Here is a 122,686-nt window from a genome sequence, read left to right on the forward strand (position 1 = left end):
CCCACCTAGCAGTTCGAAAGCACATCAAAGTGCAAGTAGATAAATAGGTATCATTCCGGCGGGAAGGTAAACGGCGTTTCCGTGCGCTGCTCTGGTTTCGCCAGGAAACGGCTTAGTTATGCAGGCCGCATGACCTGGAAGCTGTACGCCGGCTCCCTCGGCCAGTAAAGTGAGATGAGCGCCACAACCCCAGAGTCATCTGCGACTGGACCTAATGGTCAGGGGTCCCTTTATCCTTTACTTTTAAACCCATTTCCTGAGCTATTTGTTTCATCCCTTCCAGTCCCCATGCTGAGGGCTTAGGGTGATGGTGGATACCAATAAAGTTAAAACCATAAAGCTTCAGTTACAGGGATTAAGCCCCCTTCTCATCTCACGCCATTCAGACCATTGGTCTATCTAGCTCAGTACTGTCCATGCTGATTGGCAGCTGCTCTCCATGTTTTCAGACACAGGGTCCTTCCCTGCTCTGCCTGGGACCTTCTGTGTGCAAAGCAGATGCTCTACCACTGAGCTATGGTCTTTCCCTTTAAACTAAGGAAGCTGCCTTTTATGGAGTCAAACTATTGGTCCATCTAGCTCAGTGCTGCATGCCCTGACTGGAAGTGACTTTCAAGGGTTCTGGCACATGGAGTATACCTTTGAGCTAAGTGAGACCTGTTGGAGGAGATCTGTTGGATCAGACCAATAGCCCATCTAGTCCAGAATTCTGTTCTCACAGTGGCCAACTAGATGCCCCATGGGAAGCCTGCAAGCAGGTCCCAAGCGCAAGAGCCCTCTCTCCTCCTGCAGTTTTCAGCCACTGGCATTCAGAAACACACTGCCTTTGACAATGGAGGCAGAACATAGCCACCATGGCTAGTAGCCATAGATAGCCTTCTCCTCCATGAATCCTCTTTTAAAGTAATCCAAGCTGAACGTCTTCACCAGGGGCAGAGGCAGGGTGTGTGTGGTGGGGGCGGGCTGCCTGGGTGTCACCAGCGAGGGGGGTGACAAAATGCTGGGCGCCATTCACCATGGGGCCCCAAACAGTCCGCCCGCTGCCTCCCCCCACCCCAGCTGTAGGGTGGCTGAGTGGGAGGAGGTAGGCAGACATTTTGGAGGCCCTGTGGAGTGTCCTGCCCCAGCTCACCCTGCCCCGCGGGTGGCTGGCCCCGCCCCTGGGCGCAGGACACACACACTGCCCCAGGCACCCAATCAGCTTGCTCTGCCGCTGGTCATCACTGCCTCCTGTGAGAGGTAGTTCCATATACTGGCCTTGGTCCAGTATATCTGAAGGAGCGTCTCCACCCCCATTGTTCTACCCAGACACTGAGGTCCAGCGCCGAGGGCCTTCTGGCGGTTCCCTCACTGTGAGAAGCCAAGTGAGGGAACCAGGCAGAGGAACTTCTCGGTAGTGGCACCCGCCCTGTGGAACACCCTCCCATCAGATGTCAAAGAGAACAACAACTACCAGACTTTTAGATGACATCTGAAGGCAGCCCTGTTTAGGGAAGCTTTTAATATTTGATGCATTACTGTATTTTAATATTGTGTTGGAAGCCGCCCAGAGTGTCTGGGGAAACCCAGCCAGATGGGCGGGGTATAAATAATAAATTATTATTATTATTATTATTATTATTATTATTATATATTTTTATTAGTTTTCAAATACAAAACAGAATTATACACTCCATACATCTTAATTACATCTTATTTCTCTTTTTTGACTTCCCTCAATTTGTCTGCAATCCTTCATATTTTAACTTTTTGCACATTTCTATTTATTATTTATATTATTACTGTAAACTTCATCCCATTTTTAATACTTATTATTAACATTCTCCCATCACAGCGCTTCATTAAAACTTACAAACGTAATCTGATTATCACTTAATTTTTGCATATATTCAATAATTTTTCCCCAATCTTCTGTAAATCTTTGATCTCGTCGATTTCGGATCCTTCCTGTCATTCTGTCCAGTTCTGCATAGTCCATCATTTTTGTTCTCCATTCTTCTATCGTAGGTAGCTCCTCCTGTTTCCATTTCTGGGCCATCAGTATTCTTGCCGCTGTCACTGCATATAAAAATAACTTCTTTTCTTTCTTATTTATCTCATTACCTGTAATGCCTAATAAAAATGCTTCTGGTTTCTTAACAAATGTATATTTCAACATTTTCTTCAATTCATTATATACTATTTCCCAAAAGCTTTTAACTTTCTTGCATTCCCACCACATATGATAAAATGTACCTTCTTTTTCTTTACATTTCCAACATTTGTTACTTGTCTTATACATTTTTGCTAATTTCACCGGTGTTACATACCATCGATACATCATTTTCATCACATTTTCTTTTATAGTTGTACATGCAGTGAATCTTAGACCTTCTTTCCATAATTTTTCCCAATCCTCCATTTGTATATTATGTCCTAAATCTTTGGCCCAATCAATCATAACTGATTTTACCTCTTCATCCTTCGTGCACCATTCTAGTAATATCTTATACATTTTGGCTAAAATTTTAAAATCATTATTCAATATTTCTGTCTGAAATTTTGATTCTTTATCAGCAAAACCCCTTTGATTTAAATCTTTTCTAAACATTTCATTAATTTGAAAAAAATACAACCAGTCATTAACATATTCCTTAACTTCTTCAAATGGTCTCATTTTCCATTTACCTTCTCTTTTACTTATTAACTTCTCATATGTCACCCATCCCCCAGTCATATTGACTTTCTTCACACTCATCGCCTCCAACGGCGATAACCAATATAGAGTTTTTTGTTCCAACAGATTTTTATATCTTTCCCACACTTCAATCAGGGACCTTCTTATGATGTGATTTTCAAAACCTTTGTGTACACGTTTCTTTTCATACCACAAATACGCATGCCACCCGAATCTATTGTCAAAACCTTCCAAATCTAACAAATCAGTATCTTCTAATTTCACCCATTCCTTCAACCAACAGAGGCAAGATGCTTCATAGTACAATTTCAAGTCTGGCAGGGCAAAGCCTCCTCTTGCTTTCACATCTGTCAATATCTTAAATTTTATCCTCGGCTTCTTACCCTGCCAGATATACCTTGAAATTTCTCTTTGCCAATTTTTAAAACTGTTTGAAATAAAAATAACATCTTCGGTAGCACATTCATTTTAATCGTTGCGATTCTTCACCAATTATTATTATTATTATTATTATTATTATTATTATTATAGTTTAACTGTGTTGTGTAAAGAAGTTCTTCCTTTTGCACGTCTTAAATCCTCTAGCGTTCAACCTCATCGGGTGCCCATGACTTCTAGGTTTATGAGAAAGGGAGGAGCACTTCTATCTATCCACTTTCTCTGTGTCATGCATAATTTTAAACATTTCTTTAATAATGTCTCCTCTGAGTGTCCTTCCCCTCCCCAACAAAGAAAGCCCCAATTGCTGAAACCTTTCCTCACTGGGGTTGTGTGTCCCAGAGAGCTTGGGTAAGTTTCAGAGCAATGCTTTCAAAACCCTTGGATAGCTGAGCTCTACTTAACAGAAGGAGGTGAGCTTGGGATGCTGAGAAAAAATTGCTGTGCATCTGTTGCTAAACCATAGGAATGGTGGGCCAGCATGATGTTTCTGGGAAGCTGACCTCCTGGGGAGCCAGAAAAGGTCTAGATCTAGCCAGTAATCTGCTGTATGCTACCTTGAACACAGTGGCGTAGCGTGGGGGGTGCAGGGGGGGCCGGCTGCACCGGGCGCAACATCTGGGGGTTAGGGAAATCCACGGGTTAGGGGGCGCAAATCCACGGGTTAGGGGGCGCAAATCCATGGGTTAGGGGGCGCAAATTACTTGCCTTGCCCCGGGTGCTGATAACCCACGCTACGCCACTGCTTGAACATAAAAGATCCACTGTTAGCCCTTATTGCTAGCAGTGAATTGCATAGTGGCTGCTGTTCAAGGCGACACAGATAAAATAGCGGCTTGTCCACGCTTACCTTTTTGCCTGCTCTTTCCAGGCACAGATCTGTGCTTTAAAGCTCTGCATCTGAGTGCTCTCTCTCGCAGCCCTCCTTCGAAATTTGAACTTCTCTGAATTTTGCAGTGCAATTTTCTGGCCAAGTAATGTGTATAAGAATGCATATACTAGGGTAAAGTATGCATATATTAGTGAAAATAACATATGAAAGGCATTGTATTTTGGGAAGTTGATTTCCAAAAATGTGTTCTCTTTTCTTTTCTTTTTTCTTTTCAAGGGTTGCAAACTGATGTAGAAAATGAGAGTCACACCAACACCATACATTTAAAGCACTCTTATTACACTTTAAGACACATGGCTTCCCACAAAGTGTCCTAGAAATTGCAGTTTGTTGAAGGTCTCCTAACAACTTTCAGCACCCTTAACAGACTACAATTCTGATGACGGGGTGAATGGGGGTTATACAGGGTCACGGGGGATTGTAGAACCTTTCCTTTTTTTGGGAGCAGGGTTCCTTTGTCAACATCCTACACACCCAAGCTCCTGCAGACTGATTTGCATTGGCTTATGCCTTGATGCTGCAAAGTTCTGGTGTTAATTGGCTCTAAGCAGCTAATGAATGAGGCCACTATTTGCAGTACTAAATATTTTTTGCTCAGGCAGTTTTGTGCCAGAACGTCCATTGCAAGGGGCATTGCCAAGGATGTTCTGGGATACCTGAGGTCTCTGCTTTCTTCTTCTTCCTCCCACCCACCCGCCCTGCTCCATTCTTCAGAGAAGTGCTTGAAATGGGTTTCATTTGAAGGCAAATTGCTGTTACTTTGGTAAGAGACCAGGCATTTTGAAACTGGGGGCTTTTCATTTCTGTGCATTTATGTCTCTACACTGTAATTATTATTATTTTTTTTAAAAAAAAACAACAACAATAATACATCCTGTGGGCTGCATTATTGAAACTTTTGAAAGCTGTTTCACTTTGCTCTGAAAAAAACAAAAAGAAACCCATTTTCTAAGTGTGTGCCTGATTTGCTCTCTGTGAGCTGTAATTTACTCTGTGAAAAAAACAACCATTTGCTCTCTCTGTCATCGTCTTCTTCTTGCTGGATCTCAAAAGGACATAGGCCACATCCACACTATGCATTTAAAGCAGCATCCTACCATATTAAGCAGTGATGGCTTCCCACAAAGAATTATGGGAGCTGTGGGTTTGTTTTTTTAAAAAAAAAGTTGCTAAGAGTTGTTAGAAGACCCTAATTCCCCTCAGAGACTTACGATTCCCAGAGTTCCCTGTGAAAAGGGATTGACCATAGAACCATTCTGTGAACTGTAGTTCCGTGAGGGGACTAGGGGGTCTTCTAACACCAGTCTTAACATACTACATTTCCCAGAATTCTTCAGGGAAGCCATAGCTGTTTAAAGTGGTATCATAGTTTATTAAAAGTATGGTAAGAATGTGACCTGGACGCGGGTGGTGCTGTGGTCTAAACCACAGTGTCTAGGACTTGCCAATCAGAAGGTTGGCAGTTCGAATCCCCGTGACGGGGTGAGCTCCCATTGCTTGGTCCCTGCTCCTGCCAACCTAGCAGTTTGAAAGCATGTCAAAGTGCTAGTAGATAAATAGGTACTGCTCCGGCGAGAAGGTAAACGGCATCTCCGTGTGCTGCTCTGGCCTGCCAGAAGTGGCTTAGTCATGCTGGCCACATGACCCGGAAGCTGTACGCTGGCTCCCTTGGCCAGTAAAGCGAGATGAGCGCCGCAACCCCAGAGTCGGCCACAACTGGACCTAATTGTCAGGTGTCCCTTTAGCTTTTAAGAATGTGACCAAGCTGTCATCCTCAGCAGAACAAAGAGACCTGAAAGGTCATTTTTATTGTACAATCTTAGGAGGAGTGGGGGCGTGATGTGACTATCACGAAGGGACCCTTTGCTTCTGAATTTGCCACCAGGCAACTGCTGTTAATGTAGCATAAGAGTGATTTAAATGCATGGTGTGGATCCTACCTGACGGGTTCACCCACACCTGAGCTCGTGTAAAACTCAGCCGGATGGGGACAAAACTAGATTTAGATGGCTGTGTCTGTCATTGGCTCTAGTGCCACCTATTTCTGGGTTCCCTGACTTCTGCCAATGGGCAGCAGCCACCACAGCCGGGGCTTTCTAGTAATCTGAGAGAGAACTGGTTTATTTCCTCTGTTTGCCACTGGCTGGAACTCCTCCTCCTGGCTGCCATGACGGACCAAACGTACAGAAAGTGCATCGCTGATTCTGTAGCGCCTGACTCATGGTTTGGGTTTATGTGGTAAGAACAGAGCCCTTGCATGGATTCACTGGCTTCCTCAAAATATAACTACCAAGAGCACTAGAAGCCCCTTTTGTTCCTTCCTGTGCAGGAAGAAAACGATTAAAGGGGGTTAAACTTTAAGAACAGAGGAAGAACTCTGTAGCACTGAACCGAAAGGTCCATTGAGTAAAAGTATCCTGTTTCCACAAGCCTGGCATGGTAAGAGAAATGGTCCCTGGTTGTTATTACCCAGGTCCCCTCCCAGCATCCTCCGTATTGTATATTTATAATGATTTGTGCTCATGTTGTTATCAGCCACCCCGCTTTTGATCCTGTTTGAGCCTGCAAAAGTTTTGGGGCAGATATCCTGCTTCGTTTCCTGCATGTTCCATAGCGTTCTGCTGAAATTCTGTAACTTTTCATACCACAATTGTTCTGGTTTAATTTTATGAGTGTCCTGCTTCTGTTCCCCCTGTAGAACAAGAGTGCCCCCCCCTCGCAGCAATACTGTGGTACCATTTAGGGGGCATATCACAGAACAAGAAATAAAATAGAATGATGACCCGTCCAGTATAAACCCTCTACCAATGCACTGTTGTTGTTTCACATTGCAGTGCATTGTTAAACTCTGGAACTCCCTCCCAAAGGAGTGACAGGTAGCCACTAACTTGGAAGGCTTTAGAAGAGGATAAGGCAAAATCATGGAGCATAGGACTATCAGTTGCTCTTAGTCATGATGGCTATGTTGTGTCTCCATAATCATAAGTAGTAATGCTTCTAAATACCAGTTGTTTGAAGCCGCAGGAGGGGAGAGTGTTGCACTTAGGTCCTGCTTGCAGGATTCCCATTGTGTCATGAACTGGCTGGATGCACATGAGTGGTGGGAGGCATCAGCAAGGGGTACCTCCAAGGGAACCCCCAGGGGAAGAAGGCTCAGAGCCAGGGGATTGGTGGTGGGACGGTGATGTGTGGTCAGAAGGAGAAGAGGGAGCAGATTGGGAGGAGGAGGAGGTGCTGGAAGCTGAAGAGGCAACAGGGTTTAGTGAGCAGAAAAAGCCAGGGACAGAGAGCAGTCCAGGCTCAGAGGCAGAAAAGGAGGAAGGACAAGGGGTGGGGTGGGACAAGAGGCAGCGATGAGGAAGACCTCTGAAGAATCCAGGGAGTCTCCCCCTCCTGCTGCTACCAGCTCCCCCAAACCGACCCGGTCTCCCAGAACACGCAGAGAGATTGGTTGTGCTCTGATTGCTTGGGGGGAAACCCTGGAGAGGATGGAACTTAGGCAGCTGTGGGAAGGCGGGGACCTTCAGTCCTTGCAGCTACCTCATTGGGGCAACACATACCGGGAACAGTTGGTAGGATTACTGGCCTGCACTGTTTTGGTTGCTTTGAATAAAGAGTTAACTTTACTGACACCATCTGACCTACGCTTGACTCTGGTTCCTGATACACTGGGACATCTGGTTGGCCAACATGAGAATGGAATTATTATTATTATTATTATTATTATTATTATTATCATCATCATCATCATCATCTTAATGTTTTTATACAGCTCTGCTTATGTTCTTATGCTTCAAGGTGTGGGGAACTACAACTCCCACCATCCTTTGTACTGGCCATGTTTGATGGGGCTTATGAGAGTTGTAGTTCAACAACATCTGGTGGGCCAAAAGTTCCCCATTCCTGGACTGAGTTATATTCGGAGTAAGCCCTTTGTCCATTAGCTTCAATGTGGCCTGTAATGAGTTTGTACGAAAGATCCCAGGTTCAGTTCCTTAAATTTTCAGGTAACAGGAAAAGACCGCGTGTCTTAAAATTCTGGAGAGCCATTGCCTTTCACCATAGGCAATGCTGAGCTAGGTAGAGCGATGGTCTGATTTGGTAAAGGCAGCTTTCTATGTTACCTATAAATAAGGCCAGCCCACCTTCTTGCCTTCTTTCTTATAACCAATCAGGTGGTGGTTCCGCCTGTCACTGGCTCTTTCTCCACCTAATGTCCATCTCCCTGCCTCCTGCCCTACAGTGGAGGCTGGTCTATTAGGATGAATGGGTAAGTGCCCCACCAACCTCGGTCAGCACTCACTCGCCAGCCTTCTTACAGCCAGTCCAGAGGGTTGTCCTGCCTGTCACCTTCCTCTTCCTTACTGTCAACATTGCTCTTGCAGAACTCAGCAGGGAGGAAGAGGACGGGGCCTAAGATAAAATAGCTTGGCTCTGCCTGTCATTGGCTCTGCCTCCACCTATCATGGGCTCTGGGCTCCACCTACTGTTTCCCCCTCCCCTGCCTCCTGCCCTACCAGGCCCAATGTGTACCAGCCACCACTGCTCTTTCTTCTGGAGATTGCAAGTGACTGGAAATGGCAGGGAAGCAGAGCTCAGGTGAACGTTAAGAGAACTGTCCTGACGGTAAGAGCTGTTTGACGATAGAACAGCCTCCCTCAGGAGGTGGTGATTTTCCCTTTGCTGTAGGTGTTTGAAACAGCTGCTTGGACGGCTCACCTGTCAGGGATCCTGCAGTCGCCTCCTGCATTTCAGATCATGTACTGAGTTGCTGGTTGGATCGGATGATTTCTAAGGTCCCTTCCACCAACTCGGTGACTTGCTGATCTCTAGCAGTTAATTACTGAGATTGAAAATGCATGCCTTCTTTTTGCTGCATGCTTGATCTAGGCAGCGCCCATCCTGCTGTTTTGCATCCTGCTCTCACTGGGTCAAACATATTTTTCTAGTAGAAGTTTAACCCAAAGAACAATTGGCCTCTTGGCACTGAAATCAGTGCTGATGAGTGAATGAATGCAGCCTGGTGGTGGGATGGGCCTGTCTGCTGCCCTCCTGATAGCTTCTCCCTGGGTTTGGCAGAGCTTCTCCCTATTGTCTATAGAGGCTTGTTTTCATATTCCCATCCTGCTTCTCGAGTTCAAAAGTGCCAATGGAATTTATAACATTCCACAATCCAAACTGCCCATTATATATATGCACACAGTTCTAAAACTAGGAATGAAGGCTGTGTTATGCATAGTCAGGACATTCGTCCATCTAACCAGTTTATTCTTATTATCATTAGTACTATTTCCCCCCCCCCACCACAAAGTCTTCATGGACCAGATCTGCATTCTTTACCCCCCCCCCTATAAAATGGCAGTGTTTTGACCAGCCAGCCTATATAGTTGAAATTGCACAAGATACAATCCCTACTCTTATGTCCATAGTTGTCTTTATTTACTCTACTGGATCTAATAAAGAGAAAGAAGTTGGGGTAGATAAATAAATAGGGGACAAACCAAACCTAATAACTTGGGGGATGAGTGGCATTTTGAATAGGTGGCAGGTTTCTGAGCCAGCTGATCCTGGCCTTAGCTGGATGACGTCGCCCATCCCAGGTCAGCCAACTGAGCTGAGGCCAGGATAAGTCCCGAAACAGGGGTGTTCTACAGGTGTGATGGGGTGTGTTGTAGGTTGGTGCAGGAGGAGACATAGCCCTGTTCTAAACTCTGTTCAGATTGGTCATGTGACCTGGTAACCCAGTGGGAGTGCCCTAGTACAAAGGTGGTCTAAGTCAAAGTGTGTTTTAAAGACTTTCCCTCCTCCCCTGGAGGGTTCAGGTGTCACCAGCCCTGCTTCTTAATGGAGTTTTGAATCAGGGTTAGTTACCCTGGCATGATTTACCCCAGAATAGATTACGTTGGCTTCCTTTAGTTTGGATTGCTCTACCCATCAACAAACCAATGGTTATTGAAGGGATTCATCACTGAACTTCATGAAGTTGTTAAAATTAATGGCATTGTTATTTGCTATCTGAAGAAGTGTGCATGCACATGAAAGCTTATACCAAGAACAAACTTAATTGGTCTCTTATGTGCTACTGGACAATTTTTTTAATATATTTCGGCATTGTTATTTGTTAGTCATTTAAAAACAGTGAGTTGGGCCATCTACTGAATGCCCGTTATCTTCCTGTCCGCTACATGCTAATGCTTCAGAGTCAGGCTGAATGTGAAAGGTTTTGTGGTTCAGTGGATCCATGCTTTTACATTGCAATATTATTATTTTTATTAAAAATAAGTAAATCCTATTTTGCATTCGGCTGTTAAAAGCAGACAGGAGTATGTGTTTTGAAAGGCAGTAGCCTCTAGATGGCACTGCTCTCCAAGAAAAGGGGATTGCTTTTGACTTGAAAAAACAACAACCCAGAAAACTTACATGCTGGTTTTTCTGGTCTGGTTTTGTGAAACTAATACTTATGTGGAGACTGCGTACTTTTAAAAGGGGGTTAAGAGACACACAAAGTGTGGTGCTGATGGTAACCAACTCTTCTGTTGGTTACCTCTTCCGTGCATTTCCCCAGATTCCTCTGGTAAACCAACAAGCAGTGCCCCTCCCCCACCTGACATTTGGAAGTAGACCAGGGGTCAGCAAACTTTTTCAGCGGGGGGGGGGGGGCTGGTTCACTGTCCCTCAGACTGTGTCAGGGGCTGGACTATTATTTTGGGGGGGGGGATGAATGAATTCCTATGCCTCACAAATCCCAGAAATGCATTTTAAATAAAAGGACACATTCTACTCATGTAAAAACACACTGATTCCTGGACCGTCTGCAGGCCGGATTTAGAAGGCGATTTGGCCGGATCTGGCCCCCGGGCCTTAGTTTGCCTACCCATGAAGTAGCCTGTCCCTGAACCTGAAGGTTCCAATTACTGTCATGCAGGATCAGTGCCAGACTCTTTTGGGAAAGGGGGTTTGGCACAGTGCCACCTGCACCCACCCACAGACAGGACACAGTGCTGCTTAAGAGGGTCACCACATGCCTTCTTCTTTGCCCACTAATGAAAATAATTTGGGGCCCAGTGAATGGTGATGCAGCTGGATTGGGCTGGTTAGGAGCTCTTCCAAGCCCCTGGAGCCCTTGACTAGTAAAGGTAAAGGTCCAGTCGTGGCCGACTCTGGGGTTGCGGCTCTCATCTCGCTTTATTGGCTGAGGGAGCCAGCGTACAGCTTCCGGGGCATGTGGCCAGCATGACTAAGCCGCTTCTGGTGAATCAGAGCAGCACACGGAAACGCCGTTTACCTTCCCACCCACCTATTTATCTACTTGCACTTTGACATGCTTTCAAACTACTAGGTTGGCAGGAGCAGGGACCGAGCAATGGGAGCTCACCCCGTCGCGGGGATTCGAACCGCCAACCTTCTGAGCGGCAAGTCCTAGGCTCAGTGGTTTAACCCACAGCGCCACCAGCATTCCTTTGGAGCCCTTGACTAGTGCCCAACTAAACCAATGGCTGGCACCAGGCCTGCTAGCATAGTTAACTTATATTTATATATATATAATTGTTTCTATGTGTTTGCGGGAACATAAGTTGTTTTTAAATATGGAATTGTTTTTACTGGATTTATTCATGGAGCTGTTTTCTTGTCTTATGGCTGTATTTGCTTTATAACTGTATATTCTGATGTTACAATGTGCCCTCGGACCTTATGGTACAGGTCAAGTAAGAAATCTAATGAAATAAATGAGATTTCTGTTGATAGGAGATCTCTCTTCCACAAACGTGTCCCACTCACCTCCCTCTCCTCTCACAACAACCCTGTGGCATTTTGATACGGGAAGTAAACCATTGTACCATGCTGCCTTTCCTGCTGTGTTCTTATGCTTCTTTTTCTTCTTCTGTAGAGAAGGCAGGAAAGCGAGACCCACGGCAAGAGCTTACAATGGAGGGCCGGAAGCAGGCCTTGAAAAGCCCCCAGAAGCTCTCCCTGCTCTCGTCCCCAGTGCGGGCTGCCATTCGCCTGCGGAGGACAGCTCATGCCTTTAAGAAGAACTTCCTGCCTGGGGACTCCAAAGCAAAGCTTCTCCAGAGGCAGATCTCCTTGGGGAAGGCCAGACTGGGCAGTGCCTCCACCTCCCTCTTGAGCCAAGCGAGCTTTGAGAGTTCTCAGTACTTCACTTTTGATACCTCGGTGCAGGAGCCCTCAACCAGATCCAGCAAGCGGAGGAAGAGGTCCAAGAACCCCCGGGTATTGTACCCAGGAAACTCCAGGAGATACCTCCCTGCTGAGCACAAGAGCAAAGCCAAGAGGTGCCTCCTGTTGCTTGTAGGAATTGTCTGCTTCCAGATCCTGAACGCCATCGAGAATCTGGACGATAACCTCCTGAAATATGATCTGGATGGTCTGGAGAAGACAATGCACCGAGAGGTTTTTGGGCAGGCCTTAGCAGTCGAGAGCATTGTGGCATTGCTCAAGGACTACCTGGCAACCCACATACACAACAAACCACTGGTCATCTCCTTCAACGGCCCAAGTGGGGTTGGGAAGAGCCACGTCGGTTGGCTGCTAGCCAAACATTTCAGGTCAGTCATGGGGCACAACTCTGTGCTCCATTACTTCGCCATGCACCACTGCCCGGACAGCGCTTCCACATCAGCCTGCCAGCAAGATTTATCTAAGACGATCAGCGAGATGGTCAACCAAGCCGAAATTGAAGAGAAGATCCCCGTGTTTATCCTGGACGAGGTGGAGTTCATGTCTACAGCCTTGCTGGAAACACTGGGCGGGTTCTTCCAGACGAACCAAACCAACGAGTTCCTCAATGCCGTGTACATCCTGATAAGCAACCTGGGGGGCAACGAGGTCGCCAATGTTCTCCTTCAGAACGCCTCTGGCGACCTACTGCAGCCCCAGAAGAAGGTGGAGTTGCTGCAGGCTGCTCTCCGTCCTGTCCTTGACCAAGTCCACCCTCTTTGGATGTTGGCGGAGATCGTTCCCTTTGTCTTGCTGGAGAAGAGCCACATCCTGAGCTGCTTCTATGAGGAGATGATGAGCGAAGGCCTTTATCCCGATCCGAGCCACGTGGAGAGCTTAGCCAGCCAGATCAACTATTACAGTCAAGGAGGCCAACAGTATGCCATCACCGGTTGTAAGCAAGTTATAGCCAAGGTGAATCTACTGTAAAGGACAAGTGGGAACTTCTGACAAAAGGGCTGCCTTCCCCCTCTTTTCATTATGGAAGGGTGAACTGCAGGGGTCGAGAGCTTTCAGCCCGTGGGCCAAATGCGGCCTTCTAGGCTTCATTATCCCTCACATGTACTGGGTTGACCAATGCCTAGACTTATTTGCAAATGAATAGGGATAAGAACAACGTGGCTTTTGGTCGCCAGAATGTACAGCTAGGAATATAGGAAGCGAAGGACTTACACTTGAGATTGCTTTTTTCCTTTTCCCTCCCATTTCTTTTTTACCTCACGTTTCATGTCTTTTTAGATTGTGAGCCTGACGGCAAAGGACTGCCTTAGTACTGATTATTGTGAGATGCTCTGAGACCTTTTTCTTTCTTTCTTTGGCTAAAAGGTGGGGTGTGAATGCCCTGAATAAATAAATATGCCTTTGGGGAGAGGAATGATTTTTCAACCACTCTGTAAACTGTAGCTCTGGAAGGGGAGTAGGGGGTTGTCTAGCAACTCTCAGCAGTCTTATCAAACGACACTCTCAGGATTCTTTGGGGGAAGCCATGACTGTTTAAAGTGATATGATACTGCTTGAAGTGTATAGTGTGGATGGAGCCCGAGGCATTACTGGAGTTGAAGGAAAGGCATAACTCTCAGGGTGTTAATGTGAAACAAGGCCAGTGAGAGGTGTGGCCAGGGGAGAGTTCTGAGGGCCAGATAGAGAGGACATGAGGGCCACATTTGGTCCTCAGGCCCTGAGGTTCACCATCCCAGCTATAAATGCTTTTGAATCGGGCTTTTTCCTTTGAAGGGGCACCAGCAAGTTTCCAATCTTGAACTGGTGGCTTCCAAGGGCTGAAATAGAAGAAAGAGAAAATCTTACACAATTACAAGGAGAAGCAAAGATTAGAATATACGGTAACTGCATTTAATCCTGATGGTTTTAAATAAAAGTTGCCTCCAGATGGAGGCTTAATATTGTAAACAGGTCATTCAGATATTGCAAATGAGTTGTTGGCAATTTTTTATATATATAAAAAAAGACTGACTGGATTTGTAGCCTCTAAATCTGGATTAAATGGGATGGCAGGATACAAGCTGGCATTTTGATACGGATGTTGTCATGTGGATGCAACATAAAGCCTGAATGGATGAGGAGCACCGATCCTACCTGGAAGCCGCCAAGTTCTTTGCTGTTCCGTAACATTGTCAGTTTAAAAAGCAGCAACGTTTTCTCGAAAACACAGTCAAAAATTAAATTAAAAAGTTGGAAAAAATGTCAAGCTAATCATATTATCAGCACTGTATTGATTTTGGTTTATTAGTATTCTTTGATAAAGAAGCAGCAAAAATGGGCTGTAGCCAATGCTATTCGGAGCAGACACACTGAAATGCATGAATGTGACTCGTTAACACTTCCGCTTGTCCCAGCACTTTCCCTGGGAAAACCCACTCTTTACCACTGAACCAGAGTAAATGTTAATTGGAAAACTGCATGGACCCATGCTTTCTAGGTATGGGACAAGTGGGACGAGCCCTAAGGTAGTGTACACATTACTGCTTACAGTGATGACAAAACTGAGCTAGGTAGACCAATGGTCTGACTTAGTATAAGGCAGCTTCCTGTGTATGTTGGCTGTTCATTCAGAGCCACGAGGACTAGAATCGTACTCTATTTCTAGGGGAAGTGCCATAGCTCAGTAATAAAACTTCTGCTTTGCATGCAGATGGTCCTAGGTTCAATCCCCATTATCTTCAAACAGGGCAGGGAGAGAACGCTGTCTGAAACCCAGGGCCGATAAAAGCCATGGTTAAGCTGAGGTGTGCTCATTTCAGACAGCTGCTACACATGTGCAGATAGCAGCACACCACTTCACTAGATGGGAATTCAGTCCTGGGAACAAAACAGGTAATGGGCATCGGGTAAAGACATCCCCACCAGCTCTCCAGGTGTTCTCAAGATCTCACATTGTCAGCTCTTTCTATTTCTGCCCCTTTGCCCTGAATTAGGAAGTAGCTTCAGGCTGTGCCCCATAGCATTGCAATTCTAAATAAATGTTTCCCGCCACCCCAATCTCTGGGCAGTCCAATATTCCAGGGGTTCCAGGCGCTTACCCAAAGTCTGTTTTTCCTTTTGGAATGAGGCACAGCGGAGACTGTGGTGTCTTTATGATATTTACACATATATGCAACCTGAGCCTACTATGGACCTATGATGGAGGGGTTCACAGCATCAACACCCCAAAACGGTCTTGTTTCTCTCATAGCTTTCGCCTTGGATTCAAACAGAAATCAAACATTGCTCTCAAACATTGTTCTGAGTCTCTCCAGCTTGCTGCTTTACCTCTAGGTCACATCACTCTTACTCAACTCTGCCTTTTCCTTCTAACCATGAGCTGGGGGATCCTCACCCATGTGCCATCTCTCAGAGAGCCCCTTTCCTTTGTTCTCTTAGTGGCCCATCACACAGGCAATCACCTTTACACAGGAAGCTAGCCTGCCTTATATTTTAACAGTTGCTAGATCCAGGGGTTAGAAAGATCTCACATACAGCCTACTCCTCCCCCCCCTTCGCTCAAATACCTTATTTCCAACCTACACCTACTTACGAAAATAATCTTGGGCACTGGGACAGTTGGCATGATAGAGCAGGTGTGTTGTTGACTCATATATATTCTTTTATTTTTTATGTGTGGAGTTTTCTGCTCAATCAGCAGTGGTCTATTAATAACTTCTCCCTAAAAATAGCAATGCATGTGTTTTAAGAACACGCACAAGGTATTTGTCTGGTCAAGCACAACAGTTTATATCCTATGCGAGGGCATCCATCTTTTGCAATTAACAGCAATAATTATCAAACAAATGAGTCAGAAGAGGCAAAGGGATTTTGCCAAGCAGATTGTGTGTGTGTGTTGATTTTTCTTACTGTTAAGTCTCCTTGCAAATGTATGAGACCTCATGCAATCTAGCAGCCTTGGCGGATGGCTTGGAGGTAAGGCAATGGGGTTAGATCAGCTCAGGTTTGTCACTTAGAGGAAAAAGCCAGGCCATCAATAAGGCAGAAACTGATTTGGCCCACAGTGTCACCTGATAGCTGCCAGGTTGGTCACTGCACACTCTGCCCATCAGCAGTGGGAGGCCTATGATTGGCTGGACCTGGAGTAAATACTCCTCCCACCTTCCTTTTAAAACAGGAAACTGGTACAGTTAAGTAATCTTATATTCTGGTCTTATGCAGGGTGGTTGTGGTCTTCATGGGATAGGGCTATAGCTCACTGGTAGAGCATCTATCTTGCCCAGAGGTCAGCAACCTAAGGCCCATGGGCCAGAAGCGGCTCATGAGCTGCCCCTGAACTGAGCCGCCTGCTCGACGAGTCCCTGCGCGCTGCGCTAAACCAGCACAGCGCGGCACAGGGACTCTTTTACACAGCTCCGGAAATCGCTTCTGTGCATGTCCATGGTGCCGGAAAATGCTTCTACGCATGCCTAGGCGCTGAAGATCGCTTCTGCGATTTTCGGCATCTGGGCATGCGCAGAAGCGATTTCTGGCACCACGGACATGTGCAGACGCAATTTCGGGTGTCACGCTGCGCCGGCCTGGCCCACAGAGAATCTCCGTGGGAGTGATCCAGACCATGCCCACTAAGCCTTGCCGACCCCTGGTCTTGCCTGTAGAATGTCCCAGGTTTAATCCCTGGCAACATCTCCAGGCAGGACTGGAAGAGACCCTTGTCTAAAACACTGCAGAGCCAGCATTGAAGTCACTGAGTTAGATGGACCAATGGTCTGACTGTAAATCAACTTCCTGTGTCTTAAGGTGCATGCCATAACTCAGTGGACAGCATCTGCCTTGCCTGCAGATCTCAGGTTCAATCTCCAGCAGCTTCTCCAGGTAGGACTGGGAAACTTGCTTGTCTGAAATACTGAGCTTGATGGAACAATAGTCTGTCTCCCAGTATTACTAGATAACAATGTAATGTTATTCTCTTTAAATGGGTTTGGGCCCACCCCCCACTGATCTTGAATTCAGTCCCAAATCACTTTGCTTTTAATAGATAGATCATAGAATCATAGAACTGTAGAGTTGGAAGGGACCCTGAGGATCATCTAGTCCAACCCCCTGCAATGCAGGAATATGCAGCTGGTCCATACAGGGATCGAACCTGCAACCTTGGTGTTATCAGCACCATGGTCTAACCAACTGAGCTATCCAGGCAGATGATAGATAGATAGATAGATAGATAGATAGATAGATAGATAGATAGATAGATAGATAGATAGGCAGGCAGGCAGGCAGGCAGGCAGGCAGGCAGATAGATAGATAGATAGATAGATAGATAGATAGATAGATAGAGTCATCCTAAAATTCATGAACATTTTTGGGCACTTTTCTCCTAATATACACATTATTGCATGCAGTTTTGTCTAATGTGCACATTTTTGCAAAGCAATTTCTCCTAATATAGAGCATTTATGTCTGTTATTTTCACAGATGCATGCAAGTATCTTCTATCTCTCCTGAGCCTTCCAACATTGGATGCCCCAAAGTTCTGGCGTTAATGGTGTTAATGGGAGAGAAACTTTTTTCTATCCACTTTCATAATTTTATAAACTTTTACTGTATCACCTCTTTGCCTTTTCTCTAAACCGAAAATGTTGCAAACTTTCTCCATAAGGGAGTTGCTCTGTCCCTTCAATCATTTTGGTAGAAACTTCCTTAGATTATGCAGTGAATCAGATTTCTCCCCTATTCTCGTTTGGGATTGGGCTGAGAGGAAGGAGAACCCAAGTGAGCGGCTGCAATGAAGGGTTGTCAACAAAAGCCAGGCACCTGTTGGTATCAGTCACAGCTGGGGAATCACCCGGTCTGCCCCTGTTTGATAATAGTTGGCATCAGACAAAAGAGAAGAAAGAGATCAGTTTAATGGTTTAATGGCTCAGAGGTGTTCTACTAAATTAAATTTCACCACTGAGACCTTGCTGGAGCTTGGAATGGGACGGGCGGAGTGCCTCAAAACGCCCTGGGGCCTCAGCAGGTCATAGCAGGCCAAACATGCTCTCCCTCCTCCCGCGACCCACACTAGCGTTGTTAACACACAAGCATTGTTAGCAACAACATCTGAGTCCTTCACATCTGCTCCACCGCGCCCCCACCTTGGCCGCAGGCCTGAGAGATAGCTGTTGCTCTTATTTATTCCAAAACTGAAAACCCACCCCCGCCCCTGAGGCTCAGCAAAAATGATAACAAGACAAAACAGGAAAAAACATAGATACCCAACAAAACCAAGGCCCTGTTAGGATATACATATATAGGCATAACTAGCACCTCGAAGAATAATTGGATAATAAAGAGGAGCCTGTGGGAGTGCTGGAGCACTGTTGTAAGATTAAGGTTGCCAAATCCTTTTCTCCATCAGGGCTCCTGCGCCTTTTGACAGCGTGGGGTGGTTGGTTTTTTTGAATCAAAGGGCTGATTGTTTATTTATTGACTTGCTGGCTTGTTTGAGAGATGTGCAATCCAGCAACTTTTCTGCAAATCCTTGCAAGGAGCACAACGATAAGCATCTTTAAAAATTCAACAATTCACATTATGTTAAGAAAACACAGAATTTTATTTAGATAAATGAAAAGCAGCATATATATAAGCACAGGCACTGGAGGCTGGCAAATGGGGCGCTGCTCCACCAACCCCAGTCTGCCCCTAGACAGCCCCCACCTGCCTGTCTTCTTAATTACAACAGTCGAGTGGGGGGCACCGACTGTCAACTTCCTCCTTCTCCTTAGCCTCAGTGATGCCTTTGTAGAACACAGCAGGGAGGGGGTAGGATGGGGATAAAACTAGAATAAGTTGACTCTGCATGTCATTGGCTCTTGACCTGCCTGTTGTTGTCTCTCTGGCGCCATCTACTGTTGGTCTCCCTGCCTTCTATCCTACCAATCCAAGTGGGCACCAGTCGCCACTGCATCACAGCAGTTCTCTAGGATCTTAGACAGGAAATAATGTTTCCCATCACCTATCAGCTAAGGTTTTAACTGGAGATGCTGAAGACTGGCCCTGGGACATTTTTGCATGCAAAACATGTGCTCTTTCATTGAGCAATGGATGCTCCTGACGAACACATGAAGCTGCTTTATACACCGCCACAAGTTCTGTGAGGAATGCATGAAAGGGTTGCATGTGCCTAGCTTTGGAAGACTCAAATGACATGATAGTAAAGGTAAAGGACCCCTGACAGTTAAGTCCAGTCGTGACCGACTCTGGGGTTGTGGCGCTCATCTCACTTTATTGACTGAGAGAGCCGGCATACAGCTTCCGGGTCATGTGGCCAGCATGACTAAGCCGCTTCTGGCAAAACCAGATCAGCGCACGGAAATGCCATTTACCTTCCCGCTAGAGTGGTACCTATTTCTCTACTTGCACTTTGACGTGCTTTTGAACTGCTATGTTGGCAGGAGCAGGGACAGAGCAATAGGAACTCACCCTGTCACGGGGATTCGAACTGCCGACCTTCCGATTGGCAAGCCCAAGGCTCAGTGGTTTACACCACAGTGCAACCTGCGTCCCTGACATGAAAGTAGTGGCCTTCAAATACTTGAAGGGTTACCACTCCTCAAGGAATAAAAGGTTCCAGGGTTCTTGTTGCATCTGTTAAAGTTGCCAAATGTCCATAACTGCCATCACTGTGTGTTTGTGTAAGTCTTTGCTGGAATTATATGTGATCAAATTCTGCCAGGTGGTGTAAAATGATTACAGTACAGGTTTTATTTTATTTTTTTGCATATCCCAGATTTCATGTGTAGTTTTCTTTGTTACTGCTGGTATGTTTAAATTATTCAGATTTTACCACTACTGAATGATATAGGATCATGGATTGGTGGTGCCACACACTGACGGAAACAGGCAGTCTCCTTGGGAAGATATATAGATGTTAAAGAGAACTGGGGCCACAAAGGAACCTTGTAATACCCCAGGTATCAGTTTCCAAGGGGGAAGAGCAGCAGTGCTCCCGCTGCCCTTGCAATAAAATGATGCAGGATATATGTGGGTGGGATTGCCGATGGGGGATGCGATTTAACTTGCATTTAAAGATGAATCTACAAATTTTCGCTTACTCAAACAACATGTGAAGTGAAACACAGCTATCCTTCAGAAATTCATGCTTCTCTAGATTCATTTACAGGTCTTCAGCCTAGTAAATGTATTTAAAAATACATATACTAGAGTAAGGTGTGCATTGAAATGCATATATATTAGTGGAAATTATGTACAGATATGCATTATATTAGGGGAAATTGCTTTGCAAAATTATTTGCATTAATAAATTCATCACTTGGTGAATTTTCACAAGGATTTTTTTTTTTTTTTTTAATACGAGCTGACATGTTTAACTGGATTTAAGACTGGCAAAATGAGAAAATGAGAGAAACTAAAACTGACTGATTTGGCTGTCCCTAGGTAAGAGTTTCTGTTGTTCTTCCAGCTTGGTACCAAGTCCACCCATAATCTCCAACAGAGCTCTCTGAGGTTGAGCATTTTGCATAAAGCTGGAGGCAGGAACCCCTTGGCCTCACTAGCCATCCCCACCTATGGGTGTGGTTTGGGGCAGAGTCACCTATGAGTCAGAGTGGCTCCTCCCTGGCAAATAAAGTATTTATAGCCTAAGAAGGGTTGGCAAAAAGGGCAAATAAAAAGCAGATAAGGAGGCCTTGGAGAGGCTAAAAATCACAGCAAGAGCCTCACTCCACCCATCTCTGCAGTTTGTGCCTTGACAAGCCGGGAACGGAGACTTCGGATAGGGATTTACTACCCTAAGCATCACCCTTTTGAAGTGAGAGCAGGTGCGGCCATATCTGTGCTGTTCCTGGGGTTTTTCTTTTTACAGGAACCATGTTGGCCAGCCAGACAATGCCCATTGCTACAGGCGCACCTGTTGCTGGAGAGCTTCCAGCAGTTGGTACTTTGGTGAGCTCTCCAGCATTATCATCAGAGAGGTCTCCTGGCCACCCATCCCGGAGGGGAAGAAAGCCTAGCCGAATACTGTACCCACCTCTTGTGAGAAGATGCAGCCCGCGGGAGAAGACGGACCCTGCCAAAAGGTGGCTTCTATTTTTTGTTGGAGTTGTTCTCCTGCAAGTTCTGATGGAGGAGCCTGCTCACGAGAGGGAGGGCCTCACAGAGGACTTGCTGCTTGGTGCGTCTTCAGGCACCCATCACTTCAAGAGTCTGTCAAATTCCTCAGGAGATGAAGGTGTGCAGAGAGGGACAGCCCCAGTGGCCTTTGCACCGGACCTCAAGAGAGAGCCCAGCTTGAGAGACAGGACAGTGCCATGCCAGCAAATGTGCTGGATGGCTCCCGGACTCTGGAGGGAAAGAGGGTCCTAGATCATTCATGCTCACAGAGCTGGCCTGGCAGCAATCCAGGGAACAAGAAGAGATGTTGACAATGGTGTAGTGAACGGGGGACACAGTGCGAGCTCAGCTTCAGAATTCCACCCCCCACCCAGAGCAGGAGTGATGAAACCATCTGTTGGTGCACCAGGGGAACTGATGAACTCTTCTTGCTCTGGCAGGTGAATGAAGGTGATAACGAGTCTTTCAAGTTTGTGACAAATCTGAGGAAGTGGACACTTCAGAGGCTTGGACACTTTTTTCCCTTTTCTCAGATAGAGTTCTTCTCACTAGCAGTTTAAATAGGAACCCACCACACTTCTAATTAAAAGGCTGAAGATCTTTGGTTAGAGTGCTTTGCAAGCTGAACTTATGCAGTCAGCACTGCTTTTAATGCAGTTTACTCCTAGAAAAGTATGTGTAGGATTGCAGACTGGCTGATACTTGTAAGTTGGGCAGTATGTTGTATGGTTTGCTCTTTGTATATGTGTGTCTGTAATGATCTACAATATAGAATCAATAGCTCTTGTTGCATTTTTTGGATTCTCCTGAGGGGCAGGGTTATAGGGATTGCCATGAGGAGCTCCTGCACTTCAAAATTCACCACCACACAACTAGATGCCTATGCTCATGGTTCTGTACCTGGTGTTATGTGGAGAAAGCCTAGCAAATGCCCAAGGGGAGCACTGTGTGTCTTGGGATGTATCCACAATCCCTCTTGTCCCAGTGCCTTCTCCCAGGGAAAGCTGCTCTTTAGTGCTCAGTCAGAGCAAATGGCAAATTGGGTCTTCTAGGATTGCCATTTGTTCTGCTTTATTGCTAAAGAGCCGGGGTTCCCCTTGGGAAGAAATGAGGCAAGGGCAAAAACACTCAGTCCCGTGCTTTTTTTATTGGATCACTAACTCATAATGGGTTTCTCCAGAGCTGAAACAAAAGAGCTCCGGTGGAATAGTACCAACCAATTCCACCTACCGTAGCTCAGTAGTAGAGCACCACTTTGCACACAGGAGGGATAGTTTAGTTGGTAGAGCACGAGACTCTTAGTCTCAGGCTTGTGGGTTCGAATCCCACATTGGGCAAAAAAGATTCTTGAATTGCAGGGGTTTGGCTAGATGATCTTTGTGGTTCCATCTAACTTTACAGTTCTTTGATTCTTAAGATCCCAGGTTCAATCCCCAAAATCTTCAGGTAGGGCTGGGAAAGACCCTGTCTAATTTCCTAGGGAGCTGCTCCCAGTCAGTGCAGACAGTACTGAGCTGGATAGACCAATGTTGCTACTCCAGCTTTTAAGTACGTCAGGGTGGAATTTATACTTGTTTTGGGGCTGCAGTGGTGCAATCTTGGGATGGGAGAAAAATTCAGTTTGTTTCACAGTTTAAAGAGAAACTCTCTAATTAACAGTTCCTAGAATAATGTGCAAACCAAAATGTGTCTATCCTTTGACATGCACATTTTTCCGGATATTGCAATGCAGTTTATAGACCACGTCACATCTGCGAAATGTGTATATTGGGGGGAAAGTGTGCATTAAGACGCTTATACTCACAAAAATAACATACAAAAATGCATTCTATTAGAAAAAAAAATGCTTTGCAAAAATGTATATATCAGGGGAAATTGCATACCAAAATGTGTATACTGGAAGAAATTTGCTTTAAAATAATATGATGAATTTTCACAATGACTTAAAAAAAAAAAAAAGCAAACTGCAGAAATGTTGCAAACTGAACTAAGCTAAGATTGGAAATGTGAAAAAGTGAAATTGACAGTCGTCCATCCCCTAGCCATTCCGAACAGTTAATGATCTTATATCCTCCTCTTTAGATGGTAATACACATGGTTTCACTTCAAAATGTGATAAGCCAGCTCTGCTGTTTTTTTGGAGACCCTCCTGCTCATTCTGCTGAATGGACTCTGGGCATCTGCCTCAAAGTCCTTCAATGATGGTGCCAAGCTGGGTGAACTGTGGCATCTTCTACCACCATCTGTGTTGCCTGTGTTTCAAGGGACAGCCTCTCTTCTACACACACACCTATCCATAGTTAGAATATACTTTCACTAAAATTCTGCACTGATTTTTTTAAAAAAACCTTTTTATTTGCTTCTGTGAAGTGTTTTGGATATCTTTTATGAACAGAATGTTAAGTTTTTTTTAAAAATAAATAAATACTTTGGTATTACCTGAGCAACTTTGGAAGTCTCTTGTCTTTTCCTGGATTCTCCTTCCAATTGTAATGCAGTAGCCAAGGTTATGCATTATTGTATTTCAGCTTTCCCCAACCTGGTGCCCTCCAGATGTTTTGGACAATGCTGGCTGGGATTCTTGAGAGTTGTGACCCAAAACTTCTTGAGGGCACCAGGCTAGGGAAATCTGAAGTTGTTGATTGGCAGGGCAGCACTGAGTAGTTTAGGTGCTTAATAAATCCTAACAAATATTACTGGGTGCTCTTAAAAAAACTATAGTTTGCGGTCCCGGTTAGCAATCCTGGTTAGCAGGATTCACTCAAATCACACAGTTTGCCAGTTTGGACATAACAGCAAACTATGGTCTGATCAAACCAGAACAATCCCATCAAGCTGAGTGCAGAATTAAGCTGTACACCACCCTGATATTTGACATTAAAGTGGTATAGAAATACTTTTAGAAATATAAATAAATAAGAAGTGGGGGACAAGGGAGTAGTAGGAGGATTTGGAGGAGAAAACACAACGTATAAATACAGCCAGTGTTTTTTTCTGGGGATACGCAGGGGTACGCATTCCCCCCCACATTTTGTGAATCTTTGTACTTTTGTCCATTTATTGTTTTTATTTCTCCCTGATTGAACTATAAAATGGTGATTTTATTGAGTCAAAATGAGAGTAGTCCTAAGCATTTTTAAAGGAAAAAAGCACTGAATACAGCACTTGGATTCCTAGGAAGTTTCTGACATTGCAGTCCAGTTTTAGAGGGATAATCCTAAAGTTTGTAGAGGTATGTTTGCAGCACTTCAAAATCTCACACCAGTCCACCACACATCATTGTTCTCTCGCCACTGCTAAGGACCTGTGCCATGAGTAAGCAATATGCAGCCCTGTTGCTATAAGTGGGTCTGGATGGGTGGTAAGGATGGTACAGGTATAAAGGTAAAGGACCCCTGGATGGTTAAGTTCAGTCAAAGGTGACTATGGGGTGTGGTGCTCATTTTACTTTCAGGCTGAGGAGCTGGTGTTCGTCCACAGACAGCTTTCCGGGTCATGTGACCAGCATGAATAAACCGCTTTTGGTGCAATGGAACACTGTGACGGAAGCCAGAACGCATGAGAATGCTGTTTACCTTCCTGCCACATTGGTACCTATTTATCTACTTGCACTGGTATGCTGTTGAACTGCTAGGTTGGCAGAAGCTAGGACAGAGCAACAAGAGCTCACCCTGTGGCGAGGATTTTGAACCGCCGATCAGCAAGCCCTGAATCAGTGGTTTAGACCACAGTGCCACCTGTGCCCCTTAAGAATGGGAAAAATGGGTACAAAAGTGATTGGCACTGCAGAGGGAGAGAGAAAGTAAGGGAGTGTCAAAAGAGAAAAATATAAAATGGGGTGGAGAGAGAGAGATAAAGGGGGCAGCAGGGGGGAAAATGGGGCACCAAAAGAGAAAGAGAGAAAAGGGCACCCCAACCCCTTAAGACCTTGCCTCATCCACTTCTGGCATGTAGCTCCATACAGATTGGCTTTGAGGGAATGCAGTCTTTGGCAACCTCCCAGTCCTATGGAACTCACAGAATATGTCTGAAATGTGACCCCGGTGTATGCAGGTTCCACACCCAGTGGGCAGCAGCAGCCATGTCAATGGACAGTAGGGGTTGGGGGATGAATTTGTTCTGAATTCTGTGCAAGTAAATAAATAGGTACCGCTCCAGCGGGAAGGTAAACGGCTTTTCCGTGCGCTGCTCTGGTTCGCCAGAAGTGGCTTAGTCATGCCGGCCACATGACCCAGAAGCTGTACGCCGGCTCCCTCGGCCAATAAAGCGAGATGAGCACCGCAACCCCAGAGTCGGCCACGACTGGACCTAATGGTCCCTTTACATTTAATGAACAGAGGACACTGTGTTCCATTGGTGAATGCCCCAAGAGCCTTAAATTGGTTAAATATTAAGACCAGTTGGATAATCTCAATTTTGGGGGTGGGTTTTTCAAAAGTGCCAGAGATTACCATATATCCAGCACTGCTTGAAACTCCATGGATGCAGTGTGAATATGTACTTGCTAAAGCAACCTCCTGCTGGATGGCTTTTGCTGGGCCATCAGGCCTAAGCAGTTGTCCAGTAGGTACACAGTGCTCTGAGGGCATTGTACTTCTGAGCAATGGTCTGGTCCTCTGTGTAACCTTTCTATGGGTTGATGGCCAGTGATGTAGCTCTTCTGGAAATTTTTCATCAAAACACATTTTGGGTAGTGTGGAAATCTGATGCTCTAAATCAGTTGGTATCTGGTTTAGGCATGTTTGTCTTAGATTTTGTAAGCAAAACTTTTAAAAGAACACACACCTTCTAAATATTTTGTGTGTGAATATATGATGTGTCCCCCCTCGCCCCCGGTGCAGCTCAAAGTAGCTAATCTGAAATATTCTGAAGGGCTATAGCTCAGTCCTAGATTCAATCTCCAACACCTACAGGTAGGGCTGAGAAAGTCTCAGAAAGACACTGCCAGTCAGAGTAGGTAATACTGAGCCAGATGGATCAATGGTCTGTTTCAGTATAAATCACCTCCCTCTGCTCTTGTCTTCCGGTAAATCCAGATCTACTTTCTGCTCAGTCCCTGGAGTAGACAACAATGAACTTGATGGATTCAGTAGTCTGACTTGGAAGAAGAGAGAAGCTCCCTATGTTCCCTGTAAATGGGGATGTTATGAGCAGCCCCCCGCCCTTCATCTGTGGCTGTGTGCCAAGTGCTGGCCAATCAGAGCTTGAGCAACTTCTCATAAAGTCCCTGTCCCGCCAGGGTGGAAGGCTTTGCCCGTGCCTGCGTGGGAGAGGAACTTGCTTTGCACGCACGGACTCTGTCTCCAGGTGTTTCCTCCAAAGAGCTCTTTAGCAAGAGCTATTTCTGCCTCCCCAAATTAGCCACCTAATGAGCCTAATTTGAGGCCTAGAGACAGGAGCTACCCAGGTAATGATGCACCAAAGGCTGCCAGCTTCCTGGTTAGAGAATGCCGCTTCTTTTCTTTGTCTACTCATTGATGTGTAGCTATGGAGGGACTGCGCAGAAGGAAGGAATGAGAGCTTTGGGGTGCTGCCCTGCACCGGTACAGTTCCACCTCTGTTCAGCTTCTTTTTACCTGTTTTCCAGCATTTTCAGCTAGCCCAGGAAGCTATGCTTATACTGGCCATTGGTCCACCCAGCTCAGTGGACCCTAGCTACACCTGCGGTTGTCTATGCAGCATCCTCCAAACAATTCCATCATCCCTAAACACTGGCCTTGCTGGCTGCAATCTGATGGGACGGGTAGATTGAACTTGGTACCTCTACATGCAAAGCAGATGCTCTTAACACTGAGCTACAGCTCTTACCTTAGGCAGAGGAATAGAGAAAGCTGCCTTATACAGAGCTGGCCCATCTAGCTCAGTACTGCTTGCAGTGGCTGGGACAGATCTCTGGGATTTTGGAGAGAGAGTCCTAGCGCTACTGTTGTAAACAAAAATTGCCCTTTTCCCTTATGGGGTGTCCAAGAGCCCATACAGAGTCCTTACGTAGGTTCCCTATTGGTAGGAGAAAATAACAGAGGCCAACCAGAGAATATTGAGAAGCAAAGCAGCTAGTAAGCTTCATCTTTATTGATCTGTTGCAACAGGGCGTTCCCCTCACCCGCAGGAGAGAGGAGGAACCCAGAACAATGGCGCGCAAGGCCTTATATGGATTTTTGAAATTGCCACCCTGTAGATCCAGACCACTCCCAAAAACATCATACCTACATCACAGAAGGGATGTAACCTAAGACCCCCCCCCCCGATATATCATACCTTCATCACAGAAAAGGCGGTCTAAAACAGAAATTTGAATGTTGTTTTTCCTGTTTGCCAGGTTATCTGATTGCCTTTCCTGATAGTCTGTCACCCATTATCTGATTGCCTCTTCTGATAGTCTGTCACCCATTAAAATGCTGATTACTCAATTCCTGAGACAATGGGAAGGTTCCCTGACCCCCCCCCCCTTGCGGGGAAAACATTTGGTCAGTTTGGGAATCAAAATGGTTTCAGGTCATTCTTCCTGTGCTGATCTATGTACGTGCTTGGTTGGTACACTTATGAACATTACCATATAGGGACGTGGGTGGTGCTGTGGGTTAAACCACAAGAGCCTAGGGCTTGCTGATTAGAAGGTCGGCGGTTCGAATCCCCACCTTGGGGTGAGCTCCCATTGCTTGGTCCCTGCTCCTGCCAACCTAGCAGTTCGAAAGCATGTCAAAGTGCAAGTAGATAAATAGGTACCACTCCGGCAGGAAGGTAAACAGCATTTCCGTGCACTGCTCTGGTTTGCCAGAAGCGGCTTAGTCATGCTGGCCACAAGACCTGGAAGCTGTACGCCAGCTCCCTTGGCCAATAAAGCGAGATGAGCGCCGCAACCCCAGAGTCGGTCACGACTGGACCTGATGGTCAGGGGTCTATTTACCTTTACCTTTAAGACCTCAAAATTTCTATCACAATATCCAGAAATGAACCTGGGACTTATGCATGCAAAGCAGATGCTTTACCACTTAGCCATGGCCCTTCCCTTAACCCTCTTATGAATGTAAGAGGTGCCTTGCTGGGTCAGGAAAAAGGCCCGTCCAGTCCAGCATACAGCACAGTGGCCAACAAGAGGCCCCTGGGAACCCTGCAAGCAGGACCTGACGCCTGACTGCAGCTGCTCTCTCCCCACTTGTGATTGCCAGCAACTGGTATTCAGAGGCAGACTGCCCCTGACCATGGAGGTTTCATTGTCTCCTGATCTGTGGGGAGAGTGTCTGGCCTGAAAGTCCCCCACGCCCCACCCCAGTGCTCCTCCTCTCTGCATTTGCTTTGCAGCTCAGAGGCCTCAAGCCCTGAGGGGTGTGAGGTTTCGCACTGTTGTACATGCTGTTCCCAGCAAGGCTGAAGGCTCCTTGGCTGTCCTTCCTGGTTAATCCTATTTGCTTGGGGAGGATACGCAGCAAGGCTGCCTTTCCAGAAGCTAATTTGAGAAAGCAGGAGAAGCTGGGGTGGGGAAAAGATATGAAGGGGGGGGGGGGCAGAACACTTGCTTTGCATGCAGAAGGTCCCAGGTTCAGAAGGCCCTAGGTTCAATGTCCATCATGTACCCAGGGACGACTGGGAGACACTCCTGCCTGAAGTCCTGGAGAGCCACTGCCTCTCAGTGATGGCAATGCTGACTCCAAAAGACCAAAGGTCTGACTTGGCACAAGTTCCTATTAACAGTTATGAGGACTGAGACAGTAGTTCAGTGGCTGAGCATCTGCTTCAGATGCAGAAGGTCCCAAATTCAATGCACGGGGTGGCTACTTTTGCAAAATTCAGAGAACTGCAATTTTTGAAGGGCCACTGGGCTTCGCTTCTCATATTGTTTTGGAAATAGGGGGTGGTGGTTCGGCTTTAACTGCGAACTGAATTGAATTTCTCCCCCCCACCCCGCCATCCCTAACTCTCCACCCCACCCATCTTCCTTATGTAAGAACTGTTGCTGCTGGCCAGTTTGTGTATTACACACAAACACAAACACACACAGTCAGTTGATGTAATCAGATTTCTGCCTCCAAGGCCTTTGGGGATTTGTCTTCTGCAGCTACATTCCCAAAGTGAAACATCTAGATTGTGGCATGGTCACACTGTTTCTACACACATTCTTGCCCGCCCCTCTCTATCCTTCCTCCAGGTGAGAAAGAGGCATGATCAGAGCTCAATGATGCATCCCAGCCGGGGGAAAGTATGCAAGATGCAAAGCAGGGCCAGTGAGGGGTATGTCCTGAGGAGAGAGGGTTTGTATTGGGGGCAGATGTGTGTGAACTAAGGAGACTCTAGGTTTTGAAGAGTGGGCATGTGGCCTGGGGAGAGGGAATACATCCTGAGGGTACAGTGGTACCTCTGGTTAAGAACTTAATTTGTTCCAGAGGTCCGTTCTTAACCTGAAACTGTTCTTAACCTGAGGTACCACTTTAGCTAATGGGGCCTCCCGCTGCTGCTGCGCCACCACCGCACAATTTTTGTTCTCATCCTGAAGCAAAGTTCTTAACCCGAGGTACTATTTCTGGGTTAGCGGAGTCTGTAACCTGAAGCGTCTGTAACCCGAGGTACCACTGTATTTCCTTTGGGGAAGAGGTGTGTCTTGGAGAGAGGGTGTGTGGTCTGGATGGAGGAGGTGTGACCCGGGGAGAGGGGTATGGACTGGTGAAGTGTGTGTGCATCTCGGGGAGAGTTCTGTGGGCCAGACAGAGAGGTCTGGAGGCCTGTATTCTGTCTGTCAGGCCTGAAGCTTCCCAACCCTACTCTAACATATCAAGAATGTAGAAGCAGCTATCAAGTGTGGTATGATGGTCAGCGGTACTGGAGCAGGACAGGGAGTTGTAGGGAGAAAAGAAATGCTAATTGTCCACTTCATTGCTGAAGTAGTACCATGACAGTAAAGGCCTCCCCTTCCCTGAATAGAAAACATTCAAGGTCTAAAGTTACTTAGTTGCCCCACAGAGTGTACATAACTGGCAAATTATTGTCCATAACGCCCCCCACCCCACCCTGTTTGGGGATTGCCTTGTTAAAATGCTGTTAGTGTGATGACTTGCAAGCAGTTTTGGTGCCTCGGGTTCTTCCTAAAAGTTAAATCTTGGGCAGTGGTGGCAGTGGTAGAGGAATAGATGCTTCTTGTTCCCATTGCACAGACATGTAAAACCAGATGCATGATGGACGTTAAGACATTATATCAAAGGCTCACGACTTTACACTGCCACTTTGCCAAAATGATTTTGTACAGCTGTGAATGGTGCAGAGAAGAGCGATCTGGATGGTGGGACATCTGGTGGGCAACTGTGAGACCAGGATGCTGGACTAGGTGGGCCCCCTTTGGCCTGATCCCACATCAGGACTCTTCCTATGTTGTTACGTTTTGGAGTGGTGGTTGCTTGTTCCCTGAAGAATTTGTAAAAGAAAAAAGAAGCCCTTCATGCTACTAGTCCACAAAAAGACAGCAGGATCCTGTGCAAAAAGACTCCATTGTCACAGAGGGAGACAATTAGGAAGAAAACAGGCAACCCAGAGTGGGGGATAGCTGCCCCCTAGTGTGGTTTTGCTGGCTGGCGCCAATAGGACTTGTAGTCCAAAACATTTGGAGGCTATCAAGTTTATGAAGTCTGGTTTATTATGTCCCCTACCAAGTTAAAGATGAACAGGATGATGACTCCTTGGTTTTTAATTTTGGGTGGGTGGGTGGGCGGAGCCAGCATTGCCTGACAATGTTGTTATCTACAGTTCAAAACACACCTCGGCAGCTGCAGGGTATGTGAAACGGCAGACTGTGCTTCAAGTTCATGTACACACATTATTTACCTTTGTGTGCCTTTAATGTGAAATACACATCCACTTTCCCGCTTTGAGATTTAGGCCCCATCTGCACCATACAGTATCATAGCACTTTAAACAGTCATGGTTTCCCCATAAAATCTTGGGAATTGTAGTTTGTTAAGGGTACTGAGCAATGGAGAGAGAGAGAGAGGTGCCAGTACGCACCATGAAGTTGTTACAGTAAGTACCACACTTTTAACATTTGGGTGAAAAAGGTACTGGTGCTGCATACCCTTTAGTACCCCCCCCCCAAAAAAAAGCACTGAATTGCTAGGCAACTCCCTATTCCCCTCACAGAGCTATAATTCCCATAGTTCCCTGTGAAGAAGGTTTGGCTGTTAAAGCACTCTGGAGTTGTAGCTCTAGGACAGGGGTCAGCAACCTTTTTCAGCCGTGGGCCGGTCCACCGTCCCTCAGACCATGCGGTGGGCCGGACTATACTTTTTTTTGGGGGGGGGGGAATGAACAAATTCCTATGCTCCACAAATAACCCAGAGATGCATTTTAAATAAAAGCACACATTCTACTCATGTAAAAACACCAGGCAGGCCCCACAAATAACCCAGAGATGCATTTTAAATAAAAGGACACATTCTACTCATGTAAAAACACTTATTCCTGGACCGTCCGCGAGCCGGATTTAGAAGGTGATTGGGCCGGATCCAGCCCAGGGGCCTTAGGTTGCCTATCCCTGCTCTAGGAAGAGGAATAAGGGTCTCGGAACAACTCTCAGTGCCCATAACAAACTACACTTCCCAGGATTCTTTGGTGGCAAGAGGGGGAGCCATGATCATGAAAGTAGCACAATATTGCTTTATATGTGTAGGGCAATGGGATCAAAATCAGGATGAACACCCATTGTCCTATAACAATGAGCCAGTGCATAAAATGGTTAGTGTTGGACTAGGACCCAGGAGACCAGGATTCAAACCCCCACTTGGACAACCTTGGGCCAGTCACCACCTCTCAGTTTGAACTCACTTACAGGGTTGTGGTGGGGATTAAATGCGGTTGGAGGGGGGGAACCCTGCACACAAGTTTGAGCTCCTTGGAGAAAAAGGTGGGAGATCAATAACGTAACGTAACATAACATAACGCAACAACATCCTTGCAAACAAATCAGAATAGATGCTCAGTAAAGAGTGGGGATCATATGAGAGCCAGTGTGGTGTAGTGGTTAGAGTGTCTAGGACATGGGAGGCCAGGGTTTGAACCACCATTCAGCCATTAAGTTCCCTGGATGACAGTCACAGCCTTATTCAGCCATTAAGTTCACTGGATGACAGTCACCGCCTCTCAGCCTAACTTACTGCACAGGGTTGTTGCAGGGATTAATTGAGGAAGGGAACAATCACATATTGCCTTTAATCCTGACATTGCACAGCCCAACGTCCTTCCCTCTGACAGTGGCCGTTTCCCCAAGATGCCCTACATGATATACTCATTTTGCTTGTGCATGCCTTGGACACCCTCAGGCCAAAACCCTCTTGACGAACCACAACATTTGCAAAGGGCAAAAGTTCGGCATTGTCGAGCTGAGATTTGATCCTGGAGGAGGAGCGGCGGCAGCAGCTCTGGGCCGGTTCCAGCCTTGGTGTGGGACTTCCCAGTTTTTTGTAGGGATATGGAAATAAACTGAGGGTGAGGGGAGTCAAAGGGGGGTGGGGAGAGAGAAGAAAGCCTTGAAGCACACCAACATGTGCACACCACACAGCCCCTGTTTTACTGGGGGGGGGGGGAGAGAAAACCCTTCCTTAATGTTGTGGGTTTTTCATGTGCATGCAGTGCTTGGCCTGACTCCAGGCTGAAGCTTGGCCCCACCACCAATGGAGGCTGCTCCCAGCCAAGGGGGCTGGAGGAAAAGAGAAAGGGGGTGGGAGGTGGGGAGAGGCAGAGAGAGAGAAGGAAGGAGGGACAGAGGCTAAAGGAGACAGCAGCTTTTTCTTTCCCGCCTCTCTCCCTCTTTTAACACACATATACAGAAATCTCTTTTCCATGGCCTCCGTCAGGGTGTTGCCATAGAAACTGTAGTGACAAAGGCAAGGAAGTCTCCTGGGCCTGTGTGTGGAAGGACTGGAGGGAGAGAGAAGGAGGAGTCTGAGCCACAAGTTTGAGCGGATCTCCAAACTGCTGGAAAAGTTGCTTGCGAAGCGGGGTGGTGTTGGGAGAGATGCTGGGAAGCCCAGCGCAGCGGAATCCATGGCAGTAGGAAGGCTGGGATTGCTATGGCGGTGGAGGCAGCTGCGGCAGCTGCACAAAGGCTAGGCCTGTCAGGTAGGGCCCTTCTCTGCAACTCTGGTCAGCCCCCTTTGCAAATTCTCCTGCATGCTTTCTCTTTTGTTCGGGCTCAAGACAATGTTGGCTGCTTGCCCTCTTTTCCTGGAGCCACTGAGGCCCAGCTGTGCCCTCTTGTGCTTCCTGGCTGTGGAGGGACGGGACTCAGCTGGGTGCCCTGGCCACAGCAGGCAGGAGTGGGCAACGCAGAGGCCAGGAGGGGCGCAAGGATGCTTCGCCTTTCCCCTGGGAGGAGGGAAAGGGGTGTCGGCGTCCTCGCTTTGTGTGTGGGGAAGATGGATCAGGCTCTTTTATTTTCGGAAGGGCAGGAACTGGTGTGCTTCGAGTGTGCCAGGAGATGCGCAGCGTTCTCTCGGTCAAACAAGAGCAGGAAATTCATGACGTTCTCTTCTCACGTTAGGAGAGCCGATGTGCAATGTGTTACTTGGTGAAAGTGTACCATGTTTTCTTGCAACAAAAGCAGGCCCTGGCCTTTGAACATAAGACACGCAGAAGCATTGGTGACGTTTGGGGAATCAATACGCAGCATGTGCATGCCCTGATGATAGTGATGAGCATGATCCACTTTCTTGCTTTTTGAAATGGTCTGGATGACACATGGGTGGCTATGCTGTCATAAATCCATCATTTCTGTTTGCCCAATTAATTTCTAATCCACATTTATGCCCCTCCTCCCACATGTCTACATTGGTGGGGAATCTGAGGGCTGGGGCCCTCTTGTGGCCCTCCAGGTCTCTCTGTCTGGCCCTAGGAACTATCTCCAGGCCAAGTGTTATAGACTAGTTGGAATATGTGCTTGAGCTCTGATCATGCTTCTTGCTTGCCTGAATTGAGGTTTTGGAGAGGCGTGTGAGAGTGTGTAGAACCGTGTCTACTGTACAAAGGGATTTTTTTTGCATTAACTGTCCCTGCTTTTTGCCTCTGGCCCTACCCACCAGTGGCATGAAGCCTCTGAAAAGTTGTGCAGAAGGGAATGCCATGCCCCATTTGGCTTGAAGAAGTTTCTTCACCCTTGGCTTACAAGTTGAAAAGCTACCTCTGCTCCATTTCTTAACTGGCAAACATGGAGCTTCTGCCATGATAGAGTACCTTTAGCCTAGCTGAAAATACTTGCCTCCACTTTGACCTCCCTTAATCCCGGAAATAGCCTGTCTGGTGTATTGCATCTGTGCTTGACTTCCCACATGGTGGTGCCACTACTTGAAGCTGCCCAACTCGTGTTGTACATTACATGTATTGCTCCAACCACTTTTGTTTCTGGCCCTGCCCACCACTGGCTTACAGCCCTGGGTGGTCATCCAGCAGGCATTGTGGCCTTCTGGCTGAAAAAGCCAGCACTCTCTTGGCAGCTGAAATGTGTGGGCCCAACTCAGCCGATTCCAAACTGGGGAGAAATCTAGAGATGTGGGCAAAGGGATGGAATGAGGCAGAACAAATAACAAGCATCCTTTCGTCTGTGGAGGGCGCACCAGGCTGTGGGAAGTGGGTAGGAGCTTGTGTGGATCTAGTCACTCCACCAAGGTTTTGAGAGAGGAGCAGGAGGTGGGCAGATGCTGAGGGGCCCACTTCCTCCTCGAAACAGCTCCCTGCAGAGGACTTTGAGGAGGGGTGTGTTGTGTGCTATCAAGAGTGGTGCGCATGTAGCAATGTTTTGAGTTTGCAAGAGCATGAGCACCAGGAGCCTTGCATGTGCAAGGGCACACAAGAGGCAGTGCACACGTATGTAACAGAATGAGAGATGAGACAAGAATAAGTGAGTGGCTTCTCTCCAGCATGGAATGGGTGCCTTTGCCCCCACCCCTCCCGCCAACTCAAGGTTCAAGCAGCTGTTCTGTCTCCTCTTCTCCTAGCCCGCCTCTTTCTTTCTGTGATGGGCTCCCAATGTTTCTGTTCATCCAATGGCTGTGGTGGATTTTTTTTTAATGTACATTTTGCCAGCTGTTAGCAATTAGCAACTAGATCCACCCCGGGCCCCCGGCGAGGAGATCTTAACACTTTCATGAGCTCTCCGTCTGGACAATTTGGGCTGCTTCTCGTTTCACCTTCCTATCTGTGCTTGGGCATAAGTGAGGAGATTTGGGACAAATGTGTATTACCGATGGGAGGGATGCAAAGGAATCCCATTACATTGAAAAGGGTGGGAAGGAGTTAGGGCTGCTAAACCCAGCCCCCACCCCCTAGCACAACTTTTGCAATCAGCACAGACTGGGGTAGGAATCTTCTGGAGCCTTGTTGTCTAAGGGGATCAATGGCCTGCCTCAATATGAGGCAGCTTCCTGTATTCCTCCGAAAGAGAGAGTCTGTACATGTTTATGAGGACTTAAGAACAGCCTTGTTCAAAGATTTAAATCTTTCAGAGAAGTGTTTGTGGAAATCATGTTAAATTCTTCAGTGCAGCAGATTTTTATTTGGCGGAATGCACAGTTTTAATAATTATATTGCCTGTCATGTATTTTGTTTTATGTATCTTGGCTTCAGCTACATAAGTCAATAAGTAAACCCTACCCTGGAGGGCTGCTACAAGTCAGTGTAGACAATATAGAGCTAAACGGATGAATAGTCTGACATGGTACAGTATAAGGCAGCTCCCTATGTTCTTATAACCTGGAAATATTTTTAAATAAAAATTCACCCTGGAGGTATTCTATGAATGTGTGCTTCCTGACACCTATTTTATTGATCAACCGGATCTATTTAATGAGCATTTATCCTGCTTGGCTTGTAGGAAGATTAGCTGATGGCATGTGAAAGCAAAGAGTCTCCCTACCATTCCAGGACATTCCCCTGTCACCTTCCTTATCTCAAAAAGTCAAGTTTTTTGTGGGGGGGGGGGAGTGACCTCCCAATCAATTATAATTGGATAAGCTGAATTTCCCAGTATGTGGCTGAATCCTACCCCAAAATAGCAAGCCCGAACATGCCCAATGAAACACTCAAGGGTCAGCACCTATGATAGCCAGCTAGCCCACCCCTATGATGTTTTCTTGCCTTTGCAGCCCTTGGATAATTTGCATACAATTACATGCATGATTATCCCTGTCACATAAGATAGTAAACTTGCATGCCCTGGGTCCATAAATCTCTATTTACTTAAAGAGTTGGCCAGGGGTGAATGCAGATCTTGAACAAAAAAACAAAAAACGGTTAGACACCGTTTTTATATCAGCATAGGTACACATCGCCTGAAAATCTAGCTGCAAGCCAATCATGTCTTTCTTCCTTTTCTCAGAGATCTGAATGGCAGTGACTGGCGGCCAGGGAGGACCGCCCGACTGACCCCGCGGGCTGTGGGCATCGTCTCCCACATCTCCAAGGATGCTCTGCTTGCCACTCCTCCTGCTCGCCAGCCTCTCTTGTTGCTCCAGCTCTGAAGTCAACCCTGGTAGGAAGCTCTTGGTGTGTTGTTAAATTGTTGGGTGAGCCATCCCAATCTCTGTACCCCAACAGCCAGGGACTTCTGGGTTCCTGCATGAGACTCTCAGGGAAAAACAGTCTGTCAATTTCAGTATCCATTGTAACTTTCAGCTCTCCACATCAGTCTGTGGTTGCTGTTTTTTAAAAGCCCTCAGTAAAATTCATTAGCATCTTAGTGCAAATTCCTCCATTTTTTAAATTGCAATTTGGCCTTGAAAACATTTGCAAGGAAGTTTCCCTCAATTTTGTGCTATTTTCAGGATCGAATGCATTTCTATGCACACTTACACCCTGGCGTCTGAATTTTTTGCACACATTATTTGACGAGAACTGCACTGCAAAATTCAGAAGAGTGCAAATTTTGAAGGATGGCTATGTTTTAGTTGCCATCTTCTTTTGGAAAATACAGATTATGTCGCTATGCCTCTTGGTGCAAACTTAATTTCTTTTCCCATCCTACCCTCAGTGCTAGCTGCTGTGTTTTATAACAAAATGTGAGGCCATAGCACAGCTTGTATGAGATAGAAATTGGGGTGATACTGCGGCATTTGGGACTTTGATTTAGAGGGGGGAAACGAGTAAGAGGTGACGTGATAGAAGTTTATACAATGGGGCATCACATGGAGAAAGTGGATAGAGGAAATTTTTCCTCCCTCTCTCAAAACACTACAACTTGTGGACATTCAGTGAAGCTGAATGCTGGAAGATTTGGGATAGATAAAAGAAATAAATTCATACAGTGCATAGTTAACTTCATGGAGCTCACTCCCACAGGAGGCTGTGATGGCCACCAACTTTGATGGCTTTCAAATAGGATTGGACAAATTCATGGAGGATGTACAGGTGAAACTCGAAAAATTAGAATATTGTGGAAAAGTTCCTTTCTTTCACTAATTCAACTTCAAAGGTGAAACTAATATATGAGATAAACTCATGACATGCAAAGCAAGATATATTAAGCCTTTATTTGTTCTACAGATAAAACTCAAAAAATTAAATATTGTGGAAAAGTTCCTTTATTTCTGTAATCCAACTTGAAAGGTGAAACTAATATGAGATAGACTCGTGACATGCAAAGCGAGATATGTCAAGCCTTGATTTGTTATCATTGCGATGATCATGGCGTACAGCTGATGAAAACCCCAAATTAACCATCTCAGAAAATTAGAATATTCAAGGAAATCAGCAAAACAAGGATTGCAAATCGAGCAAGATTGGACCTCTGAGAAGTAGAAGCAGATCTCGCTTTGCATGTCATGAGTCGATCTCATATATTAGTTTCACCTTTCAAGTTGAATTACTGAAATAAAGGAACTTTTCTACGATATTCTAATTTTTCGAATTTCACCTGTAGCTATCAATGAATACCAGTGACTAGAAACCACAAAAAGGGAGAGCGCTTTTGTGCTCAGGTCCTGCTTGCAGGCCTCCCATTGGGGAATCTGCTTGGCCGCTGTGAGTGCTGGGTGCTGGACTAGATGGGCTGTTCTGTTCACCTGATCCAGCAGACTCTCCTTACCTTCTTAGGCAGCAGCTGGGAGCAGAAGTGCCGGACTCATGCCAGGTCATGGGGCAATTGGAGGTTCAGGCACTGGAATAGGCAGGCAGCAGCTCCATCATCCCTGACCATCGGCGATGCTAGCTAGGGCTAATGGGAGCTTGAGTCCAAACCTTTGTAGGATACAAGGCTGGGGAAGACTGGCCTAAGTAAGAGGTGACAAAGTGTAGACAAGCTTGTTTTGGCTTCTGCCAAGGGGACAGAGAGGAAGGGCTGTATTTTTGCAATGTTGTAAAAGAGTGGTAGCCAGCATGATTCTCTCCAGATGACACTGGACTTCAGCAGCCAGCAAGGGCAAGGGCCAAACCTGTTGGGAGTTGTAGTCCACAGCCTCTGAAAGGCACTATATTTGGCTATGTTTCTTGTAAAAGGTGACCTGACCTGACTTGACAGTGGACAGAATATAGGTAACAAAAGGAGAAGAGGAGTTAAGATAAAGGCAAGGCTAGTATGCCTGTTCTATGCCTTTAACTTTGAAATTTGCAACTACATACAGTGGTACCTCGGGATGCGAACGGGATCCATTCCGGAGCCCCGTTCACATTCTGAATGGAACGTAAGACACAACGGCACATCTGCATGTGTGCGGGTCGCGTTTTGCCACTTCCGCGCATGACATCATTTTGAGCGTCTGCGCATGCGCGAGCAGTGAAACCCAGAAGTAACACACTCCGTTACTTCTGGGTTGCTGCGGAGTGCAACCTGAACACGCTCAACCTGAAGCACATTCAACCCGAGGTATGACTGTAAGTTTTAAAAATTGCATCAATATATTGCATTAATTAATTGTTTTTAACTGCATTTATATTCAGAATACAGTGGTACCTCGGGTTACAGACGCTTCAGGTTACAGACGCTTCAGGTTACAGACTCTGCTAACCCAGAAAGTACCTTGGGTTAAGAACTTTACCTCAGGATGAGAACAGAAATCGTGCGGTGGCAGCGGGAGGCAATGTAGGGCTGGGTGGGAGTTACCAGCCTATTAGTGGCGCTGGAAGCCATAAGGATATATTGATGTTACCCAGGGACTATATATAGGTGAAGAATATCAGGCCAAGTATTGAGTTTTCACTGGCTCCTCAGCTCTGTCAGGATCTGGCATGGTTTGGTAGCCCCAGACGGAAGAAGACAAAGGAGGAGCAGCAGATGGAGGGCTGGAAGGCTGGCCCCCAGGGATTTAGGTGGGAGGGAGGACCTTGCCTTGTGCCTCTAGATGTCAAAGAGGGAGAAGCAGAACTGGTGGCTCTCTTCTCCACCTGTCTGAGAGCCAGTGTGGTGTAGTGGTTAAGAGTGGTGGACTCATAATCTGGTGATCCGGGTTCGCGTCTCCGCTCCTCCACATGCAGCTGCTGGGTGACCTTGGGCCAGTCACACTTCTTTGAAGTCTCTCAGCCCACTCGCCTCAAAGAGCGTTTGTTGTGGGGGAGGAAGGGAAAGGAGATTGTTAGCTGCTTTGAGACTCCTTCCGGTAGTGATAAAGTGGGATATCAAATCCCAACTCTTCTTCATTGGAGAGGAGGGGGACTTTGGCTAGCCACAGGGAGGGGGTGAATAGGAGGAGGGGGCAGTGGAGCTGGAGGGGGTGGGGCAGGACACAGTCTTGTACCTTCCTAGGTGGGAATCAGACACATCTGTCCAGGTGGAATGCATGGGTGCATGTGCATCAGGCTTAGGATTGCAAGAGAATTCTATAAGCAACCTCACCCACCTCATATTTAAAAGCTCGGTGGGAGGGGTGTGTCATTTGTCGGGACGCTTTTGTAGATTTTGCTTGGCCATGATGAGCCCCTTGCCTTGCTCATAGACCTTGGAATCTTGACTTTGGAGCCTTGCGTTTGTCACAGAGCCTGTACCAGCTTGAATAAAGATCTGCTCCTTGCTCTCAAGCAAAAGTTGCTATGGTCATGATTTGGGATGGGAGCCTGACAAATGCGGCCTTCATAGGATTGGCACCATCTTGTTTGGTGGAGAGAGCTCTGGTGAATGGCTTTCAGATGCTTGGTTTGAAGGAATTATATGAGTTAGAAGGGAACTCAGAGGCCATCTAGCCTGACCACTGATCAAGGCAGGAATCTTGCAGCCACAAGGGGAAGTGGGGAACCTCAAGCTTGGGCCCCAAAAGTGGCCCTCTTTGGGACTCTTCCCAAGCTCCCACCCCCATCCCTCGAAGGCCCTGCTCTGCTCTCTACTCAAAGAGCTTTTGCCTGCTTTTGAACTGCAGTTATGCCTCTTGCTTGCATGGATAGCAGTCTGTGAGATGCGTGCAGAGTTGGCTGCATGTAGAAACCTCTGGCTTTTACTGTACAGAGCTAGGAGCCACACCTGTTGCTCCAGCCACTGGCACATTGCCCTCAGAAGGTGTCACATGAGGGAATGTGACCCTTGGGCTAAAAAAGGTTCCCCACCCCTGAACTGCAGCCCCTCTGACAAGGCAATTTAGCAGGGCAGTTTATGTGCTCTCATGACTTCACAGTACCCAAGGAGGCATTTATTGGCGACTCTGCAACTTCAGAAGGTGTTATGTGGAGAATGGGCCCAGGGCAGTGGCAAGCGGTCAATTAAAGCAGTGCTACTCCCAGTGTTGTTAACATGAGCCCTTTCCCCCCTACCCACAATGAATCAATCCTGAGCAGTGATAAAATGAAAGTGGATCCTGTAGAGTGATAACCGGGCATATCTCTGCTTTCTTAAAAGTTCTCTGCCTTTATGCTAATGTGACCATTTTGCCTCCCGTCCCCTCCCTCCCTGAGAGCCAGTGTGGTGTAGTGGTTAAGAGAAGTGGACTCATAATCTGGTGAACCAGGTTCGCTTCCCCGCTCCTCCACATGCAGCTGCTGGGTGACCCTGGGCTACTCACATTTCTCTGAAGCCTCTCAGCCCCACTCACCTCACAGAGTGTTTGTTGTGGGGAAGGAAGGGAAAGGAGAATGTTAGCTGCTTTGAGACTCCTTAGGGTAGTGATAAAGCGGGATATCAAATCCAAACTCCTCCTCCTCTTCTTCTTCTTCTTCTTCTTCTTCTTCTTCTTCTTCTTCTTCCCTCAGCGATATGCCGATACCCTCTGGGGATGCACGAAGGGACCATCCGAGATGAGGACATCACTGCTTCCAGCCAGTGGTATGACTCCACGGGGCCTCAGTATGCACGGTGAGCAGGATGACCTGTGGGGCATAGCTTCAGGGCAAGCTATAAAACAAAGCAGAACTACAGTAAAAGAAAAAATCCAGTACAGACTGGGAAATACCTCTTGCTGTTGAAAGAGGGAGCTATTCGGCAGCTGCCAGAGAGACAACAGAGATTATACCTGCCATAATATTTAACAGGAGGTTCCTATATTGTGCATAACAACCTCCTGGAAAGGTGGTATCTATAGGCATTTCATGCAGAGCACAGTGATCAATCACGTATATTATGGATGAACCAATCTTTCAGATATTCTGGTCACAAGCTGTATGGGGCTTTATACAACAGAACCAACATCTTGAACATAACTTGGTAGCTAATTGGCAGCCAGTGCATTTTTTCCCCAGCAGTAGTAGAGCATGGTGGTGATATCCTGCCCCAGTGAGCACTCAAGCCATGGCATGTTGCACTAGCTGCAGCTTCCAGACCAATCTCAAGAGCAGCCCAACATAGAACACATTAATTCTGTGCTCAGGCTGGCCTTGCATGTTCTTCCCACTTTCATACCTGATTTTTGAGCTCTGACATTATTTTTCTCTCTCTATCTCTCAGGTTGCTGAGAGAAGAGGGTGATGGGGCATGGTGTCCAGCCGGTCTCCTGCAACCTGAAGATGTGCAGTTTCTCCAGATAGACCTACATAAACTCTTCTTCATCACACTGGTGGGGACGCAAGGTCGGCACGCCCGGGCAACTGGGAAAGAGTTTGCCCGTGCCTACCGGATCGACTACAGCCGCAACGGGGAGCGATGGCTCTCTTGGAAAGATCGTCAGAACAAACAGGTGGGTGAGATGCGGTCAGGACATCTCTGAAGAAGAGTGGCGAGCCCTTGAAAATCTTCAAAAGTTACTAAACCTCATTAAAAATAATTATTAGGTCACCTATCCATGTGACCTCCAAACTCTCTTTAACTTCAGCCCTTGAACTCCTTGTTGCGCTCGGTTCAGACCAATCTCTGGATCTGTTTCTGGTTGAAAATTTGACAGCGGATGCCAAGGTATTTACTTTGAAGCCTAGGAAACTGCTTTATACTGAGAGCACTGGCCTATTTTGCTCAGCGTTGTCCACACTGACTGGCAGTGGCTCTCCAGGCATAACCCTTGTTTTGATGCAACCATCATCTAACCTCCCTGCATACAAATCAGGTAGAATGCTCATTAAATAGCCAATGTCATCTAATCCCCTTGCAAACCAATCAGGGGGAATGCTTGATAAACAGGCTGTGTGGTAGCAAAGTAGGGCTGGTGAGGGGTGTGGCATGGTTAGAGTCCTTAGGGCCAGATAGAGGGCCCCAGAGGGCCACATTTGACCCCTTGGCCTGCGATTCTTCATCAGTGCTCTAGTGTTTGCTGCTTATCAGATGCTGATTGCACAGTAGCCTTATCATGACCTCTTTCCAATCCAGGTGATTCAAGGCAACACTGACACATATGACGTTGTCCTGAAAGACCTTCGCCCGCCTGTCATTGCCCGCTACATCCGAGTGATCCCAGTGACTGAGCAGCCCATGACTGTCTGCATGCGGGTGGAACTCTATGGTTGTGTTTGGTCTGGTAAGGAATTGAACTTCAGCAAGTCCCTGATAAGGCTCCAGGGAATTCTGGTAGTAGGACCCTGGTGTTTGTAACTCTTTGTATCAGCTGTCCTCCTCCCAGTGTCCTCCAGATATTTTGGACTATAACCCCTATCAGCCCTGGCCAGAATAGCCCCAACAGTCAGGGATGATGGGGGTTATTGTCCAAAACATCTGGAGGGCACCATCTTGAAGAAGGCTGCTCCATATGGTATGTTGAGGTGGAGATGCTTGCTGGGTTCTTTCTTCAGCAGCACCACTGGTCAGAGTCCCAACTCGCACTATATAGCTGCTGACTCTGGTCTAGATCCACAACATTGAGCAAATCATTGCTCAGATATCGGTTGAGCTGCCACCAGAAGGCTCATTCTTGCTGCCTGGCTTGAAAGCCTGTTTGTTTTCTGCCTTGGCCACCTGTGGCCAAGAAGAGATGGGAAAAAGACCCTTGTTCATCTTGCTCAGGTAGGTTGTGCAGGCAGAGGGCTCAAAAGCCTCCAACTGACCCCTAGTTGTCTCCTTTCCTAGATGGTTTGGAATCCTATAGCATGCCTGAGGGGGAGATGATTGCAGCTCCCGGCCACCCCATCGTTTACCTGAACGACTCAACCTATGATGGTTATCAGGAGCGCAGGTAAGAAGCGCCCTGCGTGGGTGGGTGAAATATCCCTTTCTCCCTCAGTTCTCTAAAACAGGGATGGGGAATCTTTTTCAGCCTGAAGGCCACCTTCCAAACTGGGCAATGGAAGGAGATCAGTGCCTGGGATTTTTTGGGTGCTCAGAAAAGGCATTAAATAGTTGGGCAGCGGGTGGACTGCACTCAAACTATGACAACAAAAATTGTGTGACGCAATGAAGCTGCATTTCGCAATCTGCATAACAGATTGAGAAAATAAGCATATATGTTTTGCATAACTTATTTGACCTCTATTAGTCACAGGGGAGAGCAAATGAGTCAGGCTGCAGCCACACTGTCCAGCCACTGGAAATCTTAGGGCTAAACTGGGTGTGCTGCTAATGGTGGGAATGCAGTTAAAAAGTACATTTTGTTGTCCTGCAAATGGCACCCTAGGGAAATCTTAAGCAGGACTAATGAGAGTGAGCGGGGAGGTGGTGGTGGTGGGGGAGAGGTTAGCTCTGTCTCTCACTGCCTCAGTCTCTCACTGCCTCTGAAGCTTCATTTCAAGAGACACTCCACTTGGTTTGCACCAACAGAGCTTCTGATAGGGGATATTTTGGTCAGGGGCATGACAGGGAGAGAAAGGGCACCTCCAGAGTGGCGTTTTTCATTCTTAAATGTGGGTGTATTCTGCCGTGTGCCATTGATGGTTTAATAGAGTATTTGTGCTGGATTTATACGGGACTGTCCACATATCATTATGCTGTTTGAGTTGTTCCATGATGCTTCCCCAGCATTGCTTCATTATTGCCATCTGGTGGGGCACTCTAGTGCTGTGACACAACAAAAGCGGGGCACCCCACCCTGAACATTTGTGGTATGAAAAGTGGCAGGATTTCAGCAGGAAGTAGCAGGACATGCACCAGTTGGAAATGAAGAAACATTCACAGGCCCATCAAGAGCATCAGTCATCATGAATGTACACTAAATAAGGAGCTCTTGGCAGGCCCAATGAGTTAAATTCCTCTTTTCCCGCCAGCTGCTATTTGCATAGCAAAAAAGATAACGCACATTCATTGTCTATGCATGCAATTTAACAACCCGTTTAGCTTTGCCCTTATCTAGCCACTTCCCTCTAAGCAGTGCTTTTCCCCCTAGAAAAATAGGTACCGGTACTCACCATGAAGTTGTTACAGTAAGTGCTACACTTTTTAACAACAACAAAAGAGGTGCTGGTACTGCATACCCTTGAGTACCCCCTAGAAAAAAGTACTGCCTCTAAGTGTATTTTGTCTGCCTTCTTAACCCTCTCATATCCCCTCCCTTTAATGAAAGCTAATCATTCGGTGGAAAGGCGTGGCATGTCTTTGAAGACGGCACCTCTCAGTCAGGGGACGCTCCTTGCTGGCGTGTAACTGCAAATGCTCTCTTGCCAGGCTCCTGCATGGTGGGTTGGGCCAGCTGACAGATGGCGTCCTGGGCTTGGACGATTTCACCAAGAGCCACCAGTACCGCGTGTGGCCAGGCTACGACTACGTTGGCTGGAAGAACGACAGCTTCAGCAGTGGTGCTGTTGAGATGGAGTTCCAGTTTGATCGGCAAAGGAACTTCACATCCATGAAGGTATGGAACTGAGATTACTGGTCAATGGATACATCCATCTTTGATGTTGGTGTTGCTAAATACGTTTCTAGACAGAAGTTTAGATCTCATCCATAAAGTCCTGCTGAGTCGTTTACTGTTGGCTGCCTGAGTTCAGAACTGATGGACACTACGGAAAGTTCCTATCAGCCAGTGGTACTGAAAGGCTTGGCTATTTTAGAGAAATTAACACAAAAAATAAAGGCAGTCAGGGGACAAAAGATAAAGAACTCATTTGAGAAAACCTAGAAATAAGAAAAATGCCTGCTCTCTGCCTCCAATGTACCCTAACACTAGTGGACCTTTTGATTATATCTTCACCTCAGAACCCTGTAACCCATATACTGTATATATATATGAAAAAAGAAAGAGTTAAGATAAATAATAAATAAATAAATAAGGTTACCAGTATTTATAGTTATTGAACTGTTTTAAGCCTGTTATGTTAATAACTCACTTTGCATCAGAAAAAGTAATAACTATGTTTTAAAAAACCAACCTCCATGAAGGTAGGGCCCTTGGCAGCCATGTTGCATGCCTCCTGCATTGGTAGCCATTTTATAACCCTCCCGGTCCTCTGAGGGAGAAAAGAGTCCTTGAACGTGACCACTGCTGTTTCCAACTCCAGGTCCATTGCAACAACATGTTTTCCAAGGGAGTGAAGATCTTTGAGAGGGTGGAGTGCTTCTTCAAGCCACGGCTGATCGCTGAGTGGGAGCCAGACCCAGTGGGCGTGGACACCGTCTTGGACGACAAGAACCCCAGCGCACGATTTGTGACCGTCCCCCTCAGTCAGCGTGTGGGGAAAGCCATACTCTGCCACTTCTACTTTGCTGACACCTGGATGATGATCAGCGAAATTTCCTTCCAATCAGGTGAGCAGCCTTGGGAATAGCTTCATTTGCAAGTGCAGGATAATATTTTGCCTAGTATATACTGTGTTTCTTCCAGATGCGCCTCAACAGCATCAAATTATTAATGATTATATTATTTATTGAGTAAAAAAAAGGTAAAGGACCCCTTGACGGTTAAGTCCAGTCAAAGGCAACTATGGGGTTGTGGCGCTCATCTTGCTTCAGGCAGAGAGAGCTGGCGTTTGTCCACAGACAGCTTTCTGGGTCATGTGGCCAGCATGACTAAACCGTTTCTGGCTCAATGGAACACCATGCCAGAAACGCCATTTACCTTCCCGCCGCAGCGGTACCTATTTACTTGCACTGGTATGATTTCGAACTGCTAGGTTGGCAGGAGCAGGGACTGAGCAACAGGAGCTCACTCTGTCGCAGGGATTCAAACCACCGACCTTCTGATTGGGAAGCCCAAGAGGCTCAGTGGTTTAGACACCTGCACCCCTATTTTATTATTTATTGGGTTTTTGTACCATCCCCCCTCCCACTTTATCTTCGCAACAACCCTGCGAGGTTGGTTGGACTGCGGGATATAAGAGTGACAGGCTCAAGAGAACAAAGTTTTAAATAGGTGTAATTGAAATAACCCCATTCTTCCTCTGCCAATCCCTGCCTTCCCACCCCTCTCCTCCCTCATCTTTGCTTCTCTTTGTGTCAAACTATGCATTGGAAATTTCCCAGGCTAGAGACCTGCTGTCTTATATGTCATAAAGCTTCATTGCTAAGTGGAGGTTATGAATTTTTGTCTCCCTGGGCCTATTCTAACACGCTGTCCTCTATACCACACTGGTATAGGCGGTGTGTGAAGAATTCAGTTTTCTTATAATGTAAGCTTTCATTTAAAGAAGTATCTAGCCCTTATGGTTGAAAATATGCATGACCAAAAAAAGGGAGAGGGCTACAGAAGACGGCCTGACCTGGAGTGCCATTAGCCAGTATGACCAGTCTGAGGCACTAGGGATAGGAGACCTGTAGTTGTTTAGATTTTGTTGGAGTGCAGCTCCATTCATCCCCGACGGTTGACTATGCAGGCTGCTGGGGCTGCTGGGAATTGGAGTCCAATCACAGCTGGAAGGCCCCCCTATGGATAAACCCCACAGAAAATGAGATCTTGCTGTTCTCCAGCTGAGTGTCTGGATGGCCAGGTTCTCTCTACCTGGCTCCGCAGTGTGAAATGGCCAGGCTCTGAGCGACAGACTAATGTGTTTCTTGTCATCGCTTCTCCAGCAGATATGGATGCCAGTGACCCCATTATGGTCACTCTGGCCTCAAGCACAACCTCAGAGATACTCCCGTCGGAGGAACTCAACACAACAGAAGGGACTTGGTGTAAGTATGAGGCCGATTGCTATGTCCATGGATCAGAGGTGCCAGAGGACGTTCGGTGGAGCCAGGGGCAGAGCTGAACGCTTTGGCTGCATGGTTTCAACGGCTGGTGGCTCCTCCTTTGCCTCCTCCTGACACCACCAATGGCAGGAGGCTCCATCAACCCTCCTTCCCTTCTGCGGCAAGAGGAGGAGGGGGAGAAGGAGCCAGCCACTTGAGCTGCACTGCACCATGCTGTGCTCTGCGCCTGTGGGATATTGGGGAGGGGGTGGCCTCTACCTCCATAATATTGAGGGTGCTGAAAAGGGCTCGGACCCCAAGGAGTTGGTGTCCCTGCCAAGGATTTAGGAATGTCAGCAACTAGGTTGGCAAAGGTCATTTCCCCAGTTGAAAGCATCCGGGACTTTTTCAATTTAAAGGAATAAAAGCTATGTAGGCGAGATTGTTGCTTGTTCTACAACTACTGCTTTCACTGGCTCTTGACTGGGGAGGGCGGGGTATAAATAAAAAATGATTATTATTATTATTACTTTTCTGATCACGCTGCTCAGCATTTTCGTTGCAATATTTTGCTTAACATTCTATTGATTTTTTTTTAACCATTTGCATTCTGGCATGTGCTTTTATGATAGCATTTTGTGCGATCCACTTAGATATTTTTTTGTATCGAGGTGTCCTTTTTTATTCTGCATTCATGATCATTTTGTGCATTCTTTATATTGGAACACTTATACATTGTACTGATTTCATTACCATTCCCTGGGGCAGACATCCAGCTTCATTTTCAATCAGCACATGTCCTGTAACTTCCTGCTGAAATCCTGTAATTCCCCCCCCCCACGTCTATTGTGTTATAGCTCAAGAGAGCCCCTCCAGACACCAATAATTTAATAACATTGGGAACAACTAATAAAGAGGAATGATGTGTTGATGGTCCAGTGTGGCTGCAGCAGACTTGAGGCATCCTAAGCATCAAAATGCAAGTCACATAAATAAATAACTATTCAAAGTTAGCCCTAATCCAGAGTATACTGATTGAAAATAATGGTCGTGGCTACCGGTAATTTATTGCATTTATACCCTCTTCCCCCTAAACAGCTCTTGGTTAAAAAAAAACACACAAAGTCCTTCTAAAACTGATTAAAATATTCTGGAAAAACTTGCAAACAAAAATAGCAGAAAGCAGTTGCAGCTGAAAACATTCTAAAAGCAATTCGAATTAAAACATAAGAACCTAGATTCCTTAATTTCGTTGGGTCTGCTCTGAGTAAGACTAGCATTCAGCCTATTTAATTATTCTTATATCTACTGCTACTGCCTGCCCTTTCAAGGACCGCTGTGGAATCTGCCACAAGTACAATTATTTGATTAGTGGACTGACTGACTGATTGATTGACCACCTCCTTGCCATTGCAGGGACCACCTCGCCACCTGCTGCAACGAGTCCCTGGGTGGCTCCGAAGGCAGAGGACTCCAACACCTCCAATCTGGTCAGCTGCCTTGTGGCCATTATCCTGCTGCTGCTTTTCGTCATTGTTGCTATCCTGTGGAGGCAGCACGTCCAGATGCGGCTGGAGACGGTATCTTGTGTCCTATGGTAGATTGTCTGGCTGCGGGAAAACTTCCTAGCACAGCCTTGTAAATAAGCCCACAGATGTTACCAGCCAGCAAACAAGCTTCCTCAACTATCAGAATGGGAGACAGAGGGCTCTGTTTCTCCTTCGCCAGCCAGCACACTCACCAGTGTAGAATTTGTTCTCACCAGTGGTAACCAGGCCGGTGCTTAAAGGCAAGGCTGTCCTAGCAACCCAAGCTCATCCTCCAGAAAGGAGAGGAGCCAACCCCATTGATTGATTGCATAGGTATTCATAGGAACGTAGGAAGATACCTTATGCTGAGTCCAGACTATTGCTCCATCTAGCTCAATAATGCCTACACTCAGTGCTATTTTTCTAGAAAAAGAAGTTTTGGAACTCATCATGAACACCTCCTTGTTCTCTTATAACGTAATGGTACCCACCTGAAAGGTGCCTGCCTAGACTAACTGTCAGCAGTTCTCCAGGATTTCAGACAAGGACCCTATCCCAGACCTACCTGGAGATCCCAGGGATTGAACCTGGGACCTTTTTCATTCAAATAGCTGTGACCCTTCCTGCTTGGGGAACTGAGGAATCACATGAGCATCTCCCACACTGAGTGTTCTAGAACTTGGATCGGGGTGGGGAACTGGATCACCCTGTGTGGGCAGTTCAGGACAGATGAAAGGAATGGCTTCTGTTTCCTTCTTTGGAGGCTTTTAAGCAGAGCTTGGATGGCCATCTGTCATGTATGGTCTAGTTGAGAATCCTGCATTGCAGAGGGTTGGGCTAGATGACCCTTGGGATCCCTTCCAATTCTATGATTCTGTGCAGGATTCACTGTCGTAGAGATGCAGTGTGAGCATCTGGATGGCTTTCAAAGGGTGTTAGACACAATTATGGAGGAGGCAAGGAGGTCTCTAGTTTTGAGCATGAGGAAGTCAACCAGTGAACATCATCCACTAGTGAGCAACAATGGGAAAGGGCTATTGCATTCAAGCCCTGCTTTTGTGGGTTTACCAGTGGTGTTTGATTTGCCACAGTGGGAAACAGGACACCAGGATGGGTCTTAGTCTGATTCTTTAGGGCTCTTCTTATGTTCTCTTCACAACCAAGAGAATACCAGTCAGTCCTGAGCCATCAAAGAGCATTTTTGTGATGTTAGCTGCTGTGAGCCCGGCCTTGGCTGGGGAGGGCGGGATACGAATAAAATATTATTATTATTATTATTATTATATTATTATTATTATTATTATTATTATTATTATTACTATTATTATTATTATTAACCAGTTGACCAAATAGACTATTCAGAAAGGCAGACTTTTGGCTGATAGGCTCACACACTCCTTAAGTACAAGGATAAGGTAGCAAACAAAAGAGTACAAGGATACATGCCCCTTTGCTTCTGAAATATCATCAGGTATTGACTGTACACTTTCCAGGATGATCATGCAGTCATGAGGGTTCCTCTCCCAAAAAAGCTCAACAGCTCTGATCAATCCTCCCCTCCAAAAAACTCAACAACTTTGGTCAATCCAATGGGTAGATCACTGCCAGTTTTTTATAGTGGGAGTAGATCGCAGTCTCCTGGAAGTTGGACATGCCTGACGTAGAGGGTTCACCAGCTTTCTCCTCTCTGCCCTTAGGCTCCTCGGCGGATCCTGGAAGAAGATGCCACCGTTCGGCTGTCCTTTTACAGCTCCAGAATTGTCAATGGCCAGACACAGATCCACCAGACTAACCCCACCTATGAGAGGGTCTTCCCACTGGACCTGGAATATCACCAGCCCATCACTCTCCTTCAGAAACTGCCTGAGCTCTCCCAAAGTGCTGAGGACTCAGGTAGGACCACCTGCAGTGGCAGCAATGCATTTCAGAGCAGACAGATTGGGCTGTGTGGACTCTGAACTATGGCTGGCTCTAGCAATAGGTAGGGTGAAGCATATACTTACGTGCTCTGCCTCTGGCAGACAAAGATACCTCCTCCTGTATGGGGAGGGTTGTCTCTGCCCATCTCTCCATTGGCTGGAAGCAAAATCTTTTAGAGACAACCCCATCTCCAGTTTCATTTCCTGACATCTCCACGGCAGGTCGACTGCCGGGTGCTCTAAGCAAGACTAAAGAAAAGAGGCGGGAACGCCATCTTGGAAAGGATTTTGTTCTTTGTTCTTCATTCATTTGTTCCTAGCTCCTCTTTCTGCTCCCTTATGCTACTCCTACTGAGTTTTCACTCTCTCCCAGCTTCATAGATCTCAATTTTCCTTCCTCCTGGTTTCCATTTTGTCAGCCTTTTTCGGGCCTACAGCCTTGGATGTTCTGTGGTGGTGGTGGCAGGAGCCTTGGAAAAGGGCTTGAACAAGGTGGAAAGGGCTTTTTTCAGGAGCAGAGCACCCCTGCATTTCTTGATGCTTCAGGCAATCCAGCATTTGCTGGAGATCAACGGGGATCTGGCCACTATTCTCCTTATGGTCTGAAAGAAATCAGGAGTATGGAGGGCCAACCTGGACCTCAAGAGCAGGGGTCAGCAAACTTTTTCAGCAGGGGGCCGGTCCACTGTCCGTCAGACCTTGTGGGGGGCCGGAGCATTTTTTTTTTGGGGGGGGGGAATGAACGAATTCCTATGCCCCACAAATAACCCAGAGATGCATTTTAAATAAAAGCACACATTCTACTCATGTAAAAACACCAGGCAGGCCACACAAATAACCCAGAGATGCATTTTAAATAAAAACACACATTCTACTCATGTAAAAAAACCAGGCAGGCCACACAAATAACCCAGAGATGCCTTTTTTGATTAAAGGGCACATGCTGGATTTAGAAGGCGATTGGGCAGGATCTAGCCCCCGGGCCTTAGTTTGCCTCCCCATGCTCAAGAGGGTATCTGACCCAAAATAAATTCAGGGTGGAGACCTTGAAGACCAGTCCAAAGGGTCTCAAGCCTAGGGACCTCATTGCTTCCCTGTACCGGACCGAGGCCTACTCTCGCATACTAGTCCACCCAGCCATCACAGATTCTGTGTTTTGGATCAGGGATTGGCCCTAAAGCCCAGGAAAGTTCTTGAAGGCACTGATAACTGTAGTGGCCCATCTAAGGAAGAGGGCAATTGATTTCTTCCAGTACGTGGACAATACATTGTCCCAGTTAGACTTGCTCCTGCAGGCCGTGAGCGATGTAGCAGAGACCATAGACCAGGGTATCCAGTTGCTTTTGGACTACAACTCCCATCATCCCTACCTACCAGGACCAATGGTCAGAGATGATGGGGATTGTAGTCAAAAAACAGCTGAAATTTGGGAAACCTTGCCCTAAACTGTCTGCAGCATCACTGTCCAAAGGCGGAGAGCTTTAATAGCTGAAAAGTGAGATGGAAATACCCGCAAATGAATTTAACAAAACAGACTACCAAACATGATGTGGTGGTGGGGGTTTTTTGGTCAAGGGAACTCTCCCCCCTTTTTGTTTTTCTTTTTTCCCCAATTTTTTTTATTGGTTTTCCAAGTTTATAACAGATATAACACAGAGAAAAGAAAAAAGCATTACAATATTGAAAAGAACAAACAAACATGCAAAACACTTAACTTTTAGAAATACAATTTAATTTCCATTGTTAAGTGACTTCCTCAAATCCCCCCAACTGAATTTCAATAAATCTCATTATAGCAGTTTTCCAATATCCACTTTCTAATAAAATTAACTTGTTCAAATTGCTATCTTCCTTCTTTTTCATAATATTCTCAATCCATAGTATTATACAATTCAACATGCTTTAATCCTAGGCCAATTTAGTACTTGCAAGTATTTCAACTTATGTTATATTATGATATCTAGCTAAATATTCCTTAAATTTCTTCCAGTCTTCTTGATGTTCCTCTTTCTGATCGCGGATTCTTCCAGTAAGGTCGGCCAGCTCCAAAAAGTCCGACGTCTTCATCTGCCAACCCCCCTTTTTGTTGTTCTAGCATGTAGCGGTGACTATGCCGAGCCAGACATCACCAAGTGCACCCCTCACCAGGGATTCCAGAACAACGTCCCCCACTATGCAGAGACAGACATTGTTAGCCTGCAGGGCGTCACAGGAAACAACACATACGCCGTGCCAGCCATCACAGTGGACTCATTGACCAAGAAGGACATCACGGTGGCTGAGTTCCCAAGGCAGCAGCTGCGGCTCAAGGAAAAGCTGGGAGAAGGGCAGTTTGGGGAGGTGTGTGTTTATTCCTTTTTCCAGATATACTTCAAACCAGGTATGAGAAAAGCTGGCACCATTTGGCTTGAGGGCTGCCAGTTGACAAGGCTGTGCAAGCTGCATTTCCCGAAAGAGCAGAAAAAGAACCCTGAGAATTATAGCCTGCTCAGAGATCATTATTCTTGCAAATGCCAGCTCTTCTTGAAAGAGAGCAGCTTTCTAGTCCTTAAAAGGTTGAGAGAGAAATCCTCGCAGCCAGACAGAAGGGTAGCTGAATCTCATGCCCAATGGTTGGGGTGAAGCTGTGATCCCGGTCCCTAACTCCTTATCACTAGCAGAATAACCACCGGGGGGGGCGGGGGCGGGGAGCAAATCTGCTCTATTCACATAATTTATTCATGTCTCAGAGTCCAGATTTTCTTGGTGCAGAATTTGGGTTGCATGTGTGCCGAATTAGTGCAGAGTACATGAAGGTTGTCAGAGAATTCCCCTGGAAACAATAACGGTGAATAGAATTTGCCACATTGCACATATTCGTCTGAGGTCAGGAACAGAAATCACTCAAGGGGACACAAGCAATATCCACAATCATCGTTGTTTTTTAATCCACAAACACTACAGAAATAATTGCATTACTTTCTGCATTGTTTTTGATGCCCCTCTTTCACTGAAATGCATTGAAATTAATTACACTCATTTTAACCTTTGCGAATTGCATGACAAGTAACATAGGATTTAGCAGAAGCTGAACTGTAGTGGAACAGAAACAGTGCTGACAGCGACAAACTCTGGAAATCTCTGCCTCCTTTTATCTGTAGAGCACACACATTGGAGCAGTAGTGATTAAGGAACAGGGTCTGGAAAAATAGCCGACAGAACAACTGTGAACAACTACTGGACTCTTTTGCACCCTGGGCCCTCCTAGCTAGATTTAGCCTTTGCCATTATCTCCAAATAGTCTAAGAATTATTCTTCAGGTAGATTGCAAGAGAGTTAATTAGCTTCCTGCTCTAATATGCACCTAACATGCTTGTGGGTAAAATGGACGGTATGGATAGGGCATTGAGTGGAGTCTACTTCTCTCCATCTCTGCTTGACAATTACGGTACTCTAAAATTGGTTTTGTCCTTTCCCACGAAGGTCCACCTGTGTGAAGCTGATGGTCTCCTGGAATTCTTGGGTCGTGCTTCCTCAGAAGCCTCCAGCCAGGCAGTTCTGGTAGCTGTAAAGATGCTGAGAGCCAATGTCACCAAGACAGCCAGGTGAGCACAAGCTGTGGTGCCAATTCCAGAGAGAGTCTGCTCTCATGAGGGATGGGGGTTTGGGAGAAATCCATTCACTTGTTATTGCTGCTGCAAGCAGTGGAGTAGCATGGGTTGTCAGCACCCGGGACAAGGCAAGTAATTTGCGCCCCCTAACCCGTGGATTTGCGCCCCCTAACCCTAACCCTAACCCCCAGATGTTGCGCCCGGTGCGGCCGGCCCCCCCTGCACCCCCCACACTACGCCACTGGCTGCAAGTTCCAAAGATCTCAGAAGCCTGCTCTGCAGTAACTCTGAGTAGTGGTTTTAGTGTGGCTGCCCCTATTCTGTGGGAACGTAATTCCTGTTGAGAAACAACAGGGACCCACCAACTGCACTTTCCAGAAACAATTGAATATATATGTATTTAAAATTATTCAAACAAAGAAAAAACCCTAACCCTAACCCTAAAAGCGATAATAAAAGCAGTCATAAAAGCAGGAAGAATAAATCACAGAGTAATAAAATAAAAATCATGGAAAGCATTAAAAAGAATGAGTGGTGTAAAAGAGACCCCATAGTTCTTATTGGTACCAAACATATAAAATAATCATGAATGTTGCCAAATAAGCTCATATTTATTTTTATTTATTTATTTATTTATTTATATTTTATTTATTGGACTTATACGCGGCCCTTCATAAGATTTCAGGGTGGTCCACAGGATAAGAAAGCAAGGTAAAAGCACAAATGAATAGTTAAAACGAGAACAAAAAAAATAAAAAATAAAAAAATTCCTTCCAGTAGCACCTTAAAGACCAACTAAGTTAGTTCTTGGTATGAGCTTTCGTGTGGTCTTTAAGGTGCTACTGGAAGGAATTTTTTTATTTTGTTTTGACTATGGCAGACCAACACGGCAACCTATCTGTAACAAAAAAACAGTAACTCCCACAAACACATTAAAAAGGCTGTAGAATATTAATCAGCCAAAGGCCTAAAGAGGAATGTTTACCCCTGGTGCCTAAAGATGTATAATGAAGGTACCAGGTGAACCTCCCTGGGGAGGGCATTCCAGACAGGGAGCTGCTGCCGAAAAGGCCTGTTCTTGTGTTGCCTAACTCTGGACTGCTTTTGGAGGATGCACAAGAAGAAGCGCCTCAGATGATGAACACAGAGCCTGGGTTGGTTTATATGGGGAGAGGTGTTCCTTTCAGCTGAGCAACCTGCTCCCAGAACTTGTGTACATAGTTACATCCCACCCACCACCCACCTCTGAAAATAAGATATATTTGTTCTGACACACTTTCCCAGATTGACAAACAGGTGTTTGTCATTGTATCTATCTTTTGTTTCATAAAAATTTATACACCTCTTGATTGTAAAAAAGCTCAAAGCAAAGTGTTTTACAAAAAATTCCAAAGCTGTTTACCTTTTGTGTGGTTTTAGTTTTGTTTCAAATGTACTTTTGTGTGTATTTTTAGCTGTTGTTTGCAGTTTTTGTTGAACACTGCCATGAGACAATTGTACAGGGGACAATTAGTCTGTTGCTGTTGTTAATAATTTGAGTGCAAACCCACCTATGTAGAGTTCCGAGGGCTCAGAGTGAAGGGGTGTGGCCTCTGTGAATTCGGAGGGCCAGGCAGGCCTGCAGGGATGCATTTAGTCCCTGGACCTGAGGTTCCCCACCCCTGCACATCATGTCGTTGAGCAGTCTCTTGATTGGCTAAAACGCATTGATAAATTGACTTAAGATGTGACCGGCTTACTCTCTTTACGTGTCCTTTCCTTGTTCCAAGGAACGATTTCCTGAAGGAGATCAAGATCATGTCCCGGCTGAAGGACCCAAACATCATCCGCCTGCTGGGTGTGTGCGTGAGGGACGATCCGCTGTGCATGATCACTGAGTACATGGAGAACGGGGATCTCCACCAGTTCCTGCTGCAACGCCAGAGCAGAAGCACCTTCACACTCTCCAACAACATTCCCTGCGTTAGGTGATGGAGGGGAAGGGGCAGTGGGCTGGGGGGAGAGAAGAGCGGGTAGCCCCCCCTTGTGCTGTTCCTGCTGGGCCAGACCAGTGGCCTGACTAGGCCACCATGCTGCTGCCCACAGTGGCCAAATTGGCCTTTGGGAAGCCCACAAGCAAGCTATAAGGGAAATAGCTACTGGTGTTTTGTGGCATACTGATTCCAGATGTGGAGGCTGCATATAGCAATCATGGCCAATAGAGTCAACCCTGCCATTAGACAGAATGAAGCCCACTGTAGCCAACAAAATGCCTGTGGGAAGCCCAGCTACTGGTATTTAGTGGCAAGTGCACATCCTTCCCCACCACATAGTGCTAACTATGGAGGTGGAGGCTGGATGTAGCCCTCGTGGCTACAGATAGGAAAGAAATTCAATTTTGTTCACATTTCAAGGTGAGCCTGCAAAATGCTCACTCTAAAACAATGCGGGAACTGAAACACAGCCAACTTTTGGGAGATTTGAGTTCCTCCAGATTTCACAGTGCAACCGCCCAATCAACTGATGGGTACAAAAATGCATTTTACCCAGGTGTGCAGATAAATGCATATATTACTTAAAAGATCATACATGGAATTTAATAATAATAATAATAATAATAATAATAATAATAATAATAATAATTTCTTATACCTTGCCTAGCCACTCTGGGCAGCTTCCAACAAAAATACAGAGTGTATGGGGCAAAATTGCATACCAAAAATCATGCATATTGGGAGAAATTGGCACTAAAATGCCAAATAATTTTCACGAGGAATATATATACAATATTCCACACCTATATTTGTAGGTGTGGGGAACTGAACTTATGATGAGAAAAGAGAGAAACTGAAATTGACAGATTTGCCCATCTTGACCTACAGATATGGCAGAGGTTTGGTGGGATTGTAGAAGATCCTCCCTTGATCTTGACTTTCTCTTCATTTCTCAGTTGCCTCCACCTCCTGCTCATGGCTACCCAAATTGCCTCTGGCATGAAGTACTTGGCCTCCCTGAACTTTGTGCACCGGGACTTGGCCACACGCAACTGCTTGGTTGGGAACAATTACACCATTAAGATTGCCGATTTTGGCATGAGCAGGAACCTGTACAGTGGCGACTACTACCGGATCCAGGGCCGGGCTGTGCTGCCAATCCGCTGGATGGCCTGGGAAAGCATCCTGCTGGTAAGAGGCGCAATATCTTTCTGCTGTTGTTGCAAATGTATTTAAGACAGGATTGGGGAGGAGCTTCAGGCCCTCCAAGCCTCTCTGTCTGGCCCTTGGAATTCTCCCCTGCCCACACCCTTTACCAGCCCTGCTTTGAAGGTTTTTGCCTCATGTCTGCTGCCCTATGAACTTAACTTCGTTATATACGACTGCAACTGTTTTGCTCCCTCAGAGGATCCTGGGATTTGTAGTGTAATTGAGAATTATCTATTGGAGATCACTAGCGGGGGGCCCCACCCGAACAACAATTCCCTGGCAGTCCTAGGGAGAGGTAAACCGCATCTAAATCTCTTGATTAGATGCATCAAATCTTGAGGAAAGCTAGTGACTGAAGGGGGATCTGCACACTAACGCTATTTATGGTGTGACTTTGTTGCCTAGGTTCAGGGTTTGTGGCAATGACAACTCCCAACCAAGGGCCAAAAGTAGCTCAGTCTTGATATAGGCTGTGCACACACCATAGATGTAAAGCACATTTTCCCTCCAGAAGAATTCTAGGAACTATATTTTGTTAAGGGTGCTGAGAACTGTAGCTCTGTGAGGGGTAAACTACAGTTCCCAGGATTCTTAGTGGTGGGGAGGGATGTGCACACTGCCATGGTCTTCTGACACTGTGGCCTTCTTCTCTTTCCTCATAGGGCAAGTTCACCACGGCCAGCGACGTCTGGGCTTTTGGTGTGACATTATGGGAGATGTTCACACTGTGCAAGGAACAGCCTTACAGCTGGCTCTCTGATGAGCAGGTCATTGAGAACACGGGGGAGTTCTTCCGAGACCAAGGCCGACAGGTACCCAAAACAGATGTTCTGCATGGTGGGAACCTGCGCATCCTTTTGATGCTGGTGCTTGACATGCTGGGCTGAAGAGGGTGGGAAGCTGGTTTCTTCTCTTCTTGTATGTGCTGTTGGTGGTGTGTGAGCCTTGCTTGGTACCTTCTTCTCTCACTTCCTCAGTTTTTAATCACATCCAGGAGCTATTCCCTGGAGGAATGGCTCTGAGATCAGAGGGGGGAAATCTCCTCTCCTCTCCTCCTGTGTGCCACCTCTTTCTCTTCTTTTATTGGCTTCTGATCCACTCTGGAGGATGGGCTCCAAAGCCAGAGGTTGGGTTGCTTAAGAGGCGAGGAAATCATTATTTCCTCTTCCTGTGTGTGATGCTGTGATTGGTTCTGGATACTATTACCTCTTCCTGTTACTTCAGAATCACAACCAGCTGCTGCTCACTGGAGGAAGAGCTCCAAGCCAAAGCCTATGAGTTCTACATTTATTTATGTAGGATGGAGATATATCTATACAAATTTAAACCAGTAAAACAGCAACAGTCCATTAAAGAGTAACTAGATGGGTAGCATCTAGCACAGAAATCTGTGGTTCCAAAATCCCTCGCCACCCTCACTCTTCTTTTCCTGCTCACACAGGTCTATCTGACTCAGCCGCCCCTGTGCCCCAATCCTCTGTTCTCCTTGATGATGAAATGCTGGAGCCGTGACATCAAAGATCGCCCAGCATTCGAGGCCATCCACCTGTTTCTGGTGGAGCAAATGGACGGTAGCATTTGACCTGCAAAAAGCACCTGAGGGACACAGTCGAGATACCCACCTTCCTCTTCTTGGCCTAAAACATTCTAGCATTTTGGTTGTGCCCCCTTGCCACATTGTTTGAAACCAGGTGGATTTCAACAGACAACTGAGGCGACAGCTGGGGTGGTTATCTCTTGGGATTCCTTTGGAACTGGGTGTGACGTGCCCTTTCTACTGCGTATTGTACCACAGAGTTTGCATGGGCGTTTGCCATGACCAAAGAAATACAGCTGCACTTGAGGGGGCTTCACTGCCTTAGTCAAAATCCACTTCCTGGGACCTCTGCTCCAAGGAGGCAGCCATGGCAGCTGCTGCCTCCCTCAGCCATGGCCAAGAGACTCTCTGGGCTGAGGAAACATCTTCTCATGGGCCTTCCTTCCTGGAGAGGGTATTTGTATCAGCCCATTCTCCTCTTCTCCTCACAAAAGTGGCAAAAAACATTCTCTTTGAAGACTATAAGAAGAGTCCTGTTGGTTGGCCAGGCCAGGTGGCCCATTAATCCAGTATCCTCACAACGGCCAACCAGATGCCCCAGTGGGAAGCGTGGTGGAAGCGGGACCTGAGCACAACAGCGCTTTCCGCACTCGTGATTCCCAGCAACTGCTATATTCAAAACACAGTTGGGGTTTATTCCACCTGTCAAGAAAGCTCAGTTCACTCTTCCTGGAAGCCATGTTGGTGTGTTGTTCTCCCTGAAGGAATCCTACAAGGAACAGGAGGGCAGCCATTTGTGACCAGAACAATAGCAAAGAGTTGCACAGCTTCATTTTCAGGGGTTTGAGGGAGGTTGTTGTGACTGCATATTCGCAGGGAGGGTGTACGTGTGTGAATTTTTACACACTGGATTTTTTAAATTGTTTTAAAAAGGAGCAAAAGAATGTTAATGGTCAAAGGAAGGTCACTGAGGGCTCTTTAGTAAATAGAGGTCTTTTTTGTTGTGGAAGATCTTTTAGGGGGAAATAGTGGACACTGTTACTACTGTCATGATGATGCTGATGCCTTGTGTGCTAATGAACTTGTTGCCAAAACGGACTGACATAGATATCTGGTCGCATCCGCACCATACAACTGAAGCACATTTAAATCACTTGACTTCCTTTGAATGAATCCTGGGAATTGTAGTTTAGCCCTTACAGGGCTGCCATTCCTTGACCAACTGCAGTTCCCAGGATTATTTGGGGGGAAGTCATGTGCTTTAAATGTGTTTTAAATGTATGCTGTAAATGAAACCTCCCTCTGTCTCCAGATACCACTTTATTAAGGCACCAAAAGGGAATTAAAAGTGAAACCTGGGGCTTAATCATGGGGCGGGGGGGGGGAGAGACAACTAACCTCCAACGGAAAGGGGTTGTGTAACCTCTCACTTTTTGGGGTGGGTGAGAGTGTCAGGGGACCAAATGGTTTGCAATCCAAAAAGAAAGGGGTGGGTGGGGGTTGAAGAAGCAGCTTTCGAAAAGCCCTCACCCCCTAGGAAAAGAAGATTATTACGAACCTGCAGCAGTATATTCAGGGAGCCAGAAATTTGGGGATAACTGGAATTCAGATAACCTGAGCATCAGATATATAATTGACTGTAGCATTGTTAAGTAGCAAAGAGGTTTTTGGAAATGACTGCAGTCTGGGTTGTTGATGACATATGATAAGCACAGGCAACCTCCCATTTACGCGAGGGTTACGTTCCGAGGCACTGTGTGCATCCGTGAAATCGCTTATAATTGAAACACCACTGAAAAAGCCTGCAAATGCCCCATTCCGCCCCTTCTTGTGACTTTTTAGGTTACTTCTGGGTTTGGGCCGATGCACATATGTTTGGTCATGCACATATTGAATGCAAGTAAATGGGTTTGCCCATAGTGATCCTTACTGGAACTCACACAATGGCCAACCAGATTTGACTATGGGAACCTGTCCTTCCTAAGCAGCAGTGGCTTATCTTCATTGCTTCATTGCTCTTGGTGGCCCCTCCTGCCCTATAACACCACCCTCCACCTCCACCCTGTACTAAATCTTAGAACAACAAAGAGTCTTTATATGGCATAAGCTTTTGTGGACTATAGCTCGCGTCATCCAGTGCTTGAAATATTGGACAAAAGGATCTTTAGCACATTATATGTGCTTGCCAATGCCAGGATTTCTGTGTTGTCAAGAACTGTTTAGTGAATTGCTACTGTTAAGAACATGATTATCACTGTCTGTACTTTTTCATTTCCCTCCGACCTCACTTTTTACAATCCCCACGCCTCCCAAACTGTGTGTGAAATATGCTTAAAACTCAGGATGACACCTTCATGCAACTGATGAACTTGTGGTCTGTAGTCTACAATGGCTTATGCTTATGTTAGTCTTTAAAGTGCCACAAGATTCTTTGCTGTTTTTGCATCTGCTCCTCTGGACATGGCTCTTAGAGCCTCTGAAGCAATTTCAGTGCTTCTCAAGCTTGACTTTTTATCTTGATGTGTTAAACTGGAGACCAAATATTTTTGTTTGTCTCATCATTCTGAATGTGAAATTTCAGCCAATTTTTTTCTCATTTCACTCCTATGTTGTTCCTCCCCATCTTTTAGCTCCTCCTACTGCTAAAACTCGGGCTTTCAGCCGTTCTCAAGCGTCTCACCTCCCTAGATTCCTCCCCAGCACTACACAGCTGCTTTTCTCCCTAACTCTGGTGTGAAGTTCCCCTCTGCACCAGAAAACCCCCAAACCACTTTCCTAGCAGCAAGTGTATTGATTTTCAACATTCCATGACTGAGCCTTCCCCTCTGAAGTTAGAAATGGTAGCAAACATTCCATGGCATGCTATGGGTGCCCGTGCCATCACCCGCTTGATGTTAAGTGAGATGTTCACATGGAAAATTCACTAGTTGTGCCACTCCCCTTCCCAATGTGGTATTATTATTGTCCTCTGTGCTTCCCGCTCCCTACAGCGGTTGTCACAACAGCCATATGAAGTAGCCATATGAATTTCCATTTTATAGGGAGGATTTTTAATGGCTTTCCTACAGTCAGAATGACAGCCATCTGGTTTCTAGTCATTGGATCCCGCTGGACTTGTTTTACCATGTAAAATACTAGTTTGGGTCAGAAGTCCTGTTTTTTTACCCCAGCTGTCATGGAAAGACAAAACTAACAGCTATAAAGGAACTACCTTATACTAGGCCTGATCACAGGGCTCTCTCTAGCCTGGGGACGGGGGAGGGATGCCCTCCAGAAGCTGCTGGACTATAACACCCATCATCCCTGATTTTTAGCTATGCCGGCTGATGCAAGTTCAAGTCCAATAACATACGGATGACAATAGGTTCCCCATCCCTGCTCTAGCCTAGTATGTCTACAGTGGCTGGGCAGTGGTGTTAAGGAAATCTTTCCCAGCATTGAGAACTGGAGATGTGATGGATTGAACATGAAGCCTTAGAGACTCCAACCAGGTGCTCTTCCACCAAAAATGTATGGCAAAGGAGCTTTGGCACTGGAGAGAACTTTGCCATACATTTTGGGGGTATCACCACTGGCTATCTTAAATCCCTGGCCATGTGAGAAACAGGTAGGGTCCCCTTTCTCCTCTGCCTTGTACAGCGGCTTGTTCTGCTGTGACATGCATAGGAGACGGTAAGGGAAGCCTCACTGGCTGATTTCTCCAGGGATGGGGAACCTCTGGTCCTCCAGGTGTTGCTGGACTACAACATCCATTGTTCCTGACCACTGGTTGTGCTGTCTAAGGGCTGATGGGTGTTGCAGTGCAACATCTGGAAGGTCATCTGTTCTACAACTGTAGGCTGTAGGAACAGGCCAGGATGTTCTTGCTTTTGATCCTATGGTCCTCTGGCCATTTTAGGAGTCAATTGCTAGGTTAAATGTTGCAAATCACCCAGCCAAGCAATGTTGCTAGGTTAAATGTTGCAAATGACCCAGCAAATGACCAAGGCAGGGTGCAGCCAGGCCTTTCTAGTGCACAACCCAGCGACAGAAGATAGGAATGAAGGATTTTGTTGAGAGAGCACCTTTTGCCTCATCTTTTGAGGGCAGCCTGAATTGGGACACCTTCTTCCCGCGTTACTTGAAGTTCGAAACTGTGGATATATCATTTTGTCCCAGAGCACATATAGTTCCCTCAAACAAGGCCTCTCTCTCTCTCCCCACTGCTGCCTTATTTTTTGCTAACCAAGCTCAGATTTATGTTGTTTGTTTCGGCTGTTGTATGACTGTGTACATATTGTATTTAGAAATGGCATTCAGATGTGTACATAATATAATATATATGAATTTAACCAGCATCTCCTTTGCAATCACACACCTTTGCCATGGAGGCTTGTTTTTGTCTTGTTTGTTTCATTTTGTTTTTTTACATTGACAAATGACCAATAAATTCTGTTGGTTTCTTTTCTCTCCCTGTTTCTGCAATTTGTGAGATTAATTTCCCGTGATTCCCAATGGGATTGCAAAACCAAATGCATTGAGCTGGTTTTTGAGAGAGCCCACAAACATTTAATTGATTAATCAGTCAAATTAATGAATTTAAAACATTTCATCGACAAAAATTGTGTCCAGACTAATTAGAAAGTTGCTAAGAAAGAAAAAGAGAAAACAGTATTATTAATGCAACTGTGTATAAAACCTGAAAGGTCTGTCTTCTGTTTGAAGGCATCCAAGAATCATAAAATTGTTGGAAATGATCTCAGGCAAATCTAGTCAAACCTCCTTCATTATAATTCTAAACTGACATCTATATAAATTGGCATATGCCATTTTTTATGCTAACTTTGCCCTTGTTTCTTTTGGCTATCCTCAGCAGATGCCATCTTGGAAGAGGCATCACCCAGTTTCTCAAACATGAGGGATTGCCTCTTCTCTCACGTGGGCTGATGCATAGACACATCATCATCCAAGCCAACAGGTGGCCTAGCGCTATCTTAGAGAAGGCATTCCCTGTTCTCTCTCACACAGGAGGCAACACTTTTCCTGTGATACCTGCTTGTGATATGTACCCATATCAGGGTGCAGTACCAATGCGTGACTGAGGCTATCATAGAAGGGTCATTCTTCCTCTCACCCAGGACGGAAAGCTTTTGCCATGATGTCTGCTGTGACACAGATAAGCACCATGCTGTTCCAATGGGTGGTTAGGGCCATCTTAGGTCACATTCATACCCCACATTTAAAGCACTACAATTTCACTCTAAATGCTCATGGCTTCCCCCAGAGAATTCAGGGAGTTGTAGTTTGTTAATATGATGATGGTGATGATGATGATGATCTGAGGAGCTGAGAGTTGTTGTTTAGTCGTTTAGTCGTGTCCAACTCTTCGTGAGTTGGACACGAAGCACGCCAGGCACTCCTGTCTTCCACTGAGAGTTGTTAGGAGAGCTGTATTCTCTTATTTGAACTACTGCATACAAATCAATCAACCAAAAACCCATAGAACAATTTCTTTAACACTTTGCATTCCAGTGACTTTACAGTGCAATCCTACACATGCTTACTCAGAAGCAAGTCCTGCTTGAGTTCAGTGGGGCTTACTGTCAAATAAGTGTACATCACATTTCAGCCTTCCTTTATCATACTTTAGTGTGTTTCTGCACTGCAAAAATTTCTGCTGAAGTGCCTTTTTGAGGCCCTGGAGAAAAGTGAGACTTAACAATATACATTTTTAGACATGAAGGTAATTAGAACAAAATCCCTTTGTCAGATGATCTCAGAGTACAGGGAGGCTCATCTGGGATAAGGCATTCCCTTTCCTTAACTTTTCCCAGCATTCCTCAAATTTCTGCTGCATCCTGGTATCTGCAGTGACTGAATGCTCCATTCACACCCAACATGATGCAGAGATGAGGCAGAATGACTGTCTCTGATAGATGCTGAGCAGAAGGAGGCAGAAGAGCAGAGAATCTTACAAAGATGCAGCAGGCAGCCTGAGACTGGTGCACTGGGGTCTCATCAGGGTCTTTCTTCATAGATATAGAACCCTTTCAGAGGAAGGGCAATATATAAATTAAATAAATAAACAGTCATTCTTTATAGTTCCCAACATATCAAAGATGAATATAGGTTCATTCTTTATCTAAGTGCCAATTCTCACAAAAAAATTTAAGAAGGCCATGGGGTTACGAAGAGTCGGACACGACTGAACGACTAAACAACAACAACAGACTTCCGGTCGGCGCCAGCGCTTAATGGCGGTCCGAGCCTCGAGCTCCGAGGCAGGACTGCTCCGTTAGTTCGGGTCTTACCCGCTACGGCAAGCGGGGGACCCCTAAAATCACAGGCGCGGAGCCTGTGAACAAAGGAGATTCGGTGGGCACCCTTTGCGCCCCCCGGTACTGTGAGGGAGCCTTTTTAAAGGCTTCTGAGCGGCATCGGGGTAAGCGCGGTGCTGAGAGTCGTCACCCAGCTAGCGGAGTGAAGCCGCGTCGCCATGAGCGGAGAGCGCCGATTCCTTCCTGCAATTGGAATTTGACCACAACACCCGTGAGTAAGATTGGAAAAGCAACGGGACTTTAAAAAAAAAAAAAATTGGCTGAAAACGGGAAAGGCAAAAATTAAGGAAGTCTGCCTCCCCGGAACTGCAGAAGGAATAAAGCAACGAAAATCAAGCTGCACTTAAAGGGAACCTTTTTAATTTTTTTAAGCTGTCAAACTGACATCGGACTTAAAACCTCCCCCCAGATTGGCAGGAGAAGGGGGGAAGGGATTGGAACGTTGTTAATCTGCTGGAAAATTAATGGAAAATTAAGACCTTCCATTGCCAAATCCCCTGGGGTCGGGCTGCCCAAACAAGACACCGGGACGTGGACTGTCAAACTTTGAGAAGTGGGGATTTGTTTGCAAAAAAGTTATCGGACCTTAGATGTACTTTGCTGCATTTTGGCCACATAGAAAAATAGAGACATTACAATTTGGACATTGGAAACTTTTGGCTATTGTTATACTTCCTTGCTTCTTTGTTTTCTTCTATCTCTGCCATTTGGATACAATTGAATGCTCCCTCTAGAGGGCTCTATCTGAAACTGTTGCACTTGAAAAAGTAACAGTGGGATTTTCCACTTGGGAATCAACTCTGTGAAAACGACCTTGAGGATATGAGTGCCCCTACAGAAGAGATAGTAACAAGGCAGAAAGCAAAACAATCTCACAAGAAAAGGGCCTCTATATCAGGAACTGCAGCTGTGCAGGAAAAAACACCAGCTTCTATGGATCCTATGACTCAGGCTCTACTTAAAATAAATCAATCCCTGGAAGCATTGACAAAACTTTCGACAGAGAATTCTAAAAAATTAACAGAGTTGACAACAAGGTTGGATGTGAATACGGCTAGTGTTGCATCGAACACAGATTCTATAAATAGATTAATTCAGGAAAGTTCAGAAACACGAAAGATTGCAGAAAGTGCAAAAATAACGGCTGAAGAGACAAGGGAAAAAATTGGGCCTATTATTAAAAAAGTGAATGAGCATGATGCAGCCCTCTCCTTACTGGAACTTCAACGTAAAGAGAAGAATTTAAAATTTAGATTGGTGCCTGAAGGGGAAGGGGACAACCTTGTGAAATTTCTCACAGAGAACATCATAACTTTTTGGCAGGAGGAATGGGAGGAAGATGAGGAACTTGAGATAATATCAGCCTTTCGACTGGGTAGAAGGCAGGACAAAAAACCAAGGGACTGCCTAATTACATTGAGATCAAAAGAAGAAAGAGATAGAATATTGAATTTGCATTATCAAAAGGCATTGGTGATCCAAAATTGTCAGATACAGATTTTTAAGGACATTCCTAAATACATTTTAGAGGTGAGAACATATTACAAGAGTTTAGTAGACCTGCTGAAGAATAACACTATACCATTCAGATGGGAGTTTCCACAAGGATTGTCCTTTAACTTCAATGGAAGGAAGATTAAAATAAAAACAATTCAGGACAAAGAACTATTTCTAGAGAAGTATCTGGAGGATCTGCAGAAAGGAACCGTGGAGGAGAGGGAACCACCCGATATAGCAAATTTGTCATTTGGACTTTCACTACCACCATCGGAGGAAGAGCAGAAGCTTGGAGCAGTTGGAGGAACAGCTACCTAAATACAAAATGTCTCTGCAACTCCTTAGTTGGAACTGTAATGGTTTGAACCTTCCTCGGAAAAGAAGACAGGTTTTTCACATTTTGAAGAAAGAACAATTAGACATAATATGTTTGCAAGAAACCCATATTGCCAGGATACACAGGAAATTATTAATAAATAAGAGACTCGGTCAAGAATTCATCTCATCAGACAAAGTAAAGAAAAGAGGTGTGGTGATCTATGCAAAGGAAAAGTTGGCTCCAAAACTAATATTTAAAGATGAACAAGGAAGATACCTGGCAATTGAAATACAAATTCAAGGAGAAAAGATATTAATTGTGGGAGTTTATGCCCCAAATGAAGGGAAGGCTGAATTTTTTAGGAAGTTGCATGAGACATTAGTTGACTTTTTAGATTATAAAATCCTAATGATGGGAGATATGAATGGAGTTGTCTCAACAAACATGGACAAAGCACAGAGACAAGTGATCTCGAAAGAAGGGAGACTACCAAGGATCTTTTTTGAAATGACTGAAACAATGGACTTGATTGACATCTGGAGAACAAAGAATCCTTTAGAGAGAGAGGGAACTTTCTTCTCAGAAGCAAAAATGACATGGACAAGAATAGACCAAATTTGGATTTCTAGTAGTCTGGCGTCAAGAACAAAAAAAGTAGAAATCTGCCCAAAAACGTGCTCCGACCATAATGCGGTCAAGATGGAGATGAAACTAACAACAACTGGTTCCTTTAGATGGAGAATGAATGACACCCTATTCAAGGACGAAGAGATCCATAAGAAGGCCCTTAAAACATTAAAAGATTACTTTGAGATCAACAGGAAAACAGATGTGGAAAAAAGAATAATTTGGGACGCAAGCAAAGCCGTGATGCGAGGTTTCCTAATTCAACAAAATTCTATTAAGAGGAAGCAACAAAATGAAAAGAAGGAAAAAATTTTAGAAAAAATAAAAGAAGGAGAGAAGAAGCTGAGGTCCAAACCAAAGTCTCATGAGATTTTGAGAGAAATAAAGTTTCATCAGATGCAATACATGGAACTCATGAACCAACAAATAGAATGGAAGATAAAGCAAATGAGACAAAAAACTTTTGAATCAGCGGATAAATGTGGGAAACTTCTGTCATGGCAATTGAAAAAAAGGCAGAAAATGAATACGGTAACAAGTTTAGAAATGGATGGAAAGATTATCCACAAACCCAACGAGATCAACAATTGTTTTCAAAGCTTTTTTAAGAAATTGTATGCACAAGGGCCAACCAACGAGCAAGAAATAGAAGAATTCATCAGAAAATACGGTTTACCAAAAATCTCAGAACAAAGTAAAAGGATCTTAAACGAGGAAATAACAGAACAAGAAATAGAGGGTGCCATTCAAAATATGAAATTGGGAAAATCACCAGGACCAGATGGCCTGACGGCCAAATACTACAAAATGCTGAAAGAATGGCTGATACAACCATTGAAGGAAGTTTGCAATGAAATTTTGAAGGGGAAAAAGGCACCTGAATCGTGGAAAGAGGCTTTCATCTCACTTATACCGAAAACAGAGACTGAGAAGAACCAGGTTAAAAACTACCGCCCTATATCTTTACTCAATGTGGATTACAAAATTTTTGCAGACATTTTGGCAAAAAGATTGAAAAGAGTGTTGGCAGAAGAGATTCATAAGGACCAAACAGGCTTTCTCCCAGGTAGACATTTGTCAGACAATGTGAGGAACATTATAGACATTTTGGAGCTGCTGGACGTTGACATTAATAGGAAAGCAGTTTTGATTTTTGTGGACGCGGAGAAAGCCTTTGACAACATTTGTTGGACTTTTATGAAAAAGAATCTCCAAGGGATGGGGGTAGGACAAGGTTTTGAAAATGGTATAGGTGCAATATACTCTCAACAAAAGGCTAAATTAATTGTAAATAACGTGGTAACAGAAGAAATACCTATAGAAAAAGGTACACGACAGGGCTGCCCAATATCCCCTTTGCTTTTTATATCGGTCCTGGAGGTTTTGTTAAACATGATTAGAAAGGACCAGTTGGTTAAAGGAGTTCAGGTCGGAGTTAGACATTATAAATTAAGAGCATTTGCAGATGACCTAGTATTGACTTTGCAACAGCCAGACACTAGTACTAAAAGAGTATTAGAACTAATTGAAACATTTGGTCGAGTAGCAGGTTTTAAATTGAATAGACAAAAAACGAAAGTGTTGGAAAAAAATTTAACAATGGAAGAAAGAGAGAGTTTTCAGAATGAAACAGGTTTGGAAATTACAAAAAGGGTAAAATACCTGGGGGTAAACTTAACATCCAAGAATGTGAACTTATTTAAGGATAATTATGAAAAATGTTGGTCAGAAGTTAAAAAGGATCTGGAAATATGGTCAAGGCTGAAACTTTCCTTGTTAGGCCGAATCGCTACTATTAAGATGAATGTATTGCCTAGAATGCTGTTTTTATTCCAGACGTTGCAGATTGTGGACAAGATGGACTGTTTCAAGAAGTGGCAGAAAGACATATCAAAATTTGTCTGGCAGGGCAAAAAGCCCAGAATTAAATTTAAGATTTTAACTGATGCAAAGGATAGAGGGGGGTTTGCCCTGCCGGACTTAAGACTTTATTATGATCAGCAGCCTTCTGCTGGTTGAAACACTGGCTACTTCTTGAGAATACTGACATTTTGGATCTGGAAGGGTATGACAATAGTTTTGGTTGGCATGCATATTTATGGTATGACAAGGTAAAGGTGTATAAAAGTTTTAAAAACCATATTGTAAGGAAAGCATTGTACAACGTTTGGATTAGATACAAAGATTTGTTGGAAAGTAAAACCCCTAGGTGGGTGTCACCAATGGAAGCTAGGGAAGTAAAAAAGCTTAATATGGATTCTAAATGGCCAAAATATCATGAGATCATAGAATACGATGGTGAAAGGGTGAAACTTCAGAGTTATGAGAAACTAAAACCTAAGGTTCGAGATTGGTTGCATTACTATCAGATAAATGAGACGTTTAAACAGGACAGGAAAATAGGATTTCAGAAAGAGAAGTCAAAATTAGAAACAGAATTGTTGGAACCCAATACTAAGAATTTATCAAGAATGTATAACTTGCTGTTAAAATGGAATACACAGGATGAAACGGTGAAATCAGCTATGATCAAATGGGCACAAGATATAGGTCATGATATCATGTTTGCTGACTGGGAACAATTATGGACCACCGGTATTAAATTTACTGCATGTAATGCTTTAAAAGAAAATATTATGAAAATGATCTACCGGTGGTACATGACCCCAGTCAAGCTAGCAAAGATTTATCATTTGCCTAATAATAAGTGTTGGAAATGTAATGAGACTGAAGGCACTTTCTACCACCTTTGGTGGACCTGCCCAAAGGTTAAAGCTTTCTGGGAAATGATCTATAATGAAATTAAGAAGGTCCTTAAGTGGACTTTTCCTAAGAAACCAGAGGCTTTCCTTTTGGGTATGGTGGGCCAAGTGGTGTTAAGAAAGGATAGGACTTTCTTTATGTATGCCACTACAGCAGCAAGAATTCTACTGGCAAAGTATTGGAAGACGCAAGAATTACCTACTCTGGAAGAATGGCAAACAAAGGTGATTGATTTTATGGGACTGGCCGAGATGACGGGCAGAATCCGGGACCAGGGGAAAGAGACAGTGGAAGAGGACTGGAAGAATTTCAAAATATATCTTAAAAATAATTGTAAAATTGAGGAATGTTAAGATGTCAGGGGGTAAGAAGTAAAGAATTGCAGCAGTAAATAAAAAAAACTTAAGAATTATTTACGAAAAGGAATTAAGACAATGGACTTAAGGGTTGCTAAAGAATTATTAAACAAGGATGCAGGGATGGGGAGGTATGGGGAAGTCAAAGAAAAAAGGTTATGAACCGATGAGTATGAAGTTATACTGTGTTATATTGCTGTTTATTATCTGTGTGGAAAATTAATAAAAATTATTATAAAAAAAAAAAAAAACAACAACAACAACAACAAAGGCCAAAAACAGGGACAAGTGACACCCCAGGGACCAGAAAGAAGGGAGTAGAGGTTGGCATCATTTGGCACCTGACAAGGTCTATACCCCATTAAGGACCCCATTAAGAATGCAGCCATCGGGCTGAAAAATGTTCCCCACCCATGTCCTAGACCCAGCTTTGTCACCAGAGGCTCAAAGGCCCTGCAGCATCTGATTTCTTTCCGCAGGGCCTGTAAGACAGAGTTGTTCCGCCTGGCCTTTGGCTTGGAGTCAATTTGATTCCCTCCTCCCTTTCTTTTTCCTTTCTCCTCCTGTGAAGAGGCTGCATTTTAATGTTTTAATGTTGTATTATAATATTGTTTTTAAGTTGTATTCATTCAACTTGTTTTTATTACTGGTTGTTAGCTACCCTGAGCCCGGCTTTAGCTGGGGAGGGCGGGGTATAAAGAAAATTTATTATTATTGTCAGGGGTTCAGGAGCAGAGGCACAGGGGAGAGAGGAAGCGGAGAGCGAAGGGGAACAATCCGAGGGCAGCGTAGGGGAGGATGACAGTGGGCCGAGAGATTCCATGAGCTTCTCCAGCGATTCGGAAGATTCCCAGAAGGGGGCACCGATGGCCAGGGCAAGGGGGGTCCCGGGAAGGACGCACCAGAAGCAAGGGGCCAGCGGCGACTCCCAAAGCAGCAGCTGGAGATCGGGACCAGCTTCCCCACCAGGGCGTAGCGGGGGGGAAGAGTCCCATGTGTCAGGGCCGGCTTCCCCTCCAGTGGGGAGAGAAGATGAGGCAGGGCTGACCACGCCCCTATTGCTGAGTGAGGGAACGGAGGGGAAGTCAGACCCAGCCAACCCCCCCGAAGGGGGAAGCAGTGACAGGAGCAGTGTAACAGTCAGGAGGAAGGTTGCCGGCTGGGCGCGCGCGCCAAGTTCAAATGTACAGGAGCGCGGGACAGCAGGGAGGTCGGATTGGGAGCCAGGTCCTAAAGCACGCCGGAAGCAGGGGGAAGAATCCGGGGAATCAGCATCAGAAGAGTCCAGAAAGGGCGACACCCCAGCGGGCAGAAGGACCCAGAGGAGAAAGGAGCAGAGGAGGAGGTGGAGCAAGGCTAGGGTCTTGAACTGGTTTCGAGGGGGAGGAGATTCAGATGGAGCTTCAGCGGTCTAGGGTTGAGACGTAGAGCTGCACGCCGCGGCTTTGAAATGGAAACTGAACCTTAATAAAGACTTTTGTATATAGTAAGAACTGGCGTTGGTCCTTTGTGAGCTGGGACCTTGGGCAGCTCTGACAATTATTATTATTATTATTATTATTATTATTATTATTATTATTACAGTGGTGCCTCGCAAGACGAAAAGAATCCGATCCGCGATTCTCTTCGTCTAGCGGTTTTTTCGTCTTGCGAAGCAAGCCCATTGACGGCTTAGCGGATTAGCGCTATTAGCGGCTTAGCGGCTTTTAGCGGCTTTTAGCAGCTTATCAGCTTAGCGGATAAGCAGATAAGCGGCTTAGCGGCTTAGAAAAAGGGGGGGGGAAGTTGGAAAAACTCGCAAGACATTTCGTCTTGCAAAGCAAGCCCATAGGGAAATTCGTTTTGCGAAGCGCCTCCAAAACAGGAAACCCTTTCGTCTAGCGGGTTTTTCATCTTGTGAGGCGTTCGTCTTGCGGGGCACCACTGTATTATTATTATTATTATTATTTGCTGGTGCAGAGTGCCTTTGACCAGCTATGGGCTGGTTTGCCACATATGGCCATTCTTAGATTGGCCATAGTAATTCATGCTCTGGACTACTGTAACGTGCTCTACCTGGGGCTGCCCTTGAAGATGGCATGGAAGCTCCGGTTAGTGCAAAATGCAGTTGATTAGTTATAGAGTGGAGCAGCTAACATGAGCCACATTTCACTGGTCATTGATATAGGCGGAACAGCTCACAGCAGTCTGTAATTACCGCAACTCCTGATCTTAATCCCATTTATTCAACAGGATTTGGGAATGGAAATGGGAATAGGGTGGATGGAGAAGGGACACAGAAAATCTGCATTTCTTCTAAATGGCTCAAGGGCAGTAAAGGTTGCAGTCCGTGGAGATGAAGGCACTTTACGCCTGGTCAAAGGTTCTCCTTTAATATTACTTCATAAATTCCAGTTCTTACTACAGACCTGGACATTGTGATAAGGAAACAGAGACAGTGCACCTAATGATAAAAAAGTTGGGACAGAGGGTTTGTTGTTTGCCCAGGCTCTGCACAGAAAAGACTTTGTCTGTAAACTGACCTGCTGCCAGAGTGGCTCCTCCTCTGCCTGCATTTCCCTGTTTGAGCAATAAAGGTTAGTTAGGACCAAAAGAGAGAGAGAGAGAGATGCTCAACTTCCTGGTCTGCTTGTCTCTGGAAGCAAAGCCAAACAGCACATAGTCTGAGCAAGCTCTAAAGAGCCAGGCCTTCCAAATAAGATTGCTTCCTCTCATACTGGAAGGACAATGGCTTACAGTAACCTGGTCAGGCATTGGAACAAAGGAGTTTTAGCTCTAGAGAAGGGCAGCTCGGAATCTGCCTTACGCATCTTCTGCAGCATTGAAAACCCTCCTTCAAAGATCAACTTCAACATTGGCTGCCTGCATCTTGCAAGGGGAGACCTGGAGCAAGCTCTGGAGGTAGGTGTTAAGACCATTTCACATATGAAACCATTTCACCATTTCACAAGTTCAAACTCAGGTTTTGCATGGAGCATACACACAACTCAGAACTGTCTGCGCTCATTGGAGTTGTAGTCCAAAGCATCCTGAAGTCACCAAGCTGAAAATGGCTGGTCTACCTCTGTTTTAATTCCCCACAACGTCATGGGGTGGCAGTAGATTGGGTGCTCCAGAGCATTGTGGGAAATGAAGATGGCAGTCCTTTAGCCACCAATACTGACACCACCAAGAAAATCATCCATGTATAGCCCACTAGAGCACACTTTGCTCCTGGGCCTCTCAAACCCAGAGCCAGACCTGCCTGTATTCATATGTATTGATGATACTTATATTTTATCTGATTATTTATTACATTCATATCCCAACTTTCCTCCAGTGAGTTCAAGGTGGCAGCCCCCCTTGCCATTTTATCCTTACAACAACCCTGTGAGGTAGATTAGGCCTTCACTATATTGTTTTCAACAATTGTTAAATACAGTGGTACCTCGGTTTAAGAACAGTTTGGTTAAAGAAGGATTCGGTTAACAAACTCCACAAAACCGGAAGTAGTGTCCCGGTTTGCGAACTTTACCTCAGTCTAAGAACAGAATCCGAATGGTGGAAGGGCACCAGCGGTGGGAGGCCTCATTAGGGAAAGCGCACCTCGGTTTAAGAACCGTTTTGGTTTAATAACGGACTTCCAAAACGGATTAAGTTCGTAAACCAAGGTACCACTGTACTTTTTTGTTTTGTTTACTTCTGCAAACCTACCCAGGCATGTCATTTTAACAACCAATTTTTACATGTGTTTTTATTATGCATAACGGCTTTACGGCTGCTGATTTTATTATATCTTTAAAATGTATGTTAACTACGGTAGTTTTCCATGCTTCTCTTAACTGGTATTTTTAAATGACAGTTTTAGATTGCCCATTGTAAATCGCTTAGAGCAGGGGGTCAGCAATTTTTTCTAGTAGCGGGCTGGTCCACTGTCTGGAGGTGGCGAGGCGGGAGGAGCCAGAGCCGGTGGTGGGCGCTGTCTTATCTCCTTGTGATGGGAGGAAGGGGCCAAGTGGCGGCAGCTCTGCCAATCAGACGCCACACCTGGTTTACCTCAGCACGGCGTGGGGATGTCTCTGCCAATCAAATGCCACTGAGGTAAACTAGGCGCAGCATTTGATTGGCAGAGACGTCCCTGCGCCGTGCTGAGGTAAACCAGGCACAGCAATTAAGTGGCAGAGCCGCCGCTGCTCGGCCTCTTCCTCCCGCTGCTGTCGCTGGGAGTCTCGGCTTCGCAGCAGGTTCTGGCTTTGTGGCGTGGGGCATGGGCCGGATTTACGACCCAGGTGGAGCTGATCCAGCCCGCGGACTTTAGTTTGCCAACCCCTGGCTTAGAGGCATGTGATTTTAAAAAAAATCAAATAAGTGGTCTGCTGCAAATGTTGTTAAATAAATAAGGGTTGCACTATGACACTAAAAAAATATAAATAAATAGGTATACACTTGTGGGAGGAAATAAGTATTTAAACTGTGCACGTAAGGAATGTAACGTGTGAAGTGGCTCACATAAAGTAAATCAATGCAGGTATAAAAAGTGTTGTGGGGAGGACAAAGGATTTTCATATTCAGCACTTCCTGGAGAACCAGGTTACCACAGCAGGAAGCAACTGTTGAACAAATTTAGCAATTCCCAGAACGAATGAGTCAGCAACATGCCTCAGATTTCAGAACTAGCTGGTGCCCATTGGGACTGGTGAGGCAGAATACAAGAAGCCCAAAACAGAAAAAGTGTTCTGGTATGGCTAAGCCTAGGGATGGAAAGAAATTTGGTTCAGTTTTCATTTTAATGCAAAGATAACTAAATCACACCGCAAATATTTGCACCAAATTTTGTGATTCTCCAGCCATAAGAACACACCATGAAATTATTAGTGAAAATAACATAAAAAATATTAGGGGACATCACTTGCAAAAAAAAGAGAGAGGTGCATGTTGGCAGAAATGTGTACAAAGCTGCCCAATTTTCATGAGAACATTTAAAAAAAATAATCTGCAAACTGATCCAGAAATTTGGCAAACTGAACTAAAGGTTGGAAAGATTAGAAACTGAAATTGATCGATTTGTCCAACCTTAGTTAAGCCTCAGTGGAGTACCTTTTTTCCAGAAGAAACAATGACTTTGCACGTTCCTTCCTTAATGCTTTACCCCTGGAAGAATTCCTGACCTACTTTTCAAGCAAAAACAGAATTAGCCTCTCAGTGCAGCAATAGCTTAAGGTAACAAATTCCGGAAGAGACATTGCATTTCTGTCTCAGAATCACCAAGCTTGGGAAGGTGGGCTGAGCTAGTTCATACCTGGTTCCTGCATAGGAAGCTGTGTTATGCCAGCAGGTCAGAATATCTGCCCATCTAGACCAGTGTCGCCTACTCTGATTGGCAGCAGCTTTCTGGGGTCTTGGTCAAAAATATGACTTTTCCATTGCTATTGCTACTTGGGATCTCCCCACCCCCCGCTTTTTCACTGGAGATATCAGGGGTCAGTTTTGAACCCAGTCCCATCCATGTGCAAAGCAAGTGGGTTCAAAGTCATTGAGCTGCAGTCCCTTTCTCTGTGGGAAATATCTCACCTAATATAACCAACGTGCTTAACTATAATTAATGCATGAAGGAGTTAAAAACATAGAGTAAGCTGTCCTACCCGACTTGACTAGGTCACACCCCCTCAGGCTGGGAGGAAGGGCTACCACACTCTTTGTTTTCCTACATTCCACCATTTCCTCCCACCATGTTAACTCTTCCAGTAAGGGTGCCTAACCTGAATGCTCCAAGCTTCTACAATATGGCTTTAGCAAGCCATCTCTGTGTTTCTATGCAAATGATTTAGAAACATTTACCTTTTTTAGAACTAACCTAAGTTCTGCTGCTTGGCTTTTCTTGCTGCTGTATGGAAAAGCACATGAATCTGATATTTGAATAGTTTTGTAAGTAAATCATATTTATCTTACCAAGCATATCGTGTATGCTAAGGAAAGTGGGGAGCTTTTGTAGCAACTTAGAAGGGGATATTTTAAACGTCTAACATCCTGCATTTCCACGCTTTACTTTGCTGCATGTTTTGAGATTTTAAATCGCTGCATGCGCTCTCTCACCAAAGAGTACTTGCCCCAAATCTGGATCTAGACATCCAGGGAATTCTCCTTATATCAAACCAAATCAAACATGCTCAAAATGCATTTTGCCCTGCTGAGAAAAAGCTGTGAGCTTTTTATGGCTGGCTCTATTTCTCTGCCTCTAAACAGCCTGACACCCAGTAAAAGCAAACAAGTGATGCCTTTTCTCATTGTTTCATCTCTGTGCCAGGAAAAAGCATTTCTTGCTGAATTTCTCCTGCTGTTAAAAAGCACAGAAGTAAAAAAAGAAATCTGGCAACCTTAATGTTATTTTTCTGCCTCCAGGCATTTGACCGATCCATTTCCAAAGACAATTGCTTAGCTGTGGGTTTCTTCCAGAGAGGATATGCTTACCTGTTGCTGGAGAGGTGAGTGTCTGCTGTTTCGTTGTCAAAGGGTACAATAATTGAGCTCACACAAATATTATAGGAGCCAGAATGAATCCAGCGAACAAGCAGGGGAAAGGAAGGCAAACAACCAGCCAAGCTATGCAGCATATGTGGGGCAGAAACTGATGTCAAGTTGCCACCTTCTTCTTAGTGGAGCCCCTCCACCTTTTAACAGCAGTGGAATGGTGGAGAGAATTCAGCTACCTCCAGCTTCGCTCCATGCCAGAAAAATGTTCATCTGTTGAATTTCTAATAAATTACACTAGGGGGTTTGTTAAATGTGGAGAGGAAACAGAGATCCTGTGGATTCTGTAAACCGGAAAGTGGAGTTCAATCCCATGCCCTCCAACGTTTCTCCAATGAAAATAGGGATGTCTGATTCCATACTACTACTACTACTACTACCTTTATGATTTATGCTCCACCCATTGGACTGGATTGCTCCATCCAGCCACTCTGGGTGGCTTACAACATGTATAAAAATCATAGGTAAAGGTAAAGGTACCCCTGCCCGTACGGGCCAGTCTTGACAGACTCTGGGGTTGTGCGCCCATCTCACTTAAGAGGCCAGGGGCCAGCGCTGTCCGGAGACACTTCCGGGTCACGTGGCCAGCGTGACATCGCTGCTCTGGCGAGCCAGAGCCGCACACGGAAACGCCGTTTACCTTTCCGCTGGTAAGCGGTCCCTATTTATCTACTTGCACCCGGAGGTGCTTTCGAACTGCTAGGTTGGCAGGCGCTGGGACCGAGCAGCGGGAGCGCACCCCGCCGCAGGGATTCGAACCGCCGACCTTTCGATCGGCAAGTCCTAGGCGCTGAGGCTTTAACCCACAGCGCCACCTGCGTCCCTATAAAAATCATAATAAAACATTAAAATAGCTTCCCTATACAGAGCTGCCTTCAGATGTCTTCTAAAGGATGTATAGTTACTTATCTCCTTGGCTTGAGGGTTGCACACCATATGCTCTAACATTTCTCTGATGAAATCTTGGGACGTCCTAAGGAAAAGTGGGACATTCCAGAATCAAATCAGAAACCTGGACAGCTTCTATAAATCTGGCTCTGTCTCTGCTATCCTGTTCTGTGCACATATGTCATCAGGGGTGGGGTAGGTGTGCATGGTTATGGGGATGTTGGCCAAAGGGGGAGGCCTGGAGGGTCCTCAGACCCCACGGGGGCTCCTCACACCTAGGATATATCTAACAGCAGCAGGTGGACAACAATTAAGGATTTATTATGTTTTCAGAATGTATTGGAAAATTTATATAGAAAGGTTTATTGTTTTGTGTACATTCGATTGTAAGATAAAATATATGCAAAGGGACTTGGCAGGAAGTCAAAGTTGAAGAAAAGGTTTTGTAAGATAAAATGGGAAAAAATATTTACTTTCATTATTATCATTGTGTGTGGAGGTAGGGGGGTGTCTGTAAATATGTGTGTTATTGTATGGAATGTTTGGGAGGAAATAAGATGGTAAATAACAAATAACAAACTAAGTATTGATGTATGAAATTTTTATTTCTCAATTATATTTAGTGGTAGTATGGTTGTATTGTTTTTTGTAACATAAAATCATTCAATAAAAATTATTTTAAAAAAAGGATATATCTAACAGCAATAACAGTACAATTCTTTTCCTGAGTATTTTTACTTTCCTAAACACAGACATTGTTTTCTCCCCCTGCCAGATATGAAGAAGCCCTGAATGATTTCAGGCTTGCCCTGCTGCACCTCAGGAAGAACCCCTGCATTGATTATAAGCAGCTGGGTCTTAAGTTTGTGTTGTGTGCCTGGGAGGTAAGGTGATGTTAAGAGCATTATACGATGATGACTCAGCAAAACAATCCATAATAGACATAACTTGGGACTGCTGCCCCTCCTTGCCCCAGAATCCCCTGGGACATGGACTTCCCATTCAGGAAAGCAGTAGCATACCACTTTGAACTGTCAGGGATTAGCCAAAAGGATCCTAGGAAGTGTAGTTTGTTCAGGATGCCGAGACTTCTAACACACACACCCCAATACACATTCCCCACACAGAGCTACAATTCTCAGAGATCCCCATGAAGAGCGATTGATTGCTAAACCACTCTGGAAATTGTAACTCGGTGAGGGGGAGCTCCCACAGGAAGTAGTGATGGTGGCCAGCTTGGATGGCTTTAAAAGAGGATTAGACAAATTCAAAGAAGAGGATAAGGCTACCAGTGGCTACTAGCCACAGTGGCTACGTTCCACTTCCACTGTCAGAGACAGGGTGCCACTGAACTCATGTATCGGGATCATGTATCGGGAAAGTGTGGTTGCAATTAGATCTTTCTTATGGTCTTAGATCTTATGGTCAATTAGATCTTTCTTCCAACAAGAGGTATCTGACTGGTCTGCTCTGCTCTGAGTAAGATTAGCACTGGATCCAACCCTACGATTCTCTGCCATGAAACCTGTGTAATGATAAGAGTTTACTATTTAGAGGTCTTACAAAGTTGGTAATTGAGGACTTTCCTTCCTGCTGAAGAACCCAGTGTAATGTCTGAGGCTTGCATCCAGCAGAAATGTTACTTCTTGTGTGGTCTGCAGGTGGCGTACAACACTGCTGCGGCTCACTGCCATCTTGGACAGTGGCAGGATGCTCAGCAAACACTGAAGGAGGCTGCTAGAGAGACCCCAAAGGGTCAAATCCACCACCTTGATAGTGCTCTGAAGCAAGTGCAGGTATGATTTGCTGCATTAACCTGAGGAAGTCGGTTTTTCCTGGAAGTGTAGATCCACCTTCCAAGGAAGAGGTTGCTTAGCAGAGGCCGACACACACACAGGACGTCTCCAGATACCTTTTTTATTGCCCACTCACACCTCTCCAGGCAGACAAGCAAGAGCCACTGCTGGAGTTCAAGGACACATTCCAGCCAAGGAAAAACACTCAAGGGAGGTGCAAGGAGAGGCCAGCGAGGGGTGTGGCATTTGGGGAGTTGCAAGGGCCAGGTGGAGATGCTTGGAGGGCCACATATGGCCCCTGGGCCTGAGGTTCCCCACCCCTGAAAGAGAAAACTGCCCTCTGGCAACTCTTTACACAGAGGATTTTCCTCTGCAAGGCAGGAACCTAGACAAGATGAACTTCCTTTCTGCAGCTTCAGGTAAATGTGTATACCCAAGACAAGATAACCCTGTTGTGAATAGTCTACCCTAAACCTGCCCTGTCCTAGGAACATCTCTTCTTGGAACCCCGGAGTGTCCCTCAGGGGGAGATCTTCAAGCCCCCAAAGAAGGATGTGGAAGAGCTAGAAGAAAAAGACTTCCTGGGCCAGGCCAAGGTAGAACCTCTGACTCCGCAGATAAAAGGGGTGATGTTCTTCTGCTGTGATGGGGCTAGTTTTCCCCGAAGGGAGTCAGCGTGCTTCTGGGCTGAACTACTTTGGTAAAGGAGAGGGGTGGGGCTCATGTGCTGGAATGTTCTCCTGTACAACTCCCCTCCCCCAACAACCTTGCATGTAGAAATAAAGCTTAACGGGGAGGTTCCCTATTTACAAAATTGTCCCATCTGGCACCAATTTTGCCATTGTTTTTGCAACAGGCAAAAGCACCCTTTCTTTCTTTTTTCCTTCCTTTTTTGGACTTTTGGCCATCATCAATTACAGTGGTACCTCGGGTTACATATGCTTCCGGTTACATACACTTCAGCTTACAGACTCCTCTAACCTGGAAGTAGTACCTCGGGTTAAGAACTTTGCTTCAGGATGAGAACAGAAATCGTGCTCCGGCGGAGCGGCGGCAGTTGGAGGCCCCATTAGCTAAAGTGGTGCTTCAGGTTAATAACAGTTTCAGGTTCCAGAACGAATTAAGTACTTAACCCGAGGTACCACTGTATTGGATGTTTGTATTTTGAGTATTTTTAAAACATGTTTGTATATGTTTTTGATTGCATTTTTACTCTGGTTGTAAATCGTTTTGGCACATTTTGTAGAGGGATTTGCTAGGGGCTCCCACCCTTACTCATCCTGCTTGCCAACCCCACACAATGTGCCCCAAGCCCCTCCTCTCTTGCTCTGTGCCCTTTTAAAGAAGGGAGGGGTAGTCACTTCATACAGTGGCTTGCTGTCCCCTCTGTTAAATAGCTTGCCTGTGCCTGCCGCCATTCCTCATGCTAGAATTGGCATGGCCACCTATGGCTTCACAAACTGCAGAGTGTTTATTTATTTATTTTTATTTTTAAATTTCTATACCGCTTTATATTTTTAATAAAAAATCTCAAAGCGGTTTACAGCATATTAAATCCATAAAACAATAAAACAATAGCCGGGCTGAAATATACTCAGAGTCGCAAAGTGATTTCATGCTCTTTATTCAGCTCATAGTGGTGAGGAGGAATGAATGCCAGTCCCCTCAAAGTATCTGCTTATATACATTATTTACACAATGGGCTGCACATGATTGGCTAATTCTGGAATTCTACTGTAAGCCAATCAGGTTGTGGATTCACTTATATCTGGAGCATGATTGGGTGGTTCCTGCCAACCAATCATACTGCTGCATTGTTGTAGGACCAATCAGACTGCTGCATTCTGAATCCTATTGTTCTAGGACCAATCAGACTGCTGCAATTTGGATCCTATTCAACTCAGTACATAATACGGGCGATGTTCCTCCGGCCTCATGAGGAGCCTCTTCAGTAGGGCTAGTGAGTGTGGGCCCCGCCCCCTAGGCCAGGTGGAAAGGGCCTTGCAGGGAGCGGCCTTCACGACCCACAGCCAGGTCTGCCTTACTCCAAACCATTCTTGCATTCAGCTGGTGCCCCTTATGCTAATGATAGATAGATAGATAGATAGATAGATAGATAGATAGATAGATAGATAGGCAGGCAGGCAGGCAGGCAGGCAGGCAGGCAGAGATAGAGAGATAGATGGATGAGACAAGCCAGGAGATAGAAAATTGTTGTTGTTGTTGTTGTTAAGGTTTGTCAAATGAATACTTTGCTTTACAACCAATAACATACAATAAAGTCACGTAAGCATTGTGAAACACAAATTTAACAGTACAATAGCAAATAATAGGCATTGCCCCAATGCCTGGGAAATCAAAAATAGTGCCAAATCAATGACAAGGTTGGAACCAGGAACTCCTTCCTCAGCAAGAGTTTTCCATAAATGAGAGGCTTCCAAAAGAAGGCCCATTAACATGTATTTGTTCTCAGGATCCCAAATAACAGCCAGTAGTTGACACTGTACTCCTCTGGCTTGTAATGCTCATTTTAGGGTCAGAACTACCCAAGCTGTATGGAAATTTACTCACGCAGGTTACTTGACCAAAAATGGAAAGAAGAAGAAGACCCAGCAAAAGAAGAATGAATACAAAAACTCATGGAATATGCAGAAATGGCAAGACTTACCGGAAAAATAAGAAATCAAGATAGCAAACTTTTTATAAAAGAATAGTAATGGTTTATTGAATATTTACAGATAAATTGTAAACAGATAAGAACATTGGCAGGATTATTGTAATAACCTGCAGTTTTATAAGAGTATTTATTTAAAATAGAGGAATAAATGAGCAAATTAAGTTAATTTGGATATGCAGAAAATATTAAAAATAAATTTAAGGAACAGCAGAAAGAGGGGGAAGGAAGTCATGTTTCGAAATGTCAAAATGATAGTGAAATCAGTGAAATGTATAAAATTGAAAATCATAAATAAAGAAATGCTCATTTTATGCCACCCTCCCTCCATTCACAGGTCATCTCTTCTGCTTTTGAGGAAGATTGTTGCATCGGCTTTCATGATCCCCTGCCCCAGGTGAGGGGGGAAAGCAAGGGAAGTATGTGGGATGCTCACGGGCTCCTGGCGCAGACAGCAGTTGCCAATTTCTTTCTCCTGGCTTCTCTCTAGAAGCATTGCTTGCCCTAAACCACCTATACTTCCCTGATTGCCACATCAACCCGCCTCTCTCTCACAGCCATAAAGGTGGCCACCTGACCTGAAAGTGGCCAGTGCCTGCGCTGTTCAATATGATATTTGCTGATGTGCAGAAATCAGCCACTGAAACTTATTGCTGTGCATAGATCAACATATTAACCACCTCAGAGATGCAAAGGAAGCTGCTCTTAAAAGGCACAGCTACAGAGGCTGGCTGGAAAAGTTGGCAACCCTGTATTAGGTATTCCTGAACTTTAGCACCCCTTGCTTTGCTTCTCTTGTTCTCATCTACTTTTGTTCCCACCCCAAGCCAAAGAGAGTAGCAACCTTTTGTGTGTGTGCGTACAAGGTATTTGGCATATCTCGAAGCTTCTCACTTCTTGCAGAAAGGCAGCAGTGGGATTCCCCCACCACCTGGAAAAGAACCCCCCACCCTGCCCTGCGAGAGGCAAAATATTCAGAAATCAGGTCAGCCACAAGAAGGGGATTTGTCAGGTGTCTGGAGGGACCCTTTATATCCTCCCATTTCTCCCAGTGGGTGCGCAGAGCTACAGAGCCTACAGCAAAGGAGATAGAGGGAGAAGGAACCAGTTTGCTTCCTTTCTCCATTGTTGCATATTGGTTAGAGTGTCTGACTAGGACTTGGGAACTCAGGGTTCAAATCCCCACTCAGCCACAAAGTTCACCGGGTGACCTTGGGCCAGTAACTCCTCTCTCCGCCTCTCAGCCCAATCTATCCAGCAGGATTCTGAGGGCAAAATGGGGAGGAGGAAGAACCATGGATGAAAGGTGGGGTATAAAAGTAATATGATAAAGGCAGGGTTTAACTAATAGAATTAGGCTGCGTACACACCCGGAATTTGAAACACATCTCCTCCTCAAAGATTCCTGGGAACTATAGTTTACACCTCCCAGAGCTAGAGCTCCCAGACCCTTAATAAACTACAGTTTCTAGATTTTTTTTTCTTGAGGGGAGATTCTTTAAATTGCATATTGTGCATTTTGTTACTGTAAGCCACTTTAAGAGAGCCATATGGTGGAGAGCGGGGTATAAATTTTAAAATCTAAACATTAAATAAACATTAAATAAAATAAAAATAAAATATAAAGTGTATGCAGCTTTCTTAGTAAGTGGGTGAAGCTTGTTTTGCAGCACCAGCCAAGAAAGATGACGACAGGGCAGACATGAACATCACTGGTCAAAATACATCCCTGGAGGTGAGACTCTTTATTTGCCATGGCAATAATGTGACATAACGTAATATAATGTAGTTGCAAAAGGGCTTTAGCTATTGCATCATGAACAGCCCTAAAATCTGCTTCATAAGAATTGTAAGTTTTATTAATCTATAATATTGGCATTGTAAAGTTTGCCAGCTAGCTGTCCTAGAAAGATTGTCTCGCAAAATCCAAGCAATGAGAGGTCAAAGAAAGGCAGACATGTTTTTGGCAGGCTGGTGTTTGTTTATTGGTTTTATAAATAGTCAGGAATCTGGCAGAATGGTTCCAATTAACTGAGCTGGCCCATCCATGCGGAGGGGTGAAACACCCACCTCAGCGCAAGAGGCGGTCCTCTTCCCACCACTTCCATCGTCAAGAGGAAGGTGTTTGGATGCACAGTATTGCTACTCATCCTCACTGCCCCAAGGCGGAGAAGCTGAATTGCAATGCTTTGAGGAGTCTGGCAAAAACTGGGGTGCAGCGGTGGTGGAAGTGGGGTACATGGTGGTGGTGGGGCAGCAATTCCTGTTTCACTTCAGGTGGTGAAACGGGATGGGTCACCCCTGCCAACTACATTTCAAATGGTATGGTCTTTGCAAGGGAAAATAGGATTAACTGGAGAAAAGTTAGATAAATTAAGAATAACGAGATGTGGATCTAAATAACAGAGTCATTTATTTTGATTGTAGGTGATAAATAAGCAACAAGCACTGTGAAGGGAAAAATACTGTTACAGGAGACTGAATACCAAGTTAAAATAGAAGCTTCTTAATCCTATTTGTAGACTATATTGTGCTTCCATGAAATGCAATCTGTATCCCAAAATACTGTTTGGGGTGTCAGGAAGGGGAGTTGTTATATTTTTATTTATACTACACACACACTGTTTCAGATGGTCCCTTTGCTCAGCCATACCTTTCCATCTCTTGAGCAGGACTTATCCTCTTCTGGGGAGGCTGGTGACATCACCAATGGGTTCATCCTGCTGAAGATTCACACTTCCTACTCCGTCAAGGTAAAAATGAGTCCTGCCCCATCCCTGGCTGACTTCAGGAACCTGCTACAGGAAGAATGCTGCCAGCAGGCTACACGGATGTCAGTGAGGTAGGTTCTGAGATACACATGAACTGGCACCAGGTAGGGATGAAAGCCGAATCTATCTGATATGTGGCTTTCCAACACAATCTTCAAACCTATACAGTGGTACCTCAGGTTAAGTACTTAATTCGTTCTGGAGGTCTGTTCTTAACTTGAAACTGTTCTTAACCTGAAGCACCACTTTAGCCAATGGGGTCTCCTGCTGCTGCTGCGCCACCAGAGCACGATTTCTGTTCTTATCCTGAAGCAAAGTTCTTAACCTGAGGTAATATTTCTGGGATAGCGGAGTCTGTAACCTGAAGCATATGTAACCTGAAGCGTATGTAACCCGAGGTACCACAGTACACAGCTATCCTTTGAAATTTGCACTTCTCCTAATTTTGTGGCACAATTCTCCAACCCAACAATGTTTACAAAAATGCATATGTATTAGGGTTCTTTGGGAAAAGCCATGAGCTTTAAATGTATGGTGTGACCATGCCACTCTTGCCTTAACAGCTTCCTATGTACCTGTGCATGATTGCATCACTGACCCTTTTCAGGTACAAGATTTCAGGTAGTGATGAGCTGATCCCTGTTAGCAGTGATGAAGAACTGAGGAACATCTGGCAAAGCATGGAAGGTGGTCAGCTGACCCTCTGGTGCCAGGTATGTGTTGATTGGTGTTGGGTTATCTGGCTTAAAGACTGGACAACAACAACAAATTTCCCTGCAAACAGGAGGCTAGCACACCAGTCCTGCCTTGCTGTTTTCAATTTTTAGTGAGATATTATTTTTATTAATAATATTAATATTCAGAAATGGTATCCTCCAACCTGAAGCGGTAGAGTTAATTGTTTTACTCAAGCTCCCTCTACGACCTCATTCTGACAGTAAAAGCTGTTGGATGGTGGAAGCGAAATTCCTTGGAAGTGGGTAGGCTGTCCTTTGTTAGAAGCTGGCTGGCCACCTATTACAGGTGCTGCAATAGTGGATTGCCTGCATTGGTAGTGGGTTTGACTAGATGACTCTTGAGATTCCTTACCAACCCTCTGATTCCAGTGCATGTGTTGATCCAGTCCATTTGTGTGTGTTCTGAAGGCCCAAAGGGATACCACAAGCAGGCCAGTACTCTACCACATGATTGCATGTCACCCCTACACTGCTCAGGGCCAGGAGGATCTGTCTTTCAAAGAAGGTGACAAGCTGGAGATCCTCTCTGAAGGTAGGCAGGGCAGAGATGGATGTTTGATGGTCCCTGAAGGGAAAAATGATCCCCCCTCCCAGGTTAAAAGGCACCAGAGGCACCTTCCTCATCCCCTTCTCTTGATCTGTGCCTTTGGCCATAAACCCACCTGCCTTCACCTTGGTTGTGTTTTCACAGTGAACGAGGAGTGGCTGGAAGGACGCTGCAATGGAACCACTGGCATTTTCCCAAAATGCTTTGCTGTGCGAGAGTGCTGTTGATACCTGCTCCTAGTGCAGAAAAAAGGGGCTTGTCCCTTAGCTCACCCACGCATTCAATCACAGATGCTACAATCGACCCTTCCCTTGCCATTAGGTGCTGTGTTGCCCTTCAGACATGCTGAAAATGCATCTAAGTGTTGGTGAAGTGTTGGCTTCTTAGTAATGGAAACATTTCAGTGACTCATAAAGTCACCCTTTTTGCTTTGGTGACTGAAAAGATCAGAAAGAATACCCTGGACAATATAGCAGTGAAATGTAAGGGAAACTCAGAGAGCTAAATAGAGACTATTATTTGTGGCGCAGCATCCCTTTTGCTTATATTTATTTTTGATTCACATTTGTCATGGCCAATGGCTAGTACAATAAAGTTAATTGGATTGGAGTGTTGGTGAAAAGCAAATATATTTCCTTGTCTTGAGTTTGTAGTTAATGCATGAATTACTTTAAACCACCAGAGGGCACTGTTGGTCTAGCAATCTTGCCAGCACTTGCTTATCGTCTTTGCTTTGTCATCCTTAATGCCACCCCTAAAACTGAGCTATTTTGTTTGTTGCTCTGTCCTAACTTTTTGAGACAAGATATATGCTATTTCTCTCCTTCTATCTCCACTCATTCTGTAAACAGTTTCTGCATGAATAAAGCCTTTGAATTCCAGAAATTGGAAGTGTTTGTTCCACTCTAATTCCAAGCTGCAAGGTCTGCTAACAGTAAAAACATGAGAAGAGCCCTGCAGGATCAGACCAAAGCTATATGTGCAGGGCTGGAAGGCAACAACCATTCCCCAAGGGCAGCTTTCCCCAGCAACTGTGATTCAGTGATCTGCTGAATGTGAATTTAGACCTCATGACTAAAAGGTAAAAGGTAAAGTAAAGGACCCCTGGATGGTTAAGTCGAGTCAAAGGTGGCTATGGGGTTGTGGCACTCATCTCGCTTTCAGGCCAAGGGAGCCAGCGTTTGTCCACAGACAGTTTTCTGGGTCATGTGGCCAGCATGACTAAACCACTACTGGCACACGGAGGACCTTGACGAGTGCCAGAGCACACGGAAATGCCGTTTACCTTCCCACCAGAGTGGTACCTATTTATCTACTTGCACTTTGACGTGCTTTTGAACTGCTAGGTGGGCAGGAGCTAGGTCAGAGCAATGGGAGCTCACCCCGTCGTGAGGATTTGAACCACCAACCTTCTGATCGGCAAGCCCAAGTGGCTCAGTGGTTTAGACCACAGTGCCACCTGTGTCCCTACCTCATGACTAAGGTCAGGTTCACAACATACATTTAAAGCACATCCAGTGCACGTTTGAAGTAATGACCCCCCCCCACACCCCACAAGAATCCTGGAAGCTATGGTTTCCCCCTTACAAAGCTACAATTCACAGCATCTTTAACTAGCTATAGTTCCCAGGATTCTTTGTGAGAAGTTATAACCTTTAAATATGCACTAGGCGTGCTTCGAATATATGCTGTGGATCTAGCTCCCTGAACTTGTCTCCTCCCCCTTTTTAAAGCCACCTAAGCCTGTAAGGGCTTGTAAGGTGGCGAGGGGACGCAGGTGGCGCTATGGGTTAAAGCCTCAGCACCTAGGACTTGCCGATCGAAAGGTCGGTGGTTCGAATCCCTGCGGCGGGGTGCGCTCCCGCTGCTCGGTCCCAGCGCCTGCCAACCTAGCAGTTCGAAAGCACCTCCGGGTGCAAGTAGATAAATAGGGACCGCTTACCAGCGGGAAGGTAAACGGCGTTTCCGTGTGCGGCTCTGGCTCGCCAGAGCAGCGATGTCACGCTGGCCACGTGACCTGGAAGTGTCTCCGGACAGCGCTGGCCCCTGGCCTCTTAAGTGAGATGGGCGCACAACCCCAGAGTCTGGCAAGACTGGCCCGTACGGGCAGGGGTACCTTTACCTTTACCTTTAAGCCTGTAAGGCAGGCTTTCCCCAACCTGGCGCCCTCAGCTCTTTTGGACTACAACTCCCACCATCCCCAGCCAATCATGGAAGCCAAACCCTGCCTCCAATACAAAATCCTGCACTAAAAGGAAAAGTGCTGCTGGGTAATCCTTGGTTTCATAAACCCAGGAGGACTAGTGCAAAGCTTCCTTCATGAAAGATAAGTTTCTTTGAAAGCCAAATTTGGTCTTCATTACCAAATCCTTCAATAAAAACAGAACACTGCAGATAATTCCTGGTTTCATAAGTCCACAGTAAACACTTAGCAAAGTTTTTATTTGAGAAATGTGCAATAAAAAGAATTATAAAGTTTTCTAGCGAGCACTGTGAGGTCAGTTCCTGATGACCTGTTTATTGAACATTTGTCCTGATTTGTTTGTGCAGAGTTCGCAGGGAGGTCATACATTGTCCAACTGTTTATTGCACACTCATTCCAATTTGTTTGCAGGGAATTTCTATGGTGTCGGGTCATGTAAGTGCTATCCCACGCATTTTCCCATCGCATTCATTTCTTGCCACAAAAAGTCCAGGTCTCTTTTTGTTGCCCAAGTACTTCATATTCAATTTCATTTCAAATTTGAATTTTGCTGGTATGTGATGGAATCCCAACTGGAAAATGAAGACAGCCTGCACATGCCTTAAGTCTTGTGGAAAGTTTGTTCCTGATGGGGTTGAGAGACATCCTTTCACCCACAAAAATATTTTGGTGCAAAAGAAAAAAGAAAAAAAGAATGTAACTAGCTGTCCACAACAGGGAGATGAGAACCAGCCCCATAGAATCAACTCCCCCAAGTATTTACAGTATTTGTATGGTGTTTTCGTCCGTGGCTGCATCTTTGGGGATCCCATCCCAGGCAGTTCCTCTTCCAGGCCTGAATCAGACCACTGTAGCTCCTGTTCGACTGACTCCTGGCACCCTGCAATTCCTTTGCCTGAGAATCTATCATCTGCTTTAAACTGGTCTCTCACCTTGGTGCCAAGATCAATCTGAAGACCTGATAAGCAGCCTTGAAGTCCCGCTCTCTTGCCCACCAAGGCAGGCATATGCACTTGCCAGTTGCAGGTTGGCACCAGTGAACTTCTGGTCCAGTAAACAGCGGATGAGAAACAATATTACTAGTACTTGCAAATTCATTCCTATTACAATTAATTTTCATTAATAATAATATTGCTAGAGTGCTTTCAAGTGGGGAGGGTCAAAGCCCTACCTCCATTATTCCCAGTGAGTCTTAGGAGATTCCTGCAACACAGAACAGTTTTATCATCACCCTGGTTTTTTTTGGGGGGGGGGTTGATGAGAAAGAAAGCAGCTTGCCTCTGGCCTTTGCAACAGCTCACGGAAGAGATAAGTTTCGAACCAGGGACTTCATGGTTTACATAGCTAATATATTGCTGGGGAGGGGGGATTGCGGTACAATAAATTATATACTGCATGTACTTCTGAAAATAAAAGGCATAATCAGTGTTAGTTGGGCAAGTAGTGTATGTTTGTCCCATTGGGTCTTAGAGAGTTGAAGCTGGTCTGGCTTGGTGGCGCCTGCCAATCTGTTTAGTGTTTGCTTGCTTGTGGGTCCGCTGAGGGGCTGGTGCTGACTGCCCCACCCTAACCCACACAGAGGCTGCGGGGAGGTGAACAGTCCAAAATGCCGCCCCTTTCTCTCAGCGCAGTAAATACATGACCAGCAGGGCAATACAGATTGCCAGCACAGCGGCAATGAAGAAAATGCTGGCTGCCCACACCCCTTCCTCGTGCCCTCTCAGCTGTCGGGGGGCCTCTGCGGGGATCATATTGGTGAGGTTCAGCATGTAGCCCAGAGTCCAGCCAATTTCCGAGTTGGCAGCCTGCAAGAGAGAGAGAGAGAGTAGAGTCACAAAGGAAGGCAAACACAGTGCCCACCACTTAATGCTAATAGCCTTGCCATGAGCCAACACAAAGCTGGCATTTCAGGCAGAGGTGAGCTTCCTTGTCATGGGAAGAGCATTTGCTTGGCATGTAGAAGGTCCCAGGTTCATTCCCCAGCATCTCCTGGGCTGGGAGAAAACCTGGTGCTCCAGTACTTCGGGCTATTTCACTATATTTTGTATCCCAAGATTTCTACCCGTGTTTACTTGCTGCTATATAGGTAAATGCATGAACCTGACTTTTGGAACTTTATAAGTAAACCATTTCAAAACTCACTAAGGTGTGTGGTCTGTGGCTAAGAGCAGTAGAAACACGGAAGTTCTGAAAGTGGACTAAATGGGATATTAAAATGGTTTCAACAGCCTGTATCTTCACACTACAATGCTGCTTGCTTTTGTGACTTTTAAACTCTGTTGCTGGACAAAGATATACCATAATAGTGATAATCTATGCTGGAAACGTAAAGAAAAAGAGGGTACCTTTTATCATATGTAGTGGACCTGCCCTAAGGTGGAAGACTTCTGGGAGAAGATTTATAATTAATTGAAAAAAATGTTGAAATATACATTTATTAAGAAACCAGAGGCCTTTCTTCTTGGAATAACAGGTTTGGAATTGCCCCAAAAAGATGTTAGATTGTTTTTGTATGCCACAACTGCAGCTAGAATTTTATTAGCTAAGAACTGGAAAACACAAGAAGTGCCAACAGTGTAGGAATGGCAGATGAAGATGATGGACTATCATCATGGACTATCATCATGCGACCAGAAGGAGGAGGAATACCAGGAGGAATGGATGAAATTCAAAGACTATTTAGTTAAATATGCTAAGATAATTTAAATAGAAATACTTGCAAATAACAGATAGGCTTAGGATTTAAATATGTGAAGTTATAGAATAATATGTTTAAAGTAAAGATGAAAAGAAAGATGTTAAGTGATTAAGTAAATTTTATGAGAAACTTGTTTTGGAAAACTGTTACAATGATATATACTGAAATTCAGTCAGGGGGATTTGAGGAAGTCACTTATCAATGTTACTAAGATTGGATTAAGTACAGTTAACATGTATGTATGTTTGTTTGTTTGTTTAAAATTTTTGGAAAATCAATTAAAAAAATTGGAAAAAAATATTAAACTCCGTTGCTGGGGAAAGTGTTTAGTCCTGTGCTTTGGATCTAGAGTTCCAGCTAAGTATTTTGTTAATTATCCCACACAGATAATCTATATCTATTTTCGCCTACAGAAGCCCTTGTGAAAGTGATGTTTTTCAGACCATTGGCAAGGAGGAGAAAGGAATTGCTTATGTGGGGGGTGGGGAAGTGAAATGGGCAGAGACAGAAAAGGTAAGGACAAACTCTCTGCAAACAATCAGTCCCTTCAAAACCTGGGCTGGTTCAGATACCTTGGACCTAAACCATATATACTGACATGACCTCCAGCTCTGCCCTCACCCGCATCCGGAAGGCAATGTTGTTCCAGGTGTCCGTTCGAAAGCCATAACCGTCCAGCAAGAGAGTAAGGATGTAGTTGGCACTAGCGCAGTAGTTTTTCAGATGGTCCTCCTTCTCGCCGGAGTAACTGGATTTCAACTGAGGAAAGACAGGGAGAGAGAGAGAGACATAACATTTCAAGAGCAGCTGAGGTAGGAGAGTGTTCATTTCCTGACCATTGGTTATACTGCCTGATTTGATGCAAGTTGGAGTCTGACCATATCTAGAGGGCACCACATTGGCTACTCTGACCAGCAGCAACTCAGCACAACTACCTGAAATCATTTGAGGGCAGGGATGGGAAACCTGTGGCCCTCCAGATGTCATTGGACTATAACTTCCACCACCCTTGACCATGAGCTGTGCTGTCTGGGGGTTGGTGAGAATTCTAGTTCAGCAACATCTGGAGGGTGACAGGGTTTCCCATGCCTGGATTAAGGTGACTGAAGGGTCCAGTTGTGTGAACCTTCAGGACTTTCCAGAAGGGCAGCTGTGTTTCAGCAAAGACAGCTTTGGGTCTTGTGGCACCTTTAAGGATGAGCATAGGTCAATGCCAACTGGGCGGCCCCCAGTGGCAGTACCTCAAACAAGGCCTCATCTGGGATAAGGGATCATGGGCTACAGTTTGTTCTTCATGGTTGCATAGTACAAAAGATTTTGGCAGGTGTAGTTCATATCACAGTGTCGAACTGTATTGATGCTAAAACACCTTTCTGTGTAGGTAAAAAGCATTGTCAACAACTTTGGAGCAGGCTGAGAACAGATCCAAGGAACTGAGTCTAGGGCTTTGGTAGCATCTGAAGGCTGTTGGCTGTCTTCCTAGAGAAAAGGTGGAGAACCTCAGGTACAGGGGCTAAATCCAGCCCTTCAAATCTCTGTATTTGGCCCTCAGGCCTCTTGCCAGGTGAAGAAGAAGAAGAAGAGTTTGGATTTGATATCCCACTTTATCACTACCTGAAGGAGTCTCAAAGCGGCTAACATTCTCCTTTCCCTTCCTCCCCCACAACAAACACTCTGTGAAGTGAGTGAGGCTGAGAGACTTCAGAGAAGTGTGACTGGCCCAAGGTCACCCAGCAGCTGCATGTGGAGGAGCGGGGAAGTGAACCCGGTTCACCAGATTACGAGTCTACCGCTCTTAACCACTACACCACACTGGCTCCTCTCCAGCAAAACTTGCTTCCCCCAGGCTACACATCTCAGCAACTCTGCTCTGTGCCCTCCTTGAGTGTTTTGGCTGGGCTGGGCTGTGTCATTTGAATTCTGATCATGTCTCTTGCTTGATGGAGGATAGATAGGGATGTGTACAGAAAGAGGCTATTGTACGAAAGGGAAAATTCTCATGGGCTGCTCTGCCCATCTTTGCCTCTCTAACCATGCCCACTTGTACTTCTGGCCCCACCCATCAATGATATGTGGCCCCCTGTCTGGTTGCCCAGAAGAGAATGTGGTCCTCAGGCAGAAAAAGGTCCTTCATCAACTCTGCCCAAGAGATCTGGTGTGCAAGCCTCAGAATTTGGGCTACCAAACTGGAGTGCCTCAACCGATATATTCCTAAATATATGTTCATTTTACAGATTGGTCAACAAGTCTCCTGTGACCTTCCAAACCACACCAGGATGATAGGATACCTACTTCCTCCCATTTCCTGGCACAGAACGTCTTGATAGTATCTTCAACAGTGGCCAGTGGCTGAGTTTCAGTCAAGTTCAGAAAATTGAAGGTATAGTAATAGGCAGAAAAAGCCTGAAATTTAAAATAAAACATGAACAGGTGAGTGAGAGACATCAAACCAACAATGGCTATAGAAGCCTGGGGAAGGGTGTAGACCAGTGGTAGAGCACCTGCTTTGCATGCAAAAGGTCCCATATTCATTCCTCAGCATCTCCAGGTAGGGCTGGGAGAGAACTAGATGGACCTATGTTCTTATTTAATTCAGCCCATTATTCAGAACCATGAGAACTAGGATCTTAGTTTATTTTTTTAGCAGAAAGGCCATCACTCAATGGTAGAGCATCTGCTTTGCATGCAGAAGGTCCCTGGTTCAATCCCTGATGGCATCTCCAGGTAGAGCTGGAGAGAACCCTGCTTGAAACCCTGGAGAGCCTTTCCCGGTCAGTCCAGCTAGATAGATGGACCAGTAATCTGACTCAATATAAAGCAGTTTTCTACTTTATTTTTTACTTTAGCTAATAAACCGAAGGATGAGCTCCTTGGATAAAGCTTGCAACAAAATAAAATCAGATGATAAATCAGTAATGAAATTCATTTACAAGGCAGAAAAAGAGATAACAAAAAAAGAAATCAAAACTATGTTTCGGTGGAATAAACAAACAGTAAACAAAAGTAATAAACATTCCAGTATTATTCAACTGATACATTGCATTTGCAAGGCTGTAGCCAGGATTTGTGTTATGGGGGGCAGGACACCCACCTGTCATCATCCTCTATCTGGCTCTTTCTAACAGATTTGGAATGAAATGCCTCAACATCAGCTGTTTTAAATTACTTTCTTTTGACCCAAAGCATTCAGAAAAATCTCACAATTTCTACTTTAACTTAAGTATTTTTATTAATTACTTTATTGGGGGCAGCTGCCCCCCCCGGCTACGCCTATATGCATTTGGACTATTACAAACACAGACACACAGAGGAACATCTCTATTCCCAACTTTTTAGCATGAATTGGCGGCATGCTCTCGTACCAGAAATTTTCCGTTGACCTTAGGCTGGTAGACCCCGTTGAAACCACAGGAGTCATTATATTTGCAGTTTTTTGAGAAGTTGAAAATACTCTTGAAGGTTTCCCGGCAAAGGGTGCCATTGCCTGTGCCCACCAGAGTAAAGTTCTTCGAGGCTGGAGGTGGGTTTGATTGCTTGGCACACGGACTGCTATAGACAGACGCACTTGTAAAGGATGAAATGTAGCCTTCTGGGTAGCAAGGGTGATCGACGCGATCTGATGAGCTTGAATTCTGGAGACAAGAACCACAGAGTGAAACCATAGTCCAGAGGTACCTTCATAAGAACATAAGGAGAGCCCTGCAGGATTGGTCCAATGGCACAATGAGTCCAGCATCCTGTTCGCACAATGGACAACCAGATGCACCAATGGGAATCCCAAAGATCTGAGCTCAATAGCGCTGTCCTCATTTGCGATTCCTAGCAACTGACATTAAGAGGCATACAGTGGAAGTGGAACATATAGCCTTATCCTCCTCTATGGATTGGTCTAATCCTCTTCGGAAGTCATTGAAGTTGGTCACCATCATTACTTCCTGGAGGAGTGGAATGATCCCTATTTCCCATTCACAGAGTTACATTTCCTAGAGTGGTTTAGCAATTGAAGAGGGAACTCTGGGAATGGTATATCTAAGAGGGGAATAGGGGATCTCCTAACATCTCTCAGACCCTTAGTAAAGTACACATCCCAGGATCTTCTGGGGAAACCATGAGTGTTTAAAGTGGTATGAAACTGTTTTAAGTGTGTAGCACAGATGAGGCTAATGCGGTTGAAAACAAATCAGTTCCTCTCCTGCAAACAAGACAATTAGAGTTGGGATAAACCTTAAGTTTACCTACAACCTATTAATTATACCTTTTCATTTGCATTTGTTATCCGAAATTATTTTTAATAGCTTCATAAAACCTTACAAATCAAATCAAATAATAAAATTATTGGGGGGGGTACAATTTAAAAACAATTTGATTTATCATTTTTTGATTTTTGAGTAATAATAATAATAATAATAATAATAATAAATCTTTACAATTACCACTCCCCCCAGCTTAAAATGTAAACAGAATAAAATCAATGAATCAATGATAAATTAAAACCAGATTAAACACAAGCCAACATTCCAAAAATCTGGGTAAAGGTAAAGGGACCCCTGACCATTAGGTCCAGTTGTGACCGACTCTGGGGTTGCGGCGCTCATCTCGCTTTACTGGACGGGGAGCTGGCATACAGCTTCTGGGTCATGTGACCAGCACGACTAAGCCGCTTCTGGCGAACCAGAGCAGCGCACAGAAACACTGTTTACCTTCCCGCCAGAGTGGTACCTATTTATCTACTTGCACTTTGACGTGCTTTCGAATTGCTAGGTTGGCAGGAGCAGGGACCGAGCAACGGGAGCTCACCCCATCGCGGGGATTCAAACCGCTGACCTTCTGATCGGCAAGTCCTAGGCTCTGTGATTTAACCCATTGCGCCACCCGCGTCTCAAAAAAGTCTGGATAAGCTTGCCTAAATAAGTATGGTTTTATAAGGCACTGAAAAGAGTACATACAATGAAGGTGCCTGCTTTTTAAGTTTCTTTAAGAACATCTAAAAACCACACTGTGCATGAAATTCTTTAAGGTTTGATCCCTATTTTTGTTTTATTATAGCCCAGATCAGGGATTTGCAAACTGTGGTCTGTGAGCATTGTTCAGGTGGTCTGTCGCACGTTCATGTTAAATATTCATACTGATTTAAAGTGTATTTTCATTGCTTATTTTAGTTCGATTTTAATCCAATGCAACAAACTGTAATATAATAAAATAAAATATGTAAGAAATAAAAGTAGCAATAAAAATACCGTTAAAAGTCATACAGCATCTAGCACAGCACATTTCAATGGGTACAACAGGTAGAAAAATCATTAAGTGGTCTGCCAAGAATCTCAGGAGATTTCAAGGGGTTTGTAGATGATATTCCCAGATGATATTCCTGTCCCTTTCAGTTAACACCTCCCACCAGCGGCCAAGTCTCTCTGCCCAGGGCTAGTTTCTGAATGGCAACGGGTGACTTACGATTATAATCCGGGTCAGGTGTTGGAGGGCTTGGTTCTGACCATAGCACAGGTAGCTGTGGGTATAGATGGTGTAATCAAACCCATAGAGTCGGAAGTGAGCGGCTTCGTTTGGATCAGTGATCTTGCCAGCTGGAACAAAACTAATCTGGGTCGATGCCCCTCCGAGATCCAATGCGCCCAATATATTGGTTGAAGTGGGGTGAATCCATTCTCTGTCTTTAGCAGAATACTGCAGAGATACCACAACAGGTTAGCACTTGTGGGGCCTGGCAAGGGGCAGATCATTTAGAGATCTACCTGATTTTAGGACTGAGCTCCTTCCCACTTTTGAAAAAACGATCTTCCCACCTCTGCATTTATTCTGGTTAGCATTTCCTAATGCTCTATGGCTTTGTTCAGACACAATATTGAACCATGATTTAACAACCATAGTTTGATAAAGCATGGCTCTTAAAGACCTTTCAAAACAAACATACCTGATTAGTTTACTATACCCCAGAAACCCTCAGCACAAAAGTCTGGGGTTCATGGGATTGGAACTCCAGCAACATCTGGAGGGCCTACAGAGTCCCCATACCAGAAGCAGGCCTTTGATCTGATCCACCAGGGCTTGTATTCTTAAATTGGCCCACATCAAATGGCTGGATGTTCCCCTTTAATCAGCTGGTGGATATCTGCCATCTGGAAAATGTCCCACCACTCAACTGTTATTGGCTCCTTAGAGCAGAAGTTTTCAACCTTTTTGAGTCCACGGCTCCCTTGACCAACTGCGTTCTTTCTGCGACACCCCTGTGGGGCTCAAGAGCCCAGTTATGTCACCCCTTGCCTGTAGAGCTGGCAACCTCTCACCCCTTTTTGAACACCCTCCCTTGTAGAGTGTTCCCTTAGCCTCCTCTCCCATCTCCTTGGGAGTTCTCTGGGCAGCAGCTGCTGCCATCCCTAGTCTCTGTACTGTCCCGCACCCTTGCCTGCGGAGCTTTTAGACAGGGCTGCTGCAATAAGCAGCTGTGCAAGCCTCTGGGAGGCAGAGACATGAGAGGGAAAGAAAGAGGGACAGAGGCTAGGGTTGCCCACGCCACCCCTGATCATCATTCAAGGCACCCAAGGTGCCACGGCACACTGGTTGGAAACCACTGACTTAGAGAAATGGGCAGGGCCAGAAGCAATATTTAAGCAACAGTAGTCGTGGCAGGCACAGAGAATGTAGTAGCTCATGGTGGAATAGGATCTCTCAAGCCTCAGCCAGCATCATGATGATAAAGAATTATATTTGTGTTTCACCCTAGCTAAAGGGAGCTTGAGCTAGTGCAAATCCTTTTATCCTTAATACAACCCTGTAGGCTTACGTGAGAGTGTGTGACTGGCCCAAGATCAGCTTCATGGGCTGAGGAAGGGTTCAAACCCAGCTCTTCCTAGTTCTAATAAGATGCTCTAGCCCACAAGTAGCCAAAATAGTGACCTCCAGATGTTGTTGGATTTCCACCAGCCCCAGCCAACATAGCCAATTGTCATGAATGATTGGAGAGCACAACAGTATTTGGAGTTCGCAACATAGCTTATCCTTATTGGGTTCCTATCAGAACCAACCAGCATGGCCAGGGAAGATGGCAGCTGTACTCCAGAAATATCTAGCTTATTCTTGTTCATAGCTTAAACCTGTTCATAGTCTTGTAGAATCAGCCCCACCTTGGTGAAGGAGTCCAACAGATAGTTGATGGTGATCCAGCCGTAAGCACCTTCGTCCTCTCCACTGATGATCTGAGCGCCTCGGAAACTCACAGGATACTGCTTGATAGTCTTGCCAACTTCTTCCAGAACTTGTTTTGATGCAGACTCATTCTCCATTCTGTAGGGTAATTTGCCAAGAAGAACTGTGAATTTGGAAGCATGAGGCTAATTTGGGGTTCTTTTGTTTTATTTATTTACTGGCAGCTTCGTACCCAGCATTGCTCAGGTATTCTAAGAAACCCAAATATTGGTGTGGTTTTGAAAGGTTCAGTCTGACATCTTGAAGCAAAATGGTGTCCAACTGTAATCAAATGCAGAAGTGCTCATTCATTGATCTCAGGAACCATCATCCAAAATTTGGTTACACTATCTTAAGAGTTGTCCAAATGCACAGAGTACTGACAGGCAAACAACTTTTCAAATTAAGTAGTGTGTGTGTGTGTGTGTGTGTGTGTGTGTACTTTTAAAAAATATACTGCTTAATATAGTAATCAATCAATCAATCAATCTCAATGTGTTTTATAAAAAATGCAAACAACATGCAACAGAATTTACTTAAAGCTAGATTTTTTTAAAAGTACAACTGTATATGCAAATAAAACTGAGTAGTGTAGAAAGCAGAAGACTGAAAATGAAAGGTTGCAGCCAATGTAATGTAGGACCATTGAAATTAGTCATGTCCCAGAGTTCCCTGGGAAGAGGGGTTGATTGTGAAACCACTTGGCGAATTGTAGCTCGGGGGGGGGGTGTCTCCTAGCAACTCTCAGCACCCTGAACAAACTACACTTCTTTTGGAGACACATGACTGTTTAGAGAGGTGTGCTTTAAATGTGCAGTGAAGCTGGGTCCTGAGTTGCTCTACTAACTTTAGATGGATTGAGGACAACATTGCAAGAAACTGATGGAGGACAGAAGAGCTATCCACAGTGGCTGAAAGGAACATCCAGAGCTAGGGACACTCTACCTTTGAATAGACTGCTCAGCACCCTGAACAAACTACAGTCCCTATGACTGTTTAACATGGTATGATATAGCTTTGAATGAATGGTGTAGCTGGGGCATGACATAGACCCTTTAATGTGAATGGGTCTACTCTGCGTAGGACTCACATTGGATACTGCTACTATAGTGTTATGAATTTGTGGATGCTAGACCACTATCTTCTCTGGACTGAGCATGTGGCAGAATTTAATCAATGCTTGGAGTGTCAGAATAGTCAGACCCATGTATATTAGGTTGTGCGCTAGAAACTTATAGTCTCCCTGACCTTGTGTATTATTAAGCTGTGTATGAGATATTTCTATAGACTCAGGAATCAGCATGTGCTAAAAAAACTCATTAAGCCAAGCTGGTGCTTCCCATGAGATGACAGCCTGAGGTAATGGACCATTAGGACAGCAGAGGATCAAAGGAAAGGTGTGAGGTGGCAAATGATTTGGCCTCTGCCTACAAATAAAGCACAGAGCTTAGAGTTAGGAGTTATGTGACATAGAACGCCAGAGGCAGAGCACAATGGCTGATGTCATGGCTGTACCTGTGGGAGAAGCAAATTCCTCTGGCAGCGCTGATATGATGAATCCCTCCATTGTAGGCCCAGTTTGTATTTGTGTGTAAATAAACCATATATTATCAAGACACCACAGCCTCTGCTGTGCTTTATTTTCCAGAAATGAAACATTAACCTTGGGTAAGCCAACCGGAAACCCTGGAATCTCACACTGCTGAGGTATTGGGGTGATGTACAACAATATATTTATTTGTACCCCACCTTTCCCCTCTGATAGCACTGAAGGGAGCTTACATATAAAAATAAGAATTACTATAAACATAGGGGGGGAAATAATTTAAAACAATTAAACAATGATAGGATTAAAACTTAGAGAGGAGGTGGGGAGAGAGAGATTAAAAACATGTAGATGGTTACAATATAAACAGCACAACGTAAGTCCTTTCCTTAAAAGAAATCAGTTCTCCCAAGCCTGTTGGAACAAGAAGGTCGTCATCTGCTGGCAGAATGACACCAGAGAGGGGGCCAGTCTAGGGTTTTTTTGGGGGGTGGGAGTTCCAGAGTCCGGGAGCAGCCACCAAGTAGGCCCTCTCCCACGTCCCTAACAAGCATGCCTGTGAGGGTGGTGAGACTGTGGGAGGGGCCTCCCCTAATATCTGAGCTCTCAGCCAAGTTCGTATGATGGAATGGAGCTTTTCAGATAGCTTGGACCTAAGCCATGCCTTGTACCCTTAGAACTGCTGCTCTTTCAAGCCTATACTGTATTTGCATCCGTAAAGACTAGACACTTGCTCCTTTAAAAAAAAGCAACTCAAAATTGAGACTCCTAGTCTGAGATCCATTGTTATTATTATTAGGCAGCTGTTTTGCTAACATGACTGGTTTCACCTCACTCTGTAAACCCTGGCTCTTTGTCTTTGTACCTCAACAGTCTCATGCCGGCTGTGGCTCCCAGATAAGCTGGCGTCTCCTGCTGCCTTTCTGGGGGGATCACGGTCATGGCAGCATCCAGGCATTCCTTGAGGGAGGCACCTGCCTGCGGAGGGTTTTTGGCATAACTTGATATCCCACTCCCTGAAACACAAAAAAGCGCATAGAGGTGGGCAAATCTGTGCACATATTACTTTTTCCCTTCTTGATTTCAGTTCCCCATATATCCAGATCTTCAGTTTCCCCATATATCAGTTCCCCATATATCCAGATCTTTTTTTTTTTAAGTCACCATCAAGGCTTTTAGTGCAAATTTATCCTAATATCCCTGGGTTTGTAGGTAATTTTGCTTAACCTAGACCACATTCACACCACACATTAAAAGCGCTGTGACAGCACTTTAAACAGTTTTTTATTGTTTTGGAAAACGCGGATTAGGTTAAGTTTCCTTTTAATTGCAAACTGAACTGAATCCCCATTATCCCTACTCTCCTTTCACCCACCCACCCACCCATGACATCCCTTCTATTTTCTGTGACACCCCAGCGCTCTCTGACACCCATCTCTCTTTCTCATACCCCCTTTCTGATGACCCCTCTCTGGGTGACATTGCTTCTCCCCCCTCTCTGACATGCCTTCTTTCTCTCCCTCTCTCTCTCTCTCTGACCCATATACAGTTGACTCACAACTTAGGCACATTTAATTTGCGCAAAGTCAGCTTTACGAGCTTGGCCAAATTTTTTTTTACAAAAAAATTAAAAGGGGGCAGGTGCCTGTGTGGGAGGGGGAAGGTCAGCAATCCCAGCCACCATGACACTCACCTTGGGAGGGTATTCGGAGGTGCAGAGAGAGTATTTTGTCTTTATGCAATTTTGTCTTTATGCAGTACAGAACATAACCCCCACGTAAGGTGAGAGTCAACTGTATTCAGTATTCCATAATCAATGTGGTATTTGTCACTGGGAGTTGAATACAGCTGATATTTTAGACCTTCTGGATCCCTCTCCCACCTTCCTCAGATGCCCCTGCCATGTTTTTATGTAACTAGGAGAAGCTGACCATTGACATGACAGGAGAAGGTCTGGCTGACCACGCCTGTGTTGTTCTCTTTGTCCGTTGGCCACTGGTAGACGAACAGCGAGGTGTGGGATGAGCCCGCATCAAACACCAGCCCGTACTGGAGGGGGAGACATTTAGAATGAAAGAGTCAGGAGGTGCAAAACCTGAGCTGCTAAGTTAGAATGCAAAATCAACCAACCAACAAACCACTGAACTCTCATCAGGGTTTAAGATAGAAGTGGGGGAACTTCCTTGGCCAGAGGGCCAAATTTCTTTCTGGGTAACTCCCTGGGTGCCACATGCCAGTGGTGGACAGCAACAAGTAGGTGGAGCAATGAGTGTTTCTCTTCACTTTGTACAGTGGGCTAGCTTACACCCACCCACAAACCCTTCATCCAGACAAAGAAGCGTTATAACCAGAGTTCAAGGGGACATGTTCCAGCCAGGCAGAAAAGTTCAAAGAGCCCAATGAGGGGTGTGACTGGAGAGGGGTGTATGGCCTGGGGAGAGTCCTGGAGGCCAAATGGAGAAGCCTGAGGTTCCCCACACCTATATAATAGGAAGACATTTATTTCTTAAACAACTGACTCAGTGGATTTGCCTCAAAGAAAGGTCCATGGTATCAGGTATGGCTGCACACTCACCTTATTGTCTGGAGGCAGTGTGACATTGTGGTTTCCCACCACAATGAGGAGCAGGGCTGTGAGGGAGAACATGCTCAGAATCACCAGGGCTGCTGGGAGGTACCAGTTGCTCCATTTGTTTCCCATAGCTAAATATATAAAAACATGAAGAATTTCCTGTCCATCCATCAAGATAATAGAATCATAGACTCATGAGTTGGGAGGGATCTGGGAAGTCCTCTAATCCAGCTCCCTTCTTGGTACAGGGATCTTGACATTTTATCATCCCTGACAGAGACCAACCAACCAAGCTCCAACAAGAGAGAGTCCATCATCTAGGGCTGCCATACATCTGGGTTTTCCTGGACATGTCTGGGACTCAGGCTGTCAAAATGCTATCTGAGGTGAAACCAGAGTATCTCGGGCTGTCAAAATGGCATCCGGGCAGATTTTCATCGAATTAGCAAAATGTCTGGGAAAACCTGGATATATGGCAACTAGAGCAATTTCTTAAGAAAAATGCTGTAAAAATCCCAAAGATTTAACAACTTAACAACAACTTTGTCCGGATTTTCACTTTTGCGAATATGGCAACCCTTCCACAATCACCTTCTGTCACAGGGATATCTCGGCAACTGAACTGGTCCCTGAGCTTGCTACCCCTTCCCCCTCCCCTCTATGGCTTTTAGAATGTAAGCTTATTACCTGTCCTGAATAGCTACTTTTAAGTCAAGATTAAATGAGTGAATGAATGACTAAAGGGCATATGGGGAAATAGTCTGGGTTTTTATTTTTGCAGGTGGGTGGGGATAGGAACTTTTGTGGATTTATTTCCATTTCCGCGTAAATAATAATAATAATAATAATAATAATAATAATAATAATAATAATATAATTTATTATTTATACCCCGCCCATCTGGCTGGGTTTCCCCAGCCACTCTGGGCAGCTTCCACAAAGACCAAAAATACACTAAGATGTCACACATTAAAAACTTCCCTGAACAGGGCTGCCTTAAGATGTCTTCTGAATGTGAGGTGGTTGTTTATCTCTTTGACATCTGATGGGAGGGCGTTCCACAGCGCGGGCGCCACTACCAAGAAGGCCCTCTGCCTGGTTCCCTGTAGCTTTGCTCCTCGCAATGAGGGAACCGCCAGAAGGCCCTCAGTGCTGGACCTCAGCATTCGGGCAGAACGATGGGGGTGGAGACGTACATATTTTGAAAGCTTGACACAGTAAATGCATTACAGTGGTATCTCGGGTTAAGAACTTAATTTGTTCTGGAGGTCTGTTCTTAACCTGAAACTGTTCTTAACCTGAGGTACCATTTTAGCTAATGGGGCCTCCCGCTGCTGCTGCCGCACCGCTGCTGCGCGATTTCTGTTCTCATCCTGAAGCAAAGTTCTTAACCCGACATACTATTTCTGGGTTAGCGGCATCTGTAACCTGAAGTGTCTGTAACCTGAAGCGTCTGTAACCTGAAGCGTCTGTAACCTGAGGTACCACTGTATACCAGGGCAATGCATTTCTGTATGGCTGGAAGGGACCTAAAGGGTCACCTAATCCAACCCTCTGCAGATCACTCCCAAGTGAGTTACTTGCCCAATGGCAGGTACAGTTGGGGCACCGGCAACAAATGCAAATTCTGGGGAAATTCTTATGTTGTAACTGAGCCCAGGATCCTGGGGGATGCAGTTGATGACTTCCACATTTGCACTTTGCTTCTAAATGACGATTCCCCCAATTCTTTCACTATTGAAAATTTTGAAACCGGGAAAAAAAAGCCCTGGTATATGTAGGTATGGGTGTGTGAATCTCTGGCTGACACGTCTGATTGCCGCTTGACTTTGTGCCAGAATCAATTACATGGATCACTAAAGATATCCGAATGGAAAGGAAAGCTCCCAAGTCCTCACAGTAGATAAACAGGTGCAATTGGTTTTTCTTTTTCTTTTAACTCCGTAAGTGCTGCTGCTGCTGCAGCAGCAGCAGCAGCAGCAGGAACCTAGAAAGCTCTTAGTTCTCACTGGCAGGTAGCTATGACTGAGAATGGAGTGAGTTGTCTGAGGCCATATAAGTGCTTTCTAAAGGTAATTTAATGCATCTATGGTGGGAGTGACATTTGAACAAGTGATTACTCAGCTCATACCACACCAGCTCTTTGTTTACCAAGCAGCATGTGAATCAGCACTTTTCCTCAGAAGCAAATAATAAGAGCCCTGCAAGATTAGGACAAAGGCCCATCCAGTCCTGTTCCCACAGTGGTCAAACAGATGTCCATGGGGAGGCCGCAAGCAGGAAGTGAGCGCTAGAGCAACTCTCCCCCACTGGTGATTTTCAGGAACTGTTATCCAGAGTTGCAATGCCTTCGCCAGTAGATATAAGGTCGCCATACGCCCGAAATTTCCCGGTCATTCCTGGGATTTGGCAGTTGTGTCCAGGCAGAAATCCCTCAAATGTCCAGGAAAACCCAGACGTATGGCAACCCATGTCGAAAATGTGGATTTTGGTGGATTTTCTTAAAAGTCGGTCAAAAACAATTTCTTTGTGTCCGGATTTCACTTTTTTTGAAATATGACAACCCTAAGATAGAACATAGACAGACATGATGGGTGCCTTTTTGGCTCTGAAAAGGAAGGTTAATGTGTTAGTCTTGGTGGCTACACCAGAGTTTGTTGTGTGGCTCAGCTGAGAACAAGCCTGAAGTCTGCTGTATGTTGTGGCAAGATAAATATTGAGGGGGGGGGGGGGCCTTGGCAGGTTACACCAATCCTCGCTTCAAGGAAATAACTGCGGTGCCTTTTTCAGGTTTCCTCCAAATTCCGTTAAACAGCAGCGGACGGAACAGAAGTTGATAATATTAAAATCAATCAATACTTTTTGAGTACTGTTTGGTTTCAAGCCCTCTTTGTGGAATTCCCTGGGGCATTTGGCTGGCCACTGGGAGATCCAGGATTCTGCACTAGATAAGCTGTTGATCTGATCCAATAGGACTCCTACTAGTCATGAAAGTTAAGAATGGAGCATCTATGTTCAAATGCAATCTACCTCAGAATATCGGGTGGTGGGAGCATAGAACTATAGACAGAATGTTGGCTTTATGCCCCTCTTGTGAATTTCAACTAGTTGGGAACTGAATGACTGGCATCCCCGCCTAAAGTTGTTGACTTGTATTGGATGGTCTGTTAAATAGAGAAATAGAGAACGCTGTCAAATAGAGGACATTCCTCCATAACGTGCAACAAATGAACACCTTAACCTAAGGTTACCAGACATCCCCGTTTCCCAGGGACAGTCCCCAGATTTACAAATCCATTGAAAATTGTCCCTGGATTCACTGGAAAAAAACCTGGTAACCTTACCTTAACCCACCTCCCCAATCAGACCATGCCAACTTCTGAAAGGTATTCTCTGCCTGCGTTTTCTTTCCTGGCTTACCCTTGCTTGAAAAGTAGAATTTGGTAGTTCACATATCATAAGTGTTTCTTTTCTTTTCTTTTTTTTAAAAAAAGATTAAGACTGTGTAATCTCACAAAGGACCTCATTGTATGAGAATTGCCTGTCCCTTGCCTGGAGGTTCCTTTCAACTACTATGGCTGATGGCTCTTCTCTCCTCCATCCATTTCTTCCCAAGCCACCTAAATTTAGTGAAGCAACTGAGGCCACATGTGCACTGTACATTCAAAGCAGTATCATGCCACTTTAAACAGACATGGCTTTCCACAAAGAGTCCTGGGAGCTGTAGTTTGTTAAGGGTGTGAAGAGGAGACCCTTGTTCCTTTACAATTCTGGTTTAACAGTCAATCCCTCTTCCCAGGGACCTTTGGGAACTATATTTCTGTGAGGGGGATAAGGGTCCCCTAACAACTCTTACACAGTTCCATGAAACCCTGGACAGCTGCTGCCAGTTAGTGTTGGCAGTACTGAGCTAGATCACCTAATGCAGGGGTCTGCAAACTTTTTCAGCAGGGGGCCGGTCCACTGTCCCTCAGACTTTGTGAGGGGCCAGACTATATGTTGCCATGATTATGACCCACATTTTTGGCAAAAACCCTTATTGGGACCAACCCCAATGTTGCCCAAATGTGATTTCTTTTGGGGGGGCGTGTTCCCTCATACACCCACGCTGCTTCCTTTGTGTTTTACATGTTGACAGTTATTATTTCTCTCATAAGGCGGGGTGGGGAGCTGAGATAAGCACGCCATTCCTATCAGCCCTGGAGAGCGTGTGCACATGTGTGGGTGAAGGGAAAAGCCGTTGGCCACGCTAAGTCAGACCAGCGCCACTCAAGCAGAAACGTTATTTTCCCTGCGTGAGGGAAGACGAGACAGCAGCAGCTATTTACCTTTCCATGGCTCGCACAGTGTAGGTAACAAGCAGCCTCCCCAGCAGAGCGCAGAACGGATTCGGAGTGCAGCCGCCCAGGCGCTCCCTGCTTCCTCCGGTGGGAAGCACCGCCGCCACAGACACAGGTGGGCGTCGTTCCCAAGGCACTTCCCGCTACTGCCCTTCCTGAGGTCAGTCACCAGCAGTTCCATTGTGGAAATCCCAACTGTGGCTCCTTTGCCTCTTCCCCACCCCCCACCCCGGAAGAAAAGATTGCTGCATGCGCGTGACAGATGGAGAAGGGGCTTGCCTCAAGCAGCCGCCTGCCTCACTTTTGACCCCCAAGCCTGGTTGAGTTGCAAAAACCATCGTGCGCGCTATGCCGGCTGCCTGGATTCTCGGACCGTCCATGGGCCAGATCCAAAAGGCCATTGGGCCTGATCCAGCCCGCGGACCTTAGTTTGCCGACCCATGGCCTAATGGGTCTGATTCAGCAGCTTCCTTGCCTGTCACCCATTTGACAGCTGGCATAGCTTGTCTAACATTCCCTTTCAAAGAAACTATATATAACAGGCCTTAGATAAATCCACTGCCAATAAATAAGCTCACAAAAACAGGATCAACAAAGGGATCCACCCATATGTTCAACAAGGCCTTGGGCTTCTGCCCAGAAACAAAACCTTAGCAAACAGCACCAGCACATTCCAAAGAGCCAGTCGTGGGCAGGAGGGGCAGGATGTGGATGGAGGAGCACCTGAAGGATTTGATACCAGCCACACCTGCCCATCATGAAATATGCTGCCTTCCCATTGGTCTGTGTAAACCAAGTGTGGTGAGGTAGATCTGGATAGCCAGCGGGTTGTTACCTCCCCCACCCTTGGTGGGTGAAGTCTGACAGGGGGTGGTGCTGGCCACTTGTCAATCACCTGGTATCACAATGACATCATCCCCTCTTGCAGGGTTTGAAATCAGCTGATTACTGGGTCTTTCGGAGTTGTGTATCTGGGTGCACAGGGCTTTGTATGTGCCACTGGTTAGCTGACTGATACTTCCTGAAAAGCCCCTTTTGGGTTGGCTGCATCCTTACATGCCCAACACTTGATGTGGCTGGGTTGAAATGGCTGGGGTGGACGCACACTAATTAAGCCAGCAGACCAGGGGCCCTGTACACCTATTCTAACATGCCCTGGGAAGATTGGCAAAGAGAATGCTGAGTGAGCCTGGTGACTGAGTCCTGTGAGGAAGGGGCAGAGAACCTGCTTTGCATGCAGAAGGTCCCAGGTTCAATCCCCAATGGCATCTCCAGGCAGGGCCAGGAATGTTCTCTTGCCTGAATCCCTGGAGAGCCACTGCCAGTCAGTGCAGACAATACTGAACTAGAAGAACCAATGGGTCTGAATCAGTATAAAGCAGCTTCCTATGTTTTCAATTTTTTTCAGTGACTTTTTATGTTTTAGAAAGTGACAGAAAAACACATTGGAAAGTGTGGGATGAACAAATGACTAATGAGAAGACAAGTAAATGCTCTGTAAGCAGATCAAGATAAACTCAGAATGAATGCTCATTGTCATGTAACTTCCCCACAAACAAAGCAGGACAAATACTCAATAAAAGCCAGACCTAGTCTAACCATCACATAAACTTTGTGTAAGGAAATTGGGATTAATTCTGAATGAATGGGCCATTTGGAGAAGCCCCACACCACACATTTCTATTCTATTCTATTCTATTCTATTCTATTCTATTCTATTCTATTCTATTCTATTCTATTTTGTTCATTAAAGTAAAAGGTAATGGATCCCTGGACGGTTAAGTCCAGTCAAAGGCGACTATGGGGTTGCAGCACTCATCTCATTTTCAGGCCCCAGGAGCCGGCATTTGTCCACAGACAGCTTTCCAGGTTATGTGGCCAGCAGGACTAAACTGCTTTTGGCACAACTGAACACCATGACAGAAACCAGAGCACCCGGAAACGCCGTTTACTTTCCCGCCGGAGTGGTACCTATTTTTCTACTTACACTGGCATGCTTTTGAACTGCTAGGTTGGCAGGACCTGGGACCGAGCAACAGGAGCTCACCCCGTCGTGGGGATTCGAACTACGGACCTTCCGATCGGCAAGCCCAAGAGGCTCAGTGGTTTAGACCACAGTGCCACCCGCACCCAGTATTCTATTAATTATATTATATCTAACAATGGGGTGTGTGGATTGTTAGGGGAGAGGTAGTACCTCTGGTGGGTGACACATCATGTTCCTTCTGGGGTAGTTTGTCCTCCTTTGGCCCCGACTTTGCACCTAGCTCTCATGTGTGACTCCTAGAAGTTGTCAGCATGTGACAGCGGCCACAACCTGGGAATGGCTTCAACTGGCCAGCTAAACCCAGTGAAAGTAGCTGATGGGTCTCAAACCCTTGGTGAGTTAGGGACTTCGCTGAATGCAAAGACAGGCTCCGGCAGGTTGAGCAGATGGGACCAATAGTGGGTCCAGTGGTCAAGAAGGTGGTTTCTGCATGTGCTGTAGAGGGAAGTGAGGGGCAGATGGAAGGCAGCCCATATAGGAGAAGGAAAACTCTGATCCTAAACCTCCAGTTTGTCAATATCTTTCTTAAACTGTGGTGTCCAGAAAAACAAGAACCCCTATGCAGTTTACAATTATATAAAAGAATACATTGAAATTATTGATAAAAACCAGGTATTCAAAATATTCAAAAGATTATTAAAATCAATGCTTGCTAAAAACAAAACAAGTCACATCTACATGTCTGGATAGGCTTGACTAAACAAAATGTTTTAAATAAATGTGGATGGAGCCTGCCTGATGTCAATAGGCAGGGAGTTCCAAAGTGTAGGTGCCCCCAAGCTAAAATTTCAATTTCTTTCAAGTGTGGAACAAGTATTGCATGGCACTTGTACCAGTGCTGATTCCTGAGAGTGAAGTTGTCAAGCTGGCATGTATGGGGTAAGTTAATCCCACAAGTAAACATAAATACGGTAATGCCACATGTAATAATGTAAATAAATTTATGATAAATGAATTGGTCATCCTTTGGTATCCTGCCCTACCAGTTAAGGGTATGGCACGCATGACATCCCCTTTAACTGGGGCTCAGGGTTCAGTCAGGGGAGTTTGCAAGATAACATCTGGGCTGCAACAGCCTCCTATGCCCTTTAAAATAGTGGTGTTGACATCTCTTACAGCACAAGAACATTGCTGTTTGAACAAGTTTACAGCGGCCTGGCAGGTTGTTCTCCTGCGAGAGCAGGATATTTTAAAAAACACTTAAAATGTCTAATGCACACAGTCACGTTGTCAGCTGAGGTCTGTCACTGCTACTATTATTATTATTTAATGAAGATGGATCGTGCGATAAGTCTCAAGTCTCGCTTTCGAAAGGTTAGGTGCAGTGCGTTTTTGCGTCATTTCACTTGAAACAAAGGTATATGGAAAAATCCAGGAAGTTTGGTTGGTTCAGTGGCAGACATGGAAAGCAAGAAAATATAGGACACACTCTGTGTGTGTGTGTGTGTGTGTGTGTGTAGGGAGGAAGGCTGAAGGTACATGGGGCGGTAGGGATAAAAAAAAATTACTCTGAAACCACACCTGCATATACTTAAATCACCTGTGATATGAGTAATAGCCTAATGCTGAGGAAGGGACAGCTCAACGGTAGAGCATCTGCTTTGCATGCAGAAGGTCCCAGGCTCAATCCCCAGTAGCATCTCCAGGTAGGATTGGGAAAAGAGCCAGGAGAGCCATTGCCAGTCAGTGTAGACAATACTGTGTTAGATGGACCAATGGTCTTGCTTGGTACAAGGCAGCTTTCTATTCATACCATTCCTTTATTCAGAACCATGAGGACTGGAACCTTATTCCGCAAGCACTGCCATCCATCCAGATCTTTGGCACTAGGGGTGGAATCTTCAGTGGTAGAGTATCTCCTTTGCAGGCAAAAGGTTGCAGGTTCAGTCTCCAGCACCTCCAATAACAGGTGGGACAGGCACCTGCCTGAAACCCTGGAGAGCTGCTGCCAGTCAGTGTCCAGTATATGGAGCTAGAAAGACCAATGGGTCTGACTGATGCTGATCAGGCAGCTTTCTATGTTCCTATTTTAAAGAAACAGCTCTTTGTTCAGGACTCTGAGGATGAGAATCTTGCTTTATAAAAAATTATATTTAGGGGAAGGGCCATAGCTGAGTGGTAGTTTGGATGCAGAAATTCCCAATTCTCACAATCTCCAGATGGGGCTGGAAGATATCCCGTACCCAAAATCCCTCCGCAAGTAATCAGTTCAGATCTCTGGGTGAGGAAGAAGTAGGAAAGGGGGGGGGGAGCAGGACCTCAGTTACCTATGCATTTTTATTTATTTTTATTGATTGGGGGGGTCAGCTGCCCCCCACTTGACTATGCCCATGGGAAGAAGGGCAAAATTGCAGTCATCCAGCCCCCCACTGGAGTGTGTGTTGTTCGGAAGGGGCCTGTTGCTCCTGTACAATGCCGACCCCTAAACGTAGCGCCCTTGAAGTACTAATCTTCCAAACAAATGAAAGAAAATGCAGCCTGCAGTCCTTACTGAGTGAAAACTCAACCTTAGGCACCTGTCTGACATTTAACATCAACAAGCAGGCAGCCTAGACGATAAAGAGATGCATGAGTGTATTTATGGTCGCATTAAATCATCATATCACATTTGCCTGGTAGGGCTGGACTTTGGTGCTATGGTCCCCTGAGCTAGGCCACTGTGCTGGGCTTTGGGAAGGAGGTGCGAACCCTCCCATCCCATTCCCAAAGCTGGGGAAGCGCTAACTAGGCTTTGGGAAGGAGGTGAGTGGTTCTTGGGCGCACTCTCCACTCAGTGCCCGGTGTGGGGGAAGCGGTGGAGCTGCCCTAAAACAGCTTCTGTACCAGGGAGGAAGTCCATTTGCACTCAATGGAGAAGACCCATGGAGTGTAAAGGGACTTCCTCCCAGTTAAATGTGTCTAGGGTGACTGTATGAGGGTGCTGAGGAAACGGGCCTGTTCCTGGGGCTGCACTGATGCTTCTACCCTTAAAAAATAATCTCTAAAGGAAAGTTTCCCCAAAATCAACCCCAGTCTTGCTCTTACAAGCTCTTCTGCTTCAACTTTCTTCAAGGATCATCACCGAAATCTGAAGGCAGAATCAATACATTATTGGGCCACATCCACACCATACACTTAAAGTGCTATGGTACCACTTGAAGCAGTCATGGCTTCCTGCCAAGAATTCTGTGAAGTTTGTAGTTTGTTGAGAGGGTGCTCAGAGATGTCAGGAGACATCCCATTACCCTCCCAGAGCTACAATTCTCAGAGTGGTTTAACAGTCAATATCTCTTCACAGGAACTCTGGGAATTGTAGCTCTGGGAAGGGAAGAAACCAGAGTTCCCAAATTCTTTGAGGGAACTTAATGACTATTTCAAGTGGTATAGCGGTGCTTTAAATGTATGAACGTGGCCTTAGAAGCCACGTGTGCTTTTAGTAACAGACTGACAAGAAAAAACATCTGAAACTCATCAAGCTGCTGACTCCTGTGCATAACATGTAATATTATCTGTCCTCCTACAGAGGTGATATTCTGCATTTTGAAAGGAGGCTGGCCTTGGTGGACAATATTGTTTCCGGAACGATATGCAAAGCAGCACCCATATATGCTGTGTATAATAATTCACTTTTTAAAGCACTGGTTCTCTCTCTCTCTCTCTCTCTCTCTCTCCCCCCCCCCCCCCCCCGTTTTCTTTTACTTGCACTGATCTCCAACCTTGTAAAGGACTTTATTAGAAAGAATGCTTATCACCTCTCTGATCAGCCTATCACTGTTTTTGATTGAGACTGCTGGCTGGTGTTCTGCAAGAGCTGGATTAAACATCCGGTTCTAATATAAGAGTAAAGTTTTAAGCTTGTTCCTGGTAATCATAGAAGGCTTCGGTGATTACCGTGAAGGGACCCTGCACTTCTGAATCTGCCATTGTACTGCTGGAGAGACACACAGAGAGAGACCTTGTCAAGCAACAGTTCCTATGATTCTCTCTCTCTCTCTCTCTCTCTCTCTCTCTCTGTGTGTGTGTGTGTGTGTGTGTTAAATGCATGGTGTATGGTAGCCTTAGTGATTACAAATGTAATCTGAATGAGCCACAAGTTTAACAGTGCAGCCCCACTGAGTTTAATGCAAGTTATTTTCAGGCTGTGTTGACTGGTGCCCATTGGGACTGGTAGGGCAGAAGGCAGGGAGCTAAACAGAGGGTGTCACCATAGCTGCTGACAGGCAGAGCCAGGTAAGTTTTATCCCCATGCTCTTCCCTGCAGAGTTAAAGGCAACACTGAGACTAAGGAGGGCGAGTAAAGCTGGCAGCTTGGGCCATCTCCTGGACTGGTTGTGAGGCATCTAATCATAAGCCTGCATTTTTATCAAAGCTTATATTTTTGATTAAGGCCTGTATATTAAGATGAGCTTAAAGATTTTCAAATGTTTCATGCCAGGCAGAAGACCAGCTGCCTAAGAACCTTGGCAATGTTTATTCTCCTGGACAAGGGGGCCCCCTGATTTATAGCAGAAAACAATTCTCAAAGTCGTAAAAAGGGAATTACAGGCTGAGAGCGAGGACACTGACCTTGCATGTTGCAAAGTACAATTAAGCTGTAAGAGTGCTTAAATTAAGAGTTGGTAAATAGTAAAATAAAGTAAATATAGTAAAATAAAATATAGTAAAATAAAACTGCAGATGGTGACAGCAGCCATGAAATTAAAAGACGCCTGCTTCTTGGGAGAAGGGCAATGACAGGCCTAGACAGCATCTTGAGAAGTAGAGACATCACCTTGCCAACAAAGGTCCGTATAGTTAAAGCTATGGTTTTCCCAGTAGTGATGTATGGAAGTGAGAGCTGGACCATAAAGAAGGCTGATCGCCGAAGAATTGATGCTTTTGAATTATGGTGCTGGAGGAGACTCTTGAGAGTCCCATGGACTGCAAGAAGATCAAACCTCTCCATTCTGAAGGAAATCAGCCCTGAGTGCTCACTGGAAGGACAGATTGTGAAGCTGAGGCTCCAGTACTTTGGCCACCTCATGAGAAGAGAAGACTCCCTGGAGAAGACCCTGATGTTGGGAAAGATGGAGGGCACAAGGAGAAGGGGGCGACAGAGGACGAGATGGTTGGATAGTGTTTTCGAGGTTACCAGCATGAGTCTGACCAAGCTGCGGGGGGCAGTGGAGGACAGGAGTGCCTGGCGTTCTCTGGTCCATGGGGTCACGAAGAGTCGGACACGACTAAACGACTAAACAACAACAACAACAACAAAATAAAACCATGTGCCTCCCATTAAACTTGAGCCATATTTTCCTAAGGTTAAAAGGCCAAGAGCATCTGGCTGGCAGAAAGGAAGAGAGTATTTTGGGAAGTCTTTTTCTAAAGTTGTTTCTTTCTTAAACTGAGATCCTTTTAAGATTTCTTTTCCTTTTAAAAGGTTATTTATGTTATGTATTAAATATATTGGCTTAAATGTAATTATGCAAAGGATTTAGAAACTAAGAAATGTTAAATCCTTATGCTAGATTCTTATTTCATATAGTTGAAAGAGATCACAGGGGCCATCAGCCCAGCCCCCCTGCCAAGCAGGAAACATCATTAGAGCACACATATGGTTGTCAGGCCTTTGTTTAAAGACCTCCAAAAGAAGGAGATCTTTCAATGATGATGTGAACTCAAGATCCTTGACATCTGTTTAAGATAAAAATTTAAGATTAACCATTTGTTTTGGAGGGCAATAGGGCAAGGAGAGCAAGAGGTGAGCTGGTAATTAAGGTTCCTTGTTGAGACACATGTAAGATATATTACTACTTATTTGTCATTTATAGATAGAAGAATATATAGCTTTTTGTTTCCCATAAAAGGGCAAAAGGAAATGGGTGTATCTTTTGTGATTGGTTCTAGCAAACAGCCAATAGGAATTTCAACCAGGCTGATTGGACAGAGGCAGCCACAGGAGGAGCAAGGGGGCTGGGTTAAGGAAATATAAGTGCTGGCCAGAATGGCAGGAGGGCAGGCCAGAGCTTGGTAACCATATACCACTGTGCCTCTCATTTATTTGTCTGACAAATAAATTATTATTTTAATTTCTCTATTGCTGCGTTGAATATTTCATTCCAGCTAAGCGTTAACCACAAGCAGGGTGCTACAGTTGTAAGTAGGCAGGCAGGAAGGGGGGAAGTGGCTGAGGGCACAGTGAGACTGCGCCATATTTGCACTAATGGACCAGTCTCCATTGCTCCTGGGTAAGTGTGTACAAGATTGCAGCCTAAATTCATGGACCTTTAAAGCCCTTTGTGGCTTAGGGCCCTCGTATTTACGGGCCCGCTTCTCCTGGTATGCCCTGCAGAGGCCCTTAAGGTCCATGAATAACCATAGTTTAGAGGTACTGGGCCCTAAGGAAGTCAGACTATCCTCCACCAGGGCCAGGGCCTTCTCAGTGATGGCTCCGACCTGGTGGAATGCTCTGTCCCATGAGACTAGGGCCCTTCAGGATTTAACCTGTCGTGCCTGTAAGACAGAGCTATTCCGCCTGGCCTTTAATTTGAACTCAGCCTGATCTTTTATTTCTCTTCTCTCCCCTCTCCCTCCCCTTTTATGAGGATTACCCGTTCTGAGACCCCACAGCTAATTCTCCCCTGGCCTCCTCGCTGGCCCAAGTAGGACTAATTCAGCCAGCTAGCCCTGGTGACTATCCAATGCTTATTATATGGATTTCCCCCAAAGTGATTTCTGAACTTTGAATTTTATTGTTATTCATGTTTTTATACTGTATTTTGGGATGCAGGTGGCGCTGTGGGTTAAAGCCTCAGCGCCTAGGACTTGCCGATCGAAAGGTCGGCGGTTCGAATCCCTGCGGCGGGGTGCGCTCCCGCTGCTCGGTCCCAGCGCCTGCCAACCTAGCAGTTCGAAAGCACCTCCGGGTGCAAGTAGATAAATAGGGACCGCTTACCAGCGGGAAGGTAAACGGCGTTTCCGTGTGCGGCTCTGGCTCGCCAGAGCAGCGATGCCACGCTGGCCACGTGACCCGGAAGTGTCTCCGGACAGCGCTGGCCCCTGGCCTCTTAAGTGAGATGGGCGCACAACCCCAGAGTCTGTCAAGACTGGCCCGTACGGGCAGGGGTACCTTTACCTTTACCTTTATACTGTATTTTATGCTGCTTTTACAATTAAGTGTTTTAAATTTGTTGTTAGCCGCCCTGAGCCCAGTTTTTGAACCGGGAAGGATGGGGTATAAATAAAAAATTATTATTATTATTATTAATCTTATATCAACTACAGAGTCACTCACTCATAGAAAGTCATAGAATCGTAAGAGTTGGAAGGGACCACGGGGGTCATTTACTTCAACTCCCTGCAATGCAGGAATCTTTTCCTCCAACATGGGGCTCAAACCCACGATTCTGAAACTCTGAAGTTAAGAATCTCATGCTCAACTGAGCCATGGGCCTGGTCTGTAATTGGTAGTCAACTGGTAGGTGTCCCACACAAGGAGGGAAGTGTCGTTACTCAGTGGTAGAGCATTTGCCTTGTATGCAGGAAGTCCCAAGTTAAATTCCTACCCATGTACTACTGGGAAAAATTCCCCGCCTGAAACCCTGGAGAGCCGCTGCCAATCAGAGTAGACAATACTGAGCTAGATAGATCAATAGTCTACCTAGCTGTAATCATGACAGCTTCCTAAGTAGACCCTGGACCTAAGCCGGTTCATTCCATGGTATCACTCACCATTTTTATTTTACGTAGAGAAAATGATTGGCAGGAATACACCTGAAGGAGGACAGAGCTCCTATAATGATGATAATAATTATGTAATTGGCAATGTGAGTCATACTTTCCCTTTGATTTCCATGGGTCTGCTCTGTATATGATTTATTTGAACTGTATGTTAACATAATCTTATCCAAATAATGATTTATTTGTACTGTATCAACATAATCATATCCAGATGTTAGTCACACTTAAGCCCATCTATTTTTTACTTCCTCTGTACATGACTTATTTGGAAATCACTTTTAAAATCATTATTATAATAAACACGTATCTTGCTTTCTCTTTATAGCTACAAACAATTGATGAAACCAAATCAGAATAAAACATCATATAAACAAAAAAGATCATGGGAAATAGTAGCAAGGAGAGGAAACATAAGCAGAATAGTTGCCTGGAATATGAGGTGCGGAACCATTCGCCGTTTGTGGATGAGGGAACTTTACAGATAGGGTTTATCACCTCTCAGTTCTACAGAAACTAGAGAATCTGCCCTGGCCAGAATTCTCTTTTCTATGAGAGTGTTAAAATGATGGAGCTTTAAGAGATGGGTAGAGCATTGCTATACTCTCATTACGTTGGGGAGGCAAATGTGTTGCTGCTATGTGTGTGGGATGTTTGCTGTATCCCTTAGACCTGAGAACCAAATACGGCCCTCCATACCTCTTTGTCTGGCAGTCAGGAAATTTCCCCAGACTTTCTTTCTTTCTTTCTTTCTTTCTTTCTTTCTTTCTTACATTTCTATCCCACCTTACTCCCAAAGTGGGATTCAAGGTGGATCACAGCATTTAAAAACTTCAATTATAAAATATAGAGTCATAAAAACAGACTAGTTAAAAATAATACCTGAAATACATCAGAATACATTTGGAACCAGTTACTAAAATCCTGCTTGTCTGGACCACAGCCCAGTCAGTGATCAGTGTCGCCTGCTCCTTAAGTTTCCAAAGGTCTGTCTGGACAGGAAGGCTTTAGCCTACCTGTGGAAGGATAACAAAGACGAAGCCGGTCTAACATTCCCTCCAACATTCCTCAGGTGAAAATAGGGACATTTTTAGCTAACCCTCCTCAAACCCCCATTCCACACACCCCCAGCATGTCCTATCAGAAGAAGAAGACCACCACTTCACCAACGGCACACAGCACACACGCCTTCCACCGTCCTGAGAAAAAACCTTAATCCCAATTTTATTTTATATTTTGGTAGATTTACAAAAAGAAAAACACACACTAATAAAAAAAATGTAGAAAAGGGCGAGATTATCACCCCTCTTTTATTGTCCATTCTGGGTCGCCCAACCACTGCCACAGTGTCCTTTATCTTGGCAGATCAAGAGGAGCAGGTGACAGCAAAGGTTGCAAGGTTTTTAGCTGGGGCAATCAAAATAAGACCCACTATTTCACTATTTAATTCAAAACCCTAAAATGTATTTTATAAAATCAACTTTTTATTTCTCCTTATTGGCTGACGCAAATAAAGATTCATTCATTCAGGGCGAGATTAGGCACGGATGCACAAAACATTTGTGCAATTTATAGTTGTAAAACTACAACTAATCCAGAATGCGGCAGCTAGACTGGTGACTGGGAGCGGCCTCTGAGACCATATAGCACCGGTCCTGAAAGACCTGCATTGGCTCCCAGTACATTTCCGAGCACAATTCAAAGTGTCGATTTTCACCTTGAAAGCCCTAAACGGCTTTGGCCCAGTATACCTGAAGGAGCGTTTCCACCCCCCATCGTTCTGCCTGGACACTGAAGTCCATCTCTGAGGGCCTTCTGGCGGTTCCCTCACTGCAAGAAGTGAGGTTACAGGGAACCAGGCAGAGGGCCTTCACGATGGTGGCACCCGCCCTGTGGAATGCCCTCCCTTCAGATGTCAAGGAAATAAACAACTATCTGACTTTTAGAAGACATCTGAAGGCAGCCTGTTTTGGGAAGTTTTTAATGTTTGAAGTTTTATTCTGTTTTTAATGTTCTGATGAAAGCCGCCCAGAGTGGCTGGGGAAGCCCAGCCAGATGGGCGCGATAGAAATAATAAAGTAGTAGTAGTAAGAGGTAAAGGTAAAGGTACCCCTGCCCGTACGGGCCAGTCTTGACAGACTCTGGGGTTGTGCGCCCATCTCACTTAAGAGGCCAGGGGCCAGCGCTGTCCGGAGACACTTCCGGGTCACGTGGCCAGCGTGACATCGCTGCATCTGGCGAGCCAGAGCCGCACACGGAAACGCCGTTTACCTTCCTGCTGGTAAGCGGTCCCTATTTATCTACTTGCACCCGGAGGTGCTTTCGAACTGCTAGGTTGGCAGGCGCTGGGACCGAGCAGCGGGAGCGCACCCCGCCGCAGGGATTCGAACCGCCGACCTTTCGATCAGCAAGTCCTAGGCGCTGAGGCTTTAACCCACAGCGCCACCTGCGTCCCCGTAGTAGTAGTAGTAGTAGTAGTAGTAGTTAAATAAACAAAACTGCCATTGGTGGCTGTGGCACTCAGTTTAAGAATTGGTGCCTGAGTTTGCTTTTCTCCTCTAGAGCAGGCTGCAAATGCTCTAAATAAGTGCTTTGCCTGGGGACACATGGCAGGTGTACCATCATTTTGACAAGGAATGCTGCCGTTATCTCAGCCTACAGTGGAGCCAAGACACAAGTCGTTCTCTGCAAATCAGAGCAGGAAGAAAACTACAGTGATTGCCATTTTGCTACCATACCAGGTTCAAGGTACAGTGGTACCTCAGGTTAAGAACTTAATTCGTTCTGGAGGTCCGTTCTTAACCTGAAACTGTTCTTAACCTGAGGTACCACTTTAGCTAATGGGGCCTCCTGCTGCCGCCGTGTGCCGCCGCACAATTTCTGTTCTCATCCTGAAGCAAAGTTCTTAACAGACATCTTCTGAAAACTATACCACTTAGACAGGCGTCTGCAGGATGAAATTTTATTTTAACCTACTGGTATTTACTGTTGTTTTACTGGGTTTTTTATTATGTTTTATTTTGCTTTTTACTGATTATGATTTTGTTGACTTGATACACTTTTATGAAAAGTTCAGATTACGTATAAACATTTAATTAATAAAATAAATTAAATCAATCAATAAAATAAAATAAACAAACAAACAGAGCACCACTTTGTATGAATGAAAATAAAAGAGCCATGCTGGATCAGACCCAGATCCCATGAAATATCTGCTTCCCATTTCCCATAACGACCTGCAAGGACCCTACAGGCAGGGCATGAAAGCAACTGCCTGTTCCCACCATTGCTTCCCATCTAATTGGCATTTGAAGATAGACTGCTCCTGAACCTAGATGCTCTATAACTGTCATGGCTAGAAGCCATGTTGATATTATGAGGGAACCGACAGGCAGCATGCTTGGCCAATAGTCAATCCTCCATTACTGCGCGCGCACACACACACACTCATATAAAAAGAGCTCCCCAACACAGCAGCCAACCAATTGCTGGCTGCTGGGGCCAATAAACAGGACATGGAAGCAACAGCCACATCTTAATATTGCTGCCCAGCAACTGGCACCCTTGAATGCACAGAGATACACTGCCCCTGAATGTGGAAGTTCCATTTCCCCATCATGACTAGTAGTCATGGACAGAACTCTGATCCTAACCCAAACTTCTTTTCAGATCACTAAAACCTAGGGGCTACTGTCGCCACAGCCCACACCTTAGAGGTGTTCCAATAACATCCAACATGTGTATAATCTGTATGCAAATAGCTGAGCTGTACAAATCAAGGGGGCACACACTGTTCCACACAAACACTTGCAAATGTCTAGGGACAAGTTTGTAGCTGAGCTCAGTATGATGTGTGAACAAGCCTCTTGTGGCAGCATGTTCCGCAAGATAATTGGGAGCGGTAGTCCTTTGATACAGCTGTTCTGTACCTCCTGGATGGGGCTCCTGATTTCAGTAATGATTAAGAGAGAGAAAGAGAAAACTTATTTTGCTACTCAATTTCTCCATACCTGCCTTTGGTGCGTGCGTGGTAAGAGGGGGCCCCTCTCCACTTACCTCCAGGGGGCAGAAGAGGCAAGCTGGATGACCCCGAGCAGGAATGCAGCTAGCGAACCGTCTGATCCCGTCGCCACCAAACAAAGCTTACTCAGGTGGATGTGCCACTGTACAAAGGTTGCCTTCTTGTAGATATTGATGCAGCCAATCATGCCCTCCTCCGCCTCCGCCTCCCTCCCTCCCTGTCATTGGAACTGGGACTCTGCTTTGCCTGCCCATTTCTGTGTCGTGGACGCCCAGTTGAGCAACACCTCTTTGGCACATCCTGCCCACAGGTTTTGTTTACAAGCCGGGGCCTTGGCAAGGCGATTTCCCTAGTGGAGCATGTCAAGCAAGAATTTCCTTGATGCATGCACAATTGAGGGTCAAGGAGATGGTGTTTTCTTTTCCTGTTTCTAAGTATGGCAGGTGAGCAGTCACCTGTGCCAAACCAGGAGGGAGGGAGGGAAGAGAGGGAGGGAGGGTTCCAGTGACAGACAAAGTCAGCCTTTTTCCCTAGGTAAGGAGGCCCATAGCTAAGCTGACATGCCTTATTGTGCCAGAAGATTTGGATTCAAATACCAGGCATCATCAGGTAGGGTGGGAAGGAGCCCTGTCTGTAATAATAATTATAATAATAATTATAATAATAATTCCACCAGTGGCAGGAAACTCATTTTGAATTGGACTGGACACGGGTTAGAGCTCAACGTCGAGCCTACCAAGTGGCGATAGCGACAGCGAAAAGGACTTTCTTCACTGCCTCTATTGCATCTGCAGAAAACAGCATCAGGAGACTCTTTCAGGTGGTTTGCAATTTAATGGAACCACCTTTGGCATTCTGGCCTGGTAAAGACCCCAAGATCTCTTGCAACGATTTTGCAAAGTTTTTTGCAAATAAAGTTGCTCAGATTTGGAAAGAGGTAGACTCTGCCGTGGGAGCAGGGCTGGGGCAGGAGAGTTGAGTTGCATGGAATCAATTCCAATCTGTTACCTCCGAGGATGTGGACAGGCTGCTTGGACGAGTGAAACCAACCACCTGTCTCCTTGATCCTTGCCCATCCTGGCTAATAAAAGCGAGCTGGGAAGGGCTGGGCGATGGACTCTGCAGGGTTCTGGGGGCAATGGGCTCTGTGAGGGAGCCTTCCCAGACCCGC

General features: G+C 45.4%; 3 protein-coding genes and 1 long non-coding RNA gene across 11 annotated transcripts in view; 2 read left to right on the top strand and 2 right to left on the bottom strand.

Moving 5' to 3' along the window:
- The window catches only part of TOR4A (torsin family 4 member A), an 18,187-nt gene extending 3,998 nt beyond the window's left edge, over nucleotides 1-14,189 (top strand). For 2 of the 8 annotated variants that reach the window (XM_079962366.1, XM_079962368.1), the window contains exon 2: nucleotides 11,896-14,189. In XM_079962366.1, the coding sequence (XP_079818492.1) occupies nucleotides 11,896-13,175 (1,280 nt within the window). In that variant the 3' untranslated portion in view covers nucleotides 13,176-14,189. Of the gene's footprint in view, nucleotides 1-6,159; nucleotides 6,246-6,320; nucleotides 6,447-8,376; nucleotides 8,634-11,895 lie in introns of those variants that run through there. The other 6 variants (XM_079962367.1, XM_079962372.1, XM_079962371.1 and 3 more) reach the window with 5 other exon arrangements.
- Nucleotides 14,190-33,021: 18,832 nt separating this feature from the next.
- Nucleotides 33,022-88,078, top strand: LOC307207604 (discoidin domain-containing receptor 2-like). The gene is made up of 27 exons (XM_079961571.1): nucleotides 33,022-33,398; nucleotides 36,649-36,801; nucleotides 41,436-41,538; nucleotides 42,127-42,355; nucleotides 42,979-43,126; nucleotides 43,672-43,777; nucleotides 45,199-45,385; nucleotides 46,032-46,278; nucleotides 47,539-47,640; nucleotides 49,054-49,217; nucleotides 50,864-51,059; nucleotides 53,181-53,425; nucleotides 54,548-54,669; nucleotides 56,445-56,642; nucleotides 57,605-57,839; nucleotides 58,520-58,669; nucleotides 77,652-77,734; nucleotides 79,444-79,552; nucleotides 80,330-80,464; nucleotides 80,953-81,090; nucleotides 83,476-83,535; nucleotides 84,042-84,123; nucleotides 84,809-84,873; nucleotides 85,811-85,980; nucleotides 86,517-86,622; nucleotides 87,055-87,178; nucleotides 87,338-88,078. The coding sequence occupies exons 2-27, from the start codon at nucleotides 36,735-36,737 to the stop codon at nucleotides 87,418-87,420; spliced, it is 3,654 nt and encodes a 1,217-aa protein (XP_079817697.1). The 5' UTR covers nucleotides 33,022-33,398; nucleotides 36,649-36,734; the 3' UTR covers nucleotides 87,421-88,078.
- Nucleotides 76,479-77,172, bottom strand: LOC307207607. The gene is made up of 3 exons (XR_013834757.1): nucleotides 77,085-77,172; nucleotides 76,689-77,025; nucleotides 76,479-76,597 (listed from the first exon to the last, which is right to left on the bottom strand). It is a non-coding gene; the product is annotated as an uncharacterized lncRNA (long non-coding RNA).
- A 1,538-nt stretch (nucleotides 88,079-89,616) lies between the features above and the next one.
- On the bottom strand, nucleotides 89,617-121,692 carry ENTPD8 (ectonucleoside triphosphate diphosphohydrolase 8). The gene is made up of 10 exons (XM_079961566.1): nucleotides 121,551-121,692; nucleotides 103,416-103,543; nucleotides 102,772-102,889; nucleotides 101,706-101,856; nucleotides 99,234-99,393; nucleotides 97,546-97,776; nucleotides 95,457-95,726; nucleotides 94,387-94,497; nucleotides 92,716-92,853; nucleotides 89,617-91,201 (listed from the first exon to the last, which is right to left on the bottom strand). The coding sequence occupies exons 2-10, from the start codon at nucleotides 103,539-103,541 to the stop codon at nucleotides 91,019-91,021; spliced, it is 1,488 nt and encodes a 495-aa protein (XP_079817692.1). The 5' UTR covers nucleotides 103,542-103,543; nucleotides 121,551-121,692; the 3' UTR covers nucleotides 89,617-91,018.
- Nucleotides 121,693-122,686: the final 994 nt, after the last annotated feature.

This window comes from Podarcis cretensis (assembly GCF_951804945.1).
Source record: "Podarcis cretensis genome assembly, chromosome: Z".
Classification (NCBI taxonomy): domain Eukaryota; kingdom Metazoa; phylum Chordata; class Lepidosauria; order Squamata; family Lacertidae; genus Podarcis; species Podarcis cretensis.

Coding starts and splice junctions, on each gene's coding strand:
- ENTPD8 (XM_079961566.1), bottom strand. CDS start 103,541: ATGGGAAACAAATGGAGCAACTGGTACCTCCCAGCAGCCCTGGTGATT. Junction 97,777..99,233: donor TGTTGGACTCCTTCACCAAG/GTGGGGCTGATT, acceptor GTATCTCTGCAG/TATTCTGCTAAAGACAGAGA. Junction 92,854..94,386: donor GTGCCAGGAAATGGGAGGAA/GTAGGTATCCTA, acceptor GTCTTTCCTCAG/TTGAAATCCAGTTACTCCGG.
- LOC307207604 (XM_079961571.1), top strand. CDS start 36,735: ATGCTCTGCTTGCCACTCCTCCTGCTCGCCAGCCTCTCTTGTTGCTCC. Junction 81,091..83,475: donor TGACTCCGCAGATAAAAGGG/GTGATGTTCTTC, acceptor CTCCATTCACAG/GTCATCTCTTCTGCTTTTGA. Junction 83,536..84,041: donor TTCATGATCCCCTGCCCCAG/GTGAGGGGGGAA, acceptor CACTTCTTGCAG/AAAGGCAGCAGTGGGATTCC.